Here is a 138,456-nt window from a genome sequence, read left to right as displayed (position 1 = left end):
CCCTGTCCCATCCCTGTGCCTGTCCCTGTCCCTGTCCCTATCCCTGTCCCTGTCTCTGTCCCTGTCCCATCCCTGTCCCTGTCCCCTGTCCCTGTCCCTATCCCTGTCCCCTGTCCCTGTCCCTATCCCTGTCCCTGTCCCCTGTCCCTGTCCCCTGTCCCTGTCCCTATCCCTGTCCCCTGTCCCTGTCCCATCCCTGTCCCTGTCCCCTATCCCTGTCCCTGTCCCTGTCCCTGTCCCTGTCCCCTGTCCCTGTCCCTGTCCCTGTCCCTATCCCTGTCCCTGTCCCTGTCCCTGTCCCTGTCCCTGTCCCCTGTCCCTGTCCCTGTCCCTGTCCCTGTCCCTATCCCTGTCCCTGTCCCTGTCCCTGTCCCTGTCCCTGTCCCTATGCCTGGAGCACAGGGTTCTCTCCATGCTCTGCTCCTGCCAAGGACACGGCAGGACAGTGTCACACACACAGAGCCCACAGACACAGACACAAACACAAACCCCTCTGTCCCTGAGCTCTGGCCCAGCCCCGGCCGCCCCCGGCAGGAGGAGCAGATGGGCTGCGGTGGCCGCAGTGACACCCACAGCGGGGACAGGTGGTGGCTCCTGTCACCAGGCTGCGGTCCTGCTGCCAGGGGAGGATGGGGACACGGCTGTGAATCCTTTTTCCTGGGAAGGAGCGGGGGGATGCAGGGCACAGCCGAGGGATGAGCTCCCTGCCCTGGGTTGGGCTGGGATGAGTTAATTCTCTCCCCATGGCTGGTCCAGGGCTGTGTTTTGGGTTCAGGGTGAGGACAGTGCTGATAACACACCACTGCTTTGGTTGGTGCTGGGAAATGCTCTCCCCAAGTCAAGGACTTTTCCATTTCCCATCTCTGCACTGGGGAGGTGACAAGGGCTGGGAGGGACCGTGGGCAGCACAGCTGACCCAAACCAGCCCAAGCATATTCCAGACCATGAACATCGTGCCCAGAGTGGAAACTGGGAGAGTTCTGGAGCCAACTGGGGATGGGCTGGGCATCAGCCATTGATGGGGAGCAACTGCATCCCTTGTCTCCCTTTATTCCTCCTTCCTTTCCACTGCATTATCCCCACTATTAATACTGTATTAACGTTGTTATGGTTTATTTTGTTTTAATTATTAAACTGCTCCTAATCCACCAAGTTCATCTTTTCTTTCTGGTTCTTGTCTCCCACAGGGGAAGGGGAAGTGTCTGAGCCAGCTCTGCGTTGTTTCCTTGCTGTCTGGGGTTAAATCATGGCCCTCCTCCATGGGCCTCTCTGCCCATTATGAAACACTCTGTTTTCATTCAAGAATAAAACCCATGGGCTCCATCATCTTCAAAAATCTCTCCCATGACCTTTCTGCCCATCTTCCCTTGGGTTTGTTTTCCATTTTGGGTCTGTGTGTCAATCTTTGTCTGAGCCCCTGAGACCAGGGAGAAGCTGCCCACGGCTGCTCAGTCCAGCAAACAGAAATTCCATTTAAAGACCATCTAACAAACACAGGCTGTGCTGTGCCAAGGGAAATAGGAAATCACAGCACTTCACACACTCAGGATGCACCTAAACCATCCACAGAATGCCAACTGCCAATCTTAAGACAAAATTCTGCTAGTTTTTATTCAAAATTAAAATATGTTAGTGGGCAGTGCTGAGGTGAGAGCCTTCCCCAGCTCACTCCTGCTCAGCCAGGAGGAAGATTTATAATGGGACTTTTTATATGAGAAATATAATATGGGAAATAAAACGTTTTAATAGGGGACTGAGATGTGACAGGACAAGAAACCTGCACGTTCCCCACGGGGAACAAGGGGCAGGACCAGAGGAAAGAGCCTCAGGCTGCACCAGGAAAGGTTTGGGCTGGATATTGGTGTATTTTCCTCAAATGGATGCTCAGGCACAGACCAGGGCATTGGTGTGGTCCCCATCCCTGCAGGGATTTAAAGGACACATAAAAGTGGCACTTGGGGACATGTTTTCGAGGTGGCCTTGGCAGTGCTGGGGTAGTGGTTGCCCTCGCTGATCTCTTTTCCAACCTGAATGACTCCAGGACTCTCTGCACCACCCCTGGTCTGTGTTTCCCATCTGGCAAGATGCAAACCCCGTTTTTCCCAAATCCGTGCATGGGGAACTTGTGGAGAGGGTAGAAAATGACAGAAGGCACCATTCCCACTCACTGAGCACCAGGTACAGAGCAGCAGGATGTCACAAAGTGTGTGAGAAGGCTGTAAATCCCATGAGATCAGCAAGGTAAAATGCCAGGGACAGTTCCAGCGTCAGGGCTTCCTGCCAGGCTAAAATCAGGTCCTGTCAGAGGCACAGGCAGTGGCAGGGCCTCCTCCTCATCCCCCTGTGCCTTCAGAGGCTGTTCCTGCACTCCCAGCTCAGAATAGGAAGGGAAATATCACTTGCATATTTTAAAGGAAAAGTACATTGAACCCAGAGAAGCTTGAGGAGAGGAGACTGAGGGCAGAGCTCCCTGGGGCTGCAGCTCCAATCTCTGCTCTGGGACAGGGACAGGACCCAAAGGAACGGCTGGAGCTGTGTCAGGGGAGGTTTTGGGTGAATATCAGGGAAAGGTTCTTCCCCCAGAGGGTTCAGGCACTGCCCAGGCTCCCCAGGGAATGGGCACAGCCTCAGAGCTCCAGGAGTGTTTGCACAGCTCTGCCAGGGATGGGATTGTTGGGGTGTCTGTGCAGGGCCAGGGGTTGGGCTGGACAATTCTCACAGCTGCCTTCCAGCTCAGGTTGTTCTGTGATACATGAAGTAAAAAATGTCATCATTCTCCACTACACAGGATCAGGAACACTCTGAAATACATCAAAAATCCAGGCAAACTCCCAGCTATTTAATGGCAGCTAGCCTGGAAATCATTAAAATCAAGGGTTAGGTGGGCAATGAGGATGTTTTGGGGAACTCTGTGGCACCTGTCAGCCAGCAATAGGTTTGCAGCCCTCTGGAAAAGGTGTCACACAGTAGGACTGCAGAGAAAGCAGCACGATCCTCCAGGAGAGCAGGAGAAAAAAGAACAGTGAAAGCTGTTCTAGCAGGAGGCAGCACAGCAGAGGGTTCTTCAGGCTCTGGAGAGGTGATAATAACCAGGGAGTCAGGAAAAATAATAATAGCTGGCATAAAGTGAGACAATAATTAAGTTCTGTTGAAGCTGAAGTGGTTTTTTCTTCCAGTGTCAGGGCTGGAGAGCTCTCACTGCAGATCTCACAGGTGAGCTCTCTGAGTGAGTGAGATCAAGGCCACAACATTTCTTTAAAAGCTCTTCTTTAAGAGCCCTTCTTGGATTGCAGTTATGAATTTTCTAAGTCTCCATTTTCCAGCTTTCTATTTAGATACTCAAAAACATTATGGCTGGGAGTTTATCCTTCTCTGCTGAGGTGCCACGGAGGCTTTTGGGTCCAGACAATGCTCCACCCCCTGGGCATCCCTGAATCCTCACTGTGCCCAAACCCAGCTCCCTGAGAGCAAAACCACTGCAGCTTTTTGCACCAGGGAAGGGAACAGAGCTGGGGAAGGGGCTGGAGCACCAGGAGCAGCTGAGGGAGCTGGAAAGGGGCTCAGCCTGGAGAAAAGGAGGCTCAGGGGGGACCTTGTGGCTCTGCACAACTCCCTGACAGGAGGGGACAGCCAGGGGGGGTCGGGCTTTGCCCCCAGGGAACAGGGATAGCCTCAAGTTGCACCAGGGCAGGTTTAGGTTGGATATTGGGAAAATCTTTTCACTAAAAGAGTGCTCAGGCCCTGGCTCAGGGCAGTGGTGGTGTCACCAGCCCTGGAAGTGCCCAAAAGGCACCTGTGCACTTGGGGACGTGGTTCAGTGGAGTTTTGGCAGTGCTGGTGGAATGGTTGGACTCAATGATCCTGGAGGTCCTTCCCAAATTTAATGATTCCACAATTCTATGGCATTTTTAGGACTTTATCATTTCCGTGTTCTGTCCACAGCAAAGTCATGGGTTTATTCCCAGTCCTTTGTCCTGTGAGGATGTTTTCCTGAAGAGCTGCCTGGCAGAAATCCCTCTGGGCTGCCTCAGGGCTTTGATTTCCCACAGGGCACTCACCAATTGAGTTGTTTTCCCTGGTTTTTCATTACACTGAGCTGTTATGATGACTCTTCCCAGGGCACCCAGCAGACACTTTGGAGGAGGAAAAGCACAACACACACCAGGAAAATTCATCTCACCAGTCCCAGGGCTCCAGCTCAGGCCCTGTGGGTCAGCTCTTGCTGCCTGGTTTTATTTGCAGTTTCTGCCTCTGCTGGGCTTAAAAACCGCCCAATAAAAGCTGGAATTGCAGAACTCCCAGGACAGAGCTGATGGTCCATGGCACTGCTCCTGACTGCTGGAGGAGTCCCATGGGATTTATTTTAAGCCTGTGTTCAAGACCCTGTGCTGGAATGTTTTCCCAGGGCTCAGAAGGAGCTGAACTGGTGAGTTTTACACATTCTTAGTGAATCCCTGAGTCGAGTCTGAAGTGGCTTAGTTACACCAGCCCCAGACCCTGCTGGGATAAAGGGAACCAGAAATCATGCAGAATCTGTTCTTCCTCACACCAACTGCTCTCCTGTGCCTCCTCCTCAGCCAGAGGCGTTTTGCACTGGGAAAGAAATGAGAAAGTTGCACAATTTGCTGTTGATAGAAGCCCCAAAGGACCCCTGCACCTCCCCATGTCAAGGTGGGGGTTATTTTTGGGGAGGTTCCTTTGAATATCCCCTCCTGCAATAACCCTGGCAGGGAATGGAGTGAGCATGGCCAGGTGTGAGCAGACTGTTTTCATCACTTTTCCATTTCACGCCTTCCAGCCTCACTGATGTTCCTTCTGCTCTCTCATCAACAAAACAATACTCTTACAGCACTGTAGCTTGATTGGCTTCTTTATTTGCAGACCTTCACAGGAGCAGGAACAGCCTTCAGTGGCAGAATACACACAAAGTCAATGTTTTTTCTTCAAGGCTTTTTAGAACTGACCAGCGAAGAGCTCCAAGTGCTGGGGCACTGCAAAGACTTAAATCCAATCTGCTTAGGCCAAATGTCATTGTGCCATTACAGGAAATGGGAGTTTTCATATTTACTGCAGGGAGAACAGGAGAAATTCATTAACCTCATGCACAGAGTGGATTTAAGAGGGCTCCTAACTGAAGGCTAAACCCCTATGCAGACACTAACCTGGCTCTGGGGTGGAATTCACAGCATGAGACACGACCTGAGCTGGAGGGGACCCACAGGGATCATCGATTCCAGCTCCAGGCCCTGCACAGACACCCCAACAATCCCACCCTGTACATCCCTGAGAACCTTTTCCAAACTTTCCTGGAGCTGTGGCAGCCTCAGGGCTGTGCCCATTCCCTGGGGAGCCTGGACAGTGCCCAGCATGAACCATTTCCTGATCTCCATCCTAAACCTCATTTCCCCCAGCTCAGCTCCTATTGCTGATCACCAGAATCAGCTGGATTTGTTGGGACTGGGTATCTTGGGGCATTTGTCAGGGGTTTCTGGACATCCAGAGGATGCAAGAGTGACTCCAGTGAGGCTGGTTGATGTCTGGAAACTCCCTGGAAAACACCAGGTTGGGCTGAGGGACAGAACTTTGCCATGACTGACAGTTGTCAGCTCATCCTCTAAGGATGCTTTAACCTTAATCTTAAGGGGCAGCCTGAACTCCAGAGGAAACAGAGCTGAAAAGGTTAAGAAGGCACTGAACTCTCTGACCAGCAGGGAATAGAGGCTAAATTACATTAAAATGGGGTAATAAATCATGAGAAGTGGAAATGAGGGACAGAAGAGCACGAAGCAATGAGCAGCCTCTGGCCTGTAAACAGGAGATAAAAATAGGGCAAAAAAACAGCATCGATCTGAAGGTTATTTCCAAAACATCACATCCCAAAAGGCCTCAGAGTGACATTTTGGGGAGAGCTGGGGTTTGAAGAGGTCCCCTCCAAGGGCACTGCCCAGGGTGTGAGGCCTCCCTGCAGGGCCTGGGGCACCGTGTGCCTTGGCTTGGGGACTTCAGAGCTTTCGTCATTGCACAGGGGCTGGGACTCTCATTTTCTGGACCCATTCAAGCCCGGAGAGGCTCTGATGGAAATACCTCCTGGACTTTTTGTTCTCTTTTTTCTAGAGAACACCCCTGTAGAGAGCCACAAACCCACCCCATTGTTCTTTTCCCAGCACTCGCCTTTCTCGTGTCACCAACAAGCCACAGAGGTGGGGACAGTCACTCTCAGGTTGCATGTGCTGATCAGAACCAAATCCTGGCTGTTTCCTGCTCCCTCTGTCCACCTGCCGCTTGATTTGGATGGGAAGATTTTGGGATGGGACCATCACCCCATTCTGTGGCTGCATCCTGAACATTCCAGAGCCATTCCTGGGTAACACACCAGCAGCGTTTCTCCTTCTAAGTGCAGTGATCTGGACCATCTCCTGTGGGAATGGCAGCAGGAAGAGGCTGTGAAGTGTCAAAAATCCTGTTCTTGTTCAGCATTTCTGGCAGAGTTGGTCTGTGGGGATAGAAGCTCCCACCAGGAGGAGTCTCTGGGGCATTAATGCTCTACATCCTCACTTGCAGCCACAGGCACTGCAGCATTTTGGGGGTACACAGTAACAATCTCTGGCTTTTTGGGGTTTGACTCTCCAAGGCCACATTTTCTGCTCTGCAGGAGCCTGGCTGAGATGTCTGTGAGATCCCACACAGCATCCATGGCCAGAGAAACTGAGGCAGGAGTAGGAGGGGTAAAAAATTGCTCTGACTTAAGGAAGAGGAGAGCTGTGAAGGAGAAAGTGGTGGGGAAAAATGCATTTCCTTCCTGAAGGAGTCAGAGCAGTGTCCAGGAGAGAGAGCAGGGAAGTCCAGCACATCCATGGCTGGAGAGTGGCTCAGGAGGTGTCTCTGGGCAGAGGGAAGGGGAAAGCCAAAGCTCAGGGCAAAAATATCAACCTCTACAGTCAGGAGCTCCCAGAAAACAGCTGGAAGAGACCACATGAATCCTTTTGTGAGGCTGGTGGTGCTCAGTGAAGGTGGCAGAAGGTTCCCAGCTCAAAACCTCAAGGATATTCCAGCAGAGTGTCTCCAGGTTCCCACCTGGAGCAGGGCAGAGCCAGCTGCAGATCTGACATGGGGAGAGAGGGAGGGATGGGGCTTTCCTTTCCCCATCCCACACTCACAGAGGGACAAACCCAGGCTCAGTGGAGCCTGGACCTGCTTTCATTTAATGGCATTTAAACCGTGTCTCTCTACCTTTGGCCTTTCAGGAGGTTCCCCAGCAGCCTCGGGCTGTGCCTGCAGCCTTCCTGTGACCTCCTGCCACCTCCTGCGGGTGGGTGACAGCCCTGACCCCGAGCTGGGGGTGGCAAAAGCGCCGGGATCTCATTGCAGCTCTGCCGGAGCCGGGAAGTGAGAGCTGAGTCACCGGCAGGTACAGACAGTGATGTGAGTCACCGGCACAGCCCCGACCATCAACAACCCTGGCCTGGCCCCAGAGCTCCAGGGATGTCAGTGCTCCTGCAGAGTTAGAGGTCTGCAGTGTCAGTGTCCCTGCAGTGTCAGTGTTCCTGCAGTGTCAGTGTCAGTGTCTGCAGAGTCAGTGTTCCTGCAGTGTCAGTGTTCCTGTCAGTGTCAGTGTTCCTGCAGTGTCAGTGTCCCTGCAGTGTCAGTGTTCCTGCAGTGTCACTGGTCCTGTCAGTGTCCCTGCAGAGTCAGTGCTCCTGCAGTGTCAGTGCTCCTGCAGTGTCAGTGCTCCTGCAGTGCCAGTGCTCCTGCAGTGTCTGCAGCCACTCTCAGGGGTGCCCTCACTGCTCCAGTACCCCTGGGCAGGCTCTGGCTCTGTCCTTACAGCTCCTCTGCCCTGAGCTGGGGGGACACCGGGCACATCCCCTGGCAGAGCTGGGGGGACACTGGGCACATCCCCCTGGCAGAGCTGGGGGGACACTGGGCACATCCCCCTGGCAGAGCTGGGGGGACACTGGGCACATCCCCCTGGCAGAGCTGGGGGGACACTGGGCACATCCCCCTGGCAGAGCCGGGGGGACACTGGGCACATCCCCTGGCAGAGGTGGGGGGACACTGGGCACATCCCCTGGCAGAGCCGGGGGGACACTGGGCACATCCCCCTGGCAGAGCTGGGGGGACACTGGGCACATCCCCCTGGCAGAGCTGGGGTGACACTGGGCACATCCCCCTGGCAGAGCTGGGGGGACACTGGGCACATCCCCCTGGCAGAGGTGGCTGCCCACACCCACCGTGTGCACTGATGGCTTTAAGCTGGAGCTCAGAGAGTAGGTTTAGGTTTGATACTGGGGGGCAATTCTTCCCCAATACCTCTTCTTGAGGCCCTGGCACAGGGTGCCCAGAGCAGCTGTGGCTGCCCCATCTCTGAAAGTGCCCAAGGGCAGGCTGGACAGGGCTTGGAGCACCCTGGGACAGTGGGAGGTGTCCCTGCCCATGGCACGGGGTAGGAATGAGATGAGCTTTAAGCTCCCTTCCAATCCAAACCATTCAGTGATTCTGTGGTTCTAAATCCACACAGAAATGTCAACTGGCATCTGTTCCCCTCTCAAACCCCCAAGCCTGAGCTCTGACCTGCATGAGGGACCCTTTTCTCTCCCATGGTTCATCCCCCCAGCTGGAATCCACCCCTTCTCCCCAGCTGAGCAGAGGAGGCTGTGAGGATCTGTGGCCCTTTAGGGCACCTCAGCCTCAGAGCCAGCACCTCACCACAGAAAAAAATGGAAACTTTTTTACTTGAGAACTTGAGATTAGATCTATTTCCCCTGCCAGGCACCGAGGGCAGCACGTCTGCAAGGAAAGGTTCAGCCGAGGTGGCACTTCATGTTTCTGATTCCTGTTTTAATGAGTTGATTTTAATTGATGAAATCAGGCTCAGGGAAGAAATGTGCTCTCACCTGCCTCAGGTGCCTGGCTGAGGGAGCTCTGGCAGCCCAGACTGTGTCTGTGCAGAGGGTACCTTGTCCTCTGGCACTGTTCTGTGCCCATGCTGGGAATAGACAGATGCTCCTTCATGCCAGTCTCTGCTGAAAGCTTTACTTTTACAAGAAGTCATTTTAAGGCAGACAAATTAAACAATAAACTTCTTGAAAAATTAAAGGAAAAGGGTAATTTAACACAGAGTTAATAAAGGTAATAAATAATCTGCTGAGTAGCTGGAGGACAGACATAGCTGGAGCTTGAAATTTTCACAGCCTTCTTTCCTCACCCACCTCCTGTGAGCATTTCCCTCATCGTCTGCCCTCATCCTTTCACATCCAGGGTGACCAAGCCCTTCCCATTATCCTGTGTACAGCAATCACCTCACTGAGCCCCAAAATACCTCTGTGAGGGTGGGAGGAGGGTGTTAGGGCCACCTAACACTGCACAGCAGATCAGGCCTGGAGGTGAAGGATGAACTTGGGCTTGGCTTGAAAATAATCTGGGCTGTGTGGGATGAGCCAGCCAAGCTGGAATCCAGACATAAGTTCCTCAGCTCTGGGTCTGTGAGTGAGCTGGCCCTTGTGGGTCTGACTGTGCTTTGGGAAGGCACAGTCCTGGCCTGGCAGTGTCAGTGTTCCTGCTGGACTGAGCAATGGGCTCGACCTTGGCTTGGCACCTCTGCCAGCAGCACCTTCTTGACATCTCCATATTTCCAGGAAACCTTGAAAGGGAGCCTGGCCTGCCAGACAGCTTTTTTTTTTTTTTTTTTTAAATTGGGAAACCAATCACAGCTTTTAAAAATGGCCTTGTTGCCTCTGTGCAGCACATTGTGTGCACACACAGGAGTCACTGCCAGAGCCCAGGACACAGAGGGGTCAGGGCTGGAACAGCCCCAGGGGCTGCACTCATAGGAGACCCTGGAGCCACCACCAGACTGTGCTGCTGATCTGTGACAGCACTGCACAAATGGGGACCTCAGCTCCTGCCTCATCCTGGGCTCACACAGGGACACTGGGAACACAAGGACCAGGAGAAGTTTATTGTATTGAGGCTGGCACAGGCTGCCCAGAGAAGCTGTGGCTGCCCCATCCCTGAAAATGTTCCAAGATGGGATTGGATGAGATTGGGACCAACCTGGGACAGTGAAAGGTTTGAGGGGGTAAAAACAGGTGATCTTTAAGATACTTTCCAACCCAAACCTTTCTGTGGTTTTATGACTCTGTGACCCTGTTTGGCGATGGGAATGGGCTGGCCTTCCCCAGAAGGGCTGGTGTGGGGACACCCAGCATGAGCCAGCAGCCGGACAGACCCCCATGCACCCAGAGATGTCACCACAAGCAGCACTTGCTGGTGTCTCCCTCCATCACAGGGTTTCATGTCCCAGCAGCCTGCAGAGCCCCACAGCAGCAGAGTGGGGAATGGGTTTGTGATATGGAGCCTGGGAATGTGTCCCCATGTCCATGTGGTGCTGCAGGCACAGGGTGGGGAACAGGGAGGTAACAGCAGCAGCACTGAGCCCCCAGACGCCCTTCCATCAGCACTGCCCCTCACTGCCATGGCAAGGGGTTCAAGCACACCAAGAGCCCTGGCCAGGACTAACAGCTCCGTGCTCAGCAGCCTCAGCAGCACCAGTGATGCTCTGCTGTTCCCCAAGGATTATTCCTCCTGTTCCTCCACCACCATCAAAGCTCCTCAGCTAAGGACAGGCCTGACTGAAGCTGCTCCCCCGCAGGGAGGGAAGGAGGTGCTGCCCATGAAAGCTTTAAGCTCATTAGCTGCCAGTGGAACAGTAATTAGGTTGATTTGTGCAGGAAGCACAGGGGGAGAAGTCTTCCTTGTTCAGGCACCACCAAGAGAGAAGGGAGAGCTCCCATTGCCCCTCTGCAGCATAAAGGAAGACAGAGCATGCTGAATTTCCAGCTCTGCCGCAGAGATCTCAGCAGGCTCTGGAACCACATGGAAAGGGAAGGAGAGTAGGAGAGAGTAAGGGGCTGGCTCTGGTGGTCCCCAGGTCCACACTGGGAGGGCAGGTAAGGGAGGAGGACAGTGCCTGGCTCAGGCTCATCTGCCCCAGACCTGCACTGACTGTCCTGCATGGAGTTCTACTCAAGGCTTCTGCTCCTCACTCACAGTGCCATCAGCAGAGAAAACTCCAACAGTGCCACAAGAGAGCCCCACTGCTGGAACAGGGGGCAGACAAGGGGCTGCAGCATCACTGCCCTGCCTGAGGCTCCTGAAGGACCCCAATCCCCATTTTTTGCCCCTCCAGCCCTGCTCCACAAGGCACCAGGCAGGTGTGAGCTGGCATGGAGGGTCCTTCAGAGCAGGCAGCAACAAAGAATGGGGCACCCAGCACCTGCTTTCTAACAGGCATTAAACATTCCCCGAGTTTCCTCAAGTGGGACCACACCCCAAACCCCCTCCTCTGCAGTCCTCAAGACTCCAAGGTGGGACCAGACCTCAAACCTTATTCTTCTCCCCAGGAAAGAACATATTATCATATAATCATAGAGTAACAGAACGATTTGGGTTGGAAGGGACCTTTAAGATCACCTAATCCAACCCCCTGCCACACTTAGGGACACCTTCCACTATCACAGCTTGCTCCACGCCCTGTCCAATCTGGCATGGAGCAGGGAAATTTAATAAATTATCACAGGCAAAAACAGAGAGTAACAATCTAATCTTGGTCTGTGTCTTTACTCCTAATCCCAAAAGCTCATGGGGTTTGAGGCAGAGGAATGTTTGCTGCCCATACCTCTATCAAAACCTCTCTCCTGCTCATGTATCAGCTCCTGGCCGAGCTGTGGCTGGTACAGCAGAGGCACCAGTGCCACATTCCTGCTCCTGTGCCGTCCTCCCTGTCCCCCCAGGACATTCCCGGTACAGGCTATTTTCCTCGTGGCTCTAGGGGAGAACAATAGAGCCATGGGCTGTGCAGAGATGTTGTGGGGCTTTTTCTGGAAAGCTCTTAGCTGAGGGCTGCGAGGGAACATGGCGAGGTAATTGGGGAAGATGAGCCTAATCTCATTTTTTTTTGTTGTGAAAAGGGTGTGAAGAAGAGAAAAGGAGATGTACTGGTAAATTACCATCAGGGCTGCTATAGTAACACGGCTTTAAAGATTGCCTCGTTGGCCTCCTTGGGGCTATAGAAAGCTCTTCAGATTGTTGTTCTGTAGTTTTCCACTCTCTCCTGTGCAGGCTGGCCTCGTGCCTGCCAACCATCCCAGCCCACCTTCATCCACCACCACCAGCCCAGCCCTGCCAGCCCTGGGCGCAGGGAAGGCTTAGGGAAAGGAAAGGACTCAGTCCCAGATAAGTTGGTTAAATTTCTCCCTTCAGGCTCCCAGAGAGTTTCAGGGAAGCACCTTTACTCACTTACTACTTTTTTCTTTTCTCCCCCATTCATTACCCTGACTCATTTCCCTGTAGGGAGTCACAGAGAGGCCCCAGACAAGGCAGCTGGTGCATCACAAACTCCAGTGCTGCACCAGACGTGGGAGGATGGAAGGCAGAGTCCGAGGTGATGTGCAGCCAGAGCTTCCCTTGGCCAAGACAATGCCCTGACCTGAGTCCTGTCCTGAGTCTTGTCCTGAGTCTTGTCCTGAACTCTGACCTGAGTCCTGTTCTGAGCCTGGAACTGAGCCTGGAACTGAGCTCTGTCCTGAACCCTGACTTCAGTCCTGACCTGAGCCTGGACCTGACCCTGCCGTGAGCCTGGAGCTGAGCCCTGTCCTCAGCCTGTCTGCCCCCTTTGAGGGGGTGCACAGTCCCCACCAAGGGCTGAGCAAGCACAGAGCCCTGTGAGACTGGAGTCAAGGGGGGAATCATCATTTGCCATAACTGTGCAGTCCCCTAAGAGTCACTTCCCACCCCTAAAGAGATCACTTTCCCTCCTCTTTTTAAAGGAAAGCCCCAAATGTCTGTGCTGCAGTCTGAAGTGCTGTCAGATGCCTCAGCTGTGACCATGGGAGAGTTTTTTTCTTCAATCTCACATCCAGCTGCTGGAGTTGGCCCCTTAGACGTGGAGCATTTATATTTCTGAGCAGTTCCCCAGCCCTCATCCCTGCAGAGCTGCTGCTTCCCTCTCTATCCTTGACAGCAGAGTCAGGCTCCAGGTCAGATGTGTTTGCTGGACAAACAGGATTTAACAGGATTTTTGGCTCCAGGAACTACTCATGAAGTCCTGCCCTCTCCTTCCACTCATAAATACATTTCATTTCTCTTCAACACCAGATGAACTTTTGTGGAGGCGTCTGTTTTATGCCTTTGTTTCTCTGGAATTCACTGGGATGGAGAAATGCTAATGTGTCATTTCTGCAGGAGGGAGAATGTGTTAACAGCCAACCCCCTCAAAGGACCCCAGATTAATTTAGTAAAAACAAAGGGTTGTGTGAATTCTGGGATGAATTCAGTGAATTCTGCCATGAGGAACGGGAACTCAATAGGTGTGCTGGTCTGTAGCTTCACACATTGAAGGGTTTTCAGTAATTTCACTGCAGATTCATAGAAATAACTGGTCTTATTCTTTATTAAAACAGCACCTAGGGTGAAATTTAATTTCAGATGAGACGTGTCCCTGTGCTGAAGAACTCAAGACCTTCTAGATATGTTGCAATATATTGAAAACAAGGGAATTAAGATTTGTCTCCCAGCACATTTGGCCATGCAGTCAGTCCTACAGAAGCAGAGAGCACCAACATTTATTGTCCCCTGGGCATACAGAGGGAGCCCCAGCAAGGAGAGGAAAGCTCCTGCCTTCTGCAGGTGTAAATCTCAGCTGGGAGCAGCCCTGGACTGTCAGACACACAAGGGACAGCAGCACCTCTCTGGGAGGCAGCCAGTGCCCTCAGACTTGTGTGCTGCAACTTCAGAAATTCCTGTTTGCCACAGAGCCCAGCCAGACTGTGCAAGGAGGACATTCCAGTCTTACTAAAAAAACATTATTTTTTTTTTTTTCTTCATGTTTTAATGAAAGAGTGCCCAGAAGGTTCTTCTGTTTCTCTTATGAAATTTTTTCGGAGCTTACCAGGATGTGGCTGTTATTCATCTGTTTTCAGGCTTGTGAGCTGAAGGGGAAAGTTTTATTAACATCCTCTCAGAGGAGAGGACTCAGCCTTGGGGTTCCATGCATATTTACATTCAATGCTAAACATGCAGGCATTTTCCTCTTGATATTTCCCTCGGTTTATTGCTGAGAAGGGGAACCTTCCCATCCTCTTGTTTAAGCATTGTGCAATAACCAGATGGAAAACAGCCCTTGGCTATGAGAGAGATCTGAGAGAGACTCTGAGATCTGAGTTTTGCTCTCTAAGAAACTCTGCTGCAGGTTGCTGGCAGCTGATATTGGGTGCAACTTCTCCATGCTGATAAGGCAGTAAATGGAAAGAACTTTCCTGCTGGAGACAAAAGATGGATTTAAGGCAGATTCTTTGCCTTTAGAAGTGGACATCTGGAACTGGTTCTGATTTTTGCTGTAGATCCCACATTGTGAATTAACCAAAGCCTTTGCTTTTCATCTTGACATCTCCTGCTGAAGCTCTGAGCACTAGGCCAGGGACTGACTGCAGGGCCTTGTGTCAGAAGATGATGATTTAAAAGACATCCCTTGGATTCTGTGATGAGGTCTGGTGATGATTCATCCTAAATGGACACCATCCCTGGCTGGCAGCTGGCACAGCTGCTGCCCTTTGAAATGCACCTCTCCAACCTGTGCTCTCGTGGGAGACAGGACTGACACTGAGGAAGCTTTTGTGGCACAACCCTCACTTGCAATTTGTAAAGCTCTTCAATTGGCTGGCAAAGACTGAAAATAGTTCTCTAAAAGCTTCCCATGGCTCCTGCCTCACTCTTCCCTGTTGTGTAAGAGCTGGTGAATGTCTCTCTCCTGCTGGGTCCCCTAAACTTCAGAGAAGTTCAGTATCAGGAGACTGACAATCTGTGGGTCCTAACTTTTCCTGAAGTCTGGCAGAGTTGAAGACAGCTCCACCTGGGAGGGAGGAGGGCTGGGGCTGCACACACACTTCACTCCAGGGTAGGCTTGTAGCAGTTCAGGCTGCCTTCCTCCATGAAGCTCCAGCCTTACATCCAAATTAAACCACTGAATGTCCAATTCTTCAGCCTGTAGAGATAAAAGCTCTAAACAGAGTGTAAATAGATCCATCAGTGTCTGTCTCCAGGCTGCACAGCTGATGTGCCTCAAGGTGCCTGGCTAGGCAGGGAAAATGCAGATGCTGGGACAGTGACTGTCCCAAGTGCCCATCTGTTTATCCAAGCCTCTGCTGACCAAAGGCGAGGTGTGTGAGCTGAGAATGGCTGTTTTACCCTCTCAAATGGTGCCTGAGGGAACTTGAGTTATGTCTAAAAAATATTATAGTATAAGCCCACTGCACATCACAGGAGCTGTTGTATGTTATTCATCTTCACCTTGATGCCCACATTGACAGTATTCGTTTTTTATTTGCCATTTCTGTATGACAAGAGGATGTCAAGTTGGTATTTAATGCAGCCTTGAGAATGTTTATTGCATTACTGGGCCATCACTTTAATGTTCATGAAGTGCTGGGCTGCAGAGCAGTGCTATTGACCAGGGATGAGAGCAAACCCCAGCAGCAGAGGCACAAACTGTGCCAGATGTTTCTCACCACAAACTGCTTGGTGGTGGTGGCAAACTCAGCCTGGCCAGGCAGCAGGGCACCCATAAGCAATTCCCCCTAAAACAGGGACTATACTGAGTTCTCCAGGGAGTGCCCATGGCCCTGCCCCTGCCCAGGTCACAGGTGTTGGGGCTGGAACTGGAGTTTCCAGCTGGACGGCTCAGGTGAATTGGGGGCTACCTCTGCCAGATATTAAGCTGAAAGAGCACAAATTTTGGCCCAAGATTAAATGAGATATTCTCAAGGGGGGATCAGAGAACTGCACTGGCAGTGCTCCTGCCCGAGCACAGGATGACCATGGCTCTACTGCTGGCTGTGCCCAGGGCTGTCCTGCTGACTGAACTGAACACAGAGGAGGCTCAGCCTGCCCACAGCCATGCACAGTTCTCTTGGTACATTCCCAGGAGGAGCCTGTTAATCCCATTGACCTGCCTTGATTTCAATCAACACAGGAACACTCTGCCCACGCAGGTTGTTCTGATACTGTTACTTGGCTGCAGCAGGGGTTCCCATCTTTTTTGATATTTTATATGTGTTTTGTAAATGCAGCGTCACAGACAGCCTTGTTTCCAGTGTCCATCCCTGGCAATGCCCTGGCTTTTTTCTTCAGTAACAGAACTTTTAGTCTTACAGATTTTGGGTATTTGACTCTCTCTGTAGCCTTGGAGCCCTTGGTGAAGACACAACACCTTCCAGATGGATGTCAGTAAAATGTCCCCAGGTGGCTTTGAGCAAAGAGTAGGACTTCCAGCTGCCCTCCACACTCTTTCAAATCCTGCTGTGACACTCAGGCTCAACTTTAGTGCTGCTCTGGAGCCTTTGTGCAAAACCATCCAGCACTGTGCCCCCTTTAGGATTGTACAGTCAAATAACACAGTGATGTACAGAAAACAGGAACTTTATTGAACTAGACTACTCTTCCCAGCTTCAACTAAGGGGTGAGAACATCGCTGGAAAGACTATGCCTAAAATACATAAACTTGAATTCTTTAAAAAAATCTGAACTTGGGGTTGAGAAAACTCTGGGGAAATCTATGACTACGACAACAAGGGGTTCCTAACACCTACAGGGGGGAAAGTTCCAGCGCCTGGGCTCGGCACTGGTCACACATTTCCTGCCATGTGCAGCAAGGCCAGACATGAGCTGGAGTTGCAGGCTCAGAGCAGAGGCGAGAAGTGGAGTCTCCTCCTGCTCTTGTGAGGGCCAGGCCACCTTCGCCTCTTCCCCCCGGGCTCCGGGCCGTGCCGGCAGCTCTGGCGCAGGCAGCGCCTCAGCAGGGCCCGGTTGTCCCGCAGCAGCTGCAGCAGCTCCCGGGAGCAGCCGTGGCACCGGCAGCGGGGCCGTGCAGAGCTCCGGGCGCTCGGGCTCTTCTCCTGCAACAACACAGAGCATGGGGAGCGCCGTGGAAGGGGCACGGGGGCCTGGGGGGCCGAGCCCTCTGCCGCTGCCTTGGGCCGCTCCTGCACACGGAGCCCCGGGCCCTCCCTCACCTGTCCCCAGCGCCTCCAGAGCCATCGGCCCAGGAGCCAGCACAGCCCCAGGGCCCTGAGCAGCAGGGCCAGGGCCCCGCACAGCACCGGCAGCGCCTCCAGGACCAGCATTGCCCCCCTCAGCGCCGCCAGCTCCTGCTCCTCCGGGGCCTCGGGAAGCACATCCCCGCTCCCTGCGGGCCCGGCAGCGGGGCTGGAGCGCTCCACGGGCTGGATGAGGAGCAGCAGCACCGACAGCGGCAGCAGCTTCCGCAGCCCCTGCCAGAACATGGTGCTGCTGCTCGAGGCCGAGCTGCCACCACTCCACAGCCTCTGTCTGTCCGTCCTGCCCAGCCGCCTTCTGCCCACGGCCCGGGGACACTCAGCACCAACCAAAGGCGCTGCCCCAAAGGCTGTGAGGTCACAGAGTCATGGAATCAATTCAGCTGAGAGACCTCTGTGAGATCACTGAGTCCAACATAGGACCCAGCTCCACCACGTTGTTATAAACGAGGCAGGGACCCAGGTGGAAATAAGAAAAAGGCATCTCGTTTATTTGAGTAACTACCGAGAATGGGTGCCCGAGATAAACCCAGGCATCCTGTGACAAGCCAGAGAAAAATTAACCCACAACAATGGAAAACAACACCAAGCGCTCCTCAAGACTCAAAGCTGTGTCAGAGAACCCTCTGGAAGGGCTGGCAGTCTCTTTTATATCCCCTTACTGCCACTCGATTGGTGCGCTCAGGATCCTCGCTCTGATTGGTCCTTTCTCTGGCGGCTGATTGGTCTTTAGTGAGGGTTATTCTGGACCAATCGTTTCACCAGGGCGTTAAGTGATTGGTCTACAGCGTCCACCAATCCGGGTGCGAGCGCTGACCCTGCTGACCTGACTAACTTTTCACAACAATCCCAACTTCTAACACACAACTTTACAAACTACAACAATTACAATTTTGTCAACATATAACTTCGAAAACAATTACAATTGCAACTGTAAACCCCTGGGAACCTTTATTTTATTCATAACAGTGTAAACCAGACCAGAGCCATGAGTGCCATGTGGTGGCTTTCTCTGTACATCTTCTGCCACCTGGGCCGCCCATTCCAATATCTGATCAACCTGTTTGGAAGGAATGGCCAACCCAAACCTCCCCTGGTTTTGGCCAGTGAAATGCTTTACCCTTCTCCTTCTTGGATTCAATCCACTCTGACAAACACAGTGTCTTTACTGTCACTCCTGTGACTTCCATCGTCACATCTTCAGCACAGTTTGCCCCAATGATTTTTAAGGCCAGCAATTCTGTGGAAATCCATACCAGGCCTTTCTTCTGGCCTTGCTTCACTTGGCAATCTTAAATAATTCTCCTAAATCTTGTCCCAACCTGGGACCCAGCTCCACCATGTCAACCAGACCAGAGCCATGAAAGGAAAGCAGGTGCCTGCTGGAACTCCTGTGCTGTGCATCTGAAGGTGCAGAGTGGTATAGAGAGCCTGGAAATACTGAAATCTGATGGTTCTCCTCATGCAAACACACACACAAACACCTTGTGCTCTGATGCAGAGAGGAGCTGTAGAGATCCAAGGAGTTGTTGCTCATGCTGAACCTGTCCCTGGAAAAGAGGAGATAAAAACTGTTATCCACAAATGCAGGAGCAGGCAATCTTCTTGACACTGGATAAAAAATTGGTAGTCAAAAGAATTCTAATTAAAGCAATTACTGTCTTTGCATACACACCCCCTGCATGTTTCATAAAGCTAATGGAGTGCAGTGCTGGGCCTTGATGGATAATCACAAGAGACTGGATAACTTCCTCACCCAATCTTCAGCTAATGACTTGAACACATTTTTTGTACTGGCTGTGGTTGTGGAGAGACTGTTCAGTGAAGGAGAACTGGTTCACAGAGTTACTGCTTCCTGTGAGTACCCAAACCAAACTCTGGATCACTGGATATGAGATTTGCTTGTTTGGGTGTGTGTCAGGCTCAAGGGAAGGCTCGTGGGACTCTGATGAGTTCTGGGTCCTCTCACAGCCTGCCCTGGGCTCACTTGTGGCTCCCCAGCACAGCCCAGAGCACTGAGAGAGGCCACAGATTCTTCACCCAACTCATCCACTGGCAAACCAAAGTTTCCAGAAATTTATTCTCTGTTTTTTCCTCCAATCCCAGACCTAAGGCTGCCTTGAAAAGCCATATTTAGTTTGTAATTACAGTCCAGGAGTTCTACAGCCTCATGGAGGTCCTGCCAGTCCAGTGCTCACTCCGGAGCACCTGAACCTTTTCTTCTTAACTTTTTATTCTTCCACCATTTCTCTTTTTTTCCCCCTGCAGTTTTCTTCTCGAAAATGGCTTCAGGTTGACATCTTGAAACCCCATCAGGAAAGCTTTATCCCTTGGAAACCTCTGAGATCACCTCGATTCCTGGCAACTTTGCTCTTATCTCACTTTGGAGAAGCCCAAGTCAAGCTGACTAACCATCACCAGAGATGAGGAGTGGGAAATCAAGCCATCAATCATCCACAAAGAGCCTACAGCAGCATGAAGAAGCCCATTAGAGGCAAAGTGGACCTGTCAGAGGCTCAGCATGAGGTGCCTCTTTGGCAGGAGAAACTCCCACGCTTTAATGCTGTCTCTTCAGAGACAACTTAGTGTCATTTTCTACAGGCAACTCATAAAACAATTAAAATAAATGTCTTCAGAATGCACTTTTCTTCTCTCTCTGGGAATGTTTCCAGCTCACTCAGTTACAGCATCACCACAAAGAAAATGAAATTTTGTAATTATTGAGGACAGATACCAGCGGAGGGAAATAGTTTAGGACCTGCTGGAGTGTTGGGGCAACGCCAGGAAGGCACATTCAGAGGTCTTGGCCTGACTTTTTACCTTGCTGGTGGCACCAGGAAGGGTTCAGGATCACAGAGAGGTGCCAGCTGGGAACAGTACCCAGCTCTCCTGGTGTGCCACACCCAGCATGGGCTGAAGCTTGTTGGCCTCAGCACGGTGATACCTGCCCCAATCCACAATGACTATATTAAAAATTGAGCTTATTTTCCTTCCCTCTGTCTATTCTGTCTCTTACTGTCCTGCAGGCTGCCTCTCCTGCATCCTGCCCCCTCTTGTCCAGTCACTCTGTGTTTTCCAGTGTCTTTCACCGACCTTTTTGCTTCTGCACCAGTGTTTATTGCTCTTCCTTTCCTTCCTGTTGCAGACACTCTCCTCTTCCCCCTTGCTGCTGTCCCAGCTCTGGTGTTGTGTTGCACATTCCTGGGACAGAGCCTTGCACCGTGCTCCGTGTATTCCTGGCCAGTTGTCAGTGACACATTCTGCAGGCTGAGCCCACAGCAGCTCTTTGAACACATTCCCATGCTGGTCTCTTCCAGTCTGCCTTGTTCAAGCTTCTTCTGTTACACCCTCAGCCCACTTAGAGAAATCACCGGTAATTTTGTGGCTCATAAAGCCAGAAATGCAATTACAAGCATATCAGTGACTTCCTTTTCTCACACCGAGGCTCCCTTGCAAATGTTTTATTTCACAGGATGTTAAAAAATATCTTGATTTACAGCAGAAACTGGAAAATGTCCTCTTCAAACTTGGTGTCTATGGCTACCTGGACACAATTATTTTTGGATTTATCACATTGCCATGAAGTGCCAAGCTGCTGGCAGGAACCAATTCACAGTGCTTGTGCAGAGCCTGAAACACGAGGGGCTTCACACACAGCAACAACCACTCAGGAATACTGTAAAGCCACCAACAGAAATACAGCAGGGGTGTGATATAGCAGGAGCAAAAATTTCACTTAAATTTAACTTACACCAGAGCAAGAGGAAAGGCAGATCCACAGCTGAGTTACCAGCCTGTGGTTGCCTGCTGCAGATCTTATTTCCATCAGCAAGGGTGTCCCTTTTGCCTGAATTCACCCCACTTTATGCATTTTGAGCCTAAAAAAAGGTTCTGTCTTGGTGATAACAACCACACAGTGTGTGATCCACATGCCAAAGAAGCCCTGGCTTTTCACTGCTGCCTCCACCAGGACCAGAGAGCACCAAGACTCAGATTAGGTGATTTAATTCAGGTCTGAATGTAGGCTGGATGAGTGTTAGTTCTTCATTCTCATCACAGTCATCACAGAACAAAGTGAAGGTTTCACTCATCTTCACAGAGGGGATTTGGGAGGTGGAAATTGGCCTCTTGCTGAGCCTTTGTGGGGTATAAACAGGCAGGACTTGGCAGGGCTTGATCTGCTGGAGGGAGAGTGAGATCAGTCAGGTAAGTTCCTCAGTGTGATAGGACACATACACAGAAAATACACCCCAAGCCTACTTTCCTGAGTACAAACAAGCAGGATGACAGGTTTCTTGCTTTAGATGGGACATGCTGATAGTTGGTGTATCAATAGCAGAGTCTTCTTTACATGTTCACTGGATGTTATTCCAACCAGACAGTTTAAGCATAATATATCAACTTCTACCACTATGCTTGATTTTCTTTACTAATAGCAGAAATAAAAAACTTATATCCTTACCACAACGTTAATAATCATATAGCACACATCTTGTGAAAGGCCAACTTTATAATATACATTTCTAACAGAGGCTGTGCCAGGCAGGAGCTCCCCCATGCTCCCTGCTCCTGGCTGAGGTTTGCTCTGCTGCAAAGATTCAGGCAGGGCAAACCCAGAGTTTCCTCTGTGAGCACAGAAGCTCCAAGCCAGTGGGATGTAGGAGATGTTATTACAGCATGCAGGGCAGCTGTCTAAAAGCTAAAAAGCCTCAAAGGCAGAACATCCCCCTGCAGCCATCCCCTCACCTCGTGGGCTCTCCCATCCTCACCCAAGGCTGCCCAGGTGTACACACCTTGTGTTTTCAATCTACATGTGGGAAGCTCCACACTGATCCATTACAGAAGACTGAGAAAAATCCATTGAATACAGAACCAGTTCTGTTCTATCCCATATTTCAGCCACAGCTGCAGCTGGTGCAGACTCAGTGGGGCCTCTCAATGCAGGACACAGACATTTCACTCGTACCTACTCATAGACAATTTAGGGGAAGCAAACTGAAACAAAGATAATTGGGATGGAGAGAGAAATGTTTTGAATTAATTCCAACTTTTTATGTTGTAATTAACCAACAGCAAAGAAACTGACAGTGTCCCACAGTGGCACAGACCTTTTCCTGCCTTGTGGAATATAGGGAGAGTTGCAATTTCTTCTCCTGCTTACAGCTGTGTCTGAAAATTATTATATTCGAAAGAGCAAACCAGATAATTTGTCCCAAATTGGAAAAAAGACCAACAAAACAAAACCCAAGCAATCGAAAATAATTTTGTCAGAGCTTGCTCAATTTGATTTTGCTCCGCAATCGTTAACTTTCCATTGCAAAAGAATTCATATGGGAAACTTTTTCCAGCCTAATTCTTGAACCTTGCCCTTCTAATTAATCAGATGATGGTCTTACAGCTTGATCTTGTTTTCTGTTCTAGTTAAACTGTTTAGAAATGTGCTAATGATTCATTCTCATGCAATTAGATTCGGCAGCCAGAGTCTTTACTACAGTTCTGCAAGGTTTGCTTTGCAGTAGAGGAGCAGAGTACAAAGAAACCAGCCATGGATCCATAAAGAAATTCAATGGCATTTGGGAAAATACATTTGAGGATCTGGACCTGTATTTAATGCATGTCATTAGCTATTTGCAAGAGACAAATGACATGAGGGAAAGCAGCTTCTTTCAGTCTGCAGAGAGCTTAGAAGATATTCTTCAACCTTTCGTATTCCACTTCTCTTTCATAGTAAGAATCCAAATCTCTAAAGATCTCTACCTTGTAAAATTGCCACTGAACTGTAACAGGAGACACCGTGAAATTCTGGCAGTGCAAAACTCAGGGAAATGAATTTCCATCGTGGCTCTGCATAAATTTGTTCTTTGCTGAAGCCGAGCCTGGGAAGTGACTGATGTTTTCGTGCCATGTGTGCGCAGGGCTTTGAGGCTTGGATTTCACAAGAAGTGCAGATGCACCACTGGGAGCTCCTTGGAAGCTGCCTTGTTTACAGGGCTCAGCCTGGCTGTGTTTAATCCAAATCAGGTCACGGGAGATTGTGCTCCAGCCTTCTCATCACGGTCCAGACTCCACGTTGATAAATGCTACTGCAGAGAAAACTCTGTGTGTTGGGGAAGGGAGAGCAGAGCATCTCTTCATGCAGTAGGACTTGGCCCAAAGTCAAGCCAAGTCCATCAGAGGCCAGGGACCAAATCAGAGAGACACACTGGGGTGTGGCCATGGCTGGGATGTGGCTCCTGCAGTGGCCCCAAGGACAGGAGCTTGAGCATAAAGCTCTGGAGACCCCACAAGGCTCCTCACTGCCCCAATCCCACATTTGGCATATGCACACCCACACCAGAGCTGCCATTGGATCCAGGCAGGTAAGCCCTGAGGAGGGGAGGCAGCTCTGTTTGGAGCCCCAAATCCTGGAAAATGATCCATGTGTTATGAAAGCCGTGGATGCAGGCCAGGAGGGAAGGCACCATGGGCAGCTCCAGAGATCTGTGCACTTCAGGCTCAGAGGGCCATGGGGGTCTCTGAGGGATCATGGGGTCCCCAGAGCTGGGAGTCTGCTGGCTGGAAATGCCACATTTCCTAATCTGTGGCATTTGGTCTTTATTAAATGGCTGCTCTATGACAACAAAGCTTTTCTGTGACCGCAGCCAGCCAGTGCTTGTAGTGCACACCCGGGAGTTTCTGTCACCCATTTGTTGCCTGTCCTTTGATGAGGGGCTTGCTGGTAGCCAAGAGGAAGGAAACACTCAAGAACATTTGCAGTGTTGGGTCTAAGGATGGCAGAGATGGGTTTGCTGTGATAAATGAATACCAGTCCTGCTACTGAGCAGCCTGTGCTGGGACACAGGCAAGAAAAGAAACTTCTGGTGTAAGGGTAGCCATGGGCAGGGCTTTAAAGGGATTTTGTGTGTTGCAGGAAAGAGATTTAATGTTGCTGGAGTTACAGAGAGCAAGCAGAAACCCCAAACAATTTCTCCTTCAGAGACCTTGTTTCAGGTTGAGTGGAGGGAGGCTCAGGCAGATATTACAACACTGAGTCATGGCTGGAGAGGCTGGAATTGTAATGCCCCAACAGCTCATTCTTCTCCTCTGTTCTCAAACAGGAGCTTAGTTCTGTAGGAGGTCAGAGATGACAAGAGAGGGAACACTGACAAAGTTGCTCAGTACTTCTACTACCCCACAGTTCAACTCACATCTTTCACATGCTGAATGCATGTTTAATGCATGTTTCCAAAGGTTTACTCCTTGCAGTGTCTTGCAAGCTCTGTTTCTACCTAAGCAATAAGGCATTTCCCAAGTATCTTCATCATTGCAGCCTCCTTCCCTCCTTCCCACCTGAAACCTCTCTGGCCCCAGCTCTTGTGTCTGGCTTGTGCGGAGACACAACCTCATGATGCTCAGCCCCACTTAAATACCTTTTCCATTGCAGATTAAGGACTTGACCTGCATGGATTCTGCCTGTGTCTCCCCCACCTGCACCTCTTTCACTTCCCAAGCCCTTGAGATGCCTCTGACTTCACAAAGTCTGCAAAATGTCTGTTTTAGAGCTTTCTTCACTCAGCTTTAGTCCTCCGGAATTGCCAACATTTATCTCACTGCATCATCAACTCTCCACCCATTTCAGATTCAATTGAAAGCACATTTTCTCCCTTGCCTGTGCTTTCTAAATTATATACCCAGCTCATTTCAAAATATCAACTCTGAAACTTGGCAAGGTAATTATTAATAACACCTCTGTTCTTCTCTGGAGGAGAAATAATACTAGAAACATGTGAAATGTGTACACAGTTGTCATTATCACTCTCCTCTTTTGCCAAACATTCTGCTCTTAACAGGAAATGAAAACAACTCTACTCCCACTATTAAGTGGCTGAGGCAGTGTAATTAGCATGGAACCATGGAATTAGGACAGTATTCCTTGACATGTCCCAAAACTTGGGATGACACAGATGCCACTGTCTGCCATGAATTAGTGTTTGCCTGTAAAGAGAACACAAAATTTGGCCAATTTCTAAACAATATCTCATTATCTTTAAACTCTTTCACTTTAAACACTCAAGAAGTACAACTTCTTAAACAGCCCATAGTTCTATGGGAGTGAGGTGGCTGGAGCAGAGCCAGGAAGCTGGAATTGGGAGACAAGATTCCAGGAGGCAGGGAGAGGAAGCAGGGATATATCTGCCAGACAAGCACTGGCTGTCACAGCACAGAGCCAAAGGCTCTCACTATCACCAGACTTTCTCCTCGCAACCTCTTGCTGATAGGAGACATTCAGTTAACAACTTATTTATTTATTTATTTATTTATTTATCTTTTTGTTTACTTGAGATCCTCAGCACCCTAGAGGCTGAGGGGCAGGAAGGAGCTGTTTGGCCCATGATAGCCAAAGCCACTGACACTGCTGGGTAAGGTGTATGGAATGGAATGCAAGTAAAAGCTGCCCTGCTGAGAAACCCCCAAAGTGAGGACATGGAACCAGCTAGGGGATGGGAAAGCCCTGGGCTGACAGTGAAATCACTGAACCTCCAGAACCTCCTTCAGAACCTTTGGAATTCACCTCAGGATCTCTGGAGTTCAGTCCCTGCTCTACAGCCTTTCCTGGGGCTGCCCAAGCTGTGTCTGGCCATCACAGCTGGTGGGTTGGCACTGGGCTCAGCACAGCCAAGGCACTGGTTTCACCCACAGCACCACAGCCACAGAGCTGTCAGATCCTACAGGCCATTAGCATCACTCCTTATGCTCCCTTTTCCATGGGTTTCCTGCAGCACTTTTCCCAGCCCCTGTCCCCTCTTTCTGCTCATGGCTGAGTGTGCACTGTGCAGTGTGACCCTGGCTCCTGCAGTGTCCCCAGGAGTCCTCCTGGGTGATCCATCACCTCCCACACGCTGCTGGGGCTCTACCCTGTCAAACACCCTGTCAGGACAAGGACTTCACAGGGGTCAGGCACACAGCTGTGAGCTGGATGTGAGCTGATTGCACCTTCTGGGCTGAGCCTTCAGAGGCAGGTGGCAGAGAGCACCAGCACAACTCACAGCCCTCTTTTCGGGATAAAAGTGCATGACACTTCTGCTACATCTTTTGTCCCTAAAATCCATGTTCAGCCTGCCTCTTCCAGTCCTGGATTTTGGACAGCACTGCATTAACCTACGTGATGCAGATTGCCTGATCCCTGTTCATGTACCACCGTGGAGTACTACTGCTTGAAGGCAGTCAAATCACACACAGCAATAGTTAAGCATGAAGAAGACTCGTTAAACTACAGCTTTTCTAAAATATCGGTGCAGCCCTTTTGGATTAGGAGTCCTGCCCTGAGATGTCCTAAAACTGGGAAAATGGCCCGAAACTGCGAGTGCGATGTCCCATCGCATGGGTTTGATGCCACCTCGTGGCAGTTCTTTGTCCTCATTCGCAAGGCAGATCTCACCCTTTGGGTATTTCCCAAGCAGGTTCCTTCTGAGAGAAAAACAGTTTGGGAAAAGGATGAAGATGGACAGATGTCCAGCTCTTCACTGCTGATTTGCAGCTCCACAGCACTGTTAATAAATGTTAGTATGAGTGTAAAACAGAGGGATTGCACATTATTCTGTAAGGTAATGTAGAAATACCTTCAGGGTATGGATCTGGCCATCACAGAATATGCTGAGATGTCCTGACATTCAGCCATACTTGCCTCATCATCCTGGGACCAAACAGTTCTAACTGAATTCACTGTTAGATTTTCAAATTTGGAGGAGTTCTTTCCTTCTTTGAAGAGCAACTTCCCTCTCCAGCCCAGTTGTCACTATGTTGTGCTAAGGGTGTAATAAAGAGCTGAATTATCTCACCCTTTAAAAAGGGGAACAGAAAACACTAGGACTGGTACGAATATTTCAACAGAGAATTGGCTCTTTCAAAAGAAAATTGTTCCTCCTCCCCTCTCACCACTGTAGCAGAGTGATTTGCCAGGTGCATTCATGGAGCTTTTGAGCCTTTCATGCAGCAAATGGCCCAGTTTGCTTTTGTTTGCCCTCTGAACTGCAGGAAAGACACCACTTTACAACCGCCAGAATACATTCTTGGGCTGTTTGAATATAAAACTCTCATGTTGGTTGATTGAATAATCACAGAGCATGTACAAATTGCAGTGAAATGACTCCCTGCTCCTGCTTTTTCCCCGAGCCTCAGGCACCATCAGATCCATGACAGCACCATGTCAGGCCCTGCAGAAGTGCTGGATCCTGAAGGCAGCAGAGCTGGGATGTTGCTGCAGCTGAGCTAAATTACTCTTTGGTTTCAGCTTGGCTGATTAACTTTTATGTAGCCCTGTAATATCTGTTTTCAATTCTGGAACTATCCGGGATAGTGTTAATCTGGGGGGAAAATCTCTGCAAATCACGCAGCTCTGCCGTGCAATGAGACAGATGTCATTTCACTGACTATATAAATGAAATTACTTTTGCAATGGTGTGTAATGCAATCTCCAGTGTTCAGGTGCTTGTTTGCAGCTTTTTTTGCCAGACTGAACACTCCAAATGTCTAAATACAACTGTTTATTAAGCTGTTCACTATCTGAAGAGTTTAGAGGGGGTGTTACATTTATCTTTGTTTATATCACTCTCAAAAACATATTTGACTGAAATTCTTCATCTTTGCTCTTTCCTTAAAATCTGCACATTTGAATCTGATCACAATATACAAATCGAGTGGGAAAATAGGAGAGATTTTTACACATGCCCATCTGAAGAGGCTTGAAAAGCTCAAATGGTGGAGGCAGTAAGTGAACAACGATCTGTGTAGCAATGAACCTCTTTCTCTCACACCTGGGCTTGTGGAAGTGGGAGCTGATATTTTCTGGCTAAGAGATATTTTCAGTTTTCCCAGGAGAATGTTGCTCTTGGATGTTTTGCTTAGACCTTTGGATCTCTTCAGAAGAGGGATCACCTTGAGTGAAAGCGGAGCTGGTAAAAACAACTCTTGCCCCAAGAGAATCCCAAGTTTGGCATAACAGTAAGTGTTACACCTTAAATCACAGCTTCACACCTGTCAGCCTCTGCTCTGCTTTGTGTGTCAGTGAGAAAACCACCTGGATGTCCTGCCACCCTGTTCTGGAGAGAACAAACCAGGCCAAGGTGTACTGCTGCTGCTGAGAATTCTCACCTCCCACCTCCCAGTGCCCAGCCAGGTTTTGGTTATACCTGTCCCTCAAATATAACCCTCTCCTGCTCTGCTGCTGCCCTGTTTGGCAAGAATGGGATGTACCTGAGGGGACTCTGCACTGCAGATCACCCAAGGAGCATCTCTTGCTGGGATCTGAGCTCTCTGTAGGCAGCTGATTATTCATGTTTTGTTTGCCGCTTCAATTTATTTTTAGTTGATAGAAACAGCTGTGAGGGGGAGAAGAAATGAGGAACAGAAGCTGACAGCATGATTAACTTTTTAACTCAAATTGCTCTCAATTAAAAAAAAGCTAAATACTCCCTGTGCTCCTGGTGCCACTTTTCCATGTTGGCAGCTGCTGTGCTCCCAGGAGCATAACACAGTTTTGCAGATGGAGGTGGAGCTGCACAGAAAAAAGGCTGTCCCAGCTGCTCCTCTCTCTGGGGTCACCTCAGAGAACCAGGGGACAGGAGAGAGGCTGTCCCAGCTGTTCCTCTCTCTGGGGTCACCTCAGAGAACCAGGGGACAGGAGAAAGGCAGGAGAACTGGAGAGGGGCTTGGGACAAGGGCCTTGAGGGAGAGGACAAGAGGAGATGGCTTCACACTGATAGGATTAGCTTATTCTTGGCTATCAGGGAGGGTTGCCCAGAGAAGCTGTGGCCACTCCATCTCTGGAAGTGTCCAAGGCCAGGTTGGTGAAGAGTTCAAACAGCCTGGGATAGTGGAAGGTGTCCTGGCCCATGGCAGGGAGTGGATGGAACTAGATGGTTCTTCATGTCTCTTTCATTCTATGATTCTATACCCACTCCAGGAGCTTCACATCCCTCCTGTCCTGAGGAGCCCAGAACTGGACACGGCATTCCAGATGTGCCTCATCAGGGCTGAAATGACGGGCAGGGGGATCCCCCACCTTGGCCCCAGCACACAGGGCTGGTCAAGGACAGATGTGACCCTCAGGGACTTCTCTGCAGAGCTGCTGTCCAGGCTGGGACATGAAACTACCTCCCTGATGCTTTAGCTCCAGATAGCCTTAGGATGTTGAAGGTGGAAGTCACCAGGCAGCAATAAGCCACCACTGCTCCCCTCAACAGTTCCCTTGGCTGAGCCTAGGTGACTGTGAGCCACACAGCACCTGCAGGGACGGCTGCTGCCGGCTGGGGACGAGAGAGCAGACGAGACTCCTGGCCGCCAGGGAAGCCGGGGCCGCCCTTGTGCCCAAAACCCGCCGCCGTCCCGGGATAACGAGACCACGGGAACATGGCGCCCGCCCCGCGAGGGAAAACCCCGCTCCCCCACGCCACTGCATCGCCCCGCACGGCAGGGGGCGCCCTGCCGCCCGCGCATGCGCCGCCGCGCTACAGCTTCGACCCGCCAACTGCCCCAATTCGAATTCGCATCCTCGCCGACCAATCACAGCGCGAGGGGCGGGCACGGCCCCGCCCTATCGTCCTTTTGGCCAATGACAGAGCCTGCTGTGTTTAAAACAAGTGCGCGCGGGCGGTGGGCGGGGCAGAGGCGCGGCGGGCGGGCCTGGCGGGGCGGAGCTCCCGCCGCTCCCGGCGCCCACTGGGCGCGCCCGCGTTGTGAACGGGGCGGGTCGGCCCCGCCGTGCCCGCCCGCCGCCGGCACCGCTCCCCTCCCTCCCCTTCCCTCCTTCCCCGGCCCGGGCCGCTCTTTTGGAGCCGTGTCCGTCCGCTCAGTCCCCGCGGACGCGCCGCGATGAAGGCGGGCGGTGAGTGCGGATCTGCCCGCGGGCGCTGATGTTTTCCCCGGGTTTTGATGTTTTCCTCCTGCGCTCTGAGGGGCGCGGGCTGTGCCTGCTGGGCGCCTTCTGAGGAGAGATCTGAGGGCGGGGGATAACGGGACACAGCGAGACTGGGCTGAGGCACCGCCGGTATCGGGTGGGGGGCCGGGCCGAGGGCTGCGCGCCCAAATTCAAACCGGAGGGGCGGTCCGGTCCAGAGGGGCTCGGTACCGGCTGTGGCCGCGGGCTCCGTGCTGTGCCTGAGCGCTCCTGCCTCAAAGCCAAGGGGTTCAAATGTGTATTCCGCCTGGGATAACAATTCGGGCGTCTGTGAGTTTGCAGCTGCACAGGGATGTGCAGGAAACCCCCCGTGGAAAAGTAAGATAAAGTGTTTTTTTACTGTAAAGGTGGCTGGGCGATGATACTTGATTGCCTAGAGTAATTGTGGGATCCACATCCTTGGAGCTGTTCAAACCCAGCTGGATGTGCTCCTGCTCCTCTTGGCGGGACGGTTGAACCGGGTGACCCCCGGAGTTCTCCTCCAGCCTAAACCACTCTGGTTTCATGAAGCGACACACTGGAAATTAACCTGTGCCACTTCCTGCCTGCAGAAATGGAGTTTTCATTGAGTTGCTCTTTCCCCCCTGGTCTCTATCTGGATGTTCATACAGGCTGGACTGGCATCCCAGTTTGGGTGTGCATTTCATTTTCATGGCAATAATACTGCTGAGGATAATCTCTTTTGTGTGTATATATATATATGTATGTATGTATAAAATATTGTATTGAAATAATACCCCAGAAGATACAAGCAATGGATCTTCCATTAGCACCCCTGGCTGCAACTGCTTGGAAAGATTGGCTTGAGTAGGTTTGGTGTCTTCCTAAGAGCTCTGGTTGTATTCCAGGGACTGCTGTCAGTTGAGAAGGAAAACTTGAGGCATGGGGAGTTAAATAAAGTGATAGTAGTGACAGCTAAACTATTTGTTACTGCTGAACAGGGACAGCTGGGGGGCTCTTGGTGGAGAGCACTAGAGCTCATTTTTGAGCCTCTTCTGAGTCTCCTGGTTTCATTAACCAATTTGAACGAGCCCTTTCTGCCCTGTGGTTTAGTTTTGTGGCACTCTGAGGCATGAGCTGTATTTCCCTGGTTGATGTGTTTGCAAGGGGAAGAGGTGCTCAAGTGAACACCTGTGTACACCTGTAATACCATGTATTACCTTTTCTCCTTGTGCTGTTCTATCACTAACTGAGATGTCCTGTGTTTTTCCTTTCCAGTGGTTCACTGTAGATGTTCCAGATGTTTTTCTTTCCCCTCCAAACGAAGGATAATAAAGCGGCCTCGAGTCCTGACGTTCCTGAACCTCCCCGAGGATGTTCTGTTCCACATCCTGAAGGGCCTCCCTGCTGCAGACATCCTCTCAGTCAGAGCTGTAAGTGCTGCAGCTTCCCCTGGGCTCAGCTCTGCCTTCAGGAGCCTGGGCTGCTCACACAACAGGCTCCTCATTTCACAGAAACCCAAGGAGTCCCTGCAGGGTTGAGCTTTTTGCCATCCCAGGGACAGTTTTGTTTCTCACTGCTCAAGTTAAGAGTAGCAGAAGTATTTGACTGCTTTTTTGTACCTTTTCTGTGGCAACTTTCCTGCCAGATTATTGTGGCTGAACAAATTGGTTTTGTTGCCTTACTAGTTATCAGGCAGGCAACAAGTTAAACATACCTTGTGATTGATTAATTAATTACTTCCCTAAAATAAGATTGCAAAGGCCAGTTTTTCTGTTCGTTTTCTTATTTTGGTAATTATTATTTTGTGTTCTCTCCGTGCAGGTGCACTCACATCTTAAATACCTTGTGGATAATCATTCCAGTGTTTGGGCACATGCAAGTTTCCAAGACCTGTGGCCATCTCCAAACCATCTGAGTATGTTTGAAAGGTAAGTTTTAAACATCAGATTTGTCTGGCCTTTTAGAAGAGGATATTTGAAGGAAGATTAGCTGTTCTGATCAGTCCTCAGTGTAACTGTGGGATCTGAGTCATACAAAGAGGGGAAAAACTTGCTTTGGAAATAAAAAAATGGTTATTTTCAGGTCTAAGCTGCAGCTGGTCACTGCTGTCTCTTTAACCAGAGAAGAGCCTATTGCAAATACCAAAGTTACTTCTCTTCACAGGCATTAATATTCCAGATTTGAACGTAACATGTTCCCCAAAACCTCTTTCTGGTGCTCCCATGTGAATGAACAAGTGAGATCAGGGGCTCCAGAGAGAACAATCCTGTTTCTATGTCTGAGTTGGTTTGGTCACTTCTAATGCAAACCAGTGTGTTGAAAAACAGGTGAATTTCAGTAACAAAATTTGAAAGGATAATAATAAAACTGCTTTTAAAAGATGGGGGACATCTTTTTATCCATCTGATTTACAGGGGTTCCATTGGTATCAGCGATTTCTTTAACAGGTTTAAATGCCTGATAATATAAATAATAGTTTTCCTTCTGATTGTCACTTCTTTCTGAGGCAAACCACAATGTGCACATCAGTTTGGGAGGGAGGAACACAAGGGCTTGATGTTTTGATGCATTTCCTTGAGGGCACAGGGCCCAAACTGTGGATTCTGGTGCTAGGAAGGATTTCAACCTCAAGTGCTTTCTCTGTTTGTCCCTTCAGGGCTGCTGAAAGTGGTAACTTTGAAGCTGCTGTGAAGCTGAGCCTGGCGTACCTGTACAACGAAGGCTGTGAGTGTGGGGGCTTGTCCTGGGGCTCTGGGGAACGTGGCACAGCACAGGGAGGTTTTACATTGCTCGGTTTGGGCACTGTGAACTGCCAGGTGTTCAGTGGTGGGGCAGGAAGGAGCCTGGGAATTCAGGGTTAGGAGTTATCTCTGCAAACTTGTGATCAAACTCAGCTACTTTGAGAGTGGGATAAATGTATCAAAAGGGCCCCACAAGGGACAGGAGGAGCCTCCTCACACAAGGCAGTTGGTATTTGCAGAATGAACCCCCCAACTTACGTTCCTAAAGTCTGATTGTAGTAAGATTTTTTTTTCTTCTTTAGCAATCTCCATGATTTCTAAGGCTCTAAATAACAGAGACAGTTCAGCCTTTTTCCTGATGGTTTCCTCTTGTGTGTCCTGGCCTGACTGGATGCCAGGCAGGCATTGTGAACAAACTCCACCTGATTGCTGGTTTTCTCTCTCTGTTTCAGTGTCCATCACGGGTCACGGGCGTGCAGAGGTGAATGGAATAAAGGCATCTCACTACTTCAGCCTGGCAGAGCACCTGAATGTGTGTGCAGTGCCCTTCATCTGGCTCTTCATCCGCCCTCCCTGGTCCTTCTCTGGAAGCTGCTGTAAAGCTGTGGTCTTTGAGAGTCTCAAGGCAGAGTGTCAGCTTGACAAGGTCAGGTTTCTTTCTGCCCTTGGCTTTACCCTACGTCAGTAACTGCATCTTGTTGTTTTGGAAAAATACTTTTGTTTCCCTCCTGTTGCTTCAATGAATGTGGCTCAGTCATTTTATTGAATTTATTGCCCAACTGCACACAATAAATCATGAGTGTATTGTCTCTTCAGAGAGGTTCAGTGCCATCTCAGGGATAACAAAACACAGAGAAAAGGAATGACCGAAAGATAAACCAAAACTGAAATCTGAAATTACTAGCAAGAATTGCTGTGGTTTAATAATGCTTTATTTTGATGCTTTCTTCAGGCTCAGAAAGGATCTATTCTCCACAGCTTGGCTAAGGTTTTGAATTTCTTTGAGGTGAGCAGCATTTCTGATGTTGTGTTTGGATTTGGGTTTTTTTTTTTTCTGGTGGTGCTAATGCTGTTTACCTTGATTAAAAACATAAATCAGCCAGATGTTCTTTTACTCCCCAAGTGGCCCAGGAGTTTCTGTTCTCATGAGTTTAATTTAGTGGTTGTTTAAAGGGACATTATTAACTTACTTTATTGAATTGTACAAACAGTGAAATTAATTCTGGCTTAATCATGGGCTTGCAGTATGTTCAGGCCTCAAAGGAAGGCTTCCAATTGTAATGCCTAGCAAAACAAAAAATAAAATAAAAAGCCTACAGTGGCAAACAAGCCAAAAAGCATTTGTCTGGCTGAGGAGAAGCACTAAGGAAGCCTCCATCTGCAAATGGCAGCACTGAGTGGATGTGGGAGCATTCCTCAGAGGGTGAAGGGCATTCCCAAGGGATGGATTCTGCTCTCTGGCTTTAGTACAGGGTTCTGCAGCTTCTGAAGGGTTGAGGCATCCTCTTCTCTGGACAGAGAGAACACCAATATATGCCTTTTGTTTTTAGGATGAAGGAAAAAAGAAGGAATCCCTTGAAATGCTTGAAGAATCATCAAAACAGGGTTGTTTAATCAGCTCCTACCTCCTTTGGGAAAACAACAGAAAAGCTGCTGTAAGTAGTCATTTTTTATCTCCAAACAATTTCTACACTAACTTCTGGATCTCTGTTATATGCAAGGAATATCGTCAGAAAGGAATTGCTGATCCTCAGAGTTTACCTTCTTCATAAACAGAGAGGGTAGTGAGAAGTCTCTGAAATGAGCTCTGGTGTTTGAGGTGAGGCTACGAGCAGTTGTAGCCAAGGTGCCACAGAGGTTGCTTTACTCCAACTCTGCTGAAGGCCTGGGCACTGCAGGCCAGTGATCCCAGGGCTCTGGGAACAGGAGGGGGAGGCTCCTGCTTGGCATTAATAAATCTGCCAAAGCTGTCCCCTTGGAATCCTGAGAGACTGCTCTCATTTCCTCTGAGACCTTGGGCAAGAAACCGAAAAAAAGTTCTTAAAAACTGTGGTGTCAAGATAAGAAACAGATTTGTTGCTGAGATAATAGATGTACCTCCAGGCACTGTTTTTTCTCTGGATGTTGGTGCTACAATTTTTCTGTTTGTTATGTAAAGGCCACGAGTTTTTACACCTGTTTGTGTTCCTCTCTGTAGATGTCAGATCCTGGCAGATACCTCCAAAGTCTCAGGAAGCTACGAGACTATGCAGCCAAGGGCTGCTGGGAAGCACAGGTAAGACTGAGTTTTCCCAGAAAAACAGCCTTTCTGTGCTGCCATTATAGGTTTAGATTTCTCTTTTTAGAAGCAGGACCAGCATTGCTGAGTAATGTCTTTACGTGCACATCTGTATCTACTCTGCAGATTCTCTTCTTTGGGAAATTACTGCAAAATTGTGGCAGAATGGAATGAAGATGCTTCTTTTGATGTACTGAAAAGATTAGCCCCAAATAATCTGTGTGTTCAATATTTAAACCAAACTAAGAACTACTAGTTTGCCATGTTCACTGTTTTCAGCCAGAAAAATAGAGGATCATCCTCTGCTGCCTTAGTTTGCATTTGGTAAAATAAGCATTTTTTTTTTGTGTTCTCTCTACTACAGATAGCCTTAGCCAAAGCTTGTGGGAATGGAAACCAACTAGGATTAGAAGCAAAATCTTCCAGGGAAATGGTTTCTCAAATCTTTCAAGCTTCCCTTCCTATGAGCAAGCAAAGCATCTTCACTGTGCAGAAAGGAATGAATGAAATAATGAGGTAGGAACTTGGATCCGGGACTGAGGCCCCACAGGAAAAACCATTGGCTGGATGTCATGGTGTGGGACACACTTCCCAAGCTTTTCCTTAATTCTCTCTTCCTTTTCCAGGTATATCCTGGTGGATTGGCTGGTGGAAGTGGCTACCATGAAGGACTTTTCCAGCCTGTGCCTTCACATGACAGTGGGCTGTGTGGACCGGTACCTGAAGCTGAGGCCTGTACCCCGTGCCCGGCTCCAGCTGTTGGGGATTGCCTGCATGGTCATCTGCACACGGTGAGGGCTCTGGATGGTGGCCAGAGGTGGTCATTGTGGTCATCCCAATTCTTTCCTACAGCTCAGACTCCTCCCCCAGCCTCATGCCTTGTTTGTAGCACTGGAAAGGCTCTTTAACTTCCCTGACTGCAGTTTATTGTGTTTACATGCAAACACAGACTCTGCAGATTTTTTTCTTATTTAAACACATGGTCATGGCTGTGTATTGCTCTAAATGCATTCCATCAGGAACTGGAGTCTTTGGTACTATATTGGGCTGGGAAAGCTGGAAAGGAATAAAAACAGCAGTGTTCCATGGTTGAGCCTGTTTACACTCAGATGAACTGCATGGTGTGGTGGAAGATTATCCTTCTGTGTTAATTTCCTTAATATCTTGTGTCTTAACCTAGGAGAGGCTTCAGAGATAAAGAATTAGGCTCACAAACTGGATTAGGTTAGAAGGGACCTTAAAGATCATGTCATTTTCCCCCCCTGTTATGGGCAGGGACAGCATTCCACCATCCCAGGCTGCTCCAAGCCCTGTCCAGCCTGGCCTTGGACACTCCAGGGATCCAGGGGCAGCCACAGCCTCTCTGGGCACCCTGTGCCAGGGTCTCCCCATGCTCACAGCCAAGGTTTTCTTCTGTATTAGGAAAAACATTCCAAATTAGGAATGTTCTAGTAGGTGGTTCCATCTTACAGCTGAAATGAAGAGCTGCAATTCTTTCTTTGCTGGTCTACCTGGGGAAAGCACCTTGTGAAGTTGTTTAACTCTGGTCATTGTGGGTGTATTTATCTGCCCTAAGTGCATAAACCCCCTTTCTGCTGGGGCTGACTCCTTATTTAACATTACAGTTTCATCAGCAAAGAGATGCTGACGATTCGGGAAGCTGTGTGGCTGACAGACAACTCCTACAAGTATGAAGAGTTGGTCAGAATGATGGGCGAGATCATTTCTGCCTTGGAAGGAAAGATAAGGGTGAGTTTGGAGAGTGGAGGGAATATTTCCTCCCTTTGGGCTGCTGTTCAGGTCAGGCTGTAGCAGTTCTTATCTAACAAGTTGGGGGGTTATGTCAGTGTTCTCAATCAACTGTTGAGCCTGTGAATGTCTCAGCATGTAGATACAAACCCCTCTGCCTTCTGTAGAGATAATGTCAATGTTAAACAAAAAAACCCCAAGCAAACAAAACCCAGCACCTGGAAACAGCTGTTCTCAACACTCTGCTGGTATTGTATTTCCAACCTCTGCTCTCCTTTTTGCACTAGATGCCCACCATTTTGGACTACAAAGAAGTTCTGTCAAGCATCATCTCGCTGGAGAGAAGAACTCTTCACCTTTACAGCTTCATCTGTGAGCTGTCCCTCCTGAACACGAGCCTCAGTGTGTATTCCCCAGCCCAGCTGGCTGCTGCTGCTCTGCTGCTGGCCAAGATCCTGCATGGGCAAGGTAACCTGTCTTACCTCAGGCAGAGCTGCAGCAGCACGCAGTGCCAGTCTGTCTTCTCTTCCTAGAGAGATTTTTTTTTGGGTGTTGGGTGTTTTTTCCCAGTGACTTGGCTGGGGGAGGTGGAGGAGAGAGGGACAGGATTAAGAATTGAGAATGAAGAGCTGAGTTCAGCCTGTTTGGCTGTATTGGGAAACCCAGGTGATTAGAGGGCTGGAACAGCTCTGCTGTGAGGAAAGGCTGGGAGAACTGGGATTGTTCAGCCTGGAGAAGAAAAGCTTCAGGGTGACCTAATTGTGGACTTCCAGTACCTGAATAGAGCTGACAGGAGATACAGACAGAGTCTATTTACAGTGGTCTAGAGAGACAGGATAAGGGGAATGGACTTCTCACTGCCAGAGGGCAGGGTTAGATGGGATATTGGGAAGGATTTTTTTCCTGTGAGGGTGGGCAGGCCCTGGCACAGGGTATCCAGAGAAGCTGTGGCTGCCCCTGGATCCCTGGAAGTGTCCAAGGCCAGGTTGGACAAGGTTTGGAGCAAGCTGGGATAGTGGAAGGTGTCTCTGCCTATGGCAGGGAGTGGAATGAGATGGGCTTTGAAGTCCTTTCCAACCCAAACCATTCCATAATTCTGTATTTTATCTCTCAATAGCAGTGACAAACCAGAGCATTAACATCAGGCCATGCAAGCCTTGTGTTTAAATGAAGATTTCTATCATTAGTACATCATCAGTTTGGCAGATAAACCTATCCCCAAAGCCAGCTGTGAACTTGAACAAACTATGGACAGATTTAAGCTTGCAAATATCACAATCCTTATCCTATTAAAAAAAATTAAAAAGCTGACTCCCTACTGAACTACTATACTTTATGAATACATAATTCAGTACATGAATATGTACTCTCTTCTCCAGCAAACCCCTGGACCAGCCAGCTGTCTGAGTGCACTGGTTTCTCTCAAGAAGACCTCTTGCCCTGCGTGCTGAGCCTCCACCAAAAGTGGTAATGGTTTTGGGACTCTTTGGGAGTGAGGGGGGCACACGAGCACTTGGATTGCAGCTCTTGCAAATGTGCTGCACCTGTACAGCCAGCCCTTCCCAGTGAAGGAGAGCCTTTGGTTAACTGCTCCGCTGCCACAGGGCACTAAGGTCCAGTTCAGGGACCTCAGTTCTATTTCTGCCAGCTGGTCTGGCCCTGGGTCACAGAAAACAGAGACAGAGATGGAATTAGATGCTCAGAAGCCACCAGGTGTCCTGATGAAGCTGCTGAAACACCAACTCAGTGTCACACAGCACTGAGGGACAAGGGGAAATTGCCTAACTTGGCAGGTTTTCTTAATATTGTTTCATAGAATCCACTCTAAAATAGGGGGTTTAATCTTTCTTTCCAGCTTCCATGATGATGTCCCAAAGGATTACAGGCAGGTGTCCCTCATGGCAGTGAAACAGAGATTTGAAGACGAGCGCTATGAGGAAATAGGCAAAGAGCAGGTGGGTGAGCTGTGGCTGCATCTGCTGCTGCCCCATGACAGCCTCTGTGAATAAAGTGGGGGTTAAAAATTGAATTGCAGGGACTCAACTGATGTTTGAGTGCCTGTGGGAAGAACTCGCTGGGATAGATTTCTCCTTGAAAATAAATAATGTCCTTCTGGCTGTTTAGTTCTTAGAAGAATCTCATGGTCCAATTCTTACAGGTGCTGGTTTTTAAATCAATTTATTTAATATTTTAGGTTATGAGTTACAGCCAGCTCTGCTCATTGTTGGGTGTGAAACAGGAGGACCCAGAGCCCAGTCCCTTGCACAGGAACGTAGTGGAAATTCAGACTTTCCTCAGCTCTCCCTCTGGAAAGAGAGCTAAAAGGTGAGTACAGCTCATGGCTGTCAGCAGCTCTGAAGATCAGCCAGAGCCTTTCCTCCTCTCTGTACCCTGAAGTTTCATTCCTAAATACAACCAATTTTCCTGTCACCACCTTGACATACCTATTAAAAGAGCTGGAAAAGACTTGGCTTTTAACATGTAATTTCTGGGGTGTTTTGCTACAGGAGGAGGGAAGACAGCATCCAGGATGACAGAGGCAGCTTTGTGACTACACCCACAGCAGAGCTCTCCTCCCAGGAGGAAAGTCTGCTGGACAACTTCCTTGACTGGAGTTTAGATTCCTGCTCTGGCTATGAAGGTGATCAGGAAAGCGAAGGCGAGCGAGAAGGAGACGGTGAGCAGTTTATTCTTATAAAAAGCAGCCAAGAGGATTAAACCTGTCTTTTCATTTTTGCTTAAAACTGTTTCTCAGGCACCAGATGCCTGAACTTTCAGTTGGAAAAACTCTTCCCCCTTCCCCTGTGGTTATAATTGTTAAACTCTTTCAGAGGTATCTATCTGTTCTTTCTCTGCACTGCTTCAGGACGTGATGATGAGGGGCTTTGTGTTTGCTTAGCATTTCAAAGTCAGGCTGTTTGCAGTGCACCAAATGTGATGAATGAGCCACTGTCTTAGAAACACTAATTAGCTGTTGGGTCTGGCTGACCTTGGGGCCTTGGCTGCTCATTTTCTAACAGCTCTTAGTACCTGTTCAAATAGTCTGAAGGAAGAAAAGGTGTTGTTTGAATAGAGGGTGAACTTTGTTCACACCTGAAGGGCAGAACTGACAGAAGGTTGACTCTTGCTTGGCTTTTTTCTCCTTGACTGTATGCTGAGTGCCTGCTTAGTTCTGCATTGGGGCAAACTAAAGTTTCTCTTTTCCCATCCTGCAGTGACCAGCCCCAGTGGGATCCTGGATGTGACAGTGCTGTACCTGGACCCTGCAGAGCACTGTGCCCAGGACTCCAGTGACGAGGACAGCCTGCCCGGGGACTGGGATGGCTCTGGGGCACCCCACAGGAAGGGGGAGCTGCCAGGGGCTTATCTCACCCCAAGGAATCCCATCCCAGAGGGGAGCTCGGGCTACTCTTCTGTCAACACTGCCAGTCCTACATCTTCTGTTGAAGGCAGCCCTGGAGCTCCTCCCAAACCTACCTCAGCACTGCCCCATGGCAATTCCACTAAACGGGAGCCCTGCCAGCCCCATTACCTGCACGGGAGGCAAGTAAAGAGAAAAAACATGGCAGAACACACTGAAGAAAGGCTGAACTTGGGCTTCTTGAGCCTTTGATTTCTTCGTGCTTTTAACTTCTCCAGGATTCCTGGAAACCGTATTTCTGTTGCAGTCATACAGGGATGATAGTGAATAATTGTAAATACCTCCAGAACACCTTCCCTTCAGCCTTGTCTTTCTTGTACCTCTGGGCTATTTCCTCCCTTCACAGCTGCCTTTTTACATATCTCCTACTGTCTGATCCTCTGCTAAAGTTCTGCTCTCTCTCTGACTTTCATAGCCCAGTTTTATCATCCCTCTTAGTGATAGAAAAGAACTGTCCTGTCCCTTGCTTCCTCTGAGGCCTGGCACTATGAATGGAATGAATTGACATTATTGGTTCTCAAGTTTCTGACTGTAACACTATGCTTGAATTCTTCCACTTGAAAAGACCTATTTTGAGGTTGTGCTGCCTTTTTACGCTGTCCAGGTCTCCCTCAGCTCCCCTCTTCTTGTCTCTGGCATTTGCTGCACTGATACAAGGTTTTTATTGTGAAAAACCCCAGAGGTAAATGAAGGCTCACTGCAGGTCTGAGCTGCTCTCACCTACCTCTCACATGGTTTAAACCTCATTTGCCTCTTCTCTTGTTGCCATGTTTTCCTCACCTGAAAAATCCTTCAGTGCCTTAACACATAGGAATTGGAATACCAAGGTACAAGACATCAGGAGGATGTCACTGAAGTTAACACTGGAACTGGACTCCAGGACTGTTTAGAAGTTACTGTGGCATTGGCAACAGTTCAGACACACACAGTGTAGTGAATGTTTATTGACTGTATTTTTTATAAAATTGTTTTGATAGTAGAGATGGGTCCTGGTCTTCCTTCCCCTCATTCCCTGGCCTGAGGCTTGGAGAACTGCTGGGCTGAGGTCAGGGTTGAGTTCTGATGGTTAAGGTGCAGTGGCACTGCCTGAAGGTTATTTACACAAACCTCACAAGGACCACAGGGGTCAAATCACCCTCACAACCCTCCAGCAGCTCCAGAAAGGCCTTGAATCTGCCAAATAACCAACAGCAGCCTTGGGTACTTGTCCACAAAGTTTATTACAAAACCATGTACTGCCACTCTTATTCAAAAAGAGAAAATCCCTGATTTAGTTTCCCGGCTCACGGTGGCTCCACTGCAGTTCTCCAGCTGCTGCTTCCCCTGATCTGCCAGGCAGGAGTGTCTTCACATTAACCTGGTACAGCAGCTGCTCAAACTTCAGCACTGGGTCACATTAACATGGGAAGAAAACACTTATAAAAAAACCTCTCATTCTAAAACTGGTAAAAGTGAAAATATATCACTTTTTAATAAAAGTGAAATGTATCACAGGGAAAGACTTCAGTGCAGAAAGCCCCGAACTCTTCCTTGATCTGGAAAAAAAAAAGGAGAGAAGGGGAAGATAAATCAGTTTAATTCCTTCCCAGGAAATTAGGTGAAGAGCTGGCTCTGTGTTCCTGCTGCTGGATGCAGAGCCTTGGCTGATGCAGCCCTGCACTAAAACCAGCTCTGGCTCTGGATCAAGGCTCACTCTTGGAGGTGCCTCGTGGCTAAAATAGCACCTGGCCTTGAGAGCCAGTGCCTCAGGGCTGAGCCACTAAAACCAGAACTACAGGCTGCTTTCTGAGAGAGGAAAGCAAAAAGTATAGCCCAGAGCTTCAGATTTAAAAAAAGAAAAAATTACCAGATGGCCTGAGTCTGCATTTTGTTATCACTTCTGCAGCCCCTCCAGCCTTTGCTTTATTAACCCTTGTACTCCTTCATAGGCAAGTATTTTGAGAAAATTTTGAGGAAACACAGGCTAAGCCTGGCTTTGTGCAGCACTGGCCTGGTTTCAATGACAAGGAATGACATGTCAAGAGGAGCAGGTTGGTCTCACATGGAGAGATGTCAGAGCCCAGCCTGCTCTGTCCTCAGCTGCCTGTGGCAGCACAGGGCACTCACCTCAGGGCACCACTGGGACATCCACGGAGTCGTAGGCTGAAGCTTTCATCTTTTCCAGTGGCTTCCCAAAGAGCTGCCTCAGGGCTGTGTAGTCAGGCTGCTCCTCGTACTCCAGGGCCATCACCTGCTCCAGGTACCTCTCCAGGGCATCTGCAAAGAAAGGGGCTCAGGCTGGAGCAGCACAGGAACTCCAGCTGCCAAATGGCCATTTCAGGCTGCTTGTCCTGCAGCCAGCTCACCCATACCACCCAGGCAGCTGCAGAGAGGAAAACCAAACCAAGGCTAATATAAAACTCAAAGAATCACAAAGTTATGCAATAAAATACAATCACCAACTAGTTTGGGTTGGGAGCTTGAAGCCCATCTCCTTCCACCCCCTGCCATGGGCAAAGGACACCTTCCACTATCCCAGGTTGCTCCAAGCCCATCCAGCCTGGCCTTGAACACTTTTCAGGCATGGGACAGCCACAGCTTCTTGGAGAAAAAAAAAAAATGGGATGGGGAAGTGACCTCTAGCCCCAGATATTTCATTTCTAAACCCACCAGCCCAGCTGTTCCACCTGCAAGGTTCATGAAAGCCTATCATGGAAAGCAGCCCTTCTGTACAGAAAACAAACGATTTGTTCCTGCCAGACAGTTCATGCAATGCTTGGTCACCATCACCATTGGAAACCATTCTGGACCAGCACAGAGAAAGTTCTGGCTTCAGGTACTTCAGTCAACCCTCCATCCCTGAGTGCCACTGAGAGCAAGGCCATACCTGGGATGGATCTCTGCCTGAAGCACAGTCGGAGAAGGCCTCTCACATCCTTTCTGTACCTGGAATAGTCAGCACAGAGTCCTGTCAGGTGAGAAACAATGGAGCAGGCACCTGGCTTTGACAACAGGGACAAAAAAATCCCCAAAAGGCTGAATTCAGCTGGCCACGTTCTGGAAGAAGCAGAACTTGGGATTCACCAAACAGCCTGGGGCCAGGCTCAGCCCTGGCTGTGGGATTTACCACATCCCAACAGTCTATTGTGACCTGGGGACTTCAGTCACAAACCCCCTTCGCTGCTTTCTGCTGAGCATTTCCCAGAAGAATAGATGATTCCTCCTACCTTTCTTTCTGCTCCATCACAGCTTTTACTTTGTCCAGCTCATCAGACCAAGGCAAAATGCCACAGAGCCATTTCAGCAGACAGTAGCCCAGAGATTCCAAGTCACTCCGTCGAGATGGTCCTAATGGGAAGCATGAGACATTCACATGTCACTCGTGAAGGGGCAAAAGTAAAGAAATTCAAAAGCTTCATGAGGATGTGCTCTGGAATATCAATACTCCTGGGAGCCTGCTAATTATAGTTCAGGAATCACCACCCAGCCTCTGGAGAAAGATTTTCTGAACACAGTAAAAGAGCAGTCACATCCCAACCAAGAGAAGGACAGAATTTGGCACAGGCTGCCCAGGACAGCAGGAAGTCCCCAGTCTGGAGAGATTTAGAAGTCATGTAGATGTGGCACGTGGAAACTTGGGTTAGTGGTGACCTTGGCAGTGCTGGGTTTACAGCTGGACTCAATGATCTTAAAGGTCTTTTCCAACCAAAGTGATTCCATGATTTAAATGCCTCTCCAGCTCTCATTGCTTCAAGGTCAGAGCAGAGCCTGCTGCAAATCTGTTTTGGGCAGGGATCCAGTCTGGCTTGAAACAGATCCCTGCTAAGCCAGCACGAAGGGTCCTGTTTTCTATTCCCCACACGCCTGCAGCAGCCAAAGCTCCAGATGGAGCAGGAACATCCCTGCTGCAGTCACTGAATGACCTGGCAAGTCCCAACACAGCAGCCATCAAGAGGCAGGAGTGAACAGCCCAAATAGGAATCCAATTCCTGGTGCGTGTGAATGCCTGGAAAGCAGCACTGCCAGCAAAGCCAGCAGGGACACCCAGACCCACAAACCCAGACCCACAAACCCAGACCCACCTGTGCCCTTGTGGCTGTCCAGGCTGATGAACTCCACCGTGCCCTCATGAGGGGTCCTGCTGCCCTCACGCCACGCCACGTGCTTCCCCCCGGGGCAGAACCGGAACGCGAAGCCGTAGCCAGCAAGGGTCACCTGCAGAGCAGCACAGGGCACCCACCTGAGGGCACAGCAGCCTCCAGTGCTGCTCCACAGGCCCTGCTGGAGCACTGCCCAAGGCAGGGCAGCACAGGGCACCCACCTGAGTGCACAGCAGCCTCCAGTGCTGCTCCACAGCCCCTGCTGGAGCACTGCCCGAGGCAGGGACCCGCAGGCTGCATTATCCCATGTCACAACCCCACCTCCAGTGCCTTTTCCTGGCAGCACTGCTCCCTACCTGTGTGAGGTCGGCTGGGTTCAAATAGATGTTCTCAGCAGTGATGTCCCCGTGCACGTACTCATTCTCATGAATGTACTCCAGACAGTCTAGCTGGGAATAAACAGGGAGCACATCAGATCCAAGCAGGTTCCTGCAGCACCCTGGCTATCACTGAGATGGACCTTCCCCAGCTCCCTGCAGCCATGTGGAGGAGCACTAAAAAGCTCCCAGCCTTCAAGTTCAAAGGTCAGGTTTTCCTCCTTCTTATCCCAAATTCCTTCAAGGTGACACAGTGTTCAAAAGATGCTACTGAAGTTTACAGGAGGCTTGAAAGATGCTACTCAGAGACCCGCCCCCACCCAAGCCCCTGGAGCAGCTTTAAAACACCTCTGGGAGATCCAGAAGGAAATTAAAAGTCTTTTCTGAGAAAGTCTTTAGGGAAGGATTGGTTCTGCACATACCACACGAATTGCAATCTGAAAAGCCACCTTCTCCCTCAGCAGGTGCAGCCCGTCGCTCAGGACCGACTGAAGAGACCTCCCCAGGTCTGAGAACACCAAAAACCTGCAGGAGAAAAGGGCTTTCATTGCACATGGCAGCACCTACCTGGTTTGGAGACCCTCAACAGACACTTGTCAAGTGATCCACTGGACCCCACTTCAACTCCAAGCTGACCTGGGCAAACACCTCCTCGACTTTTGATAAGAGAAAACTTCTTGGAAAGAAGACAAGTGTGCTCATTATGTGTTACAGACACACAGCCTGAATCTCCCCTTTGTGTTAAGTGTCAGGGACCAGAATAAGGTATTCCCTGGCCTGAAGGGCAGCAGCAGCAAAAGCAGTAACTTCACCAGCAACACAAGGACTGAAGGAAACAAAGTAATGAGAGGCAAAGCATTTTATGGTAGGAGTAGAGCATAAAGTCAGGAGCCCAGGGGACAATCACATAAAGACCAGCAGACAGCAAAGGGAGCAGAGGGAAAGCCAGAGATGCTGGGACAGCCCAAGAGCTCAGTCACCTCACCTGTAGCTGTCTGCGTGCAGTCCAAAGCCAAGGCAGGTGGGGATGCCCAGCAGCGGCACGGAATGCCACTTCTTCCACTTCTCCACTACAACAGAAGAGGACAATGCAGCAGATGCTGCAGAGGAGCTCCAGGAGGAAGGAGTTAGGGATGCTCCTCCTCTGAAGGTCTTTTCTACCCTGGACAGCTGACAGTGGCCTCTCATCCTGACTCTGTCCCCAGAATTCCAGTCTGATGTGTGCATTGGCATGTAGCACTGTAGAGCAAGAATGGAACAGGGAAGATTCTGGGACCACCAGAGCAGGCTATGACATGGGATTGCTCACAGGGCTGGGAAAACAAGGAGAGGGGAGAGAGAGAGGAGGAAGGACAAGCAGATTTTTACACTTCTCCCAGAAGTGTAGATTGGACATAAATTCTTCCATCTCCCCTGCCTACATTCTCTGGGCAGCTTTGCTCTTGCTCATGTTTTGGGATCAATGGAGTTGATTCCAGAGAGCAGCTGACAGAACCACCCATGGGAGAGGGACAGGGGAATGAGCCAAGGTGAGTCAGGCTCAGAGCTGGACAGCTCCCAGACACATCAAAACAGAGTGAGGAGCACAGAAAAGCTGTGCTCATACTGCACTGCCCTACAGCACACAGACTGCCAGGAAAACTGGCACTGACTGAACTCCTCAGCAGTCTGGGGATTAATTTATCCTAGCCTGGCCTTCCAAGAGATTCACAGAACTGATGAGAGAGGAACACCAGTTATCCTTAATCCTTACCCTCCCAAGGAGCACCAACCTGTGCCTGCCTTTGCAGCTCGCTGGAAGAAATTCTGTTCATTGTAGATCCTCCCATCTTTGGCATCCTAAAGGGAACAGGAAGGAGAGTTACTTCAGCCACACACATCCTGCTGGAAAGGGAAACTTGGGTAACATTGCTATAAGACCTTCACTACTCATTTTTAAAACAAGCAAAGATCAACTAGCAGAGCTGAGAGCAGAGCTCAGGTGTCTTGGTTCCCTATTTAATGCTGTCCCTACCAACCACATAAACTCTAAACATCAGCACAGAACAGGAGAGGGGCCATCTCAGGCTGGGCCTTTCCAGCAGCCCATTTACAGCTGTCTGAGGGTTAACAACATCCAGGCACAGCATGGACAGAGCTCTGGTCCCACAGCTGTTACATCACAGGGAGCCAGAGGTGACCTTATCAGCCACAGCAGAGATGGGGGCACTTCTACAAACACAACTCTCAACACAGAGCTGTAACATTTATTCCAGCTGTCAGAAAATGAGACAAGAAGGCCTGTATTAGTAACATTTGAGGTACTGCTGTCATTGAGTGACCTCCACTGCACATAGTTCACACTCAGTATGCCTGTGTTTGCCTACACACAGTTGCTGTTGTGTGTGGGAGAAAGCAGCAGTGTTATATTCTACCTGGTTTGATACAAAACTAGCTGGAGGAACAGCAGGCTGCAGACAACACAGTCCACGTCCCTCACTCTGCATCCTGCCTGTGAGCCCAGCTGGGCCATCAAACTCCAGAGCCAAAATGCTCTCCTGTGCCATATCACACTCCAGAGTGCTCAGCAGAGCACCAAGCAGCCAAAAGGTGCAAAACAGAGAAGTTGGGAGTGTTGCCTACAGAAGTGATTACAGTTTCCCACCTACTGCTTCTAGTTTTGTGGCACTTAGCAGATTTTTCTCATCCACACTGTATTCCTTCTCCATCCTCTTACTGGTCTCCTCTGACAAAAGGCAGAGGGATTATCCAAATGCCTGCAAGAGCCCCACAGAACCATCAGTCAACACTGGCTCTCCTACAGAGCAGCAACCCCCAAGAGCCACAGCAGACAAGAAAAGAGTCTTTCAGCTCTGCTTTGTGAGCTACTGAAAATCAATTGATTGAATTTCCACCATAGAAGAGCTGTTAGTGGAAATGACACATTCCTGGAGAACCCAAGATACTGACAAGTGCCTGGAAAGCCAGCTTGGAACTCCAACTATAATTCCTATTTGATTTCCAAGTATGCTCTGGCTTTACACAGTGTCTCCATGCTGGCTCTCAGAGTCTCAGCACAGCACCAAATCCCAACCTCTCCAGTCTCCCCAGACTTGAGCAGGGTGTGCACACACCTGCCAGAGGAGAAAGGTTGGTCTGACATTCCTGAACCAAGATTTCCACCTCACACCACCAAGTTTAGTTCTGCAGGTTCCTGAGCCTCATCAATCAAAGCAGCAGCCTTCTGTGATTATGGCTTCAGGTTTTTTTTTTTTAAACCTCATATTAATTTTCTTCACACTTTTAGCAAAAAAGCCAACTGGAATTCCAGCACAACACCCTCAGGAGGCTTAGATCCATCTCCTGAGTTAGCAGGGGCCTTTCTGACCACTCTCTCCACACTCCTCAGATACTCTCAGCCCAGCAGGTCAGGACACAGTACTCTATGCACTATTCCTTACCCAAACAGATCAAAACTCACAAGTTTGAGGGAGTAGCTTTGCTTTTGAGGACAGGTTCCAGATGCTGACTGCGCTGTGGAAGGATGGAACAGATGTGGTTATAGGAGCATGGAAAAGAGCTTGTGCATCATTAACTGCAGCCTGTGCAGCTGGATTAACTCAGCCTCTGCTTCTCTCCCTTGAGCTCTGCAAAGTGACCTCCCAGATCACTACAAAGCAATTCTTACCTTGCTGCAGGAACTCAGCCCCTGACATGCTGTGGGTGCAGTTCCATTTAAGTCACAGAAGGATCTGGGCATGGAGGGGAGCTTTGAGGGGTTTGTAAAGAGTAGATCATTGGCAGAACCTCAAAGGCATCCCCAAATCCATTTGCTGAGCACTCCCTCAGCTCACTCCATGGTTTGATGAGTCTGTAAGGGATGCAAAGTCCCTCTGCTCTGTAGGAATGTTAGAGCTGTATGTGGCTTCCCTTCTCCAAAAGGATCTGTACCCATGGCTTGGCCTCAGGGCAGTTCCTCTTCTCTCTTAGACCAAGTGCCATCCACAGCTAACCTGCTGCTCATCACCTGAACCTATTTCTATAAAAGCATCCTCTACTGTTGATTTTCCTTTTTATCACATTTTTAAAAACATAGATGGATGCTCAGACTTTATTATGCAACAGCTTGAATAATGAAAAAGAAAGTAAAAGCCAAATATCAGGCAAAACTTGGTAATGGGAAAATTCCTCCTGGACAGTTTCCAAATTAACAAGAGAGAAGATTAAAAACTCCCCTTTGGAAGTTTACAACGAGACTGAAAAGATCAGCTCTTACTAAATGGTTGAGATGTGGTGTAGTCGTTTTCTCTGGCCTCAAAACAGGATGAGAATTAACATTTAGTGGGTACTGACACCACTTACAGCACAGGAACTCCTGTACAGTGCTAGCAAATAGTTTTTGGATCTGAAAGAACAGAAAGAGGAAGTGTGGCCTCAACAGTAGACACTTAATAATAACAGAGCAGCCTGGCCTTGGCTTGATTTCTGCTGGTGGCAGAGTGTCTGACAGGCTGATGTCAGTGAGGAACGGCTGGAGCTGTGTCAGGGGAGGTTTAGGTTGGATTTTAGGAAAAGGTTCTTCCCCAGAGGGTTCAGGCACTGCCCAGGCTCCCCAGGGAATGGGCACAGCCCCAGAGCTCCAGGAGGGTTTGGACAGTGCTCTGAGGGATGCCCAGGGTGGGATTGTTGGGGTGTCTGTGCAGGGCCAGGACTCCAGGGAACTTGTGTGTCCCTTCCAGCTCAGAATACTGCACGAATGACGGATCCTGCAGGCCTGTGGGCACTGCCAGCCCGGCGGGGACACGGCAGTGTCACCCACTCTCTGAGGCTTTCGGGACATCCCCACATCTGCTGGACCGAGGACCCCCCGCCCCTCTCCTCCCTCCCCGGGCCCCGCAGCACCTTCGTACAGCAGCCCGCAGCCGCCGTGCTCCAGCAGCCGGGCCAGCCTCCACCGCCGCCCGGCCTGGTCCGTCAGCACCGTGTCCGGCGGCAGCGGCGGGGCCGGGCCCGCCCGGGGCTTGCGGGGCGAGCGGGGCGAGCCGGGGCCCAGCCGGGCCGGGGCCGGGGCTGTACGAGGGGAGGGCACAACAGCAGGGCCGGGATCCGGCGGCGGGCTCGGCAGCGGAGCCGCGGGCTCGGCTGGCTCCTCGGGCGGCGCGGGCAGCCTCCCGCCGCAGGCCGGGCAGAAGCGGAAGGCGGGCTCCACGGCGAGCCCGCACTGCGGGCAGAACCGGTTGGGCCTGCGGGACACGGACAGCGTCAGAGCCCGTCTGCCGCCGCCCCGCTCCCTCCTCAGCTTCCTCCCCGCTTTACTCCGCACCTCGGGGAGCCGCCGGACACCTCCAGCCGCGGCCGCTGCTCCGGGACCGGCGTCCCCCCGACCCTCGCCCCGCGCCGCCCGCGGGCCCGCCGGACCGACATGGCCCCGCCACCGCCACCGCGCATGCGCCGCCCCGTCCCGCCTCAGCCGCGCCCCGCCCCGCCCCGCCCCGCCCCGGGCGTGAGGGGCGTGAGGGGACTGAGGGACGGGCTCTGGGCTCTGCCGAAAGGAAAGCGAAACTGAGGTGTAAAGCCTGGAAATTAAACCTTGCCAGGGGTTTTAAATGATGGCTGATGGGTGTGTTATAAATGATTAGGAGCCGATTCGAAATAAAAGAATTTGTTTAATGATTTAACGAGGTTGGACTGCAAAAACCACAATAAAAACAACATTGATTAATGGGTGGACAGGCTGAGAGCAACAACGGTGCTATCCCACCGTGCCCACAAATGCTGGGTTTCTCATGTACAGTTTTATACGGGTTTTTTTCTGTCCGGAGGCTACAAAAGTGAAGCATTGATTTAGAAGAATTAAAGACTTTAGTCAAATTAGATAGTGCTGAGGTAAGGTAGCTAGATTCCCTTTTGTTAACAGAAGGAACTGATAAATCACAGAAGGAACTGATAAATCAGGGAAGCTGTCAAACTAGGCTTTTGCATCCTGAATAATCAATAGACCCCATGAATACAACACAATCATAAATCAAACAGTCCTGAAAAAACAGGAATCAGTTGTCACGTAACACTAAAAGGTTAAAAAGTCGAAGAGAGGAAGACTCATCTTACTTCATCATTTTAGGACCCCACCCCATAAAAAAGACCACTGACCCATTTCAAAGAACAAACTCCCCATGCTTAATGGCTTTTTGGCTAATTACCATACGGAGCGGGGAATGGGATGTACCAGAGTTATGAATGTACATTTGTGTTTTGGGTATTCAATACTCCTGGACATAAAAGCCCCTGTGACCATCTGTGGATTGAGGTGTGTATTTGGGAGGGATCCTGCACACGGCATCGTAATAAACATACACTTTCTAACTTTAAACTGTTCGAGGGTCTTCGTCCGTCATAGTTGGATATTGGTATTAGATCAATATCCATAGTTTTTTAATAAATCAGTGGGAAGAGCTGGAACTGAAGTGGTTGTGCAGGGGGCTGGCAGTGGAGGTGAAGCAATCCAATGTCCTGCAATGCCTGCAGTGCCAGGGGAAAGAACAGAGTGACTGTGGAGTGCAGTGTCCTGCTGGCCATGGTGGGCAGGAATGGAAGAATTCCCCCAGCATCCCTGTCACTCCTGACAGTGTCCAGGTGCTTCAAAAAAATCCCTGCAACAGGCTGCAGAAACCAATCCAAACACATGCCAAAGCTTCCCTGAGTTATTTGACAGAGTTCTGGCTTTGCTGGGACTTTCTGTGTGCTTAGTGAATGTCAGGAACATGCCCTGGTGTTTGGAGTGAGTGAGAAGGGGCGACCAGCCCGTGGCAGGACGAGGTCTGTGCAGGACACCCTAGCTGGAGATGCTTCTTCCAAGCCCTGCAGCCCCATGGAAAAATATAATTTTTAGGAGAAGACCTGTCTTCCTGTGGCCTTTGTGTGTTGAGGATGGTCTGACAGAGTCACAGAATCTCCTGAGTTGGAAGGGACCCACAAGGATCATTGAGTCCAACTCTAAGTCTGTGCTGCTGAGCCCTCTGGGAGAATGCAGACAGCTGGGGTGGCAACAGACAGGTCCCTGTCTGCCCCCTGCAGGAGTTTCCTTGGTGCCAGCTCAGTTATGTCTCCTTATCTCACCCTTGCCTTCCCAGCACTGCCAGCCCAAACACGTGGCTTATCGGATTTAGGTGCTGGCAGAGATCTTTGAGCTTGACACAATGCCCAAAGCTGCCAGTTCTTCAACCTCTTAATGAAATGAGGCTGTTCCTTATTATTTACACACCTCTTGGATCCTGAAGTGATGCCTCTTGTAAAGCAATGAGAGTCCTGGGAGAGGCCTTGGAAGCCTTTCAGTTCCAAATTGCCAGGTCCAATCCAGCAGCTGGGAGAGGTCCTGGCTGTTGGCACAGCTGTGGGAGGTGGCCCTGGGGACACCAGCTGCCTCTCTGGGCTGAAGGGACAAGCAGGCTGCCTTTGGGCAGAGCCTGCCCATGTGTCCCAGGCCGTGCTGCCTCCTCAGCTCCCACCACAGCTCACCCAGGCACAGAGGAGCAATGGTGCCTGAAATTCCCAACCACATCTCCTCCATTCTGGTGGTGCACCAGGGTCTGCCAAGGGCCTGGAGCTCTGTAATCCTGTAATCCCCAGCAGGGAGACAGGGACAGAACAGGGATACCCTGGGGACACACTTTGCTGGAGGCTGGTATGGGCAGAAACTGTGCCAGCTCTCTGCAGAGCACTGACAGGAAAGTGACACTTGAGGAGGGCAGGGATTGGGAAAAAGAGCAGCAGGTATTCTGGAAAGCTTCCTCCCATGCCATCCTTCCCAGCCCATGGAGATTTTTCTGTGTCTGAGCACTCCAAGGGGAGTCTGTTTCACTGTGCATCTTCCCAGCACTTAAAGGGCAAAGTGATACAGCAGGAGACTCCAACCTGGCAGCCAAGATCGGGGGGCTGCAGGCTGGCATGCCTTGGGCTGAAAGGGAATAGGGAATCCACCCTGGGGAAAATAAGCCCAAGAGATCTGGTCCTTGGCAAGTCTGAGGGAGCAAGAGAAGGTGTTGAATCCACTCACCCATTTTAGTGGGAACCACCATCCTGGCATTTTACTCCTGGACAGTGGCACTCCAGGGTAAAAAAATGCCAGTCCCAGGGCTGGCAAGAAATAAGGACAAGATGGAAAATGCTCTCAACAGAAGCAGATTTTCCCCCATGTTCCTGCTGAGTCTCCTGCACACTCCCAGCCTTGGGTGTGAGCTGAGTCACTGCAATGCCACTGCACCTCATTGCAACATCTCCTGTCTTCTGTTCTAGGCACCATGAGGAGCCTGTAAATACTTTCTTTGGCAAGATTTTTGTTTTGATCTAATGGCTAAGCTTCCTTCAAAGGCAGGCATGGAGAGGCACTGCGTCAGGCAGCAGGGCAGGTCACAGGGGGAACTGAGGCAGCTGTAATTGGGGAGGATCAAACCCAGGCTTGAGCAGGGGTGTGGACAGGTGCCTCAGTGAGCTGCCGGCGTGTCACCACAGGCAGTGATTGTCCCAGATACTCTTGAGGCCCACAGGTACCTGTGACTACTCATCTGGCTGCTGGCACCACCTGAGACAGGGCCAGGGGCAAGACCACACCGTTCCCGAGGTGGCCACAGCAGGATGCCGTGCAGAAGGGTGACACACCATGGGGGAAGGCAAACAGGGAGAGGATGAGCCCTCAGCCAGGCCATGCTTGGAGGGAAGGCATGTGTCATCCCCACCCCTGGCCAACCTGCATCATCTGCATCGTGTGGCTCTGCTGAGGGATAACAGCTCTGAGCCAGGCAGCTCCTTCCTCCCTGTGAGCACTGGAATGAGCTTTGCTGTGTGCTGCTACAGACGTGAGTGTGAGCAGGGAAGCTTTGCCGTGGTCTGGTGGCTGCTCAGTCACCCATGGAAGACAGCTTCAGTTCCTCTGGTGTCTGTGGAACCAGCTGAGGGAGGGCAGGAACGGGGCAGAGCAGGTGCAGCTCTGGGTCCAGGCCTCTCCCAGTGCAGCCCAGGGGCAGATGGGATCTGGGCACAGACCAGATAGTCAGAACTTCAACTGCAAGTCCCCATCCTGGGCCAGACCCACAGCTGTGACTTGCTCCAGGTGCCCCAGAGAGCCAAAATTTAGCTTTGGCCATCACCAGGATCAAAGGCACCAAGGTGGAGAGTGGAATCTCCCAGCTCAAGGGGTCCTGGTAGTGCAGTCACAAGTGTCACTCTCTGTTTGTACAGGCCTCAACACCAATGCTGCTGGTTCCTGCTTCTATACCCAGACACCTTCACCCTTGCCCTGGTTCTCAGCTTATTTCCTCCTTTTCCAGGGCCAGCCAGGGTCCAGCAAGCAGCTCCAAAAATCCCCAAGATCAGAGGGGAGCACAGTTTCCAAAGCAATAATACTCAAAGTCATCACTGTGGCATTCAGCTACGTGGAGACTCCAAAAAATTATAGAATCATAGAATCATTTAGGTTGAAAAAGTTCTCTAAGATCAAGTCCAACTGTTCCTCCAGCACTGCCAAGGCCACCACTAAAACCTGTCCCCAGGTGCCACATCCACATGATTTTTGAGCACTTCCAGGGACTCCAGACTTCTCTCAGCAGCCTGTTCTGATGCCTGAATTCCTTCTCTTTATCATGTGGAAAAAGGCATTGGCTGTGGCTGGGGGCTGCCCTGTGACCACTGGGGCACCCCACATCCCCCAGCACTCACCACACAGCTGCCCAAGGGGTACCCCATGTCCCTTGTTCAGTAGAGCTGCCTTGAGCCATGGCTGTCCTTGTCCCCATTTCAGTCCCCTTTCCCCACCCTTCTCTTCCTCCTCCCTCTCCCCACACTGTGCAAACTTTCCCTGCTTTGGAGTTCTCAGCACCAGAAGCACTTCTACCAAGCTGGCAGCCAGCGGGCAGGGCGGGCAGGGCTGTGCACAGTCTCACAGCAACTGTGACCCCAACTCCACCGCCAGCACTTTCATCCTTATCTGGAAATCCCACTTGAGCCCTGGAGTGGTCCAGGAGTGCAGCATTCCCACACACAGGGGCTGGGCTGGCCCTGCTTCCAAAAACCAGGGCACCAGGGCAGGGCTGCTGTGGAGTGCTGCAGTTTGGGAGTGGATGGACAAACGGACGTGCAGCACTGACCCTGCACCGGGAACCATCCTGGCCCCTCACAGAGCCTGGGAGTTCCTGTCACACACACACACCACAGCCCCCGCACACACAGAGCCCTGCACATGGTTGGGTGTCCACATGGGCACACGTGGATGTGTGTGTCCCACACCTGGCCCAGTGCACGCACACACAGCTGTACAATGCCCAGGTGTGCATTGACACACTGCCATGGGTGCACACTCACTCCTGGCATACATGCAATGCCCAGTGCATGCACACACAGCTGTGCAATGCCCAGTTGTGCACACACACAGTGGCATGGGTGCACACTCACTCCTGAAGAAAGCACGGACCAAAGTCCAAACTAGGGGCAATAATAAAGACACAGCCACAAAACACAAATGCTCTAAAAAGGCAGACCCAAGGAGGGACCATGCCAAACAGTTCCTGAAATATGGAAACTAATTTATAGAAAAATATAAATATTCAACAAACTGATGCAATAGAAAAGGTATTTAATGAATGTCTCTGATATGGCAAAGTGTGGACTCGGCTGAATGCTGAGTCACACGGCCGTACTTTGCCTTTTAATCTCCTAATTGTCTTAATTTTTTAATTAAATCTCTTAAAATTTACCAAAAAAGTGAACCTCGTTTTTCATGCAGAGGGATGTGTACACACACACACCCCTCAAAGACAGCTTTACAGTAATACACACCTGTCATGCACACCCAGGATCATACACACACATATATATGAGCACACACAGTGGCACACAGCTGTGCATGCACACACACGTGTCTATATACAGACACACACAGATGTACACACACATTCTCTCACCCTATGTACAGATACACGCACACAGATGTACAGACACACACACACAGATGTACACATACTTTATCACTCTCCCTATGTACACACACACACACACATGTACACACACATTCTCTCACCCTATGTACAGACACACACACAGATGTACACACACACTTTCTCACCATCACTATGCACAGACACATGCACACACACGTGTCTATGTACAAACACACTCACACAGATGTACACACACTTTCTCACCCTCCCTATGTACAGATACACGCACACACACATGTCTATGTACAGACACACACACACACATGTACACACACCCTCTCTCAACTTCCCTATGTACACACACACAGAGATGTACACTTTCTCACCCTCCCCATGTACACACACTTGCACACAGATGGACACACACCTTCTCTCACCCTCCCTATGTACAGACACACGCACACAGATGCACAGATACACTCACACAGATGCACACACACCCTCTCTCATCCTCCCTATGCACACACACACTCACACACATGTACACACACACTCTCACACATGCACACACACTCACACATGCACACACACACTCACACACATGCACACACACTCACACACACGCACACACACATGTACACACACACTTTCTCACCCTCCCTATACACACACACTCTCACACATGCACACACACACTCACACACATGCACACACACACACTCACACACATGCACACACACACTCACACACATGTACACACACACACTCACACACATGCACACACACACTCTCACACATGCACACACCCCCTCTCTGGCCCTGCCCGCTCCCTCCCCGCTCGGTCCCGCCCTCCGGAGCGTGCGCGCTCCCGCGGTCCGGCGGCGGGCGCGGGCGGGGCCGGACGGAGCCGGGGCCGGAGCCGGAGCCGCAGCCGCAGCCGGAACCGCCCGGCCCGGTGAGTGAGCGGGGGCGCCGGTACCAGCACCGGCACCAGCACGGGGGCTGTGAGCACCGGGGCACGCTGAGCGCCGGGGGATGGCGGCAGCAGGAGCGCGGAGGGCTCGGGCGGGGCAGGGGATGCGGAGCCGCGGCCTCTCGGCCTCTGGGCCCCGCCCGGAGCTGCTGCGGCACCGCCGGGACTCTTGGCCGGCTCCTCCAGCGCCGCCCCCGCCTTCCAGCGGGGCTCGGGCTCGCTGCCGGCGGCTCCTGCGAGGGTCGCGTCCCCCGGAGGATGCGGCGGTGGAGGCGCCGCCCGGGCCCTGCCGGGGATGCTCCGGCCCGGGACCCACCGGGGATGCTCGGGGGACTCGGGAGCTGCCCCTGGATGGGACCCGCCGGGGATGCTCGGCCAGGACCCGCCGGGGATGCTCCGGCCACCCCTCCCTGCCGGCAAACGGACACGGGGCTGCGGGGACCGAGGGGCGTCTGCCAACCCCTCTGCGCCCCGGTGTGAGAGAGTCTCCTGTGCCAAGACAGACCTTGATGGGCTGGAGCGTGTCCAGGGAAGGGGCTGGATCTGGAGCACTACTCTGATAGGGAGCAGCTGAAGGAGCTGGGGAGGCTCAGCCTGGAGAAAAGGATGCTCAGGAAGGACCTTCTCAGCCCGCAGTTCCCTGACAGGAGGGCGCAGCTTGGTGGGGGTCCGTGGGAACAAGTGGTGGAACAAGAGAAAACAGCTGCAGGTTGTGCTGGGGCAGATTTAAGTTGGATATTGGGAGAATTTCTTCATGGAAGGGGTGGTCAGACACTGGAACAGGCTGCCCAGGACAGTGGTGGAGTCCCCGTTCCTGGGAGTGTTCAGGTAGAAGCAGAAGGGATCTCCCTGTTCTCTGCTCACAGCTGCCCAGACGCAGCAACTGCAGGGCAGGGTTGTACAAGGGTTCATGAAAAATCCGTGTGTTGGGCTCCAGACCTTGTTCTTGCTAAATCCACGAGGCCACTGAGCTTCCCATTTTATGGGCAGCTGCAGACTCACTGGGCAGACCAGCAGTGTTGTTTTTAAGGCAGAGGCGTTGGCCAGCTCTTGCAGCAGCTTTGTCCCCATCTCCTGCTGCTGGCCCAGCTCAAAGGCAGCTACAGACACACCCATGGAGCCCACCAGGCTCCCTGTGCCCACCAACCCCTGCCACTGCAGGGCAGCAGCTGGGCACAAGCCAACCCCTCATTCTGCAAACAGGATCCAGCCCTCTTCTCTGTGTCCAGGCCTGAAGTTCCTGTCTGGGTCAAACCCAGACTCAGGTGTCTGTCAGGCACTGAGTGTTGTGTTTGTCGAGGGCTGTGAGGTCGCTGGTCCCTGCAGCACCCAGCACCCCCCCAGCCTTACAGTCTCTTAGAAAGTTTTATTGCTGTTTGCACAACCAAGGTGAAGTTTTTATGGTCTCTCTGTCCCAGATCTCTGTGAGCACTGAGGAGGTGGAAACACCCCAGCAGTGAGAGCTGTGGGTCACTAAACACTTGGGCTGGTCTGGTGGTGGCTGCTGGCCCTGGTTGCTCTTTGCAGGACCTGGGACTTTCTGGACTCACCCACCTCGGAAGTCACTTGCTCTTCCTGAAAACAGTGGCCATAAAAGGTCCTTGTCCTGCTATGGCTGTTTCATTTCCAACACAGACACTGCGAGGAGCAGAGAGGAGTTTCCTGCTCCAGTGGCAGTGTGGAAAGCACCCAGGGACTGACCTTTCCAGGTCTGTGATGCCACCAGCCCGGGCACCATGTACTCCTCAGCTGTGGAGGTGCAGGCACCTGGCAGCTCATCCTGTAGGGGTGACACGGTGTCTCTGTCAAGCAGCAGGAAGAAACGCCGGGTTTATATTAAAAAGGCAACGTCTGCCGTTTCCAGGGCTGGTTTCTATGGGAACGGGACATCAGAGGAGCAGAAATGCGGGGTGTGCTCTAAAATAACTGCCAGCTCCCGGGAGCCTGTGGCCTTTGCTCGGCCCTTTCTGCTGAGGAGGCAGCCGGGCACAGGCACCTCTCGGGGATGAGGCAATGTGGAAGTGGGTCAGGAGGTGGGATGGGATGCTGTGGCCTTGATCCTGCCCATCCTCAGCCTGTTTTCCTCTTAAATCCACTGGTCCAGGCTGGCAGCTGGTGCCACCACGTTATCCAGCACAGCTTGGTGCTGTGGCAGGGACTGGTGAGGACCAGGTGGTGAGGATGACTCTCATATGTGAGAGTCTGTGTCTCCTTCCTCACTGACCACCCTGGGGATGGCCAGGGTGTGTCCACACTCACATATTCAGGAGACCCTTCCTCCTGCTGTGGTCCTGCAGAGAGGGAGAGGAACTGGGTTGTTCTCCCAGAAGCTGCTGGTGGTTTCCTCTCTCTCTCTTCTCCCAGATCTTTGGCCCTGCCTCTTGGTGGGAAGTTCAGTTTTATCTTGTTGTGTTTGAGGTCAGGCAGGAGCATCTCTGGCGGGGACAATCCAATGTGCTGCCCCTGTCCTCCTCTGAGGCACCTTGATGCCTCTGGGTTGGGAAAAAGAAAACCATGTTTTGGATGCCAGAGCGTGGAAAACCATTTTTGGTCTCCAATCTAGTAAGAACTTTTGTAACTTAGCTTCTCCCTCCTCTCATCCTCCAGCAAGGGAAAGGTCCAGAACAAGTTTTCTTGGAACACTTCAAAACTTGGAAAATATTTATTGGCAATAATGGGGTTTTCAGCCTTTGCATAGTGTTTGTATTTCCCAAGAGCTGCTTGACATTTTCCCAGCAGCAACTGTAGGACCTGTGGGGGTGGTCAGGGTGACAGCTTGAGTTTGAGGTGGGGTGAGCAGGATTTGGGATCTCTGATCCTGCAGCCTGCTCCTGCCTGACCTGCAGCATTTGTCCCCTTTAAAGTGAGCACAGCTTTGATTCTGGTTTGCTCTGCATTCCTTCCAGGGGGTTCATGACAAAGGTTTCTGTTTGGGGGTAGGGGGGGCTTATTTGGGGGGCGTTTCAGATGCTGCTGTGTGGGGAATGTGTGTGTGGGCCTGTGGGACCTGCTGAGGGATCCTGTGGCACAATGTGGAATGTTCTGCTTGGCCAGAGAGGTCAGCTGGAGACTTGGCACTTTGTGAGGTGCTTGAAGTCCCCATTGCTGCTGTTCCTTTCCTGCTTGCTCTGGGTGGGGGTTCTGATGGACTTTTTGGGCTGAAGCATAAGGTCTCTTCTGCTCTTTCCTGACTGGAGAAAGGTCCTCAAATACAGATGTCCCTGCTGTTGTGGAGTCTGTCTTCTGTGCATGGAGTGGCAGAGACAGTGGGGTTTTCGTGCTCTGAGAACACATTGGGGTTTAGCATTGGGGCTGGGAAGGTGCTTGCAAAGCCAGGAGAAGGCTCCTGGGTTTAGTTTTGGGGCTGGGAAGGTGTGTGCCAGGGCAGGAGAAGGCTCCTGGGTTTAGGATTGGGGCTGGGAAGGTGCTTGCTAAGCCAGGAGAAGGCTCCTGGGTTTAGTTTTGGGGCTGGGAAGGTGTATGGCAGGGCAGGGGAAGGCTCCTGGGTTTAGGGCTGGGGCTGGAAGGTGTGTTCCAAGGCTGGGAAAGGCTCCTGGGTTTAGGATTGAGCCTGGGAAGGTGTGTGCCAGGGCTGGGGAAGGCTCCTGGGTTTAGGGCTGGGGCTGGAAGGTGTGTGCCAAGGCTGGGGAAGGTCCTGGAGAGCTCAAGGAGCTGCTGGCAGAGGGCAGGTGAGGCAGGGGGGTGTTGCTGTGCCTGCAGCCCTGTGTGAGGCTCAGGTTGCTCTTGCTGCAGCTCTGTTGCCACTGGAGCTGTGCTCGCTGTGCACCCGGGAGCCAAGGTCGGCAGGCTGAGTCAGCAACCTCCCCTCCTCTCACTGTGGCACCCTGGAACCCCTGCTGAGGTTGCTGGGTGCCAGCTGCATCCAAGAGCTGATCCCATCCCAGGCAGGGCTGGAGAACGTGCTGTGGAGCATTTGCCAGGGTGTTGCTCATGGTTGTGTGCCTGTCCGTGTTCCTGTGGCAGCTTTTGGTGCTGCCAGGCTTTGGAGCACCCCAGCAGCTTCCTGCTGGGATCCTGTTGGGATTTGCTGTGCTCAGAGGCTGGCACTGCTCAGTGGGGGCTGCTGAGGGTCCAGCAGTGCAGGCAGGAGGCTCTGCCTGTGCCAGGGCTGCCCCTTCCTTCTCTGTGCAGCTCTGCGAGCTCAAAATCCCAGCCAGTCTTCTGGTGGGACAACAGTGCTCCCCTCGGGAAACGCCACTGCAAATGGAGACACAAACAACGTGAAGGGATGGCAGATACTTCCTGAAAGGAGGAGGAGGAGGAGGAGGAGGCGGGGGATTGTCCTTCCCTTGTGCTTCCCTGCCCTTTTCTCGTCCTCGCCTCTCGGGGCAGAGTTTCTGCTGGGAAAGCACCAGCAGTGTTGCAGAACCAACTCTTCACACGGCAGGAGGTGGAGGCATAACTTTAGAATCTCCACCCATCCCAAAATAATGGCCTGCCAGAGGTTTGACGGCGTTCCTGGGGGTGGTGTTTGCTGTTCTGTAACCCCGTGCTCTTGCAGCTCGAGGAAAGCTGTTCCTGTCTGCTGCTGGGAGGGACCCAGGTTGGGTGTTGAAACAGCAGCTTTTGGGATCAGCCATGCCAGAAAACAGGGACTCTTCCTCTTAGGGGAGGGAACACAGTGGTTATTTTGTCCTGTTTGGGGCTGAGCCAGCTGCTGTGGCACCAGGCTGGGAGCAGAGAGCTGCCCTGGGCTGGGTGTGGGTGGGGTGTGGGACGTTACCCTCTTACTGCCCAGCTCCTCCAGCACCTGGCACTCACAGCTCTCCCCTCTCCTCTCCTCTCCTCCAGGGTCCTGTGGAGCAGTGAGGGCAGTGCTGGACCCCTTCTGATGGGAGGATGGTTGTGCTCAGGCAGTTCAGGCTGCTGCTCTGGAAGAACTACATCCTGCAGGTAGGCTGGCACTGCACCTGGGGGGCTGCTTCTGACACTGCTAAAAGGGGCTACATCAGAGCTTGCCCAGCCACTGCCTCCTACAGGAAACCTCCCCCGTGGACACAGGGCATCGCTGGGAGGAAAACTGGGTTATTTGTACATGTGGTGTGTTTTGTGCTGGGCTGTGAGACCTTACAGGTCACTGTGTACTCAGTTTCCTTGTCCCCAGCATCCCCCGCCTGCCCTCTGGCAGTGAGCTCAGCTCCCTTTCTCCTGGCACAGGGTAACCCACACCCTACCCGTGTGACACTGGGGTTTTTTGAGCCTCCTCTGGAAGTGCCTGTGCCTCCAAAACCCACTGGGGCTCTGGTTTTTTTTTTTTTTTTTTTTTCTCCATTGCTTTCTCTCTTTCAGGAGCAGCTTTTAGGGGTCTGAAAAATATTAAACCACTCGCACTCACTGCCAGCCCACCTCTCAGCGTGGCACCTGGGTGGTGCTGAGGGATTTGGGGATTTGAGGTCTCAGCTGGGGCTGCCCAAGGCCACAGCCCCTTTAAGCACCGTGTGGGTGTTCCTGGGCGGATACAGTAGCTCTGCTGGGACCCAGAGCCAGCCCTGGCAGAGGAAGAGGAGGGAGCAGGGCTGGCTGCAGCCTTGGCTTTACACTTTCAATTACCCGTCTGCAGCCTTGCTGTAAAAATAAACCAAAGGAAGAGGGAAGTGCTGGATGCACCCGACCTTCCGGCAGGCACCAAACAGGGAGCAGGGCCTGGAGAGGATGAAAGGGACTGGCAGCAGGGCTGATTTGCAGCCAGGAACATCCCCCATCCCCTCTGCAGGGGAAAAGTGTTGTTTTCTGGGTGTGCTCCAGGGTGGGGACACATCTCAGCGTGTTTTCCAAGGCCACAAGCTGACTCAGGTCTACTGTGCTGGGATACAGCTAAAAGTCCTGCTCCTGATAAAGACACAGAGCTCCCAAGTCACCCCCAGCCGCTGTGGGGATGGATGCAGGCACACGTGGCTCTCCAGAGCTGCTGGCCAGGCGGAGGTGGTGATTGTGGATGAGTATCCCTGTCACCTCCGGAACACAGCGCTTGAATGATTTCTGCCGCAAGGCTGGTGAATGTGTGTGAGCCTGCGAGTTCAGGGAGGCAGGGAGCTGTTCTGGAGGCAGCCCAGGAGACAAGGAGAGCTTTAGTACCATAGTAAATCAGTGGGAGGCAGCTGGGCTGCCAGGGCTGCATTATAAACCCATCAGACATCTGCAGCGTTCGCTTTTATGAGCGTGGTGTTGGGAAAGCTCCTTTTTCCCTGCCTGCCCAAAGCTGCTGCCTCCTGCCTATGCTGTCAGGGCTGGATCAGACTCTTCCTCCCAGGGGAAGCCCCAAGAAGTGTTTGGGCTTTGGCAGTAGGTGCTGAGAGCCAGGGTAATGGTAGTCCCCATATCATCTCCTGACAAACTGTCCAAGATCCCATTCCCTGGCTCCTGCAGGGCTGTCTCCCTTCCCAGGATGTCCAGGCTGTGTTCAGGGCTCCCTGTCTGCCCCACTGGAGACTCTGCCCACTGCCTGCTGGATAAAATCCAGTTGCTGAGACAGCAAAGCTGTGAGACTAAAGCTCTTGGTGCTCCTGTTTCCTAGTGGTGCTCCTCTTTCCAGCTTTGCAAAGGGGAGGGTGGAAAATCCCCCTGTCTTGTGAAGCCTGCATTAGCCAGAGGCCTTAGGAAAGGTTAATGCTGCTGCTCCAGGCACATGCTCTGAGTGAGCAGCATGACCCCCTGCGGCCAGGGACATCTCTGAGCTGTCACTGCTGTGGCTGAGGCTGAGTGTGCTGTGCTGCTCTTGAGCCTGGCCTGGGGTGAAGGCAGCTCAGGGTTTGCAGGAGGAAATAACAGAATCCCAGAATGGTTTGGATTGGAAAGGACCATCCATCCCACTGCCCTGCCACACTTTCCACTAGACTAGGTTGCGCAGATGACTACAGTTCCCCTGGGACACCAGTCTGAAATGCTAGTTGACCTGGGTGGGATGCTAATAAACCTGTGTTTGGTGGGGAGTGTTACTGGGTAGGGGGCATTGTGCAGGAGAGGCAGCCCTGGGGGAATTGATGGATGAAGCTGCAGAGTGCAGGGCTTGAGTTCATTCTCCAGTTGCTTGAACCTCAATTAAAGAAATGAGCCAGTGTGTGTAGTGCAGCAGTGGCTTGGACATGCCCATGGGTGTGTCGCTGTAGCCATCCTGTAGGCAGAGGCTCTGCCAGGCCCCATCCTGGGCTGCAGATCCCATGTCCAGCTGCCTGGAGCAACTCAGCTCCAGCAGGAAAAGTTGCCCTGATTCCAGCAGTGTTGCTGCACGTGGCAGAGCCCCAGGGCACAGGGAGGAAGCAAAGGACCAGCTTTGGTCATTCAGCCCAGCAGTGTGGTGAGGGAGGCTCTGATGGAGGCTGGTCTGAGCTGGAGCAATGCTTAGGGTAGGGAACACCTTGGCTGGACAGTCCTTGAGGATGTAGGAACCAGCACAGTGTCATTCCTGGCCTCTGGAAAAACCCAGATTGTGAAACCTTGTGGAATGTGAGAATGCTGTTGCTCCTTGGTGTTCCCATGCCCTGAACCTCGTGACTGTGCTCATCAACCTTCTGCGTTCTCCTCTTCTTTTTTATCTCTTGAGACAGAGCGTACTATATATATGGATAAATATCTGTGTATAGATACATACCTATGGTAGATATCTGTGTATATATATATAGATACATAATATATTTTATATCCTTATATATATATGTTTGTATCTTTCCCCTGCCCTGCAGAAGCGGCAGATCCTGGTGACGCTGATCGAGGTGTGCCTGCCGCTGCTCTTTGCCGCCATCCTGATCGCGCTGCGGCACCGCGTGCACTCCGTCCGCCACCCCAACGCCACCCTCTACCCCAGGGAGTCCGTGGATGACCTGCCCAGCTTCTTCTCCTCCCACCACGCCAGCAGCCCCTGGGAGCTGGCCTATGTCCCCTCCAACAGCAGCGCCGTCCGCGGCATTGCCGAGGTGGTGGAGAGAGCTCTGCCCATCAACATCAGAGGTGAGCAGCGCTGGGGATGCCCCTTCCACAACAGAAATTGGTGTGGATCTTTGCTCTGAGCAGCCTCAGAGATGTCCCTGCCCATGGCAGGGTCTTGGAGCTGGATGGTTATTTGTGTCCCTTCCATATGTCCAATTCCATATTCCATTATGTCCCTTCCAGCCCAAAGCATTCTGTGACTGATTCTAAATCCTCATGCTCTTGGAACACCATTTTTTTCTGAGCTTCAAGGCTATATTTTGCATTTTTTTTTCTTTTTTTTTCACTAAAATGACAGGATTTGGGGATGCTTTTTGGTCTCATTTTATCGCAGTTTCCATCTAGAAAAATATCACCCTAAAACAGTTAGAGAAGGTGGCACTGCTTCCCTGTGAAAGAGTATTTTCAGAAATCTTTTGGCACAGAAAATTTTAGCACTTGGTGTTCCAAACTGTTAGGATTTTCTGTGGGAAAGCTGACTCCTACTCTCAAGAAGGAAGAATGTCTGCATGCACACACAGGGGGCAGCATCCTGTGTAACTCCCCCGTGTCTGACAGCAGACATCCCTCCTGTCACGGACCCAGCAATGCTCCTGGTGATGGCTGAGCACCAGTGCATGCTGCATTGCTGTGCTCCATCCCTGCATCTCCCTGTTTTCCCCACCCACAGCTCAGGGCTTCCCCTCGGAGCGGGACTTTGAGGAGTATGTCAGGCTGGACAACCGCTCGGGCAACGTCCTGGCCGCCGTCGTGTTCCGGCACCGCTTCCCGCACGCCTCGGCCCCGCTGCCCCTCCAGGTGAGCCAGGGAGGTGGGGACAGCACCTCCAGGTGAGCCAGGGGAAGTGGGAACAGCCCCTCCAGGTGAGCCAGGGAGGGTGGGGACAGCACCTCCAGGTGAGCCAGGGGAAGTGGGAACAGCACCTCCAGGTGAGCCAGGGGAAGTGGGGACAGCACCTCCAGGTGAGCCAGGGAAGGTGGGGACAGCACCTCCAGGTGAGCCAGGGAGAGTGGGGACAGCACCTCCAGGTGAGCCAGGGAGGGTGGGGACAGCACCTCCAGGTGAGCCAGGGAAGGTGGGGACAGCACCTCCAGGTGAGCCAGGGAACATGGGGACAGCACCTCCCACCCAGATGTCACTGCTGTCCATCTGTCAGGGTCTGAAAATATGTGTGTGGAACCTGATGGTTTGTTTTAGGGATCTCAGAGTGCAAAAGACACAGCGGGGGCGACTCAGTTTGCTCGATCAAAAATGAGCCTTTATTTAGTGCCAACAAATGTGATAATGAGGAGAGAAATAAATAGTAAGAAAGAGAGAGAAAGAGGGGAAGGGGATTATAGCTGCCAACATGGAGGGACGAGTCCTTGAGGCCTAAAGATGCTGATAGATGGGATCTTCTCCAGTGGGGTGATCACAAAAGTGAGTGAGGGGTCTCCAGAGTCTTTATAGGTTGGTCAAGGTGGGGACCAAGGCGAGGGGCACAGAGCCAAAGGGAACCACCTGTGTTGAGGTTGGTGCTCAGGAACAGCTCCAAATCCCACCTCTGGTACGGACAGACCAGTTTGGACAGGCAGCCTTGCCTCCGTCCACTGTGACCAGTCCCATTGTCCTTGCAGTCTGTTCTCATGGAGATGCAATTCCAGTCCTCTGAGACTTGGCAAACGTTCCACCTCAGCCAGGCCGGGGGCTCCTTTCAGAGTCTGGGGTCTCAGTCCTCAATCACTGGAGGCACATCACATCCCTGGACAGGCTCTGACCCCATCCCACCCCAGCCCTGACCCTCGGTGTGCCCCTTGCAGGTGGAGTACGAGCTGCGCTTCAAGTACAGCCCGAGGAACGCCCCGAGGAGTGAACAGACGGGGCTGAACCCCAACCTGGACCGGGACTGGCACACCAGTTACCTCTTCCCACTCTTCCAGCTGCCCGGGCCCCGAGAGGCCAAGTTTGCTGATGGGGGGACACCAGGTGAGCACAGCTGGGGACACGGGGTCACCTCCTGCAGCACCCGGCGGGCTCTGAGCTTTTAAATTAATAGGTTCATTTAAAAGAAATAGTTTAATAATTTAATTTAATAATTTAAATTAAATTTAAAAGAAATAATTAAATTCAGTGAATTTTAATGAATTATTGATTTATGTTTATACCAGCATTAAATTTATATCTGTGTAAGGCAAACAATTAAATATTTATTATAAGCATATAGTTATTTTATATAAATACAGGCAAGCGATTAAATATTTATATAAATATTAAAAATTATGTATTTACATATAAATCTTCATGAATACATAAATAGTTAAATGGCTGTGTGTTTGTATAGATGTTTATATTCAGTTTTATGCATATATAATGAATTAATCAAATAATGGCACAAATTTAAATTTATATTTAAATATTAATTAATTATTAGCTATAGAGCTTCCTAATATTTATTTATATATTAAATCATTTGTCTTTATTTTGTTGAATTATTATTTATGACTTAGATATAATTGGACTTTATTTATGACTTAGATATAATTAGACCATATTTACAATTTTGTTATATTCCTTATAGCTGTCTTTTATTTAAATTTTATCCTGTAATTTCATGGGCACTGTTGGCCTCTGGGCACCTCTGCTGAGCAGGGCTGGATAAGAATAAATTTCAATGTGCATGAATAACTTTAAAATTTAATTTTTTCCCCATTTCGATTTTTAATGGAAATTTTATTTCACGATCCAAACTGCCCGGTGTTTAATGTACTACTTAAGTACTTACAAAGTAAATAGAGCAGTTCTGTGGTTTGAGGTATTTAAGGGCAGCCAAACCACTGGCAGAGTAGGAGCCAGCAGGGACATTGCTGGAGCTGTGCTGGCTTAGGACTGAATTTTTGGGAATTTCTGTGGTGGCAAAAGAAATATTTCCCTCAGTGGGATTTCTCCCTCTGTGCTCGATTGCAATGTCCAGGGAGAGTGAGGGTGAGGAAGTGGGCAAACAGGTTTTGCTCTCAGTGTGTAAATAAAGCAGAGTCCCAGGAGTGTTTGCTCAGTGCATGAGTTAGTATCAAACAAAGTTCCCAATCTCATAATTCCACTTTTATCTTCTCTCTCTCTGTGGGTCAGTTTAGTTTACTGACGTTCAAAATGTTCGTTTGGGGTTTTGTAAGAGAGCTTAAGTTCCTGTTCAGGTAACACTTGGCAGCAATTCCACTTAAAAATGAACTATTTTCAGTTTATTTTGTTATCTAAAGCGGTGCCAAGAGAGGTCTAGATTGGATTTTAGGAGAAGGTCCTTTCCCCAGAGGGTTCAGGCACTGCCCAGGCTCCCCAGGGAATGGGCACAGCCCCAAGGCTGCCAGAGCTTCAAAATCCTTTGGACAATGTTCTGAGGAATGCACAGGGTGGGATTGTTGGGGTGTCTGTGCAGGGCCAGAGTTGGACTCACGATCTTTGTGGGTCCCTTCCCACATGGGAGATGCTCTTGGGAAATTGAAATATTTTCAGTGTTTTCTAATGCACAAAAAATGAAGCCACATGCGTGAATCACAGGATATACTTTTTCTCACTGGAACCTGTGCAGTATTGTTTATTCTTTTGGTTTACAAAGAAAAAAAAGGGGTGAAACACAAGCCCAGTGACTTGTGGTGGTTGATGGTGACAGAGAATCTCCCCATTACAAAGTCACAGCCATGCTGCAGGACAGCAACCATGCACAGAGTTTTCCTGGCAGATCCTTCTCAATGATAGTTATGCAAGATACTGGTTTGGTCTAGTGGAAGGTATCCCTGCCCGTGGCAGGATGTCAAACAAGATAAGCTTTAAGGTCTCTTCCAACCTAAACCAGCAATTCTGTGAATTTGCTGTGCTTATCAACCCTTCCCCAGCCCCCTGTGTCACAGTGATGCTCATATTGCTTTTCCTGCACTCCAGTTTTACTCGCTGTTCTTCTTCCCGTGCAATCTTCCCCACAAAGGCTGTTTGTCCCTGCAAAGCCCAGGCCCCTTTCCATTCCTGTTGGTTCTTTCCTTACAGGTTATCCATTCCTGGTGGTTCTTTCCTTACAGGTTATCCATTCCTGGTGGTTCTTTCCTTACAGGTTATCCATTCTTGGTGGTTCTTTCTTTACAGGTTATCCATTCCTGGTGGTTCTTTCCTTACAGGTTATCCATTCCTGGTGGTTCTTTCCTTACAGGTTATCCATTCCTGGTGGTTCTTTCCTTACAGGCTACCTGCGGGAGGGGTTCCTGGCGGTGCAGCACGCCGTGGACAGGGCCATCATGCAGTACCATGCCAATGCCAGCTCTGCCAGCCTGCTGGACAACATCACCGTGGTGGTGCAGCGTTTCCCCTTCCCAGCCTATGTCAATGACCTCTTCCTGCTGGCCATCCAGAACCAGCTGCCCCTGCTGCTGATGCTCAGCTTCACCTACACCTCGCTCAACATCGTCCGTGCTGTTGTCCATGAGAAGGAGAAGAAGCTGAAGGTGAGAGCTGGGATGTGCTCCCCTCCCTCTGCAGCTTTTCCCAAGGGAAGGTGTCTTTAGATTAGGAGCAAAATCCCTGCTGGATGTAGAGCCAGTGAGCAGGAGGTGAGGATTGGCAGTGGATTAGTGAGCCCCAGGGAAGAATCTTGCTAATCCTGCTGCCATGAGGAGGCTGGGCTCTCCTGGCTGTGCATCCCGAGGGTGCTGGACCACAGGGATGGTGTTTCTCCTGGGCTGGGAGAGAGGGCAACATGTGTGGGTTCCTGAGTTTGTGTATTTAAGAGTTCAGCCTGTTGGAAGGAAGATTTTTGCCTTTTGCATTGTGAGTGTGCTGTGGGAGCACTTGGAGCTCGGCTGCATGGTTACAACAGCAGGGCTTGGCTTTCCCCAGATGTTGGGTGTCCTGCCCTGTGCTGGGTGGCCCCAGTGGCACCACTGGCACCCTGCTCTGGCTTTGGGCTCAGCTCAGCTCTCTGGGGCCTCCTGCAGTGCTGGCAGCCCATGTTTGGGGAGGTGGGGGACACCATGCCGTGCTGGTGGCTGTGCAGGGCCACTCTGATAGTCCCTAGGGCTGCCACCTCTTTGCTTGTGCCACAAGGCAAAGCCACCCCCACCTTGCCCCAGCCATGCCTGGGGTGACCCAGCAGCCCTGGGTGACACTGTGACCTCCCACAGGAGTACATGCACATGATGGGCCTCAGCAACTGGTTGCACTGGAGCGCCTGGTTCCTCATGTTCTTCCTCTTCCTCCTGGTGTCCGTGTTCTTCGTCACTGTGCTCTTCTGTGTCAAGGTGAGTGTCTGTCCCCAGGCCACAGGCTGTGGGGCAAGCACGGGGAGGACAGGGCCACTCTGCCTGGGACTCTGCTGTCCCAGGGCTCCTCCAGGGACTGGAGTTTGGGTTTCCCAGACTGAGATGGGGCAGTGTTGTGTTCATGGCAGGGGTGACTCCCCAGGGAGGGAGATGGGGATTGGAGTCCCAGGGACACTGCATGCAGAGCAGGACCACCCTGCTCCTCCCACAGCCTCTGGATGTGCCCACACCAGGGCAAGCAGGAGGGGGCTGTGGGTGCTGGCCAAGGTGTCTGTCCCCTGCCCCTTAGACCCTGCATCACACAAGGGCGATCTGTATTTCCTCCCCCTGGAGTGGTCTGGGAGTTTCTGCGTGTTCTCGCCCATCTCAATTTGTCTTCAACACATGGAGAACTTCAGATCTGTGCTGCTAAAGCCACAGCTGGCTCCAGCAGCTCTGGGCTTCACAAGGTTTTCTTGGCAGGTGAGCGAACAGGGAGCAGTGCTCACCAACAGTGACCCCACCCTGGTGTTCACCTTCCTCGCCATCTTCTCCATCTCCTCCATCTCCTTCAACTTCATGGTGAGCACCTTCTTCTCCAGAGGTGAGTCCCCCCATGCTGCCTCCTTTTGTTATTGACCACTTAGACTTGGGCATTTCTTCCCATTTTTTGGCTGCATTTTCCACACAGTGTGTAGAAAGGGATGTGGGTATTGTTGCTTCCCAAACCAGAGCAGGTCCAAGGGCTGGAGCCCCTCTACTCTGGATTCAGGCTGGAAGAGCTGGAGGTGTTCATCTGGAGAAGAGGAGGATTCAGGGAGAGCTCAGAGCCCCTTCCAGGGCCTACAGGGGCTCCAGGAGAGCTGGAGAGGGACTTGAGACAAGAGCTATGTAGTGGTCTCAGGTTTAACAATTTCTGGATCTGAGTCACAGCACCAATTAGTGCAGTGGTTTGAGTGCCCCACTAGAATTATTTACTCTTTCCGTGGCAGTGCTCAAGACCAGGCTGGATGTGGTTTGGAGCAGCCTGGTCTAGTGGAAGGTGTCCTTCCCATGGCAGGGCATGGGACAAGGTGGTCTTTAGTGTCCTTTCCAACCCAGACAATTCCCTGCTACTATGACCAGCTCCTGTCTTAGGGCCTTATCTGGTGGCTTGGCCCCAGACTCTGCTCTGGGATGGGCAGGAGGCTTCTGCCCCCACATAACCACACTTTGTGCACAAATCTAGAACGTCCCTGGATGGGAGGCTGGTGAGGAGTGCTGGCTGGCATCACCCTGACATTTCCCTCTTGCTTCTCCCTGTGCTGGCAGCGAACGTCGCGGCCGCTGCTGGCGGCTTCCTCTACTTCTTCTCCTACATCCCCTACTTCTTCATCTCGCCCCGCTACGACCTGATGTCCCACAGCCAGAAGTTGGCATCCTGCCTCATCTCCAACGTGGCCATGGCCATGGGGGCACAGCTCATCGGCATGTTTGAAGGGAAAGGTGAGCAGGGCCGTCTGTTCCTGGGAGAGGAGCATCCTCTCTTCCTGCCAGCCTGATTCTGTGCTGGGGTGAGACTGGCTTGGTGGAAAGACACTGGGGAGAAGAAACACTTTCCTCCTTCTTACTAGAGCTGATTGCTCTCATAGCAGGGCTCTCTGAACTTGTGTCTGTGCAAAATGCTATCCTCATTGTCATTACCAAAGGAATTCCTAATGGATGGGAACCATTGCATTTCCTCCTTCACAATATATATCTTTAATTTCTTTAATTTAAAAGAGTCTGCTGTTGGTTTCAGCGGAGCCACGCATTTACTACGTGTGGCAGTAGTGATGGAGGGATGATGCTGGAGAAGGGATGGTTTCTTTTTTTTTCCCAGGCAGTGGCAGAGAATGGCCTAGTGGGGTGGGGAGCCTCGAGGTGTCAGTGCCTCTTTTCCCTCCATCTGCAGAGGCTCACAGAGCTGTGCAGGTGCTCCTGGTTATGGAGCAGTGAACTGGCAGAGGGGCTGCTCTCTGCTAGTCCTGGAGAAGATGGGACTCTCCTGGGAATGCAGAGGTAGCAGTGTTCCGTGTGCCCTGCAGGGACTGGCATCCAGTGGAGGGACCTGATGAAGCCTGTCAGCGTGGATGACAACTTCACCTTGGCCCAGGTGCTGGGGATGCTGCTCCTGGACTCGGTGCTCTATGGCGTGGTGGCCTGGTATGTGGAGGCCGTGTTCCCCGGGGAGTACGGTGTGCCACAGCCCTGGTACTTCTTCCTCACGGTGAGCACTGCTTGCCCCCCTTCCCTGGGCTGGAGGGGTGTCACTGGGGACAGTCACCACTTCTGTGCTGTGCAGCAGGCCAGCCTGGTGGGCACCATCTGGCCACCAAAATCACAGGCTCTGCAGCATGTCCTCACTGAAGGCTGATGCAGGTTTTTGCTATGGATAAAGGTCGTCTTGGCTTTAAATCTCTCTCCCAGCACTTCCTGGCATGCAGGGTGTTCTTAAATGTCTCCAGGCCCAACCAAAGGCATTGGAGAGAAACCCCAGGTGGAAGGAAGCAGATGCAGCAATTTGACACCGAGTGCTGCCGTGCAGGGAGGCATGATGACCTGTGTCCCACTGCCAGCCACGTGCCACGGGGTGGGTGACAACTGTCACCCCGTCAGCTGAGCCACCCTGGCTCTGCCAAGCCCAGCACTTGGCATCACCCTCAGCAGCTGCAGCTGCACTGAGCACTGTGGCTTCCCTGGCTGCAGAGAGGATACGTTCTGTTTGGATGCTGGAGATGGATCCTTTGTTATTTGATAGAGATTTGATATTCCTTCTCCTTCCAAATTTCTCATCCCAGAGTGGTTTCGCTTCAGCATCTCACTCCCTCTTGCAGTCAGACCAGGGAAACAGAGATGCTGCCATTGGCAAAAGATGATTTTGCATCCAGGAGTCACTGAATTGTTATTCCCACCATGATTTAAGGTCCCAAACACTTAGTTTGATTCCTGGAGAGCCAGGTCAATAAAAAGGGGCTGTAACTGCAGTAGCTGGACCTCAGGCTGTATTTAGAGTTTCTCAGGGGTTTTGGAGGGGATGGTCATCCATGGGCTCTCCTGGGCAGGATGATTCTGCCTGAGGGATTTTGCTTGTCAGTGGAATTTTTTTCCATGAAGGTGAAAATGGGGAAAAGCTGCTGTGTAATCACAGGCTGTAAGGGAGAGGTGGGGGAAGGCAGGAGTGTTCCATCATGTCAGCCCTGCCTGCTGAACATGTTCTGATTGGTAATGCCCAGGCCAAGGAGAGCAGTCTGGGAGATCCTTGGGAGGTGTCCGTGGGAGGAGGAGGGTGGCCAAGGCTGGGAGGAGATGGGCTCTGCCTGTGCCTGATTTCTGCCTCTCCCTTCCTCCACCAGCCCTCATACTGGTGTGGGCGGCCCAGGACTGTTGTGGGGAAAGAAAAAGAAGAGGAAGAGGACCCTGAGAAAGCCCTGAAGAGTCAGTACATTGAGGAGGAACCAGCCGACCTCGTGTCAGGCATCAAAATAAAGCACCTATCCAAGGTACTGACTGCCCAGCAGGGCACAAACACACCGTGATGTTGGTTTTGTAGAACCTGTTGCCTGCAGACAGCTCCTGTATCCTTGGCACTGCCCTAGGGCTGGGTGTAGCTCTTCCCAGAGCTGCATTTTGTGGTGGGATGAAGTGCTGGGTACTTCAAAGTGCACTGACATCTGTACTTAACTTGCTGACATCTGAATTTAACCTGAATTAGACCCGTTGTCTCCTGCTAACACCCTGTGAGCATCCCGGGCTTTGCCTGCTGGGGGGAGCTGAGGCACTTGCCTGAAGTGCAGCCCCAGCTCATGGATGTGATCTCCACAGGTCTTCAAAGTGGGAAACAAGACAAAAGAGGCAGTGAAGGACCTGACAGTGAACATGTATGAAGGGCAGATCACTGTCCTTTTGGGACACAACGGTGCTGGGAAGACCACCACTCTGTCCATGCTCACAGGTAGGAGCATCCTGCTGTGGGAACTGATGGCTTTTCCCTCAAAGAAGAGCCAGACTCTATCTCTGAGGGCATGGAGGGGTTTTTGATCTTCCTTTGAGCACCTTCAGTTTGCTGAGCTATTGGCCAGGAGTGCCAGGGTAGTGAGAGGGAGATGGAAGGAGCATGGGGGTTCCCTGCTCAGCCCTCCACAAGAGTGGGGTCAGCCAGTGGTTGAAATAACAGTTTTGTACTGGAGAGCCATGAGAAGAGACTGCACCTGTTATAGGATTGCTCTCTGTAGGCTTTGCCATGATAAGGCAGATAAGGCAGAACTGGTGTTTGTCATTCTTGAGCTGCTGGGCTCCAGGATACATATTTTGGCACAATGGACTCAGTGACCTTTGATGGTCCTTTCCTGTTCTCTATTGCTCTGAGCTGCTCCTGGCAGCTCAGGGGGCTCACGGGACCTTCCTGGAGCTCTGCCCTGGTCCTGCCTGCCTCTCTGCACAGCTCAGAACCACGTTTGACCTGCCTGTTCCTCTCCTTTCTGGACTGCCAGGCTCAGTTCCAACTCGTGGGTGCCCTGCAGGCAGGAGGAAGCTGCTGTACCCCAGTCTGAACACGAGACAGACTCGCTCTGTTTTTTAGCAGAAAGCTGGTGGCAGGGGTGGGATGTTCATCAAGACCCTTCACATTTCCAGTGGCTCTTTGCCACCGGAGCCACCCTGAGCTGCTGTGTCCTGCTCCCCACAGGTCTGCACTCCCCCACGGGCGGGCAGGCCTACATCAATGGCTACGAGATCTCCCAGGACATGGTCCTGATCCGCCGCAGCCTGGGGCTCTGTCCCCAGCACGACGTCCTCTTCGACAACATGACAGTGGAAGAGCACCTCCACTTCTATGCAGGGGTGAGCCTGGCACTGAGCAGAGGGGCAGCCCTGGGGGGAGGCACCTGGAGGTGAGGAAGTGTGGGGAGATCTATCAAATCATCAGAGGGTGGAACATCAGCTCTGGAGCCAGGCTGGGAAAGCAGGGGGTGTTCAGCCAGAGAGGAGAAGGCTCCAGAGTGACCTTAGAGCCCCTTGCAGTGACTACAGGGGTTCCAAGAGAGGGATTTTGGACAAGGGCCTGGAATGACAAGACAACAGGGAATAGTTTCACAAGTGAGAGAGGGCAGGGTTAAATGGGATATACAGAAGAAATTCTTCCCTGTGAGGGTGATGAGGCCCTGGCTCCCTGTAGCTGCCCTATCCCTGGAAGTGTCCAAGGCCAGGTTGGATGGGGCTTGGAGCAGCCTGGGACAGTGGAAGGTGTCCCTGCCCATGGCAGGGCAATTGGCCTGGATGATCTTACTGGACCCTTCCAACCCAAACCATTCCGTGATTCCATGAAAAGCACAACAGCCCTTGCATCTTCTTCCCACCTCACCTGCAGGCTGGTGGAGGAGTGGAGGGTCTCAGGTGGCACAGCTCCATGAAACCAGCCCTGCCAGCTGTGCCAGCTCCTGCAGGGGTGGGCAGGAGTCCATCTCTGCTTTCCTGCTTTCCTGCCCTTGTGCAGAGGAGGGAGTGTGGTGGGGTTTGGCAGCCCTGCAGGTGGGCTCATCCCTCCCTTTCCCTGTCTGGCAGCTGAAGGGATACCCACTCTCCAAGTGTCCTGAAGAGATCAGCCACATCCTGAGGATCCTGAACCTGGAGGACAAGCGGCGCTCGCTGACCAAGGCTCTGTCCGGGGGCATGAAGCGCAAACTGTCCATCGGCATCGCCCTCATCGGGGACTCCAAGGCAGGTGGCTTTGGGGGGCTCCCCTCGCCCCTGGGGCCACTGCAGGTCCTTGGGGTGGCCCTGAGGCTGCTCCTCATCTGTGGTGAGCCAGTGGGAGAAGCAAGGACAGAGGGGAACGGGCAGGAGCATCTCCACTCTGAGGGCCGTGCCCTGAAGCTTTGCTGTCTGGTAGCTGCTCCCTGAGATCATTGCTGTGAAGCCAAGGCTCCTCCTGGGCCCTGAGGTTGTCCCCTCCTGTGCTGCTGGGCCTCTCCCAGCCCTTTCTGACCTGTCCCCATCTCCTGTGTGCAGGTGGTGATGCTGGATGAGCCGACATCAGGGATGGACCCGGCCTCTCGCAGAGCCACGTGGGATCTCCTGCAGCAGCAGAGGAGCAACAGGACCATCCTGCTGACCACTCACTTCATGGACGAGGCAGACCTGCTGGGGGACCGCATAGCCATCATGGCCAAGGGGGAGCTGCAGTGCTGCGGCTCCTCGCTCTTCCTCAAGCGCAAATACGGTACGGCAGCATCTGCAGGTGGTGCTCTGTGTCTTCTGCTGGCCAGGGAGGAGCAGCAGGGGGGTAGAGAACAGGGAGGGGATCCACTGCTCCTTGCCTGATGGCTGCCTGCTCCCCATCCTGCTGTCCAGACTCTCCTGAGGCCACATTTGCTTTTGCAATCTCCACATCTCCACATTTGCTGTTGCATCATGCCTGTGTCTGGTGCCCGTGCATCCCTCTCTGTTCCAGCCCCACCTCAGGCTGAGCTGGGATTGACCCTCCTCTCCCTTCTCTCGTGGCTCCCCCCAGGGGCAGGATACCACATGGTGATGGTGAAGGAGCCATACTGCAACCTGGGCGAGATCTCCCGCCTCATCTGCCAGTACGTGCCCAACGCCACCATGGAGAGCAACGCTGGGGCAGAGCTGTCCTTCATCCTGCCCAAGGAGAGCACACACAGGTGATGGCATTGTCCTCTGCTGCCCCTCCCTGAGGAGCTCCCCTTGTCTTCACACACTGTCTCACAGTCTTGCTGGAGAGGGGAGCTGCCCCTGCATCAGTGCTGGGCATGGAAAATGGGATTCAGTCCCTCCTGTAGTGCTGAGGGTGGCACAAATGAGGCAGGATGTTCTGGCTCTGAAATACAGACCCAGGAGGTCAGGGGGGCTGATTGTCTCCTACCTGCAGTGCTCCCTCCTGGTCTGGAGGCACCAGCAGCAGGACAAGTCCAGGGAGACCACAGAGATGCTCCAAGGACTGGAGCCTCTCTGTTCTGGAGCCAGGCTGGGAGAGCTGGGGGTGTTCACCTGGAGAAGACTCCAGGGAGAGCTCAGAGCCCCTTCCAGGACCTAAAGGGGCTCCATGAGAGCTGGAGAGGGACTGGGGACAAGGGATGGAGGGACAGGACAAGGGGAAATGGCTTCCCACTGCCAGAGGGGGCAGGGTTAAATGGGATATTGCGAAGGAATTGTTCCCTGGGAGGGTGGGGAGTGCCCAGAGCAGCTGTGGCTGCCCCTGGATCCCTGGAAGTGTCCAAGGCCAGGCTGGATGAGGTTTGGAGCAGCCTGGTCTAGTGGAAGGTGTCTCTGCCCATGGCAGGGTGAGATAGTCAGTAAGGTCCATTCCAACTCAAACCCTTTTGTGTTTCCATGATTCTGTGATAGCTGAGGCAAGAACAAACAGCTGGTGGAGCCTGAAATCTGCCCTCGGGGACAGGGCTGTGCTCAGTGCCACAGGTTGCCCTGAGGTTGGATGCAGGACTGCAGCCAGCTCCAAGACTGCAGCCCAGAGGGTCTTTTTACCCCTGAGTGCCCCTCCCATGAGTGTTGGTGTCTGACATCTCCCTTGTCCACCCAGGTTTGAGGCCCTGTTCACGGAGCTGGAGCAGAGGCGGGAGGAGCTGGGCATTGCCAGCTACGGCGCCTCGGTCACCACCATGGAGGAGGTGTTCCTCAGGTAGGTGGAGGCATGACCAGTGCCCCTGTGCTTTGGTGATGTCCAGCACACCTCTCTGGGGCACTTTGTTGCTCTCTTGGCTTTGCCTTCCCCATCTCAGAACAGTCAAATCCTGCCTCGATCTCTGTCTCATCACCCGCTTTCCCTTCCTGGCACAGGGTTGGGAAGCTCGTGGACTCCAGCATGGATATTCAGGCCATCCAGCTGCCTGCCCTGCAGTACCAGCACGAGAGACGCTCCAACGACTGGGCCATGGATGACTCCAGCAGCCTGAGTGGGATGACAGACATGACAGATGACAGCGGGGCACTCATCACTGAGGACTGCTCCAGCATCAAGCTCAACACCGGGGTCAGTGCTGGGGGCTGCAGCACCAACGGGGAGGGGATGTGTGAAGGGAGAGGGTTCAAGTAGGGTCACCAGGTGGAGCCTCCCCCCCCACCATGGTTTGGAACATCAAAGCTGGAATCTGCAAATGATTTTTAGGGTTGGTCACTTCCGCCCTCTTGGTGTTGATCTTGGGGTCTGAGTTGCTCCTCACAGAGATCTAATGATGTTTTCCAGAAGGAAGATGAGAAAATCCATCTTCCTTCCCTGGCTAGGCTCGTGTTCCAGTTCCCTGGCAGCCCTTCATGCCCCGCTGCCTCAGCGCCTGTGATCAATAGCCCTTGTCTTCTCAAGGGCACGTCTCAAAGGCAGAGAGGGAGAAGGATGTTGCTGGGTTTGCAAAGCACAGAAGGTGTTTGCAGGGGGTGAGCTGGGCACTCACAGATGTCTTACTCCAGCCGACAGCCACCCTGCAGTAATCCTGTTTGGGAGCCTCAGCTGCTGGGAGGTGGAGGAAGCCAAAGGTCATGGCTAAAGCTGCTTTTAACACCTGAGATCTCGAAGTGATTGTGACTTGTTCAGAAGCAAGTTGCAAGTGCTGGAGGCAGGCAGCTGCCCTGCTAATCCCTTTATAGGCTTATCTGGAGAGCAGACTCTGCCTGTGGGCTGGCAGATGCGTGCAGGACAGGGGGGTGGTTTGGGGTCATCTCCCACATCAGCTGCACAAGGTGATGTGTCCACAGCTGGCAGGGCTCACCTTGCCCTCTCCCCTCGCAGTTCTACCTGTGCTGCCAGCAGTTCTACGCCATGTTCATGAAGAGGGCCATGTACAGCTGGCGCAACTGGAAGATGGTGGCGGCACAGTTCCTCGTGCCCCTGATCTTCACTGCCTTCGCCCTCATCGTGGCCAAGACCTTCCCTGGCCCGCGGGACTCGTCCCTGCTGAAGCTGACCCTGGAGCCCTACGGCCAGACCGTCGTGCCCTTCTGGGTGTCGGGCGCCGCGGGGCTGCCGCAGAGGCTGGCGGAGCAGTATGTGGAGCTGCTGGATGCTCAGCATCAGTCCCCGCTGGAGGTGCTGGGTGAGGGCACAGGGAGCACCCCTGGAGCAGGTGGGGTGTCCAGGGGTCGCTGGTGTGGGTGGTTTAAGTCCCAGCTGTGGGGTATTTGCTGCTTTTATTACATGTGTGGGAGTGTCGCCACTCCTCACCTGAGCAAAGTTGTCTTTTCTATAATCCCATGTTTGTGGCTACTGGAAAAGGCTCTCCAGGGAATGGTCATGGCCCCAGTGCTCCCCGAGCTCAAAGAGCTTTGGACAATGCTCTCAGGCACAGGGGTGGGATTGTTGGGGTGTTCTCTGCAGGGCCAGGAGTTGGACTCAATGATTCTTGTGGGTCCTTTCCAACTCAGGAGATTCTGTGTCTCTGTGATCAGGGCTAGGGTGGACCACCAGGGCTGAGTCTGCTCGGGGTCTTTTCCCATTGGCCTCAGGCAGCTCTGGTGTGATGGAGCCCACCATAACAGCAGTGCCCTTTGGCAGGTGGGCTGGAGGAGTACCTCATCTCCCGAGCCTCCGAGGAAGGAGGAGCCTTCAACGAGCACTACATTGCAGCCGCCTCCTTCGAGGACACAGGGAACCGCACGCTGGTCACGGCGCTCTTCAACAACCAGGCCTACCACTCCCCAGCCACCGCCCTCATGCTGGCTGACAGTGCCATCCTCAGGGTGCTGGCAGGTCCCAACGCCTCCATCACTGTCACCAACTACCCTCAGCCCCGCAACATCACTGAGAAGGCCAAGGACCAGCTCATGGAGTACGTGTGGTGATGGCACAGGGCTCCTGTGGGTGCAGGTTGTGCTGGGGTCAGTGGAGAAGCCAGGCTGGAGCTTCTCAGGCTCAAATGTAGCTGTGGTTGCACTCAGGAGGTCAGGGAAGCAAAGCTATGAGAGCAAAGAAATCCTAATCCCAAGATTGGTGTCGTCTCCCTGCTTCCACTGGGCATCTTCTGCCAGACCTAAATCCTCTTGTGGGAAGCAGTGGAAAAGGCTGTGGGCAGGGTGAGGTTTTTGTGTGCAGGGTGGGCTGTGCCTGGGGCAGTATTGTCTCACTTGAGAGTTTCTTCATCATGTTGGCAGGGTGTAGCCTCTTCAAGAAGCCCGGTGTGGGTGTGCTGGCCACAGCTTCTTCAAGAGGGGCAGCAGAGGGGCATGTGCTGATCTCTGCCCTCTGTGAACAGAGACAGGATCCAAAGGAATGGCTGAAGCTGTGTCAGGGGAGGGTTAGCCTGGAAGTCAAGAAAAGGTTCTTCCCCCAGAGGGTGCTGGGCACTGCCCAGGCTCCCCAGGGAATGGGCACAGCCTCGAGGCTGCCAGAGCTCCAGGAGTGTTTGGACAATGCTCTGAAGGATACACAGGGTGGGATTGTTGGGGTGTCTGTGCAGGGCCAGGGGTTGAACTGGATGATCCCTGTGGGTCCCATCTAACTGAGACTATTCTATGACTCTGTGCTGTCTGTGTGTAGCCTCAGCATTGGTTTGCTGAGGTGTCCCTGCCCTAAGGTGTCCCTGTGTCCCCACAGAGGCCAGACTGGGTTTGCCATTGCCATCAACCTGCTCTATGGGATGGCCTCACTGGCCAGCACCTTCGCGCTGCTGCTGGTCAGCGAACGCGCCATCAAGGCCAAGCACGTCCAGTTTGTCAGTGGTGTTTACGTGGTGAACTTCTGGCTTTCTGCCCTGCTGTGGGACATCATCAACTTCCTCATCCCTTGTGCTCTGATGTTGGTGAGTCACCCCTGGCTCCCCAGTGCCCTCCCCATTGGTGGGAGCACTGGGTGCTGCCCCTCTGGGATGTGTGTGGGTGCAGGGAGGACAAGGCCACTGGCATTGTCTCTGTAGAACTGACCAGCAGGAAAGCTGTCCCTTGGTCCTGCTGGGAGCTGGACCACGGCCAACCAGCTGGGACAGTTGGTCTCTGGCAGCTGAACACTTTGCTGTTGGGACTAGAAAATGTTAAATCCATGGGACCTTGGAGAGGAATCCCCCAGATCTGCCCTTCTGTATCCCAGTCTGCAGAAAGGGTCTCCCATGGGGGCAGCTTGCTGGCAGGACCCATCCATGAGGGGTTGTCTGGGTCAGTGCAGTGCTGATATTACCCTGGGCCACTGGGACAAGGAGACATCACCTGAGGTCAAGCCAAATGTGCCTTCTCCCCACATTGCTGTGCCCCAGGTGATATTCCAAGCCTTCAATGTGCAAGCCTTCACCCAAGACAGCCACCTCGTTGATGTGATGCTGATCTTCCTCCTTTATGGCTGGGCCATCATCCCCCTCATGTACCTCCTCAGCTTCTTCTTCTCGGTGGCAGCCACAGCCTACACCCGTCTCACCATCTTCAACATCCTCTCGGGCACTGCCACCTTCCTCGCCGTCACCATCATGAGCATCCCAGGTGGGTCACTGCCCTCTGTAACTGCCCAGCCATCACCAACAAGGTCCAGCCCCCAAGGGGGTTCTCTCACCCCCAGGCTGTTCCCACAATAGCCATAAAATCCTACCACAGTCCATTCCCACCCATTAAATGTGACAAAATATGTTTGGTTTCCCTCTAAACTTACCAGGGTGTTTTCTCCCAAACCAGCAGTCTCTAATCCATTGATCCACCTGTTCTCTTTCAGAGCTGGGCTTGGTGGACCTCTCCAAAACCCTGGATAAAGTTTTTCTCGTCCTACCCAATTACTGCTTGGGCCAGTGCATCAGTGACTTCTACCAGAACTATGAGTTCATTCAGTTCTGCACCTCCTCTGTCGAAGCCATCTTCATCTGCAAGGCCTTCAGTGAGTCCCTGTGTCCTCACCTGGCCAAGCCCCACAGCACCACTGGGGGATTGTGTGGGGTGGGTGGTGGAACTGGGCAGTAGCTGCAGGAACATTTTAGAGCAAAAACTAGGCAGCGTATTAGGACATATATAGGAAAAAGTTCCTTAACTGGATCACCTTACTTATGATTTGGAGGAAAATGTGGGCATGGGGAAGTTTCACAGATGAGTGAAGAAATCCTAATCCCAAGATTGGTGTCCTCTCCCTGCTTCCACTGGGCATCTTCTGCCAGACCCGCTCCAGACCTAAATCCTCTCGTGGGAAGCATTGGGAAAAGCTGTGGGCAGGGAGCCAGTGTGGGGTGGTGATGAGCCTGGCAAAGCTTTGGGCTCACAGTTTCCTCCCCAAAGTGTGGATTGATCCAGGAGTTGATTTTGTTCCATCTTTCCTCAGATATCAGTTATCAGATGAACTACTTTTCCTGGGAGACCCCTGGGATCGGGCGGTACCTGACCTCCTTGGCCATCCAGGGTTTCTCCTTCCTCTTCCTCCTCCTCCTCATTGAGACAAACCTTCTCTGGAGACTGAGAACTCTGGTCTGTGGCATCTGCAGGAGGAGGAAATGGGTGAGTGGAGCACGTGGGAAGGAGCTGTGCCCTCCAAGCCCAGCCCAGGAGTCCCTGTGAGCTGGAGTCGTGCCCTCATCACCCAAATCATCTTCCCAGGGAGCATCCCCAAAGCTTGGAGGAGCCAATCCTGTTAAGTGTATGGATTGGCAAAGGGAGGGAGGCATCCCCAGAGCTGGCTGAGGGAAGGGATGGATCCTGCCAGGGTTGGGGACACTGGAGGAACCCATTCATCCCCCAGCAGCCAGATGACACAGAGTGTGCTCTCCCCACTGTGTTCAGGTGGCCCTGCTGAACAGGGTGTCTGTGCTGCCAGAGGACAGGGACGTGGCAGATGAGAGGAAGAAAGTTTTGGAGTCTCCACCAGAACTGCTGTCATCTCTCAGCAGCCCTCTGGTCATCAAGGAGCTCACTAAGGTGAGACAAGATGACCTGAGCATCCTGCTGCCACCTGGGCCGTGTCCTCTCTGCCTTGCTGTGCCATCAGGCAGTGACACATGGCTCCTGTGTGGTCCCCTCCAGGTCTATGACAGCCGGGAGTCCCTGCTGGCAGTGGACAGGATCTCCTTGGCCGTCAGCAAAGGGGAATGCTTTGGTCTCCTTGGCTTCAATGGGGCTGGAAAAACCACCACCTTCAAGATGCTGACGGGTGACGAGAGCATCACATCAGGGGATGCCTTTGTGGATGGCCACAGCATTCTGGCCAACATCAAGAAGGTACCCAAGGCTGCATGGGTGAGGGTGGTGTTGCAGACTGTGCTGTGTTTGGCTGGGCTGAGCCACCTTACAGGTGCCTTCAGGAGAACGTGGTTGCAAGTTCCAGAGGTGGAGACAATATCCGAGGGACATTGTGTCCTTGGCTGGCTCAGCTCTCCATTATCTGGCCATGTGGAAGGAGCCTCCTCTCCACTGGGATTACATGTGGTGCAAATTGGAGGCCAAATAGTGAGGGTAGCAAACCCTTCATCAGGGGGTTTACCTCCATAGTTAGAAATGTGGAGAATATTGGAGGATGGTCTCCAAAATGAGTGTATCAAACCTTTCCAGACCCCTTTTAGGGGTCTCCTTGCTGTGAATTGCCCACTCCCTTTGGAAGAGGAAGAGATGAGCAGGAGTTGGGCTTTTAGTCCAGTCCTTCCTCTACTGTCTCAGATTTCACAGAATACTCTGATTCCCACAAGGACTATCAAGTCCAACTCTTGAGTGAATGGGGATACCAGACAAAGTCAGACATGAAGAACATTCCTTGAGAGCATATCCCTTTGAGAGCAAACTGCCTTCTCTCATGCTCTTGTCTTTGTAAATGACCAGGACATGGGGGAGGTACCAGCTCTTCAGCTCTTCCCTTCTCTTGAAAGCTTGTCCATCACAGTGAGGAATCAACTTGCCAGAGGCACTGTTAGCCTACCCAGTTGCTGTCCAGACAGAGATGGACAGATGTGTATCAGCCCAGCTGCTCCAAGGAGCATTTCCCTCTCACATTCCACCCAGAGCCACGCCTCTGAGCAAAACCCTTTAGAGAGAGAGAAACAGCAAAGCCTGCGGGTGCCCAGGCACCTCCAGCTCAGAGCCCTGACTGCCCTGTGCCCCTCTTTGCCCAAGGTGCAGCAGAGGATCGGGTACTGCCCGCAGTTCGACGCGCTGCTGGAGCACATGACGGGCCGCGAGACGCTGAGCATGTACGCGCGGCTGCGCGGCATCCCCGAGCGCTACATCGGCAGCTGCGTGGAGAACATGCTGAGGGGGCTGCTCCTGGAGCCCCACGCCGACAAGCTCGTCAGGACATACAGGTGAGAGAGCAGCCTGATGTCCCTTGTTGCTTTGGTTTCAAGCATTTGAGTCTTCGCGGTGCGATTCTCACGTAAAGTGTATGTGTTTTTAGGATTTATCAATGTGTTTGTGTAGTTCTGGGAGCTCGGGTGTTTAGGCTGGAGAAAAGGAGACTCAGAGGTGACCTGATCACTCTCTACAACTTCCTGAAGGGTGGTTGTAGACAACTGGGGGTTGGTCTCTTTCTCCAGGCAGCACTGACAGAACGAGAGGACACAGTCTCAGGCTATGCCAAGGGAAATATAGGTTGGATATCAGGAAGAAGTTTTTCACAGAAAGAGTGATTAAATACTGGAATAGTCTGCCCAGGGAGGTGGTGGATCCCTGGATGTGTTTAAAAGGAAACTGGATGTGGTACTTGATGCCATGACCTAGTTGAGGTGTCAGGGCTGGGTTGGACTTGAAGGTCTCTTCCAACCTACATATTCTGTGATTCTGTGATTCTCCTCTGGGAGGAGAATGTGATTGATGGTGATAGTGACCAACGAGGTTCATGAGGTATTAACCTTTTTTTAGCCTATCTTTGGCTTTTGGACAAAGTGTATGTAAGTTGATAGAGTCAGAAATAAAAAAAGTTTTCCATGTCTGACCTGCTGTCCTCTGTGTGTCCTGAAATAGTGGACACAGTCCCCTCCTCTTGCATGATGCTCCCCATACTCATATTGGGTCTCTGTCCTCATTCCTCGCTCCCGTTCTCAGCTGAAGGTTGGGTTTGATGACCTCTCAGGTTTTTTCCAACTTTAATAGTTCTGTGATTCCTCTGCAGCGGAGGGAACAAGCGGAAGCTGAGCACTGGCATTGCCCTCATTGGGGGCCCCCCCGTGATCTTCCTGGACGAGCCCTCCACTGGCATGGACCCTGTGGCCCGGCGCCTGCTCTGGGACGCGGTGACACGGACACGGGAGTGTGGCAAATCCATCATCTTCACCTCCCACAGGTGACACTTGGGCTGGGCAGGGCTTGGCACGAAAGATCGGGGAGAGTGGTAGGATCCGAGGGATGGGACACACCTCCAGGGCCTGGTGGGTGGGCGTACACTGCCTGCAGCCAGTGACTGGCTTTACCCAAATCTCCCTCTCAAAGAGTCCAGAGAGAAGGGAATACACCTCCAGCCACTTCCCAGAAGCTTCTGGTGCTTGCACGTGGCTGCCCCATCCCTGGAAGCTTTCAAGGGCATTCTGGGCTGGGCTTGGAGCAGCCTGTTCTGGTGGAAGGTGTTCCCTGCCCATGGCAGGGGGTGGAACAAGATGATCTTTAGATGTTCCTTCCAACCCAAACCATCCTGGGCTTCCCTGAGCAATTCCTCTCTTTGCAGCATGGAGGAGTGCGAGGCGCTGTGCACTCGACTGGCCATCATGGTGAACGGGCAGTTCAAGTGCCTGGGCAGCCCCCAGCACCTGAAAAGCAAGTTTGGTAGTGGATACACCTTGCTGGCCAAAACCCAGAGTGAGGAGGAGGGCGAGCTGCAGGCCTTCAAGGCCTTTGTGGAGAAGACTTTCCCAGGTACTGTGAGCTGCTGCTGCCAGAGCAGGGGCAGGGTGCTGGGTGTGAACTTGAGCACATTCCCTAACACAGAGCCTCTCCCTGCTCCATCCCCCAGGCAGTGTCCTGAAGCACGAGCACCAGGGCATGGTGCATTACCACTTGACCAACAAGAACCTCAGCTGGGCACAGGTAAGGGGGGCACTGGATACCTTTTTCCTGCCTCTTCTCATGTTTTTGGTGCTTTGTTTTCGGTGGTGCATCCTCCCCACGCTGCATTCCACTCTGGGAATGTGGCACGGGTGGGTTTCCCTGTGCTGGCATCTCTTGCTCCTGCCCCTCAGCCCCAGGAACCCCCTGGCAGGGGCTTCAGGTGGTCCCACCAGGGCTGTGGGCAGTGGTTTTCCCCAGCCACTGATCCTGAGTGGTCACTGATAAACCCCACAGTACAGATACAGATACAGTGTGTAACCCTCTGCATACAGTATACAGAGTTATGTGTAGAGTATACATAGTATATCTCTCTGTGTATACTGTCTATAGGTACATTATCTACATGTAAATACATGTATACTACACAGAGATATTCATAGTATGCAGATAGTTTTCATATGCAATATCTAAATGTATATATATTATATCTGTATATAATATTATATCTGTATATAATATATATTTGTATATATACATATTATATGCACTGGATGTAGTGTATATAATATACATATATATAATATACTGTATATTGTATATATACAACATATACTATATTATATACTATAGAGGGCATATGGTATATGGTAATACTCCACAGATTATATACTCTGGAGTATATGCTCTATATCAAGTATGTAGTATAGTCTATAGAGTATATATAGAGACAGTACATAGTACACAAATTATATAAAAATGTGTATAGGCTGATATAAAAACTAGAAAGAGTGAATTTATAAATATGTATATTATATATAGCTCAATATAAAAATTATGTGTATGCTAGATACAGATAGTTATGTAGAGTGTATATAGTATCCTATATAGTTAATTCTATATTATATACATATTCTATATATATATATATGTTAGCAGAAACCTTGGACAGGGATTCAGACCCAGATATATGTGTGTGTATATATATAAATACATATATACACACACATATATATGTATATATTTGTATTTATATATATATATACACACACATATATATTTGTATGTATTTGTATATATGTATGCATTTATCACATATAAGTGTGTAAAACAATCATATCCACAGCATCTATTTTTAAATTATGTCAGATACTCCTGGTTTCCCCCCACTCTCCTGCCAGGGAAGGTGTCAAAAAAGAAAAAAGCTTTCTCTGCTTTCCCTGCCATGGTGTGGTGTTCCCTGTTAGAGCCTGGGGGTTCCTCTGTCACATCTTGGGGTTCCCCCTGGGCTCCTGGGAGTCCCCCCACACACCAAGTCACACTGCCCTCATGTCCCTGCCCTCCCTTGCAGGTCTTTGGGGCCCTGGAGAAAGCCAAAGAGAAATATCGCTTGGAAGACTATTCTGTGAGCCAGATCTCCCTGGAGCAGGTCTTCATGAGCTTCACTCGCTTCCAGCACTACACAGAGGACAGAGGGAAATGAGTCCTCCCAGTGCCCTTCCTCACGGACTGGCCCTCAGCCTATACATAGTATATATAGAGACAGTAATTTATATATCGGCGTGTCTTAAATACTGTATAAATGTAAGACTTTCCACCGGGGAGGGGTGAGAGGATGGCAACGCTCCTGCTGCTGTCACCGGCTCTGGGTGTGCATGTGTCATCACACGTGTGGCATTGCCACTCTCCAGCCTTCACCCATCCATACAGCAAAAAAAACATCTGCCCCAAAAAAGCCAGGAGGAGCCTGGATGGGTGGAGAGGGGTGTTGGGCTTGGGCTGGCAGAGGAGGAGCTCACACTCAGTGTGGTCCCCTCTTCCCTGTGATGCTGCCCCATGGTCCTGACCTGCATGTCCATGTGTTGTTTGGTGGTTGCTCATGGTTTAGCAGGAGGTTGTCACAGAGCTCAGATCCAAACCGTCCCTGGGGTCAGCAGGATGCACTGGGATTGCCCCTGGGAGCACTTTGTGTCCAGCCAGAGAGGATGGCTCAGCTCCTGCCTGGCATGGGAAAAAGGAGGCTCTGTCTCCTTTAAATGCTTGGGAAAGCTGTCTCCTCCTGCCTGCTCGCCAAGCCTGGCCCGAGGAGCTGGCCCTGGGCCCAGGCGTGCAGGGGGAGCTGTGTGCAGCCAGGAGCTGGCACTGGGTGAGAGGTAGCCTTGCTGCTGGAGCAGGGCCCAGGGCTCGGCCCCAGCAGCAGCACGTGATGGGCACGGCTGGGGAGGCAGCAAGGAGGGCCCAGCAACGCTGCTGGGATGGGTGAGGGGGGCCACAAAGTCTCCCTGGAGCTGCTGGGTTAAGTGAGAGGTGCTGCAGGGTCTTGGCTGTGCTGTGTAGGATGGCTGTGAAGTGTTACAGGGTGCCCATGCAGAGGTTCTGCCAGCAGCACGGCCCCACACTGTGCAGGGCAGCCACGGGACCAGTGTGAAGCCAGCAGTGCCCTCGTTGTGCCCACGTCCTGCTGAGCTCACCCCTTACACCCCACACAGCTCTGACCAAACCATATCTGTCCTGCATCCCCCTCCTCACCCCCATCCCCTCTCTGCCCCTCACCAGGCTGTGCTGGCAGCAGGCAGGGAGCAAAGGGCCTGTCCTGCCCCTGCCTGGCTCCAGGATGCTGCTGGGCACCAGCACTGCCCAGTCCTGCCTGGGCCCAGTTGGAGGAGGCAACTTCAACTTTTTGGAGTTTTCCCAGTGGCTGGGTTGGGGTTTTTTCTGTTTGTTTGTTGGAAATCTGTGTTGATTCTTGTCTGTCCTTAACTAGTCCCTGTGTCACCTGGGGCAGCCCTTTGGGTGCTGCCCCATGATCAATGCAGAGCTATTTGCACTATAGTACTACACACAATTGCACATAACTAATTAATATTTATGGCAAGTGGGGGGCTGATTCCCTCCCAGTGATTGCATTGTCAGGGGTTGGGTTATATTTTTGGGTTGGGTTTTCATTTTTTTTTTCCTTGTGACTGACTCATCCTTTCCTGTTCCATTTCTTCCCTTTGCCTAATGTTGTTGTTCAGAACGATGGTGCATCATGTTACTAAGAATTTCCCCAGATCTTAAAAATGTGTGTTTTTATGAGTCAGCAGCCACCAGGTGAATGGCCTCCCTAAACACCTTGGAGCCCTGTGGAGCTGCTGGCAGGCAGGGATTGCTCCTGGGAACATCCTGGTGGGCAGCAGAGCCAGCCACTGCCAAGGCACCATGCAGGGGGAATCCCAGCACCAGTGACTGTCCCAGGGAGGGAAGAAAAAAGAGGGGGATGCTTTTTACTGGGAGGGTTGCTGAAGTGCTGAAACTCCCAGTAACTGTTTTCTGGAAAGGGAAGTACAGCAGGAGGTAGTAGAGCCTCCCAGTCTTTGCCTGGGATGGGGAATAGTGGGAATGTGGAAGTAAAATTGCCATGGGCTGGCAGTGCCCTGAGCACAGCAGCAACAGTCCATGTCCTGCTGGCTCTGGTGCCCCCTTGCAGGGCTTGGTGCTGGGGTGGGGACACAGGCAGTGTAACCCCCACACTGCCCATGGTGCCCTGGCAGAGCTGGTGGGAGAGTCCAGGGCAAGGATGACACTCCCTGGCCCCAGCCCTCCACCACTCTGGGGCCTCCTGGCCTAAATGAAGGAAATGTTGTGCAAGCAGCACTTCCCTGTCCTGGGGGCTCTAACACCCTGCCTGTCAGCGAGGCAGGCACTGTGGGCTGTGCATGGTGCTGCTCCTGATTTCAGTCACAGCCACAGTGCCAGGCATGGCAGCCTGGGGCAGGGAGCAGCACCAGCAGTGCTCCAGGCCAGGTGCTGCCAGGGCCACAGCTGCTGCTGGACCTGCTCTGGCCTGCCAGCTGGGTGAAGCAACACAGCTCCTGGGCAGCTTCTGCTCCCCACTGGCTGCAGTGTGGTTGTTATTCCCATCATAGGAATAATAAAGATAATTTTTTTTCCAGTGGGTGTTTCTTGGCCTCCTTTGGAATCAGACTCTCTGCAGGCTGTACTGGCCTCCTGCTCTCTGCTTGGGGAGGACACAGGGGGCAAGGGGTCCTATAAAACCAGAACAGGAAAGGCTCAGTCTGGCTTGGAAAAGCCCATCAGCTGAGGAGATTTTTTGTAGAAGCAGAAGTTTGGGTCCCCATCCTTTCTGTCCACTCTCAGCTCCTCCAGACCACCACAGGTGAGGGGGATACCTCAAGCCTGCTGCTCAAATACCTTTTGGTCTCCATGGCAGAGTCCCTGGCACTCCTCTTCCTGCAGCTTTGCCCAGCTCTGGAGCACAGCCAGGGTGCTCAGCCCTCCTTGCAGATGCCCAAACATCACCTAAGACAGCATCAGCCCCTGGAAGATGAAGCAACACTGGGGCAAGGATGCAACTCCAAGGAAGAGCAGCTCCAACCCCTTGAATCCACAGAAGGCAGGTTCTCACTGAGCCACAAGGCAGCTGGAAGCATCCCCTCCTCCCCAGCCCACAACCATCTCTCCACGGGCAGTTTCAGCGCTTTATTGTCTGGTGATCCTGCTACAGCACCCACTGTGCTCCCCGTGGCTACGGCTGCAGGGGGGAGCCTCTCCCCTTGTCCCCAGCGTGGCACCGCAGTGTCCCTGGGAGCTGGAGGCTGCAGGAGCTGCAGCAGTCTGAGAACTGGCACTTAAGGAATCCTGGCTGGGGCCGCACGCTGCTCCTGGGGCAGGCACGGGCATGGCTGTGGTCCGGTCCTGCTGGGCAGGGTCACTCCACCTCGGGCATCTCTTAAAAACGTGGTTCAAAAAACGCCACCGGTTCTGGGCTGTGACCAGGTGCTCGCAGCTTCGTTTCTCTTAATGAAGAAACCAAACCTTTTCTTCCCTTTTATGAGCAGTTCTCGATTTTGGCCAGAAATTGCTGTGCCCACCACTCCTCCAAGTCAATAGGAACGAAGTCTGGAAAAGAGGGGAGGGGGAGAGGGGAGCAGCTAGAGTGGGAGCAGAGCTCTGGGTGCTCCCTTCTGAACCCCAGAAAATATAACCATGGAATCACAGAATATCCTGAACTGGAAGGGACCCACAGGGATCATCCAATCCAGCTCCTGACCCTGCACAGACACCCCAGAATCCCACCCTCGGCCTGACAGCTTTGTCCAAACCCTCCTGGAGCTCTGGCAGCCTTGGGGCTGTGCCCATTCCCTGGGGAGCCTGGGCAGTGCCCCAGCACCCACTGGGGGAAGAGCCTTTCCCTGATATCCAATCTAATGACACCCCCAGGTCTCCTCCACCCCTGTGCCATGTCCCCAAAAGGCCTGACTGGGGTGACAGGGACATTCTCTTCCTTGGGGAGCTCTCAGATGCTGTGAGAGGCCACAGGCTGCTGTCACTGCCCTGACTCCAGGTGCCACCAGACAAGTGTTGCTCCCATGCCCAACTGCTCCTGCTGGTCCCAGGAGAAGCGGGTCCCCATGATGGGGGGGCGCTCCTCTCTCTCCAGCATGATGCTGAGCCCTTGGTGGCAGGAGAAGGCCTGAATCCCAGAAGAGTCAGCAACACAGTGGAACATCCAAGGGACACAGTGGGACATCCCCACCACAGTTCCTGGGGCCAACTGTCTCTCCCCAGCACCCCCAGAGTGAGCTCAGCACCAGCAGGACACACCTAAACAGCCCCTCTGGCACATCCAGCACCCTCCTCCTCCTTCCACCACAGCCCTGTTCAGGTGCAGGCTGAGCCCACAGCCTCTCACTGCACCCCAAAGTGCCACAAGCACTGCCCACTCACTTTTGAGTCCAGGGTTGGGGGTTTTCTCCACGTACTGCACAGGGCCACAGGCGCTGTCCCCGCTCCGGCTGCCGTCCAGCTGCTGCTCTACCTGCTGCCAGGCTGGGGAGGGGAACAAGCACTGCGTGGGTTTGTGCCAGGGCAGGGGGCTGCAGGGCAGGAGAAGGACACAGAGCAAAGCAGGGCAAGTCCTCAGGCTGGGGATTCCATCCCTGCCACCAACATCCCCAGCACAGGGACATCTGCCCCAGGGACCCTCTGCCCTCACCTTCATAGACAAAGCGAACATTCTCCTCGTGGGCCAGGGTGTAACATTCTTCAGGGGCCGAGAGCTGCTGCAGCAGCAGTGGGGGCCTCTTGCCATTCACTCTGTTGAAGACGAGTTTCTGTGCTGGGCTGTGGAAGGAGAAAAGCAAAGGGAGGGTGAGGGCACAGGCAGCTCTGCCCACCCCAGCAGGAATTGGGCCAGTTCAGGTGTCCTGGGTTGCCCCACGGCGCACAGAGTCACCCACAGCTGCAGTCACCCAGCCCTGTCCCCAAGGAGTGGGATGGAAAGGGATCCAGCCCCCAGGACAGGGGATTCTGACACAGGAGGGTCCAAGGGGAGCTCCCTGGGGAAAAGCACCAGCTGCCCATCTCCTCCCCATCCTCCAACCTAGCACCAAGTGCAGCCCCTAAGATAAATGATCTGCCACCCAAACTGCAGGAATATCAGGAAATGGAAGTGAAATCCAGTTCAGTACTGGACAGGGGATGTGCCACCCTCTGCAGGTTCACTGGGACAGCTCTGGCTCCAGCACGTCCCCAGGGTGCTCCAGCATGTCCCCAGGGTGCTCCAGGACTGGGATGTAAACTCTGCAAAGTGGGAGCAGCTCAGGCTTGCTCAGAGCTGGGATCCCCCTGGTGAGGGGCACATCCCCTGGCCTGGATCCAGCAACACCCACCAGAGCTAAAGGGAAACTTGGGATGAGACCCAGCAGCACATTCAACACCAAACTCCAGTATTTTGGCTTTTCTGCCCAGCTCAAGGGCAGGACATGTCTGCAACAGCCACGTTCCTCACGGGACAAAGTCTAAGGGGCCCTGGGAGTGAGTTTGGAGGGCAGGAGAGGCTGGGAGCAGCAGCTCCTGCAGGAGAGGCTGGGCAGGGCAGTGACCCTCGAGTCCCCACAGCCAGGGGGGCACTGGGCGGGCAGAAGGGCAAGGGTGGCAGGATGAATTCCAGGGATCCTGGGAAGGAGAGGAACTGGGGGGGTGGGCAGGGGGCTCAACCATTTCTTGGAGCTGGAGAGAACGTGCAGAATCAGCAGGGTCCCATTGCCTTGTCCTGCTTTGGAAAGGGTTTCCTTAGGGGTCCCATCAGCACCTCCCAACCCCAGAGCGCCCAACCAACAGCTCCAGGTGTTGCTGCTGGGGAATTCACCCAGGAAGGGTCTCCCAGGCTTTGGGGGCAGGGGGGATCACCAGCCCCGCATGTGTCCCGGTGTGTTCCCCGGTGTGTCCCCGGTGTGTTCCCCGGTGTGTCCCCGGTGTGTGCAGTGCCCGGTGTGTGCAGTGCCCGGTGTGTGCAGTCCCCGGTGTGTGCAGTGCCCGGTGTGTTCCCCGGTGTGTCCCGGTGTGTGCAGTGCCCGGTGTGTGCAGTGCCCGGTGTTCCCGGTGTGTGCAGTGCCCGGTGTGTGCGGTGTGTGCAGTCCCCGGTGTTCCCGGTGTGCCCGGTGTGTGCAGTCCCCGGTGTGTGCGGTCCCCGGTGTGCCCGGTGTGTGCAGTCCCCGGTGTCCCCGCTGTGTCCCGGTGTGTCCCCGGCACGGCCCAGGCGGGCGGGCACACTTGGGAGCAGCGCCGGCCCCGCCGCCGGTTTGTGCAATGGGGGCCGGCCGGGGGGGGGCCGGGCAAACCCCGCCGGGCTCTGCCCCGCAGGGACCCCCCGCGCCGCCCCCCTGCCGTGACCCCGCAGCGATGTGGGGCCGGGGGAAGGACGGGACCCCCCGCTCCGATCCCCCCGTCCCCCCGGGCGGCCGGGCCGTCCCTCCCCTCCCCTCTCCCCTCTCCCCCGGCCAAGGTCACGGCCCGGCCCCGCTCCCCTCGTCCCCGCCAAGGTCAGGGCGGCGCGGGGCTCACCTGGCGGGGGGCCACGGCCCGGGCCGCGCCCGCAGCTCGCCCGCTTTGCTGCTCTCCACCGCCTGCTGCGTGGGACCTGCGGGGAGCGCGGGGTGAGCTCGGGGGGCGGCTCAGGGGGCAGCCCCGGCCCCCCGGGCCGCTCCCCGGTACCTGTGCGGCGCTGCGTGGCCAGTTTGCTGGGGCCGCGCGTCAGCGTGTACATCCTGCGGGGAAAGGTGCGGGAATGGGAGCGGGCCCGCCCCGCCGGACTGAGCCCCGCGCCCCGCACCGGGGCCTTTAACGGGCCGGGCCCCGCCGGGACGGGCGGACCCCGCAGCGCCGACACGCCCCCGGGCTTAAAGGGACCGCGGGACCGCGGGGACGGCGGGGGGACACACGGGGGACACACAAGGGGACGTGTAAGGGATGTGGGACACACACGGGACACACAGGGACACACAGGGGACACGTGGGATGGGGGACACGCAGGGGACACGCACAGGGGACACACGTGCGACACACGGGGGATGTGGGGACACACAGCGGACATTGATGGGACACACCGGGGGCGGGTGTGGGGTGTGGGGACAGAGGCGGGGGACACGCAGGACATGTGTTGTACCCTGGGGACAGGCAGGGGACACACTGGGGACAAACAGGGGGCACACTGGGGACACACTGGGGACACACTGGGGACACACTGGGGACAAGCAGGGGACACACTGGGGACAAACAGGGGACAAGCAGGGCACACGCCGGGAGCACATGCGGGGACTTGCATGGGACACAGAGGGGACATGTGGGACACACACAGGACACACATAGGACACAGAAGGGACACAAGTGGGGCAGAGGGCAGAGCGGGCACAGGGGACAGAGATGGCACAGGGGACACGGGAGCCACGGGAAACTCGGAGGGGACATTCAGCAGACGGGACACCGGAGCCAGGGGACACACAGGGGACACACAGGGGACACACAGGGGACACACAGGGGACATTGCTGGGACACCAAGGAGCCGGGCAGGGCTGAGCTGTCCCCCCTGTGAACAGCCCTGACCGCACATCCCACGGCCAGCGCGGTGACCTTTGGAGCGGGGAGGTCCCCGCACATGGCAGGAGCTGCAGCCCCAGGACAGACCCCGAGCTGCTCCCCGGCCACCCTGCAGTGTCCGCGGCCACCCTGTTTGGGGACAGATGGTGTGACACTGTGACACACCCTGGGGGCTCTGGGGGGCTCCAGCAAAGCCACCCCACCAAAGCGACCTTTGCCTTTCCGCCACGTTGCCGCGGTGGTGGCCAGGGAGGGAGGGAGGGAGGGAGGGAGGGGAGCAGGAGGGACCTCCCATAAAGCCCAGCAGCGCCGGGCCCTGGTGGGTGCAGGACACGCTGGACCCTCCTCGGGTGTGCACCCACTGCTGCCACCCCCAGCCCTGTCACTGCCCCTAAACACAGCCTTGACCCTCGGGATGTCACCACCGGCTGTGCTGTCACCCCCCTGCCACTGCTGGGGGCCGTGCCTCAGTTTCCCCCGGGGTCTCCAACTACCTGTTGGAACATCCCTGAGCTTTCCCACGCCTGGGAGGGCTGAACCCCTAATCCTTGTGCTGCAGATGGATCCCTCCAGTCCTCCATCACCAGTGACAGCTGCGGCAGAAAGGGTGATCCCCTCACCTCCATTTCCCCGAGATGTCCGGGCAGACTCTGAATTTCCCCTTTTCAGGGGGTGCGGGTGTATAACAGAGGAGGGACAGCCCCAGGCCGGGGTCCCCGGGGGGCGGTAGGTCCGAAAGGCGGTGGGGCAGGATGCGCTCCCGGCCGCGCCGCTGGTGTAGTGGTATCATGCAAGATTCCCATTCTTGCGACCCGGGTTCGATTCCCGGGCGGCGCACTGATTTTTTTTCCCTTCTCTTTTTTTTCCTCCCCGCCGTGGGAAGCTCCTCCCGCGGTCCCGGGGGCTGCCGGGAGTTGTAGTTTCCCCCCCTGGGCCCGGCCATGCAGGTCCCGGCGGCGGCCGAGCGCAATAAGGGCCCCATCCTGGGGGTGCTGCGGGAGCTGGCGGGGCGCGGGCCGGGCGCGCTGCGGGTGCTGGAGGTGGGCGCGGGCTCGGGGCTCCACGCCGCGCACTTTGCCCGGGAACTGCCCGGGGTCATCTGGCAGCCCTCGGACATCGACCCCCGGGCTCTGCACAGGTGAGAGGGGAATGGGGGACCCCGGGGGGCACTGCCTGCAGCCCCCTCCTATGGGCGCACGGACCCGCTTCTCTGCTCCTTATTTTATTTTATTTTATTTTATTTTATTTTATTTTATTTTATTTTATTTTATTTTATTTTTATTTTTTGTTTTATTTTATTTCATTTTGTTTTATTTTATTTTAATATTATTTTATTTTATTTTTAAAATTTCCTTTAGGGATTTTGGGAAATCTCATTTTATTTTATTTTATTTATTTTATTTTTTAATTTAATTTAATTTAATTTAATTTTTAAATTTCCTTTAGGGATTTTGGGAAGTCCTATTTTATTTTATTATTTTATTTTGTTTTATTTTATTTTGTTTTATTTTATTTTATTTTTAAATTTCCTTTAGGGATTTTGGGAAATCCTATTTTATTTTATTTTATTTTATTTTATTTTATTTTATTTTTATTATTTTATTTTATTTTATTTTTTTTTTTATTTTATTTATTTTATTTTATTATTTTATTTCTTTTAGGGGTTTTGGGAAAACCCCAATATCCAACTCTTGGATGAGCTGGATGCATATTTTTTTTCCCAGAAAAGACCCGCTCACCAGTGGGCCCAGGCTCCACTTTTTTTTTGGTTTTTTTTTCAGGAAAACCCCAATATCCAACTCTTGAATGAGCTGGATGCATATTTTTTCCCACTCACCAATGGGCCCAGGCTCCACATTTCTTTTTGTTTGTTTTTTCAGGAAAAACCCAATAGCCAAGTCTCCAGCAGCCCAGGCTCCCCCACTCAGTGCTGTATTCCTTTCAGGAAAACCCCAGTATCCTGCTCTCAGATGAGCTTAAAGTATATATATATATATATATATATATATATATATATATATATATTTTTTTTTTTTTTTTTTTTTTTTTTTTTTTTTTAATTTTTTTTTTCCCAGCAAAGACCCTCTTGGACAGCCCAGGCTCTTTGGCTTGACGCTTTTATTTTTTTCCAGGCAAACCACAATATTCAACTCTTGCCCAGCCCAGGCTCCCCAGGTCAATACTCACTATATTTTTTTTTTCAACAAATCCCCAATATCCAACTCCCAAACAACCCATGCTTCCCAACTCAGGACTTTATTCTTCCCAGAAAACTTCCAAAATCCAGCTTAAAAAAAAAAAAAATCAGCCTGGGCAGGGAGGTGCTGGAACCAGTCCCTGTCCAGGGGGAGTTTGTGCTGCCCCCCTGCAGCACAGGGAGTAAAAATAATCCCCATCCTGGGACCCTGCAGGAGCTGAGACCTGGGGGTTGAATGTGCCAAAAAAGGGTGTAAATAATACCAAAATCAGGAGGTGCTGGTGTTGTGGTGCTCCAAAATCAGGAAGTTTAGACCCTGGGGTTTCTCCATCCACAATTCTGTTGGTTGTCCAGGTGCTTCCAGTTCTCCCTGTGCCAGCTGGGAGCCAAGGGCTGGGCAAGAGCCCCCAGGCTGTGCTGCACCCACATCTTTGTTATTCCACAAATAATATCCCACAATCTGGGAGTCCTTGCAGGGATCTGTCCCTGCCTGCAGCACGGGCAGGACCCAGCTGGGCTCAGGTGGGGTTTGGTGCCCAAACAGCATCTCTGCCTACGTGGAGGCCACGGGGCTGCCCAACCTGCTGCCCCCCATCCTGCTGGACGTGTCCCAGGGCTGGGAGACCTGGGGGGGCACCCAGCCCTCCACCCTGGACCTCATGGTCAGCATCAACATGATGCACATCTCAGAGCTGCAGTGCACCGAGGTGAGTGACCCTCCACAGCCTCTGTCCCCTGCCAGGGCCCAGGGGGTGCTCCTGGGGGTGTCCCCAGCCCCCTGAGCTGGTCCCCACCTCTCTCACTCCCCAGGGCCTGTTCAGGGGTGCTGGGGTGCTGCTGAAGCCTGGAGGTGTCCTCTTCACCTATGGGGTGAGTGCCCTGTGCTGCTGCAGGAGCATCCTGGGGGTGCAGGGGGGATATTGGGGCAGGTGGGAGGGCAGCTCCAGTCATGGCTTAGGGAGGGGACTGGGAAATGCAGGGGCTTGGGGTCTGGGGGGTCTCTGCCTTTTGGGGCACATGCTGACCCCTGAAAGGGGCAGTTTTGGATGAGAGAGATCCTGTCCTCCTTCACCTTGTCCAAGGCAGAATCTGGGGGGGCTTGAAGGGGGTGACAGGACTCAGAGTGGACAATGGGACTCCTTGGGGGTCTTGTCTCTTCCTGCTTGGCTTCTGTGCTTGGTGGGGACAGCAGCCCCTGGAAGGGGGGCTGGGGGCACACAGGGTGGCTCCTGCCTGCAGCTGCAGCTCTGTCCCCCCAGCCCTACGCCGTGGACGGCCACATCACCCCCCAGAGCAACGTGGACTTTGACCGCAGCCTGAGGCAGAGGTAGGAGGAGGTTCCTGGGGTCCATCCTGTCCTCTCCATCCTTCCCCCCACTCCTGCAGCTGCAGGAAGTTCCCTCCCAGCGTGGTCCTTCAAGATAAGCCATTCCCGAGGGCAGCCCCCGGAGATGGGGCGGTTTTGGGGCGGTTTGGGGCGCGGTGCCCCATGTGCGACCCACACCTCCCTCCCGCAGCAATCCCGCCTGGGGGCTGCGGGACACGGCGCTGCTGCGGGACCTGGCCGAGGCCAACGGGCTGTGCCTGGAGAGGATGGTGAGTGAGGGGCCCTGGGCTGCTCCCTGTGCCCCTGGGCCCCCCTGAGCCCCAGCTCTGTGTTTCCAGGTGGACATGCCGGCCAACAACAAGAGCCTGATCTTCCGCAAGCTGTGACCTGCCCTGGGAGCATCCCAGCTCCTCCTGGCACTGCTGTCCCCACCGAGGCCTCCTGCAGGGGTGTCATTGTCTCACCAGGGCTGCCAGTGGGGCTGGGGACAGCAGTGATGGGACAGAGCCCCACTCATCCCAGCTGGGGCTGACTTGGCTGATTTGGGGGAGTTCATCTCCCCTGGTGCCTTTGGGGCTCCCTTTGCAGTGGGGTGCCCCAGCCTGGACCACAGGAGCCACAGGGGACACAGGTGTGTGGGAGAGGGGACACAACAGCCCTGGGCATGGGGGAGACTCCTTGCTCCATTCCCTTGGAGGACGCTGTGCTGACAGTGTCCCCCTTCCCCCCTTCCCAGGAATGTGCTGCTGCCCCCACAATAAACTCTGTGGCTTTGCCTTTCACACACCAGCAGCTCCCTGATGTTTTCAGCACAAACCCTGGGGCTGGGGGCGCCCCCAGTTCCAGCACCAGTGAGAGGGTGAGGTCCTGCACCAGGGCTGTTACACCTGAGGCTTTGGTGAGGTGGGAAAATTGTATGAGTGGGATGGTCCTGGCAGATCTCCCACCCCTCTGCAAACCCAACCCAGTTCTCTGTTGCTCCTGGACAGGCTGGGGGGTGTCACACGGGGAGGGGACATGCAGCAGATAAATTACAGTGAAGTGGGAGCTGGTCTGGGGCTGAGCATGGGCGTGGAGGGCACTACAGGACAGTGAATACCTCTAGACAGACCCCGGTGCAGGGGACCCCTCAGTGATGTGTCTGCAGCTCCCCCCGCTGGCACATCCCGCCTCTCCCCTAGTCCTGGAAGCGGTTCAGGAGGTCGCAGGTTTTCTTCTCCATCAGCTCGTAGATCTTCTTGACCCGTTTGTCGTTGGCGGCCCGCACGTAGCTGCCGGGCTCCAGCGTGGCCATTCCGTCGTGCACCTCGCCCATGATGATCAGGGGCCCGTCCTCCGCCGTCATGTTGGGGCAGGGGCAGCTCCAGTCCATGTCGGTCAAGGTCACCTCCAGGTACTTGATGTTGAAGAACTTGAGGCCCATCTTCTCATCCTTGAGGACGTCCTCGAGGGCGAAGCGGGCTATGCCCGAGTCCTGCTCCTCCACGATCTCCATGAGCCGCCCCACGATGGCGAAGTCGCTGCGGCACAGGCTCAGCACCATCTTGCTCTTCAGGCGGCAGGCTTTGCACTGCAGGCTCTTGGGGAAAGGACACACGTCCTCGCAGCTCTCCTTGCTCTCGAAGTTGTTGGTGTTGCCCTCGCAGCCGCCGTAGACGAAGGAGTGGCACTGCTTCAGCAGGTGGTTGTAGGCCCAGCGCGGCTCCCAGTTCTGGCAGGGCCCCTGCACCATGGGCAGGAGGCAGGTGGGCCGGGCGCTGCCCAGGCAGGCGGCCTGGCACTCCTCGTACGTCTCAAAGTGGTTCCTGTTGGCCCCGCAGCCGCCGTAGCGGAAGGTGAGGCAGGAGCCTTGCTTGGCGTCAAAATGCCACCGCACCTCCGTGGCCTCGCAGCGCCGCCGGTCCGGCTCCTTCAAACACTCGGCGCTGGGGAAAGGCTGGGGGCTGCCTGTCCTCGGGGACCCCCCTGATTCCCTCCTGAGCACGGAGAGCGGGAAGTCGGCGCGGAGCAGGCCGGCGGCGTTGCGGGCCGTGCAGGTGTAGATCCCGGCGTCCTCGTGGCGGGCGTTGTAGATGACCAGCTGGCCGATGTTGGTGACCACCACGTTGCCGTACATCTGGTCGGGCCTCATGATGAAGTTCTCCTCGCGCTCGCTCTGCTTCTCCCAGGTGATGTCGGGCTGCGGGCGGCCGCTCACGTCGCAGCGGAAGCTGACGGTGCCCCCGGCGCGCACGGACTGGTGGAAGGGGTTGGTGTAGAGGGCAGGAGGCACCGGCACCTCTGGGCCTGCCCCAGGCGTGGGTCTCGCCGTGGTCTCCTGCGGCACCGGGCTGGTGTCAGGCCAGGTGAAGATGTGCTTGCAGGGCACGGTGCTGAGGCGGGTGCCGCGCAGACACGCCTCGGCGTCCATGTAGCACTTGTTGTAGTAGGTGAGGCCGTCCGAGGCGCAGGTGAAGTTGGGCTCCTTCTCGCAGCGGTCCTTGCACTTGCACACGGGCTGCCCGTCCCAGATGTCGCAGTCCGAGCCCTGCTGGGCGCACACGAAGCTCTCGCAGGAGGCGGCGGGTGCCAGGGCCAGCGAGGGGACGCTGCCGTCGGCAAAGCGAGCGGCCACGCAGCTCCGCAGCCCACACACGTTGGTGCAGCATTTCTCAAAGTCTTCGCAGTCCTGGGCGGGGAGAGAGGGGAGATTGCGGGGTGGGAGACGGGGATGGGGAGGTCATCGCTGGGCTGGGGCTTGTGGGTGTTGTTCTCACCCCTTTAGGAGTTTGGGGTGGGCAGGTGTCCCCTGTGCTCAGCCCTTTGTGCATCACCAGGCTCTGGGTACGAGCCAGACTTCCCTGGCACAGCCCACCCTGAGCCCCCCGGGATGTTTGGGGGTCCTCTGCAGTGATGATGGTCCCTTCTCCCTCACAGAGAGAGCAACTTGCCCTTCTGAGCCTTCGCTGGCCGAGGGCAGGCAGAACTCACACAGATGGATTGTGAAGGGATCTCCCCTCTGGGTTCACACAGCCCCAGCTGGGATGGGGTTGTCTCTGCTCAGCCTGATGGAGCTCAGAGCTCTCTGGGGTGGACAGCCCGGGCCGTGGGTGGGCTCGGGGAAAAGTTGGGAGAGGATTCTGTCCTCGGCTTGGTGGGGTCCATGTCCCAGCACACCCATTCCCTCCATCCCAGCCAGCCCTTTGACACAGGGGAAACATCCCGGGGCTGCATGAGGAGGGTGTTCTGACCTGGGGACACGGTCTGAGGGGGTGACATGAACAGTTTCTCTGTCCCTGGGGCACTGGGGAGCCCGGCACACAGGAGGGGATGGGGAGCCTGGCAGACAGGAGGGGATGGGGAGCCCGGCACACAGGAGGGGATGGGGAGCCCGGCACACAGGAGGGGATGGGGAGCCCGGCACACAGGAGGGGATGGGGAGCCCGGCACACAGGAGGGGATGGGGAGCCCGGCACACAGGAGGGGCACTGGGGAGCCCGGCACAGAGGAGGGACATTGGGGAGCCCGGCACAGAGGAGAGGCTTAGACAGCAGAGCTGCAGCGGGGCTGAGCCCATTGCACTGAAACAACTGAACCAGCTGTGCCCCCAGCACAGAACCCACCCGAGGCACCTCCCGGGGGGATCTGAGGATGCCCCAAAGCCCATCCCCGCCCGCAGCCCCTTCACTGACCTGGTCAGCCTGGCACTCCCTCTCGCAGGTGCTCTGCGCGTCCACCCACAGGTTGGGGTTGAGCTGGTTGGGGCAGACGCCCAGGAGGCGCAGCCGGGCCGGGTGCAGGCTCAGCCCGGCCGCCGCCGCCAGCACCGGCAGCAGCAGCGCCACGGGAGCCATCGGGGGAAATCACATCCACCACGGGCGGGACGGGAGACAGGGCGGGGGGACAAAGAGGAGGAGGAGGAGGAGAGGTGCAGAGCTCTGTCCTTCAGCACGGCCGGAGCTCGCTGGACCACCGGCGGTGCCGCCCGCCGCCTCCATCCATCGCTGGCTCTGGGGACACACAGACACCGCCGGGGACACACAGACACCGCCGGGGCTCAGTCCATCCCCAGCACGGCCAGCGGGGCCACTGGGGTGGAAGGGGAGGACGGGAAGGTTGTAATCTGAATCCCCTCCCTTCCCACTGATGTTTCTGGGTGTTTGGAATGGGAAAGGCGCTGACCTCAGCCTCTAACCCCGGCCAGCCCGGCCAGCCCTGGGCAAACACGGGGGGAGATCAAAGGCAGAATGCAGAAAGTCTCCAGAGAGGGAGAGTGAAAGGGGGGGGACACAAAAACCCGCCCGGCCCACGGAGCCGAATTCCTGCAGGATGAGAAAACAGCCGGAGCCCTCGGAGCCCTCGACGGGGCGGGAGGGACCCTGCGGCTCCGGGATTCCCTCACTCCGCATCCCTGGGCACCCATGGTTCCAGCCCGGCTCCATCCCCGGTTCCCAGCCCGGCTCCATCCCCGGTTCCCAGCCCGGGACATCCATCCCCGGTTCCCAGCCTGGATCCATCCCCGGTTCCCAGCCCGGGACATCCATCCCCGGTTCCCAGCCCGGACCCATCCCCGGTTCCCAGCCCGGACCCATCCCCGGTTCCCAGCCCGGGACATCCATCCCCGGTTCCCAGCCCGGACCCATCCCCGGTTCCCAGCCCGGGACACCCATCCCCGGTTCCCGGCCCGGGACATCCATCCCCGGTTCCCAGCCTGGACCCATCCCCAGTTCCCATCCCCGGATCCATCCCCGGTTCCCGGCCCGGGTCCATCCCCGTTCCCAGCCCGCATCCCACCAGTGCGGGCTCTGCCGCAGGCTGTGTCTGGCCTGGCGGGGTGGGTGCCCATCCAGCCCCCCTGCAGGGGCTCCCAGCCCTCCCTCCCCGCTGATTTACAGCCGGGATGTCGCCAGAGCCACAGCAGACCCCGGCACTTTGTGCAGCAGCCCCGGGCTGGCCCCGGCTCCCTGAGCAGATCCCCTAATCCCCGGTGGAGACTGACCTGCAGCAGGAACATTTCATGGCATTTTGGGAGCATTAACTCTTCGGGCTCTGGTGAGAGCCTCAGCCCTCAGGGGGTCTGGAGCCCCTATGAAACAGCAAAGCCCAGCGTGTTTTGCCCCCAGGAGCAGCTCAGCACCTCCAGTCTCCCCTCCTGGGGTGCAGGTGGTGGAGGGGACAAAAAAACCCCTGGTGGGAGCCCTTTCCTTATTTTGTTGGGTTTTTTTGGAGGGTGTGGGGGGGATCCACCCCAGAGCTGCTTTCACAAGCAATGGTTTGGTGCTCCCCCAGCTGTGGCTCCTTGGGGAAGCCCTTTTGCACCAGACCGTGGCCATCCCCAAACCCCCCAGCACAGTCAGGTCTGGCCCCAGCTGGCCCTGCCCGTGCAGGGAAGGCTGGAGCACATCCCCTGGATCCTGTTCCACAGCCCAGCAGCCACCCCAGGGTCCATCCAGCTGTGGATGCTGAAGGAAGGTTACGCTGCCCTGATGTTTCATAAACAGGGAATTGCATCAGGAGCTGCCAGGGCCTGTATCCTGAAACCCCCAGAGCCACCCAGCTGGCCCCAGGCACCCACTGCCTGGAGATCCCCAAGGCACAAACACACAAACTCCAGCTGGGAAGCAGCAATGTGGCAGATCTCTGACACCTTGGTCCCCCAGGGCCACTTTGGGGTGTCCCAGGGTCCCTCCAGGGGAGCTGGTGCAGGAGGGAAGGGAGAACAAGATCTGCAGCCCAACTCTGCTCATGCCCACGGCTGGGCTCCTGTAGTTACAGTACAATGCCAGTGCCAGGGTCTGGATTGGTTCCTGCCCCTCTCCAGAGCCAGAAAAGCAGCCCCAGAGGGTGACATATCTCACATCAGAGTTGCTTCATGCCTGTGTTCTCAAGATTAGAAGCTGCAAGGACATGGCAGGAACCTTCACCTCAGTGGTGCAAGGCCGGATGGAAGAAGGGCAGCTGCTGCGTGGCTGGAAATTGGAAATCCTCACCCACACCTTGGGACACAACCTCTTCTAGTGCTCCTTCAACTCAAAGGTGAACGACAAAGCAACTTTTCCCACCCTGACCAAGCCCACAGTAGTTCCACCATCTCAACAGTCCCAAACTGTTCACCTCCATCTCTCCAGGCACCAATGGCACCCCTAGAACAGGTATTTTTGGGGTCACTTTCAAAGATCCCAGACACAGATGAGGGTTTTATGGTTCATCTTCTCCCTCCAAGACAAGGAATGAGCTCAGCACCGTGTCCTGGAGGGAAGGATGCTGTGCCACATGCCCCTGCTCCCAGAACCTGCTGCACCCAGTGGCTCCTGCCTTTCCAATGCACCCGTGGGTAACTCTACCCTCATTTTCAAGCATCTTGCAGTTGCACAAAGGTCACCACCACATCCCAGTCTTTGTGGGACAATGGGACCAACCCAAGAAACCTCTCACCAAAAGGGTGGAGAAACACACTCAGTGACCAGAATCATCCCAGAACAACCTGCTCCCTCCTCCTTTCTCCGAGGAGCAGAGGGAGCCCAGAAGCTCCTGCAGCCTTCCCAGCCGGCTGAGGCTGTGCAGTGTTTTCCTGCCCTGCTCTTCCCGAGCAGACACAGCTGCAGCCCCCGCTGCTCCGCCCTAATGGGCTCCGGCTGTCCCGACCCCACCTGAAACCACACACAGCCTTTGTTTCGGCCCTGGGAGCGGGAACAGACACTTCCAGAACCCCCTGAAGAAGAAAAAAAAAGGGGGGGAAAAAAAGGGCTGTGTGCCTCTTCTCTGACCAGGCTTTCACCTTAGCTCCAGGGTTTTCCAGGCTGCAGACACGATCTCATTTCCCCCTGCCCCCTCCCAGCCCCAGCAATTACTACTTAAGCTGTTAAAACAAGCATGGCCAGTCTGGTACGAAGTGGAAAATCTGATCCGAGGGAAGTGAGAAGGCAGGGGAAAAGGGAGGTCAAGGGGAGGTGGGCTGGGAGAAGGGGATCAGACAAGAAGTCTCCCTCCACCCCAGGATCAAATCCCCCTTCTCTGGGGGTCCTGGTGCCTCTGAAGGCCACCCTGGTGTGACACTCTGAGCCCCCTGAGCATCCTCTCCCTGTCAGTCCTGTCTGTTCCAGGATTGCTCCAGGCTGGGCAGGATGGGACTGCTGCCACAGCACTGCTGCTCCCCCAGCATCACCCAGACACAAACAAGGGATTTAGGCTTTGACTGTACCTGTCCTGTCCTTGTGGAGCAGGGACTGGGCACAACTCCTGGCAAACTGCAGGAGAGCCTGGCTTCCTCCAGCCACCTACAGGACCAACCCTGCTGGAGGTGAGTTTGTGTTTTCTTAGGGCTCCACTACCCCGAGTCAGTGGTTCTGTGAGAATCAATAACAGATTTATCTTCTGGAGCTACAGAAAAGGAATCACTGCTCCCCAGAAAATGTAATCCAAGTTATTTTGTGGATGGCCTGGAAATGGGAAAAGGAATCATGACTCCTCAGAAAATGTAATCCAAGTTATTTTGTGGATGGCCTGGAAATGGGAAAAGGAATCATGACTCCCCAGAAAATGTAATCCAAGTTATTTTGTGGATGGCCTGGAAATGGGAATACACACCTGTACCACAAACAGTTCCAAATCCCCAAGCATGGGGCAAAACCACTGCCTTTTCCCTGCAACTTCTTCCCAGCCCACACAAAACCAGATACAACTTCTCTTCTTTTCAGTTGGTAGTTCAAAACAAACAAAAAAACCTTTAATTTATACAAAACAAAACCATGTAGAATCAGTTAAACAACACTGACTGTACAAAGGAATAAAAAAATAAAAGGATAGTCCAAAAAAAACCCAACTCAGGAATGGTACAAGTGTTGGAGAGCAGCTACAGACTAGTGTTGACATCAGATGCAAGAATCTTTTCCTTTTAAATTAAAAAATAATAAAAAAAAAAGTTTGTTGCTGGGCAATCTCTCCAGGGAAATCTTCCATCCCCACTCCAGACAGGATCCGTGAGACTTCACAGGGTGACAAAACCCAAACCAACCACAGGGAAACAGCGTGGGGAGGTGGCACATGTGGCACAGCCAAACCAAAGCAGAGGTACAGCGAGTTTTGAGACATGCAGCAGCTCGGTGATTTCAGGAAGGATGATCCCTTCACCCCTCTCAGTCCCGCGGTGCCCGGGGGTGATTCCCGGGAGGAAGAGCCACCCTTGGCGGTGCCCCACCTGTTGGCCGTATATCCCTGTGCTGCTGAGCCAGCGATTGTCTTCTGCTGCCTGTTAAGTGATGGGAAACAGGTGCCGGCCGTCCCAGACAGGTCCTCCAAATCCCCCGGCCTTGGTGCCACCGGGACGGGCCCGGCTGTGCCTTTGCTCTCGAGCCAAAGCATCCCTTCAAAGGATTCCTCTCTCCCTCCACCTGCCTGGGGTTTAATTCTGTCCTCGCTCATTGAGCTGGGTGATAAAGCACGAGAGAGCCGAGCCAAGAGACCTGCCCTAAGTGCTGTGCTCTGCAGGGAGGGCAGGGGGAAGCCTATGGCACCTCCCAGGTTGGGCTGGGAGCAAGGGAAGGGACTGTCCCTCCTGTCCCTGTGCCTGGACACAGTGGGGACGTGTCCCTCCTGTCCCTGTGCCTGGACACAGCAATGTCCCCACAGTGGGGATGTGTCCCTGTGTCCCTCCTGCCTGGACACAGCGATGTCCCCACAGTGGGGACGTGTCCCTCCCTTCCCTGTGCCTGGACACAGCAGTGTCCCCACAGTGGGGACGTGTCCCTGTGTCCCTCCTGCCTGGACACAGCGATGTCCCCACAGTGGGGACGTGTCCCTGTGTCCCTCCTGCCTGGACACAGCAGTGTCTCCACAGTGGGGACGTGTCCCTGTGTCCCTCCTGCCTGGACACAGCGGGTCCGTCGGCCACGCAGGAGCTGCAGTGGCTTCATTCTGCCCACACAGTGCCCCAGGCTGCCTGGAAAGGGGGAGCAGAGCGAGCTGACCCCAGGATGGGATGGCAGCACTGCACACTTCACTTGCTACCACGCTGCTCACGATCTGCACACCCTGGCCACCTGTGAGAACCTGCCACCACAGCCCAGCCCCACTGCCAGGCTCCCTCAGCTTTTGGGATAAGGGCTGGGTGCTATTCCTCAGTTTCCCGGTGAGTTTCCAGCACAGGTGAGCTGTGGAACAAAGCCAGGGAGGCAGCTGCACTTGCTTGACAGGAGATCCATCCCAAGCTCTTGCCCCTCCAAGATCCAGGAGCCATCTCATGGAGCAAAGCAGTTTGTTCTCCCAATCTTCTGGGATTGCCCCAAGTGATTTTGCCACTGAGGGACCTGGAGATTGCTGTTTCCCCACCCTGATATTCCACCTTCCCAGTCCCTGCTCCTTCATGCTCCAGTGGGAAAAGCTCTTTCTGCCCTTTCCCACTTTCATCCAGGAGGAGCCACAGCAGCACGAGCTCAGGCAGCATCTATGGGAAAGCAAAGCTGGAAGCAGCCAGGATCCAGGGTCTGTCTCATGGCCTGCTGTCATGGATGGAGGGCACTAGAAGCAATGGCTGAGGCTTTGCAGCAATAAGGGACAAAATTCAGCATTTTTCCTCTGCTTTAGGCACAATGCTTCCACCCCCTGCTCCCAAATCCCTGACAAGAAAGCACAAAGAGAGCAAGGCATCAGTCTGATCCCAGAGCTGCCTCTTCCTCCTGCCTGCCAGAACACTCCAAGCCCCCAGGACCCCGGCCTGGCTGCTCTGCCTCTCCATGCACTGCCATCCCACCCTGCCTTCTGCACTCACAGCTGCTAGGGAATGACAGGACTAGAGCAGCTTGGGGCATGTTCCACACCAATCGTCCTTTCCTTCTGCACATGTAGTATTTAAAAACGCCAGCACGAGCCCAGAAGTGAGGGAAAAGTCTCTTAAAGCATTTATGTGTTTTCATTGGAAAATCCTCCACTTGTCCACTTTGCTGACACTGGGAAAGTCAATCCAGTGCTTGTATTTACATGGCTGCATAAAATTTTCCCTGACTGCTTCTTAAAAAAACCCTTAAAAAACAAGTGATATTTATATATATGTATAATATTTACATAAATAAGTGAAGGCAGCAGACGGAGCGCTGCCTTCCCCTTTCCAATTGGCCAACTCTTGCCTTGTTCTCTGGATTTTTTTTTTTGGCAACAGCAGGTTAACATCCCGGTGAAAACTGTCATTACTCCCCCTGTCCCTGTTTCTTTTTGTCTACATCCAACGATCACTATTGCACCAGCAATCTGTTCAGGAGGCCAAGAGTTAAAAGTTGCAGCACAGACTCTCCTTTGCCTACTCCCTTAAGCCTCTCAATCTTCCATTAAATCCATTGCTCCATTGAGACTGGATGAGCCTTTTTTCCCCCCTTCCCCCCTCCCCAACCCGGCAGCTGCTGAATTTTCCACCCCAGGCCGAGAGGCAAAGCCCAAAGCATTCTTGGAGGGTCACTTGGCAGATCCTCTCCCCGCCAGCGCTGTGGGATCCAGCCGGCACCACGATTCTTCCTATGCCAAGCCAAAACGTGAGCGCATTCCTAACGCTTGTGCGTGCCATTGGAAAAGCAGCCGTGGTGGCCCATCCCAGAGGATCCAGTGGACAAGGGTTCGGTGTGCAAACAGCTGTAGGTCGGCGGGCGGGCGTGGATCCCACACGAGCTCGGGGTGGCCCATCCTGCTAAGAGATCTTGCAGTTGTTGCGCGAGCAGTTCTGTGGGGGGCTCTGGGGAGGCCGGATGGATTTGGATCTCTTCAGGCTGTTCCCTTTGCTGCTGCTGCCGCCCCCGCTGCTGGCCAGGGAATAGGAGCGGCCGTGCATCATCACCGCGTTCATCCCGTTGGCCATGGAGAAGGATTTCAGGTGGCTCTTGATGGTGACGGGCAAGGGCAGCTTGTCGATGAGGTGCACCGGGGTGCAGGACACGATGGCTCGGCAGCACAGGTCCTGTAGGCTGAACACTGCGGGGAGAAAGGACCACACAGTCAAGGGCCAGGAGATCTCCTGGGCTGCCGTTCCCCCCACAGTTATTCCTTGTGCTGCACAGCTCCAGCTCCTCGGGGAGATATGTCAGTATTGATTGCACGGGAGCCAGGAATAGGGAGCAGGATATTCAGGACAAAAGCTTGGGAAATCAAGGTGAAATCGCTTTGAAAGCTTGGGAAATCAAAAAGTCCTCTGCTGCTGGAGGTTTGTGCTTTGCCAGACACCAGCTTTGGTGTGAACACAGGGTTAGGCACTGCCAGCCCTGGCTCACATTCCTGACAGACACTTGGCTTCTCAAGCCATTCTCTGGCAACCAGGATGTGCCTGGGAAAGAGGTGACAGGGCCAGCAAGGCCTGAAACAGGACAGTGTCACCTGGGACCTGCTCAGGGGGCAGCTCTCTGCAGAACCCCCAGGCCACAGAGAGCCCAAGAAGCCAGAACACCCAGAGCACCACTATGCCCTTCCCAGCTTCCCAGCATCCTCCCAGCTCAGCCTGCCTTGGGAAGTCCCTCTCCTTGCCGGGGAATTCCCTGCCAGAGGCCACACGAGGGCACTCCTCATCCTCCTGCCAAAGCCACGCTGCCATTCCCGAGCAGGCAGCTCCTCATTCCCTGCTAGGGAGCTCCTCTCGTTCATGGAATCACAGAATTATTTAGGTTAGAAAGGCCTTCTAAGACCATCGAGTCCAACATTCCCCCAGCACTGCCGATGCCTCCACTAAACCATGTCCCCAAGTGCCACATCTGCATCTTTTTTGAACATTTCCAGGGATGGTCACTCCACTGCTGTCCTGGGCAGCCTGTTTAAATGCCTGACCACCCTTTTTCTGAGGAAATTTCCCCTAATGTCTAATCTAAGCCTGCTCTGGCATAATTTGTGGCTGTTTCCTTTTGCCCTTTCCATTCTCAAGCAGGCAGCCTGCAGTTACAAATCCTCTGAAAAGCTTCAGAAAAGGTCTGTGCATCCAGCCCAGCCCAGCTCTGCCCCCCACCCTTCTGTGACCTGCAGACCATGGCACAGCAGCCAGGCTGGGGACCCAGGCAGAAAATTTGGTGACTGGGGCTGGCAAAACAGCATTTTCTCACCCTGGTGAGCAGGAGCTGAAAGTCCACATGAGAGCAGGTCACCCCAGGAACACAGATCTGCTGCTGCTCAGACTGCAGTGGGACACACACTGCTACCTCCAGCCAGGAATAGTGTGGGAACTGAGATTATTCTGCTTCAAACTCAACAGGCTGAGACGTAACATGGAATCTGCTTGTGGTTTCCCTCCCTGTGGCACACATGCCTGGATATATGGAATAACCCAGCCCACTGCTGCAGGCTGACAGCAGGGATTTAGTCCCTTTCAGCTCTTTGGGCACACTCTGTTTCCCTCCAAAACGAGGAAGACAGGCTCAGGCAAGGGCAGGGAGTAGGGTGCTTACACTGGGATTTATCCCACACATTGTTTGATTGAAGTTCTTTCAAGCTGGGAGCTTAATTTCCCTCAGCCCATCCAGAGTAAATGGAAAGGTGGAGGATGCCCCAGAGCACTTCAGGTCCCAGACATGCTGAACTGCCCTGTGGAGCTGCCCATCCCTACCCCAGCCCAGGCTGCTGCTTCTGGCTCAGCTTCAGCTCGTCTGGCCTGAGGCATTTCTCCACGTCGGGTGGATGCAGCTCCTGCAGCTCCACACCTCCCACCTGGGGCAGCCACAGCTCCCCAAACCTCCCACCCAGGGCACCCCACTGCCCCCACTGACCTCGGTTGGGTCTCCAGATCTTCTCCATGCCGTGCCTCATGAGGACGATGCGGGACAGCTCGGTGAAGGACTCGATGACGTTGAAGTTGCACAGGGGGCTCACCTCGAAGAAGGTCATGCAGTTCTTCTCGGCGTAGGCGCGCGCCTGCTCCGTCGGCACCTGCCGCTTGAAGGCCAAGTGCAGCCTGTTCCCCACCAGGATCCGAGGGACTCCTGGGGCGTGCTGCAACACGGGGAGAAGTGGAGAAATCGTGGTTACACCCAGAACTCCACACCTGCATTTGTACCCCCACAGAAAAGGCTCAAATGCACAAAAATACAAGGGCAGAGGGCACAGAAGGCAAGGCAGGTGGGTTGGCTTCATGTTTGACAGCCCAACACAAAGAGCAAGCCTTTCAAAGGCTGGGTTTGAGGTTGTTCTGGAGGACCTGAAGGTGAGTTTACATAATGGCAAAAGCATCTGTGGGGTGAGGGAAACATCTTCAGTTTCCTTCAAGGAAAGAACTCTGCTTAGCTGCAATAGCAGTGAACAGAAAGGAAGCAGAAGCTGCCCAGCAGCACCTCTGTGTGGTGGGGACTGATTTGTAACCTCTGAGTCAACTCATTTCTGAGGGAAATTTCCTGTCTTTCTTGGCCATTCCTGAGCTCTTTCCTACTACTCCAGATTTACACAGAGGTGGAGGGCAGAGACACTTTTATTGCTCTGCTTCACTTACAGCTGCACTGCCATCAGGTCCCCTCCACAGCAGAGCCATTCCTGTCCCTGTATCAGGTAACACCTTGGGTGATGCCTCCCCATGTCTCTGCTGTACATCACTGCATCTGTTCTTCCCTTCACTTACCTCATCTATCTCCTTTATCCATCGGTCTATCCCATCAAAGGACCAGCGGTTAGTGATGTCGTACACCAAGAGGATTCCCTGGTGGAAGACAAGCAGAAGCAATCAGGAAGTTTCACAGTAGGCAACGTAAAAGGGGCAGGACAGCCCCAGAAGTCCCCCATGTGCAAAAAACAAGAAACAAAGGGACAGAACGTTGCTCCAGCTGCACCATTTGTGTGCTGACAGGGCAAAAATTGAGACAACAGGGCTATGCTAATACAGTCCCGGGTCATTAGGGAAGGTTTTAATCCTGTTTTGGCTCTGATATCCCCCAAATAATTTCCAAAGCTGTAGTCTCTACACAGGAGGAGGAACTGCCTTGGTGGCTGTATCTGGAGGAGCAAAACACACCCCTCTCCTGTCACAAATCTGCTACAAACTTGCTGAGGCAGAAACACACCTTTCAATAACAATTCAGATTCTTCCTTGTAGAACAATTCTGACTCCTGAGCTGCACCCCCAGTCTCACTGCCCACTGCTCCCATCCCCGGGAGTCACTCTCCAGGTGAAGTTTGGTTTTTTCTGTCCTTGCTGGCTCTCCAACATCTCCACATCTGCATTTGTACCCCCAGAGAAAGGCTCAATGCACAAAAATACAAGGGCAGAGGGCACAGAAGGCAAGGCAGGTGGGTTGGCTTCATGTTTGACAGCCCAACACAAAGAGCAAGTGGGTTTGAGGCTGGAGGACCTGAAGGTGAGTTTACACAATGGCAGAAGCATCTGTGGGGTGAGGGAAGCACCTTCAGTTTCCTTCAAGGAAAGTCTGCAGCTCCCACCTGGAGTCCATAATTTTTTTGTAGTCTCATTTCTAGGACAGTCCAAAAACTTCATAATCAAAAGAAATTGAGGTAATTTTTGTTTTGGAAAAGGATCCGTTTCTCATAGATTTAGAGAGGAAAAATAAGAAGGGAGTAATGGTTTTCCATAATTAAAAAATCCTCCAAAACCAAAGATTCTGCTTGTCAAGGACCCAATCTAGAAATACCTACTAGCAGGATGCATTACATTTTAATTGCATATTGAAAAAAAAAAAAAAAAAAGACTCTGAGCTTTCTTTTAATTTTTCCTTTATTTGTTTTGATTTCCAGCTTCCAAGGCTGTGTGTGAGAATTAATGACAGCCAGGAAATAACGAAGCAAAGGGTTTGATGAGCCCCTTCCAACACAAATGGCCAGCAAGATAAATAATGTCTACTTGCTTCATTTCTGGATTGACAAGTTCCTTCAGCCAAGAGAAACAGACCCAAGACCTGGTTTGTGAGGATTATCTCTGCCAGGAATATGCTTGACAAGGAAAGAGTTTTCAAGGCTTGCTGGCAGCTTCTGCCTGGATCTTCTTTGAATAGGAATAAGAGTAAAAAAACTTCAGCAAAAACACACCCCTGTGTTTTCAGCAGGGTGGAAGGCTGAGACCACGAGTTCTAAACGCAAAACACGACACCTTGTCTGCCACACCATGACTCCATTTAGAGTGAGGATTGTCCAGGAAAGCTCCACAAAGGTCAGAAAACACTGAGGCCAAGTTGTCTGTGCCTTGCTCCATCCCTCTCCTGCCCAGCTGAGTGTGGAGCCCAGCTGTGCTGCAGCTCAGCAGGGGGAGGAAGAAGGCTGCTCAAGCCCTGGCCAGCTCTGGTGCTGCCAGATAACCTCACACTCCTTCCAAGTAGCCCTGGCGTGCTGCAGACACCACGTTTCCAGAGCAAGCGTCCCAAATCCACTCTGTCACTGCCATTTCTGCCCCAGAGAGAACAGCACTCAGCCGTGCACAGGGAGGGAGCTGGCTCCATCCCTGCAGACAGTTCCAACTAAGATCTGTCAGGCTTTCTTAAAGTCTCCTTTGGAATAATGTGTGCAGAATTTTAATTTCCTCAGCTCGACAAATGAACAGCTTCCCATTCGCAGCCTAATTTGTTCTCTAAATGCTTAGATGGTTGTCAACACCCTATTCTCTTCACAGCTTTCAATTTTCAGTTTCACAAAGCCCTTTTGTACCATTATGTAGCCCAGGTTCCCACAGTATGGAGTGAAAAGCTCCAGGCTCAGCTTTGCAGACCAAGGAGACCTGGACCCCTCACAACCCTCCAACAGCCTTTCCTTTTTCTCCTCCTCAGTTTGCCTACAGCTTCTGTGTAGGTAGAAGATGACCAGACTCATCCCCAAATCCATTTGGGGTCTTTTCACAGTTGGATTTTCAGAGCTCATTCCCACTCTGGTTTTGTTCCATATTACTGGGATTGGCACAACCCTCAGCAACCAAATTTCCAGGAGTGCCTTGCATAATGAACAAGGAACACAGACAGACCACCAGTTATTGTATCCAGCAGCACATGTGGACACTTCTTCTGCCAAAACCCACATTTGCTTCCAGCAGGAGCTTGCACAAAGAGCTGTCCACACAACTGAGGTAGTGGTGGGGAAATATCTCTGCCTGCTTGCAGCAGGTTTGGACCAGATTTATAAGCAAAAAGCTTTTAAAGGTAAGAGAAAATCAGCTTGCACACTGTCAATGCAAAGCAGGCTTGTATAAAAAGGTTTCCCAGATGCTTTAGGGGCTTCAAGCACACAAGGAGCTGCTAGGAACATTTGCACAATTGCCAAGGACCTCAGCCCAGTGCAGGCAGGTGACAGAGTGGCCAGGAAAGTGTCACTTGCTGATTTTCTCCACTGATGGAAAAAAAGCTGTTGCTGAAGAGCCCCTCAGAGTGAATTTTCTGTCCCACAGGATGAAATAAACCTTAAACAGAAGGTCCAGTGCTGACAGGAAGCAGAGCAGTGTCTTCTGCCTGTTCTCTCACAGCTCCATTTGATGGTGGCTTTCCAGCTGGCACCTCGGCTCATGGGCAGTGACATCCTGCTGCCAAACCTCTTCCCAACAGCACAGCACATCAGGGGGGTATTTATTACTGAGCTTTTGATAAGTATTTTGGCACGCAGGGCAGGCTCCTCCAGCAGCTGGACAATCCTGTCCCAATGACCCAAGGCAGGTGAGGTATTTGCAGCAACCAAAAAAGCCATAAGGGAGGGCTGAATCCACACCTGAGTCTGCTGAGCTGCCAAAATTCCACCACCTTCCTGCATACTAAGAAGCCCTGAACAGGATAAACATCAGCTCTTCAAACCACCTGCCTAAGCAGAACTCAACAATATTCATCACTTCTTTAGGGCTGCAGCTTTGCTGCAAGATGGGAGCATTTTATCACACTGTCTGGGAAGAGTTTGGCAAGCCACATTTTCAGAAACAGTTTAAATCACTGGCACAGGAAGACATCAGGAACAGTCCTATCACTGCTCCTTCCTGGCTGGATCAGGAAGTACCACCACAGCTCTTTCTCCCCTCTGTGATCACTCTTGGAATGGTTTGCATTTGCTCACAGCACCAGAACAGTCACAGCTGCTCACAACAGCCGAGATCAGCTCTGCTGGAATGACTGAGACCTTGAAGCCAAGCAGAAAAGGAACACAAAACCCAGAGCAAAAAAGATTTCTGCAGCATCTTTAAGCAGACTAAATGCTTTTCACTGTACCCCACACTGTGACAAGCAACATAAAAATCCTTCTGCACCACAGAAGGCTGCAGACTTTGAGCTGGCTCTGCAGGGGACAACACTGCTTGGTTTCCATCCCTCCCTCCTCCCTGGCTCTGCAGTCACCATCACTGGCTGCACATTTCCCCTTGTCCCATCAGTGCTGGAGGCCAGTGCTCTGCTATCCCAGACACAAATGCTCCTCTTTTGCCCCAAAAGGAGACCCTGAAGTGATGTGCTCAGGACCTGCTGGCCCAGCAGACCCAACAGACAAGGGGATGAAGTGGAAACTCAACATTTAGGGAAGTAAGAGAAAAGGAGAGGCTTGTCAGGCACACCAGCACCAGGAGCCTCCACCTGGAGCCCCAGAGCTCAGTGTGTCCCTGATGAGATCAGATCTGCTAAGGCAGGGCAGGGAGGAAGGCAAGAGGCCTGTGATCCTCACAGCAAACCCTGAGGCAATCGTGCTGGAAGAAGGGGCTGGTTCCTGCTCAGAGCCAGCTCGTCAGGAGCAGCAAGGATGTTTTACTGCAGATAATTTCAAGAGGAAGAAGTTCCTGCTGAACATGAAAGTCCCATGGCTCAGGACCCAGGCCACTGGTGTGGAGCTGAGACTGGGGAAGGCACCAAGGTACTCGAGTCCTTTCCCTGGGGAGGGACCAGCCAGAAGTTCAGTCTGAGCACTGCACCAGGCTGTGCCATGGGGGAAAAAAAAAACTGCCAAGAAGACCTTCCTATGGACTGGAGACTGTTTTTCCATGTTGCAACCTCTCCAGGGTCTACTTCAGAAAGTTCAATTCTTATCACTACACTTGAGAAACAATAAAGAGTGTGTGGGAAAGTCAGGCATGCTTCTCTGGCTTGGAGGCACTTTTCATACTGAGTATTCTCTTGAGCACTGGCTCTTCAGACCTGGGGAAGGGCTGCCAGGTTGCTGAGCCAGCCTCCTCCTCTCACAGCCAACCTGTGCTAGTCCTCTCTGGAACCTCATTCTTCAAGCTCCCCTTGTGCTCTTTAGTCCTTTACTGAGTGAGAACTTTCCACTCATTCTCAGCGTGAAGGTGCTCAAGGCCAGTTTACACCAATCTGTTCTTGTACAAATATCACACTGAACTTCAAACAGAGCTTTTCCCACGCTGGCACCTCTCTTCTCTGCTGGATTTGTTCTTCCTGAGCTTTTGGTTTAAATAAGCTGTTTCTCTTGCCTCCAAGGGGATTTGCGTCAGCCCTCCTACAGCAGAAGTCCTGGAGTCTGAGGATTCCAAGACAGTAGAAAGGAAAGCAAACAGCTGTAGCTAAAGAAGCCAGTGCAGCACAGAGCCTTGAACACATCCTGGAGACACATCTAGATACTGCACCCAGCTCTGGGGCCTCCAACACCTTGTAACAGTCCAGAGGAGGCCATGAAGATGCTCCAAGGGCTGGAGCCCCTCTGCTCTGGAGCCAGGCTGGGAGAGCTGGGGGTGCTCACCTGGAGAGGAGAAAGCTCCAGTTTGATCTGAGCATCTGACACAGCAAGGGCTTAGAAAAGACCAAAGCTGAGTTCTGTGGTCACCACAAAACCAGACTGACTAGTTCTGTTCACTTCTAACTGGTGAGGGGGAAAAAGGTGGCCTCAAGCCCACAGGTTCCATGAGGAGATAGTGGATTCCTGACCCCTGGAAGTGCTCAAGGCCAGGCTGGACAGGGCTTGGAGCAGCCTGAGATAGTGGAGGGTGTCCCTGCACACGGGATGGGGGTTGGAATGAGATGAGCCTTAAGCTCCCTTTCAGTGCAAACTGTGATTATGTGATTGGAGTTCCAGATTTTTCTGAAATGTAGCAAAGGCTGAAGGAAAATGAAATGTAGAAGCTGAAAAAAACTCAGACACAGGACTGAGCGTGTGAATGGGAGATCCTGCACTCTCCCACTGCACAACTGCAACTCTTCTTCCCTTGCACCTTTTTGCAAGCACCAGGAAATTGGCTTCTGCTTCAAAGGAGCTGCCTCAAAGCATCCAGACCACCCGAGATGTGCATTAACATGAATAAACAGGACACCCCAAATGAGGTGCACCTGTGCCTATGGCATGAGTGAATCTGCAGGAAGTCATAGAAAGAGAACAACATGGATTTGCCAGTTAGCAAACCAAAGGTTTACAGAGGAAAGGAGCAAAAAGCCAAGAGTGGTAAGAGCTTGAGTAGAAGTACAACATTTCCCAAAGGCTGGGAATCTCCCAGGATACTGGCATGCTCAGGAGGATGATATACAGCTTCTGACTCCTATTGTTTTCCAACTTGAAAACAATAAGGAAAATAAAGTAACTCATTTAACCTGGGTAAACTTTATCCTGGAGAGACCCTGACATGTTACTAAAAGGACAACAGCAGAATGTGAGAAAACACTATTAAACAGCAATTTTTACAGAGGACCACAAGATTTTTGTGCTGTTGAGGATCTTGATGCTACTCTGGAGCAGGGCCCAAAGGGGAAAATCAAAATGTAACACTCTGCCTCATGTTTTGAGGAACACACATACTTTAGGTTCCAATTGAGCTGCTCTAGTTTGAGTCTGCCTCAAACACTCAAGTAGGAGCCACCCCTATTTTTGGAACTGACTCGAAAGCAACACAGGCTGGAAGAACTCCACTGGGAAAGCCAGTGCCATATTTAAACAAATTTTAAAAACCTCAGAAAGTAGGAGGTCCCACATTAAACATCTAAGGCAGATCTAGAGCAAGAATTGCCTCACCCTCTCTAACCCAAACCTCTCAGCCCTCCCCTAGAAATTAAGACTGAATATTGTCTGCACAGAGCTTTTCTGTAGGAGTTTAGCAAAGTCTGCCATTCACTCCCTTCTCTCCCACCACTTCATAAGAACAGAATCCCAGGCAACAAGACAATATTTAATGTCTCTTGTCATCCACAGAGATGCTTTTGGTGATCAGTGCATTCCTCTTCAGAGCTCTTTGCTATGGCAGGAAAGACTCACACAGCCTAAAGGAAAAGCAAATGTGTCCTGAGAGCAGCACTCACCTGGGCTCCCCTGGAGTAGGATCTGAAAATGGTGCAAAATCTTCCTTGGCCTGAGGTGTCCCTAAAACACAGAAAAGTTACAGCTGTGAGATGTGGAGAGTTGGCTCCCATACACCATATCTCCTACTGGCCATAAAAAATAAAATAAAAATCAGTGTTGATCTTGTCAGATCTAAAGCTTTGTAGGATCCTGGATATCAATCTAACAGCCTGTGCTTACATGTCCTTCTCCCTCAACAATCAAATACTGGGTAAGTAATGGTAAAAGATTATACTAAGGCATCATCAATCACTGCTATCAGCTTTCCAGTTCCTCTGCTGTTCTCCAGCTCAAGAATTACAGTATAAAAAGATGGTTTCAAGAGGAAAGCACTAAGTTACTACACACCTGGGGATGAAATGTTAAAATAAGCATCTTACAAGAGAGACAAGAGTCCAAGTGGCACATAAAACCATGGAGGCTAGAAGAGATAAATTAGCTGCTTCTGTTCTTTTTTGTCAGAAAAATGAGGCCATTCAGCTTCAGAGAGCAGGGGTGTAATTAAAGCACCAAACTACACACTGCTAGAGTCACTCACTGAGGCTGAGAACATGGAGCTCATTCCTATTTAACAATCCACACATGTTACTAATATTCCTGTTATTTGACCCAAGCATTTGTAAGGGGATATTTAACTCCATGTTTTAGGAGCTCTGTCATTCCCTACAGGATCTGTGTGAAAACCAAGGTAGGGAACAGATTACCTGTCCTTACCTATCCTGTCCTGCACTTCCCAGTCCTGCTCTCCAGGGGTTCACCCCACCCTGGTGCTGTGACATCTGTTCACAGCTTGTTTTAATTTTCTACTCAAGGCACTGAGAAATGTCAAGCTGCTGGGGGACTGAGGGCTTCACCTGTTTTATTCTTCTACTTCCCTTCTCTTGATTTTATTTCTCATCCTTGGATTTCAGGAAAATCCAGTATTGCTTCCAAAACAATATTAATCCCTCACTGACCAAGAGCTGTATGGGAACATAGAATGATGTTACAGTTTGGTTGGAAGGGACATTTTACACCATCCAGTTCCAACCCCCTGCAATGGGCAGGGACACATTCCACTGTCCCAGGTCACTCCAAGCCCTGTCCAGTCTGGCCTTGGACACTTCCAGGGATCCAGGGGCAGCCACAGCTGCTCTGGGCACCCTGTGCCAGGGCCTGCCCACCCTCCCAGGGAACAATTCCTGCCCAATATCCCATCTAACCCTGCCCTTCTGGCCACAGAAGGCCATTCCTCCCTGTCCTGTCCCTCCATCCCTTGTCCCCAGTCCCTCTCCAGCTCTCCTGGAGCCCCTTTAGGCCCTGGCAGGGGCTCTGAGCTCTCCCTGGAGCTTCTCCTCTCCAGGTGAGCACCCCCAGCTCTCCCAGCCTGGCTCCAGCCCTTGGAACATCTTCATGAACTCCTATGAACCTCTTCTATCATATCCACGACTTTCTTGTGCCAGGAGCTCTGGACAACAGAACTACAGGTGGGGTCTCAAGTGCAGAGAAACAGTGAAAATGCTCAGTTATGACAGACAATGACTGAATTCAAACTATTCCAGCAAAGAGCAGCACGGTGTTTGTGCCACTGGACTGACAGAAAGGAATCTTTCTGGTAAGAGCAGCCAGGAACTCCCAGCACAGAGCCAGGGATGGTGCACACTCTGCACAGCCTGGCACAGTGTCCCCCCAGCCCCCTGTCCCTGTCCCCTGGCCTGAGCTCCCAGGGTTTGGGTTAAAGGCTCACAAACACTCACCAGAGCTCCAGCTTGACCCTTCTGCCGTCCAACAAGATAGTAGTGGTCTTGTAGTCAATGCCTGAAAGAAAAGCAATGAGAAGCTGAGCAAACTCTGAGAACATCTTCAGAGACACACAAGGACCTTGCTGTGCCCACATGGAGCTCATTTCATGTTTCCTAAAGGGATGTTTTCTCCTCCTGGCTCTGCTGCCTCTTTGAGGAGAGCTACAGAGACCTAACAGGAACAGAGTCCTGCTCCATGAAAACACCATTAACCCCTACACGGCTTCTGACTTCTTCATTGTGGTTTTAAACCTCTTAAAACTTGAGCTGTAGGAGAGTTTGGATGGGGCTTGGAGCAACCTAGGAGGGTGTCCCTGACCATGGCACAGGGGATGGAACAAGGTGAGCTTTAAGGTTCCTTCTAACCCAAGTCACTCCATGATTCTTTGAGATTCAGTGATTTGTAGCATTATCCAGTATGGATATAATATAAATATAAATTAGACTTTTGGGGAGTGAGCCACAGACAGAAACAATTCAGATACATCTCTGCTACATTAGCATATAGTCACAGATTTTCTCAAACACTGTCTGCAGGCACAGGACATTTTGGGAGATGTTACAGGAAGGCTGCCCAAAGATTGCTGTCTCTTCTGAGCAGGTGTGGATCACAGAGGGGCAGGTAAGGCAGGACACACTCCCCTGTGTCTGAGATGCAGCACAGAGACATTTGCTTTTGCTTTTCATGGAGCCACAGCACTGGAGCAGCAGAAACCCCCAAAGCACAACACCCAGCTGTGCTGGCACACAGCTCACTCACACACAAGGGGTGTCCACTACTTCAGATACACAAGAAATTTATTAAAACTGGGAGCTTGTCTCACAGTCAGACTGAGAAGTTTAAAAAAAAAATCAACTCCCCTTGCAGGGAACAGGCCCAAAGCACACTGAACACAGCATTCCCTGTAGCCCCAGGTGGAGGGCAAGAGGCACAACTGCATCTCCCACCTCCTTCCCAAAGCCAAGGGGCACCAGGAAAAGCAGCAGCTTCTTGGCAAGCTCTTGATAATAAGCTTCAAGTGCTGTGAAGTTGCATAAACACAGCACAGAGCACCATTACTGCACACCCACTGAAGCATCAACTAATTTACAACCTTTTAATAAAGCAGAGTCACTTCACTCTAATTGCATCAACCTTAGATTTTCCTCCTGCCAACAGATATCAAACTTTGAATCTCTATTAAAAACCCCACACTGTTGTGTTATGACCTGCATTTCCCTTTTCCTGCAAGGAGAACACTGCCCTGACAACCAGACAAGTTTGTCAATAAAGCAAATGGATTTTTCTGAGTCATCCACAGGAGTTCCCTGTTAGTGAAAAACAAATTAGATTTCAGCTTTCATAGGGTGCTATAAAAAGCAATAAAGATAATTATCTTAAATTCTAACTATTTCCAGCGCTGTATCACAGAAAATAGGCAGTTTACATTTTATCTTCCTCCAGAGACAAGTGAATGATCTGTATTTATTTTCAGGCAGATATAAATCTCCCTCATCCCCAGGGGTGGTGAGGAGTAGTGGGAGTGAGGCTGCTCTGCTACCAGAAGGGAACACCCAGACATCTTCCCCTACCAGGATCTGATAGGCTGTTGGGGAAGAGGCAAATTAAGCCCTTTGCTCTGTTTCAGATGTGAAATCCTCAGAGATTCTGCCTGCTCCTCAGAGCCCTCTGTCAGCAGTGAGTCCCCATCACCCTCAGTGCACAGGTGGAGCAGCTGCATGAAAGGGGGGACAGGAACAGTTTTCAGGGCACAGAGGGCACAGAGTTCCAAAAATGCCAGCACTGAGCTGAAACAAACTGCTTGATTACAGCTTTTAGAAGTGAGAGAGGTTCAGCTTAAGTGGGAAGAGAAGGAAACTTGTTAACGGAAATGTCAAATACACAGATCTCTTCATTATGTTCATGGGTTCCTTATCCTCAAAACTCACAACTTGGTCACCAGAGAAATGCTTTAATTTTTTTTTTTTTTAATAATCTATGTTCATTTGAAACTACACCACATACTTTAATCCAGAGGGACACCAGTCTTTGGGTGTTACATACACTGAGGAGGTCACACACACTCCAGTTAATCTGGTAATGGGCTGAGGAAAGTGCTGCACTTTTTAACTGGCAAACACCCAAACTGAGACTAGGACTGAATTTACAAAAGGTTTTGGAGCAAACTCTGCCTACAAGCTCATTAATGAAGGACAAAAACCTGCACAACTGCAATGTTCTGGAGAAAATTTCTCCAAAAGCTTCCCTTTTCCATAAACCCTCAGTGCATCAGGACAGCTCAAAGGCACTCCCTGGTTTTGGCCTGTTATTTTAGCTGGTTAACACTGAGGAGGCTGCAGTGCACAAGTACAGCTCTCCCATGGCTCACTGGGGCCACAAAATCTGCATCAATTAAAGGTGCCCTGAAAATCATGGGATTCCCCACGGTGGTAAACAGCAGTGCTGGGCCCTTATATTTCAATCCCAGTAAGATACAACCATGTCCTGAGCTGCAGCCCAAGGCACTCCCACATTTACAGCTCACATGGAAACTGAGCAGTCGAGCTCCCTTTCCCAGGTCCAAGCTCAGCCTTGGCTTCTCCCCTGTCCCAGGGATGTGGGGACAGAAGGGTCACAGCAGCCACTGACATCACCTAGTGCATGGCCACGGCCAAACCAGGGCTCTGCCTTTACATTTCAGGCAGCCCAGACATAAGTTAAGGCAAATTTTTAGAGCTTAATTTCTGCAGGTGACAGGGTTTCCCCGACCTGAGTGAGCATCACCTCTTATTCTGGGGTGGACACTGCTCTGCCCTCTGCTCCCACCCCAGTGACAGGGAGGGGCAAACCCCATCACTGAGCTGCTCCTGTGGCACACACAGCCCAGGGAACCCGCCCTGCCCTGCCCGGGAAAAGAAAACACTCCTCTTTAAAGCCTATTTTCTATCAACTGATCTCTTTCTGCACCGATATCAGCGTGATGTAACAAAGCCAATGAGGCTCAGGGAACAAGTCTGGGCTGTTCTATCAGGATTTAGCACTCGGGCTGATTCCTATGTTATTTTTCCAGTCCTGCTTTAGACTCCTGCTTACACTGATGCCATCCCAGCCCTGTTCCTGGAGCAGAGAGCTGATGTGGCACTGGGCACTGTGCAGAGGGATCTGCTGTACCAAGCCTGATGTGGGACACCCGATTCTCCTCCTGGAGCTGGGTTTTCATTCTCCTGGGCAAAGCCCCAGGGAATCCCAAACCTTTCTTTCTTTCACCAGTTGCTATAAGGAAAATCTAAGAAAGCACAAGCCATTTTCCCATGGGAATCCACGGGATGTGTTATAGGAATCTCTGATCTCTTCCGAACTACTCACGCCAAGCACAACACACTTTGCATCAGTTCCACCTGAAAACTCCACATCCAACCTGAGCTCACTTAAAGCTTTCACCCAAAAGATGACACTTGATGTGAACAGGAAAAGTAAAACCTTTCACACCACTTTGTATCAGGCTGTTCCCTTTGTCCCTGGGGATCCATGGCTTGGACACAGGTGAATGTCCACCCTGCCAAACCTCTGCCCTGCACCTGCACCAGCAGCAAAAACACAGAGGAGGAGGCAGAAGCCAAGCAAGTACAGGGATGTGGAAGCCACACTGGAAAAGGGAGATGTGCATTCCATGCTCTCTCTTTAAAGAGGTTGATCTCTCAGGAAAATTGCTTTAAATAGCTCAAGTGAACAAATCTCTATAAATATTTACTACTTGCTGGCCTCTGGGTTTTGTGTGGGTCTTTGTTGCAGAGAAAGGAGACAAGTTTGCAGAGTGACTCTGCCCTAACCTGGGTGTGGGCCACAAGGGTACTTCCCCTTAAAAAAGGCAGGTTTGAGCAAAACCTAAGAGCAGCATGAGCCTCTTTTCTCCTTCAGCTTTCCAAGGTGATTCCCAACATTGCATTTTAGGTTCTTGGTCCAAACCAAGTGTCCTCCTCCAGGGATGCTCTGATGATCCAAGACCCAGCTAACAATGCCTACACAGACATCACAAAGGTACAACCAGGGCTCATCCCACCTTAGCAGGTTTTCCTAAGACATTCCCCAAAAGCTGCCAGCACCATCTCCCGTTTGCATCTGCAGTGTCTCCAAGAAGAACATAATTTATTCACAAATCTAGGACAGAAGACATTCCAAGTGATGCTCAAAAATCTCTTTCCGAAGGAAAAAAAATATTAAAAAGTAGTAAAAATAAATCAGTGCACTCTAGCGAAATATTGATATAGTTTTAAGACAAACTTGCTTTCCTTCTGAGAGACTCCTTGTCACTTGCAGTCATTTCCAGTTTGCATGAGTCAGATTGGCCAAAGATGCTTTTGCCACCTCATTTCTTACATGAATGTTTCTGCTTGTGGGAGTTTGGAATCCACCTCGCTCTTAGTCCACCCACAAAAAACCCAAACCAGTGCACATTATTTTAACTTCATTAAAACTCAGTTCCCCCAGCTTACAGACACGTGCTATATAACACAACCTCAGCTTTTTCCTCCTTCTAAAAATCAAATTTGGTTTATTTCAAAAGAAGATAACCAACCTGTGCTTGCAAAGTGATAGATAAGGTCAACAGGCAAAATTGGAGGTGTATAGTGATGATGAACCAAGGCCAAGCCTCCACTCAATGCATCATATAAATAAGAAATAAGATAAACTGAGTGGACTTTAGTTACCTGACTAATGGTGCAATTCAGTGGATTATTCCTTTATCTACAGACATAATTAAATCAGTGGCTGCACTCTGCAACTCTGACAGCATCTGAGCACTACAAGAAATGCTCTGCTCAAGTTGGAAGTTTTAAGACTGTCACCAGAAAGACTCACTGTGTCACCACAGTGCCTCACCCAGCCAGCCTGGTGATGGACTTTGGTTTGTGGCTGTCATTAGTGTAGCTGAAGCCAGCACAACACAAATGTGTAACTGAAAATGTTGGATTTTCCCCCCAAAGCTGCAGCCTCCTCTGTTTGCTCACAGGTTGTCAGCTCTGCTGAGTGCAGGAGGTCTGGGGCTCTTAAAAGGTCTCCATAAAGGTTTGTAAATTTAGTGCCACACTGACCACTGGCTGCTGGGAAGAGAGGAGAGCACAGGGCTGCAATGAAAACACAGAGAACACACATCAAATATTTATCTTGCTGAGATTTCACAGTGAACTTGAGTAACCAGCTGTGAAGGGCTGGTGGTGCTGTGTGGCACCAGAGAGGAGCCTTGGGAGGGAGAGAGAGATGCAGAGCCCTGAGAACAAGGAGCTGACAGATCCAGAGACACGCCATGATTATAAAACAGCCCAACACCAAGAGCATCCAGCCAGGAATTTGTAACCTGTGTTGTGACAATCCTTCCTTACAACACAGGCAAGGATCAAAGCTGCAATCACCCACTGTGCAGGTGGGATTAAATGCATGTTCTCACTGCCACAAAGGTAGATAAGCACCTGGGAACACTTTAGAGTGGGTCAATGGACTGCAAATCCTGTGCTGTGTGTTTGCAAAAGGAAAACATTAAGATGAATCCATGATGAAGCTTCTCAAGGACTCCAGGAACCGTGACTAAGCAGAGATGGGTAAATTTGGTTTTAAACCTTATCAAGAGTTTAGACAACACTGTGGATGCCAAGAACACAAGAGCAATTGTGAATTTTTGTGAGAACATCAATTATGCATGAGAGCTCTGTTCCTTCCAGCCAGGTTCTCCATGAGGGGTCTGGTCAGGGTGAGCCTTTCTCCAAACCCTCTTGCAGGGCTGGCAGAGCCTGGCTGGGTGTCACTCACACTCCTCCTGGCACATCTCTGGGGACACACCAGCATGTTTTCTGTCACATAAACCAGCTGTCATCTTATTGGTGTGTATGCAAGACACGAGGTGCTGAAAGGTCCCTCCCTCTCCCTCCAAAGGGCTGTGCCAACCTTCCTGCTGGATTAAAAAACAATCTGTGCTGCACAGAGTGCAAAGGCTGCCTTGGAACTGGAGCCTTTCTGTGCTCTGCTAAGTCCAGCCTAGGGCCATTAGTGCAGAAATTCATTTATCCCAAATGCCAGCAAATACCTGAGCAATGTCCAAAGGCGACTTGTTTATTCTACCAAAGTCCCTGGGTGTCACAGATGTCACCAGACATTTCCAGGATGTTACTAGTCCTTTCCTGAGATGATCCATGCATTTCCAAGCCATGACTGATGTGGCTGGGGCATAGAAAGCCTTGCCCCTGTGTGTGCAGGCACCACCTGAGGCTGCCCAGATCCTCCTGAAAGCTGGAACCACCGTGGGGGGAGAGCAGCCAGACACCCCCACCCCTGCTGAGTGTGACAAAAAGGCAGAAGCAGCAACATGTCCCATCCTCAACAAGCCCAAGAAAATAAAGAAGGGAGAAGAGAGCACAAAATGGAAGCCAGAAGGTGAGAATAATAACTCCAGGTCTGCTGGCAGATCAGCTACAGAATAAGAATGTCACTCCCAGTCCTCAGCATGCAAAAACCTCACCCCAAAACCAGACCCCAGACCACCTCCACCAGCAAACCACACTCACACCTGGGACTCACAGCAGGAACGTGGACAACACAGACATTGGCAGAGGAGCTCAGAGCAGCCCTGAACCCTCCTGGTGAGGTTATTTCAGGGTGAAACAGGCACAGGGTGTTACCCACAGGCAGAGTTTCCACCAGAGTCTCTCCAGTGCTCAGTTTGGGGATGTACTGGGACCATTACACAGGGAGTGACAGAGCTACTCCACAGCACCTTCCTGCCACACAGCCAGGGCCATACAAACTCACCCCAAAGTGGGCACTGAGCTCCTCCTGGGAGTCCTTTTCTGGCAGAACCATATTCCACAAGACAACAGAGACTACACCCCCAACACTGCTCCCTCTCACCTCACCCCACACCCTGCACCTTTTTGTTTAAGAATTGCTTATGGTGGAGATGGTCATGAAATGTCACCTACAGTGACCAAGTTGCTGTAAGAGCAGAATACAAAGCCAGGACATATTATAAATGTGGTTTAAAATATCCTATTTTTGTTGTTTTGAGGTTTTTTTACAAGCCTTCAGCAGCCTGTGAGTAAAAGGGCAGAATCCAGCTATCAGAATTGATAGTCTGTGGGTAAAAGCTGATAGAGGAAAACTTGTTGCTTCACTTCCAGTCAAACGAGGCAGACGGGCATGGAAATCACAGTGGCCAGGAGCTGCTGAAAGCACGTTCAGAGCAAACAGGTTTAACCAAATGTACTAATCCAACACCAAACCCACTCCCAGGCACAAGGCAGCTGCTGGGGCCAGCACCCACAGATGCAGGTTTGAGATTTTCTCATTGCATGAGCACTTTAAAAAGAGGCAGCAACATCTATAAGAAGATACTACAGGTGCATTATTTTCCACCCCAGCTCCTACTATGCACTTAGAGGAGGAGTTACTGTCTCTGTCATCTGTAAGTGATACTAAATTGTTCAGAAAAAAATGTGGTATGAGGGCATCAACACAACAGATGAAAAAAAAAAAAAAAGAGAATTCAAGCTATCCAAATAACAACTGATGAAGTCACCCAACCTTAAAAAGTGTGTACAGCAGCACATTAACAGCAGCGATTTAACCAGTCAGCTCAGAGCTGTGAGCCATGGGAAAAATCCCTTCCAAACAACACATGAGCTCATCCCTTTGAGTCATGCATTCAATTACCTACTCTGTGGAGAGAGAAACAAATTGTCATCACCAACAACCGGCCAACCAAACAGGTAGATTGAACCTAGGTCTGTGTTTTTTAGTGGTACAGCCTCTCTCACAGTATCACTACTCTGTTTTGAGCAGGATGATGGAAGTTCCCCAAGAGCAGCACTGCAAACCAGCCCAGTTCCTGCCTGCAGAGCTTGTGAGAAATCCAACGAGCTGCCAGGCACCTCGTACTCTGTTTCATATTGAAACAGAGAGAGACAGAACAAACGCTTTTCAATTATCTGTAGTCACCCAGATTTGTAGATTTTTTTCTCCTGAAAAAACATACTCCATCTTCCATTCATAGAAGCCTCATTTCAGCTGAGAGGGATTTCCATTTAGCCTGGAAGCCTTTTCACAGGAAGGCTGCTCACATCAGCTCCCAGGCATCTTCAACTCCAGCTGGGAGGGCTCCTAGGTGGGGACCTCTGGCAAACAATTGCTTGTTTGGTTTTGTAACCAGCCAAAAGGAAAACACTGATTTGGAGATTTCACTCGTCCACTGCCTGCTCCAAACCCAACATCATTTCAGCTGGTCCTCACACAGAGGAACTCTGTTCTAGGCACACTTCAGGGGGACAACTGCATCAGAAAGCATCTGAAGCCAGGAGTAAAATCTGTTCCTAAAGCTCCAACAATTTCAGCGGCCACCCGGGAAATCCCAGAAACAGTCCAAAGTCAGTCCAGAATCAGCCATGTGAAGTGGATTTGTGCTTTAGAAGAAAATCAAGAACGATTTTATGCACAGAAGCGACAACAAACAAAAGAGTTTCTTCATGCCTTGCAGTTCAGATCTCCATAAAAACTACACAGCTGCACGCAGAAACAAAGGCAGCCTGTCAGGGAAATCAGAGGGCACCATAACAGTCTGCATTGTTGCTGGATGACCGTACAAACATCAAGATATGCTTGGGAGAAAAAAAAAATAAATCCCAACACTCAAAAAAATCTGAGTCTTTAGTCCAAAATATTTTGAATATCCTATCCCTGTGTGGACACTGTGCAGGGAAATGCTGCTCATGGCAATCCCCACAGCATGCAGGGTGTATGGCAGGCTCAGGGATCCTGCACAGGCTGCCTCTGATCCCTGCAATCCCCATCCACACCCCAGCTGGCATCTCCAGCTTTTGCCAGGGATAAAACACTCCACACCTGAACACCCAAAGAGACCTGCAGCTCTTCAGATGGATGTAGACAGGTTAAATAGACACTTGCAGAGTTCCCAGAGCAGCTACAGAGATTCCACTCCTCAGGAATTTCTCTGGCTGCACCAACCACAAGCCCAATGCCAGGAAAGGGCTGCTCCATGCTGGAAGCACCGGGATGGTTTCTAATATTGGTTTCACTTTCCATGTTCACCTTTTCCTGTTTCCAATGACAACAAATCCCCAGGGACCTGACTTAGAGTGCCTGGCAGGTGTGGTGAGTTCTCCCTCCTTGTCCTTGAAGGATGGCCTGGCCCTGTTGGCACCTCACCACACACCTGGACAAACTCTGCTCTCACCAGCCTGAAAACAGCTTTTCAAAGCCCAAAATTGGTCCCCTCCTGACCTACAGGACAAAGATCTCACTCCAGCTACCTCGGCAGCCTCTCTGGAGCACTTTTGCTGCCACCAGAGAAAAGCCAGCATTTGACATTTTTAAAACAGAAGAAAGCATTGAATTTCAGCCTTTTAATACAGATGAACCCAAGTGTGTCTCAACCCACAGAGGTGTTGCACAGCAAACACATTTGCTGGCAGGGTGAGCAGCACAGGTAAGATTTATTTACCCTGCAGAGTTTCATCTCTTTGGGCCACAGCACAGGCCTGCAGCTTCCTGCTGCACGGATTTTACCACTAAGTTACTCAGGCAGTTTGACAATGTAAGAAAAATAACAACTCTTGGGACAAGAGAAGATTTAAGATTAAATAAATGATGGGAAAAGTGGGGTGAGAGGGTGAGTTGTTGCATTTTTTTTGTTCATGGTTTGGTTGGGGTTTTTTCCATCTAATTCTGTCTCCAGTCCATTTGGATTCCACTCCAGAGCCGTGGGCAAAAGGGCTGTTACAGGTCCTGGTACCAAAAGAAACAAGGCTGGGGAATTTCTGTCTCCAGGACTGAGCAGGGGCAATTACCTGCACAGAGAGGAAAATGGTACAGAAAAAAAACCCCCAAATTGGCCCAGGAACTCAATAGCTGGGCTGGAAACAACTTAAAATCCCTAAAAAAAAAAAAAAAAGATTTTTTTTTTTTTAAAAACCCTCTGCATTTTACTTAAAAGGTTACCCCAAAGATGCTCAGAACCTTCTGTTAAACTCCTATTTAAGTACAGCCTTTCAATGTCCCCTTTCTGCTTGTCTCCTCTTTAACCACTGATAGTTTCAGCAGCAAATATTATGTTTGAATGGCACGAGGACTTTTGTCCCAGTTCAACGCCTGATATACTGCACAAAACACACAGGACACCAAGAATTTCAGGTGTTATATTTACAAGAGAACAGGTGTCAAAGTTTTAAAATTATCTAACAACGTCTGGAATGGGCCGATGGAAATGAAACAAACACGGGGTAGAAAAGAGGAAGAAAATCTAAAGAGCTCTGGCTACGTAAAGATACTTTCAGCAAATAGAGGCTCTATAGGAACAAACAATCTCTGAGGAACAAACAATCGCCGAGCTATGTTGCAACCTCACTATTTACTACAACTTTTGCAGAAGCAAAGAGACTCTGATGGAGGTTTCTGGCCTTAATCCACCACCCTCTGCGCCCCAGGGTAATTTTCTTTCAGGTGAGTCTCACCTTACAGCAAAGCTTTTAGCAAAACAAAGCTGAAGGTTTTCACATTGGAGCTTCCTTCCTTCCTCCTCCAGTGCCTGCGATCACACAGGGATTGATATGACATAAAATTCCTGTAGAGCTCAAGCTGGAGTGCTGGGGACAGCAAGGGGCAAAGGGAAAGAAAATCAGATTTTAACCAGCAAGGTTATAGAGCCTCAGCTCAGAGCATTGCTGTTCTCAAGTGCAATGGAAAGATGTTCTGCTGTTCCAGAGAGAGCGAGCCTGCAGAGGAAAACATGCCAGGGAACAGCTGGAAACAAAAGCTGAAGGAGGAGGAGGAGGAGGAGGAGACTAATTTCCATGGTCTTTCCTATGCAGCTTAAATACTGAACCAACCAAAAAAAAAACCCCACACCAGGAGAGGAGTGGGCAATGCTGGTGTGGAATCTGGAGAGACCAAAACCTGCCTGCTTTTTACAAACAAAAAAACCCCAAACAAACACAGAGAAACTTTTAATCCCAGTTATTACAAGAACATTCCACCCATTTCAGCTTTGCTCTGCTGGGCTCACATCACCTTTGTGCACTCAGGGCCCTGGAACACGTTAACAGCCATAAAAGCACAGCTTTTATAGGGGGATTAGAGGTGCTGAGAACTCTGCAGTGCAGTCCAGAATTCTGCAGCTTTATAAAACCCCAACAAAAATAGAACTCTCCTCAAAAGTCCTGCACACAACCTACACTGCTGAGCACCTCTAATCCTGACTAGAGAGAGACCCAAACCTGCCAGGTACTGGGTTTGGGAGTTGAGTTTTTGCTTGATGGGGATTTTTTTGTTTTGTTTTGTTTTGGGATTTAAGTTTAAGCAGCAGCTGGTTAGCCCCACAACAAGCAGAGCTGGAGGTTCAGCACTGTATCTTTGGAATTATTTTTCACACAAAGGTTGTGTAGTAAACAATGGAGGAATAAGAGATGCTGGAGCTGTTCCTGAGTTGCCTGCTCTGATGAGCTCAGCTTTGCATCTCTGATGACAGGGAAGTGAACATCTCTGAAGGACATTGATGTAAGTGCTGGCAGACAGCGAAGAATTGCTGCAACAACCACTTTGCAAACCATCCAAAGAGGCTTCCAGCAGCACGGCCAGCACAGCCCAGCTCAAACATTTCCTGCACATCACTTGTGCAGCCACTACAGGAACGTGATGGCTGAGCTGCACTTGGAACACTTTGCCTCAATCCTCCTCGCATCAGAGCGCTAAAGCCTCAAACTGAGACATTATTCCAAACATTATTCCAAAGAATCCAGCCCTGCCAGAAAACAAAGAGCAGTTTCCACTGGTGTGGAGCAGTGGGGCAGCCCCAGCAGCTGTGTTGGGGACAGTGCTGTTCTGGCAGAGCAGGACACCCCAGGTGGGACTGGGCCAGGTGAGGAGGAGGAGGCAGGAAAACAGCACCAGAATCAAGGATTCCCTCCCTGAGGATGCCAAAGAGAGCCCTGACAGTGCAGCACCAGCATGGGGGCTCAGCTGCCATGAGAAACCTGGCCTCAGCACCTGGAGCTTTCATGTTCATGCCCAGAAAGTGTCATCACATCAGGGCTGGCCCAGCCTGAGGTTTTACTGCTCGTGGGGTCACCCAGCAATTCTTGTGTGCTCAGGAGGGTGAGCAGTGTCAAGAGAGGTCCTGTGCCTACACCAGTTCAAGTTTAGAGCAGAGATGCTCACTACACACTTTTTAATGCTGTGAGAAGTGAACCAGTGCAGCAGGACCTCCAGCGGCACCGTGGAGGCTGAGGATCAGAAAGAAGAAACCATCTCCATGGTCAGTCTTGGAAAATCAGCAGGCAAGGGGCAAAAGCACTGGGAAACATCCTTTCAAATGCACTCCAAGGCAGCAAGGAGGACGACACAAAGTGTCTCTTCACTCCCCGTCCATCCACACTGCCCTGGCACAGGTTATCCCTGGTTGCCATGGAACCACCAGGGCAGTTTCTGGTTGCCTGAGAGGCCATAGGGACACACCAGAGAGGAACTGCTGTAAAGGAAGACTTGAAAGAGACATCTCAGAGATCTCCAGACTCAGACAAATGCACAGAAACGACCAGAGGGAAAGACATCCAAAGCTGTGGATGACTCAAATAAACAACCTGGCAATTAACAGCAGTCCCCAGGCAAACAGAGGCAGCTGGAGGGGACCCACCACCTCTGAGGGCTGGGCAGTGTCTTCAGCTGCCTCTCCTGCTCCTCCTGGAAGCTGCAGTGCCCCAGCCCCTGCTCCTGCCATGGAACCCCAGCTCTGGTGGGCTTGCTGCTGCTGCTGCTGCCCTGGAGCTGAATTCCTGCACTTCTGCTACAGGGGAAGAGCCCTTGGGAAAGATCCACTTTTCACCTGAACCATAAAATCTGTCAGCAGTTATTGCATTGAGCACTTCAGGTGCCTTTTCCCTGACACGGCCTTGGGTGTGGATAGCAGGGGGATACAGAGCACCTGAGGATGGGGCTTGAATCAAGGTACTAAAACCCAGCCAAGAAACAGGCTTGAAAGGAGGTGCTGGAGCTCAGTGCCTTAGGGCTGGTGTCAGGGCAGGGCTCTCATTTTAGCTTTTGTGTGCTCATTGCAAGATCAGAGTGAGGACATTGGCTGCATCCTCATCACTTTCTTAATACAAGCTGAGGACAGGAAAAAATAAAAATAAAAATCCACCCCCTTTCCAGTTGAAGCCATCTGCTCCAAAACATGCTCTACTCTCTCCCTAACACACAATCCTGCTTTCCTGTGGGAACAGCAGCAGGTGAGGGGGAAGGCAGGGGCAGAAAAAGCCCTCCATCGTGTGAGAAGGGAGCACATCACCCTGAGCTCTGCGTGGGGAGCCCAGCCCTGGCCCTGCTCCTGGGCCAGCACCAGTGTCTGACAGCACAGAGCGCTGCCCTGACTCACCAGGGGCTCCAGCAAGCCAACAAACCTGCTGGGTGAGCTCCCTGCAGCACATGAATAACCAGCTATTCCATGTGTGTGACACGGTGGTGACAAAGCCACGGGTCCCTCAGGTGAGGAGCTGCCCCTGATGCAGGGGACACACATTGCCCTGAATTTCATAAATCCCACTCCCAAACCACCCTGGGAGCACAGACATTTCTGTCCTCCTCCAGTACATGGGGATAGAAAAGGACAGACCCCAAGTAAGCTGTTTAAAGATCAAAGTGATCTGTGTAGGGGACTCATATCCACAAATTTCATTCCCAGTCTGGTGTAACCCCCTGGCTCGTGGGGTCAGAGCAGCCCCTCCCTGAACCTGGGCAGAGGGAGCACTGACAGCAGAGGGCATTCAGGGAAAATGCAGGATTTGGGGTTCCCAGGTGAGATCCTCCAGCTGTGTGGCTCTAGGAACAGCATCCTGCCTCCACAACTGCAGATTTGGGAAAGGGAGGGTGAAAGCTGGCAAGAAGGACAACGCTGAAAAGCCCAGAAGAACATTAATGTTCTCCCTGTCAAAACAATAGTAGGAAGGCTTAATTCAGGGTCTTCTGTGGAAGGTCAAAAAAAAGCAAAAGTTAAGTCCAAATCAGTTACAATATCCAGCCACAGGACAAAAACAACACTCCCTGTTCTTCACAGAGAGTGATGCTCCTGGAGGCTGATACACTCCATAGCTCCAGCATGAACTGAGGAAGGAACACACAAGTGACAACTGGACCTCAAATTCCTCCTCAAAAAGCCACCTTTATGTCACTAAAAGTCCCACACTCAGTGCCCTCACAGCTTGGTGCAGCAATGGTCAGGGCATTGCTCACATCTCTTCCTGCACCAGGAGTAACAACCACCTCTGCTCCCACAGAGCAGGTTCATTTTGCCAGCAATTTAAGGAAAGGACATTGCTGAGGCCTTGCTATGCACCACAGGAAATGCAGGGGCTAATTTAAGATGTGCCTGATTTAGAACGAGGTGCCAAGGCTCCAAGGCTATGCTGAGAAGAGACACTTCTGTTCAGGGATCCTGGAAAAGGATGGACAGAAGCACCTGTGGTGCTGCATGACAGACACAGCTCCCACTGCACCCAAAGCTCTTGGATACTGGACACAGGCTGCTTACAGCACCTGAAAGCCAGCAGAAAAATGGGCTTTTCACCTCTCACTTGTGTGCTGATCCAACACCCAGATGCCCATGGAGTAGAGAGGAAATCCCTTTTCTAATCAATCAATCCCTTTTCTAACAGGCTGGGTAAGAGCAGCTGAAATACAGAGCTACATTTACAGAGCTTCACTTCTAAGGGTGTGCCCTCCCCGAGCTGGAAAGACGATCCATTCCACGCTGCACCACAAAACCTGCCTGCTTACAAATGTTTCCACACAACAGAGTACAAGCAGCAGACCCCAAGCAGGCAGAGAAGGCAAATTCTCTCTCCCCCCTCCCTGCCAAGGTCAGGGAGCTGAGATATCCCCATCACGAGAGCAGCCCAAAGCAAACATCAGCACAGGCAAGTTGTGCTTTCTGCACTGGCCAAAACAGTGGTAAGATGATACAACACTCGTTTTAAAATTGGGGTGTGGGATCTGGGAGGGGATGAGGACAACGTGCTTACAGAGCAGACTTACAAACACAAGCTCACACAACATTCTGGCATTGCTGGTTTGGGATGGCATTAGGGACGTGTGTTAAAGAGGATGCTTGAGCTGTCCCCAAAATCCAGGAGGTTTTGCTCAGGGGATGGTCTCTGTCAGGACAGGGGAGCAGCACGTCCCAGGGAGCTCCACTAGCACAGCTGTCAGCAGCATCAGCAGCATCAAATTCACCTGGATATCAAAGCCACTCCAGCTGATTATCCTAAAGGTGCATCACTTCCCACAATCAAGAGGAGCAGAGACTATCAGAGCACGTATTACTGTGAAACAACAGCGTGTGACCTAATTCTCTAATTAGGAATGGGCTCAGTTACCCACAGAGGACAAGGGAAGGGTCTGAAACTATTCACTGAGAGTTCTGTTACCAACAAAAAGATGCTGGTGTTTAGTTGCTACAGAAGAGTGGGACAAAAGGTCTGTAGCCATAGCCAAAATCCCTGTTCTGTGCATTCCATGCTTACACCCCAAAGACCCCACTTAAGTCACTCCTTATTCCTACCCAGCCTGATTCAAACCCACTTTCATCAGGAGAAAATATTAACTGTAACACTTCACTTAAATCAGCCACCCCGTTACACTCTGCACAGCAAACACCAACCCCAGGGAGCAATTCCCCAGCTCCCAGGCGAGGCAGGCTCTCCAGAAAACACAAACTCTCTTCGGGGAAGCTCTAAAGTGCCCAGCCCTCCTCGAAGGCAAACCACAGCAGCCCAGACCCGAGGAGATGAACGATACCAAAGCCTTCTCCTTCCATTTCACAGGCAGCTCCACTTGTGAGTCACCACCACCTCCCTGGAAATCTCCGTGGAGCAGGTGCTGCACTTGCATCAGCCCCTGGAGAGCTGCTGGTGGCTCTAAGGACTCGAATGTGGTGGTTCACACCTCGAATTCGGCCAGGGCAGAGCACCAAGGAGCTCCTGATTCCCTCGGGCTCCTGATCCAGGCAAAACTCGGCACCGTCTGAGCCCTCGGGGGTGTTATTGTGCACCGAGGAGAGGGGAAAGGATGACAGATTGAAGGCCACAGCAGGACCCGCGCCCCGCCAGGCCGTGCCACACTGGAACTGCAGGAAATGCACAGCGACGCTCCTCGGCTCTTAATTACGGGCTTGTGATACCGTAATGGTCTTGCCGTGGGCTCCATTAGGAATCTCGGCGCTGGCAGGAGGTGGATGAGCCAACGCGGCCGCTCTCGGTGCAGCCACAGAGCCAGAGCTGGGAATGAGGCTCCGGTTCTTTTGTTACAGCCCCTGTTTCCTCTGGGGACGGCTCAGTCCTTGTGGCAGCCGAGGAGAGGGAGGGCAGCCCGGCCCTGCCCTGCCCTGACAGCGGGACCCGCTTTGGGAAGGGTATCCAGGGATTACATCAGCCACCAGCCCCTCTACCCACATCCTCCTCCAGTTTTAGGGCATTTCAAGGCGCTGAGGAGGCCTCGGAGCTGCCTGCCACGCGCTCAGTTCATGGAAAAAAAAAAAAAAAGGCAAAAAAAACCAACAAAGGAAAAAGCAAAACAACCCCTCCCTGCCCGCCTGCTCGGCGCTGGGGTCCGGCCCTGGGCTGTCCCCGCGGGATGCGGTGACAGCGGTGGCCAGGGGAGGTGACAGCGACAGGGCTGTGACAGCCATGGGGGTCCCGTCCCGCGGCCCGCTCCCCCTTACCGTTGCTGTAGGCGTACGGGGACTCGGAGGCGCCGTCCTGCAGGCTCTCCAGGATCTCCCCCTTGCCCACGTCGCTGTCGCCCACCAGCAGGAACTTGAGCAGGTAATCGTAGCTCTTCACCGGGCTGCCCTGGGTGCCCATCCTGCCTCTCATCGGCGGGGCGGCCCGGCCCGCATCCTCCGCCCGCCCGCCCGCCAGCCAGCCTCGGGCTGCGGCCTCTGCCCCGCCGCCGCTCACCGCCGGCCGCGCATCTTCCGCCGGGGCCGCGCTGGGACCTGCGGCGGACGAGCAGGAGGAGGAGGAGAAGGAGGAGGAGGAAGGGCCCGGCCCGACCCGGCCCCGCAGCGCCCCCGCCGCTGACACGGCCCCGCTCCGCCCTCCCGGCCGCACAAAGCGCCGCCGCCCCGCCGGGCCCCGAGCCCGCCCTGCCCCGCCCCGCCGGGCCGCAGCACCGCGCCGGGACAGCCCCGGCTCCGGGCCCGCCACCCACCTCAGCCGGGCCGGGCCGGGCCGCCCCCGCCTCACCGAGACACCGCGGCCGCCCGGGCACAGGCGGCGCCTCGGCCCCGCTCTCGCCACTCCCATAGGCTGAGCCGCGCGTCAATCAGGGGTATCCCCGCCTCCTCCGCCTATATGCTGCTTTCATAGGCTTAGCCACGCGTCAATCAAAAGCGCCCCGCCCCGACGCGCCCCTTAGCGTTCAGGGGCAGGGCCAGCGGACTACTGGGGACTACAGCTCCCGGCGTGCCTTGCGGGAAACAGAGCATGATGGGATACCGAGTCGGGCGGGGGAGCACTGGAGGCGGGGAGAGAGAATCGGGACTGGGGACCGGGATTGGGGACCGGGATTGGGGACAGGGATTGGGGAACACCCGTGTGTACAGGGCACCCAGGTGTCATCCAGGAACGGGGGGCATCCAGATGTGTGCTGAGCATCTATGTGTGTAGATGGAGGGGGCATCCAGATGTGTGCTCACCATCCAGATGTGTAGATGGAGGGCATCCAGATGTGTGGGGCATCCAATAAGAGGCAGCCAGGATTTGGGGGCATCCAGGTGTAAGAGGTGTCCAGGTGTGTGGGTATGTGGGAGGGAGGGAGGGCATAACAAGTGTTCTCCTCCAGGTGTGGGGTGGGCATCCAGAAAGAGAGGCACCCACGATTTGGGGGCATCCAGGTGGGTGAGTGTCCGTTTTATGGTGAGCAGCGGGTTTTTGGGGTGGGAGGTGCGTGCAGCCCATTGTCGGTGCAGCCCAATATCCCATCCATCCTCGTCCTCTGGCAGTGGGATCCATTCCCTGTGTCCTGTCCCTCCAGCCCTTGTCCCCAGTCCCTCTCCAGCTCTCCTGGAGCCCCTTTAGGCCCTGGCAGGGGCTCTGAGCTCTCCCTGGAGCCTTCTCTGTTCTGATTAAAAGGTTGAATCAACCAATAAAACCTACTAGTAGAACAAAGCTCTCCATCCCTAAACTCACACACACAACTGGAGCTGCCCTGAGCCTGAAGCCACTGTGGCTCCTGAGCCAGGGCTCGTTCCTGGACTGGTTGGTCTGTGTTTCACATCACCAGGCTGCATTTCACATCAGGGCTGCGGTGGGAAGGAAGTCACCTTCAGCTGGGGTTAGTGGTGACATTTAAAATAAACACACTGCTCCTGCTCAGAGCCTGGTGGCTCACGGGAGGGAAGGAGAAATGCACAGTGGGTTTGAACTTCCTTGCCAAACCTCACTCACAAACACTCACACG

General features: G+C 52.4%; 7 protein-coding genes across 7 annotated transcripts; 3 read left to right on the top strand and 4 right to left on the bottom strand.

Moving 5' to 3' along the window:
* The first annotated feature begins 29,888 nt into the window (after positions 1-29,888).
* On the top strand, positions 29,889-41,136 carry CCNF (cyclin F). Its single transcript, XM_083872810.1, has 17 exons — positions 29,889-29,970; positions 31,261-31,415; positions 31,807-31,913; positions 32,642-32,709; positions 33,179-33,372; positions 33,679-33,732; positions 34,277-34,381; positions 34,924-35,001; positions 35,369-35,520; positions 35,631-35,795; positions 36,630-36,753; positions 37,041-37,221; positions 38,133-38,220; positions 38,609-38,708; positions 38,948-39,078; positions 39,261-39,430; positions 39,969-41,136. The coding sequence occupies exons 1-17, from the start codon at positions 29,958-29,960 to the stop codon at positions 40,364-40,366; spliced, it is 2,283 nt and encodes a 760-aa protein (XP_083728936.1). The 5' UTR covers positions 29,889-29,957; the 3' UTR covers positions 40,367-41,136.
* Positions 41,137-41,375: 239 nt separating this feature from the next.
* On the bottom strand, positions 41,376-50,033 carry VRK3 (VRK serine/threonine kinase 3; the record flags this gene model as incomplete). Its single annotated transcript, XM_083872836.1, has 12 exons — positions 41,376-41,709; positions 42,281-42,430; positions 43,041-43,099; positions 43,381-43,501; positions 44,236-44,368; positions 44,610-44,702; positions 45,053-45,155; positions 45,616-45,700; positions 46,403-46,469; positions 48,091-48,143; positions 49,512-49,852; positions 49,933-50,033. The coding sequence occupies 11 exons, from the start codon at positions 50,031-50,033 to the stop codon at positions 42,282-42,284; spliced, it is 1,305 nt and encodes a 434-aa protein (XP_083728962.1). The 3' UTR covers positions 41,376-41,709; position 42,281.
* A 6,301-nt stretch (positions 50,034-56,334) lies between these two features.
* ABCA3 (ATP binding cassette subfamily A member 3) lies at positions 56,335-89,550 on the top strand. The gene is made up of 31 exons (XM_083872707.1): positions 56,335-56,492; positions 61,323-61,424; positions 64,211-64,475; positions 65,125-65,252; positions 66,254-66,419; positions 68,661-68,920; positions 69,596-69,712; positions 70,196-70,316; positions 71,024-71,197; positions 71,779-71,960; positions 73,087-73,233; positions 73,556-73,685; positions 74,418-74,572; positions 75,293-75,448; positions 75,740-75,950; positions 76,242-76,392; positions 77,289-77,387; positions 77,546-77,738; positions 78,492-78,795; positions 79,254-79,527; positions 80,292-80,496; positions 80,944-81,163; positions 81,390-81,548; positions 81,984-82,156; positions 82,439-82,573; positions 82,679-82,873; positions 83,759-83,946; positions 84,753-84,923; positions 85,302-85,489; positions 85,587-85,660; positions 86,970-89,550. The coding sequence occupies exons 2-31, from the start codon at positions 61,371-61,373 to the stop codon at positions 87,099-87,101; spliced, it is 5,127 nt and encodes a 1,708-aa protein (XP_083728833.1). The 5' UTR covers positions 56,335-56,492; positions 61,323-61,370; the 3' UTR covers positions 87,102-89,550.
* A 535-nt stretch (positions 89,551-90,085) lies between these two features.
* On the bottom strand, positions 90,086-93,743 carry MCRIP2 (MAPK regulated corepressor interacting protein 2). The gene is made up of 5 exons (XM_083872878.1): positions 93,617-93,743; positions 93,467-93,542; positions 91,617-91,744; positions 91,349-91,450; positions 90,086-90,520 (listed from the first exon to the last, which is right to left on the bottom strand). Exons 1-5 carry the CDS (start codon positions 93,666-93,668, stop codon positions 90,450-90,452), a joined length of 429 nt encoding a protein of 142 aa, XP_083729004.1. The 5' UTR covers positions 93,669-93,743; the 3' UTR covers positions 90,086-90,449.
* A 1,391-nt stretch (positions 93,744-95,134) lies between these two features.
* METTL26 (methyltransferase like 26) lies at positions 95,135-98,806 on the top strand. The gene is made up of 6 exons (XM_083872795.1): positions 95,135-95,636; positions 97,240-97,402; positions 97,506-97,565; positions 97,955-98,022; positions 98,213-98,291; positions 98,361-98,806. The coding sequence occupies exons 1-6, from the start codon at positions 95,440-95,442 to the stop codon at positions 98,406-98,408; spliced, it is 615 nt and encodes a 204-aa protein (XP_083728921.1). The 5' UTR covers positions 95,135-95,439; the 3' UTR covers positions 98,409-98,806.
* A 393-nt stretch (positions 98,807-99,199) lies between these two features.
* On the bottom strand, positions 99,200-101,855 carry WFIKKN1 (WAP, follistatin/kazal, immunoglobulin, kunitz and netrin domain containing 1; the record flags this gene model as incomplete). The annotated part of the gene is made up of 2 exons (XM_083872318.1): positions 99,200-100,690; positions 101,694-101,855. The coding sequence occupies 2 exons, from the start codon at positions 101,853-101,855 to the stop codon at positions 99,200-99,202; spliced, it is 1,653 nt and encodes a 550-aa protein (XP_083728444.1).
* A 3,728-nt stretch (positions 101,856-105,583) lies between these two features.
* RAB40C (RAB40C, member RAS oncogene family) lies at positions 105,584-137,071 on the bottom strand. The gene is made up of 6 exons (XM_083872779.1): positions 136,715-137,071; positions 119,922-119,982; positions 118,146-118,206; positions 111,569-111,646; positions 110,727-110,949; positions 105,584-108,954 (listed from the first exon to the last, which is right to left on the bottom strand). Exons 1-6 carry the CDS (start codon positions 136,866-136,868, stop codon positions 108,674-108,676), a joined length of 858 nt encoding a protein of 285 aa, XP_083728905.1. The 5' UTR covers positions 136,869-137,071; the 3' UTR covers positions 105,584-108,673.
* Between the last annotated feature and the right edge of the window lie 1,385 nt (positions 137,072-138,456).

The sequence above is a fragment of the Zosterops lateralis genome (genome assembly GCF_965231275.1).
Source record: "Zosterops lateralis genome assembly, chromosome: 15".
NCBI classification, from domain to species: Eukaryota; Metazoa; Chordata; class Aves; order Passeriformes; family Zosteropidae; genus Zosterops; species Zosterops lateralis.
The sequence above is the reverse complement of the archived record's forward strand: the minus strand, read 5'-3'. Positions and strand labels throughout refer to the sequence as shown.

Excerpts from the sequence above, each read along its gene's own strand:
- CCNF (XM_083872810.1), top strand. Across the intron at positions 31,914-32,641 it reads CATCTGAGTATGTTTGAAAG|GGCTGCTGAAAGTGGTAACT; the intron begins GTAAGTTTTAAA and ends TTGTCCCTTCAG. Across the intron at positions 35,521-35,630 it reads GGAATGAATGAAATAATGAG|GTATATCCTGGTGGATTGGC; the intron begins GTAGGAACTTGG and ends TTCCTTTTCCAG.
- ABCA3 (XM_083872707.1), top strand. The coding sequence starts at position 61,371 with ATGGTTGTGCTCAGGCAGTTCAGGCTGCTGCTCTGGAAGAACTACATC. Across the intron at positions 61,425-64,210 it reads GGAAGAACTACATCCTGCAG|AAGCGGCAGATCCTGGTGAC; the intron begins GTAGGCTGGCAC and ends CCTGCCCTGCAG. Across the intron at positions 84,924-85,301 it reads ATCATCTTCACCTCCCACAG|CATGGAGGAGTGCGAGGCGC; the intron begins GTGACACTTGGG and ends CTCTCTTTGCAG.
- MCRIP2 (XM_083872878.1), bottom strand. The coding sequence starts at position 93,668 with ATGTACACGCTGACGCGCGGCCCCAGCAAACTGGCCACGCAGCGCCGC. Across the intron at positions 91,745-93,466 it reads GGGCCGTGGCCCCCCGCCAG|CCCAGCACAGAAACTCGTCT; the intron begins GTGAGCCCCGCG and ends CTCCTTCCACAG. Across the intron at positions 90,521-91,348 it reads CCCCAACCCTGGACTCAAAA|ACTTCGTTCCTATTGACTTG; the intron begins GTGAGTGGGCAG and ends CCTCTTTTCCAG.
- METTL26 (XM_083872795.1), top strand. The coding sequence starts at position 95,440 with ATGCAGGTCCCGGCGGCGGCCGAGCGCAATAAGGGCCCCATCCTGGGG. Across the intron at positions 97,403-97,505 it reads CAGAGCTGCAGTGCACCGAG|GGCCTGTTCAGGGGTGCTGG; the intron begins GTGAGTGACCCT and ends CTCACTCCCCAG. Across the intron at positions 98,023-98,212 it reads GACCGCAGCCTGAGGCAGAG|CAATCCCGCCTGGGGGCTGC; the intron begins GTAGGAGGAGGT and ends TCCCTCCCGCAG.
- RAB40C (XM_083872779.1), bottom strand. The coding sequence starts at position 136,868 with ATGAGAGGCAGGATGGGCACCCAGGGCAGCCCGGTGAAGAGCTACGAT. Across the intron at positions 119,983-136,714 it reads CCCGTACGCCTACAGCAACG|GCATTGACTACAAGACCACT; the intron begins GTAAGGGGGAGC and ends CTTTTCTTTCAG. Across the intron at positions 110,950-111,568 it reads GGATAAAGGAGATAGATGAG|CACGCCCCAGGAGTCCCTCG; the intron begins GTAAGTGAAGGG and ends CCCGTGTTGCAG.